Genomic DNA, 144,179 nt, shown 5'->3' with positions numbered 1-144,179 from the left:
CATGTATCAGTATTTCCTTTCTTACTGCTGAGTAGTATTCCACAGTATGATTGTTCTGCAGATTGTTTAACCATTCACCTGTTGAAGGACATCTAGATTGTTTCCAGTTTTTGGTTATTATATGTAAAGCTGCTATAAAAGAGTGGGTACAGGTTTTTGCATGAATACAAGTTTCATTTCTCTGCAACAGAAGCCTAGTACAATGGCTAAGTTGGATGGTACCTGCATGTTTAGTTTTTTTAAAAAATGCCAAAATGTTTCCCTGAGTGGCCATTTTACATCCCCAACAGCAATGTGTAAGTGGTCCATTTGGTCTACTTCCTCACCAGCACATTAGCCCTTCTGATCAGTGTGTAGTGATATATCATGTATTTTAGTGTGTTTATTGGTCTTCAGCACATTCTCTTTAGTGAAATACTCTTCGCTTTTTTGCCCATTCTATAATAGAATTATTTGTTTATTTTATTGTTGAATTTTGAGCATTCTTTATGTATTCTAGATATAGTCCTTTGTCAATTATGTGGTATACAAATATTCCTTCCAGTCTTAGCTTCTTTTTTATCCTCTTAAGTTAAGGGTCTTTAACAGAGCAAAAGTTTTTCATTTTGATGATGTCCAATTTATTAATTTTTCCTTTTATGTATTATGCTTTTAGTGTCAAGTCTAAGAACACTTTGCCTAGCTCTAGATCTGAAGATTTTTTTCTCCTATATTTTCTCTTAAAAGCTGTATAGGTTTATTTTACATTTGAGTCCATGATCCATTTTGAGTTTATTTTTGTGCAAAGTATGAGACTTAGAGTGAGACTCTCTTCCCCCTCATCCTCATGGATGTCCAACTGATCCAGTATCATTTGTTGAAAAGGCTGTGTTTCTTCCATTTAATTGCTTTTGCACTTTTGTTCAAAATCAGTCTGGCATACTTGTGTCCAACTATTTCTGGGTTCTCTCTTCTGTTCCTTGATCTGTGTGAATATCCCTTCTCCAATACTACATTGACTTAATTACTGTAGCTATATAGTAAGTCTCCATGCTATATAATTACTTTATATATTGCTGAATTATATGTACTAATATTTTGTTGAGGATTTTTGTGTCTAAGTTTATGAGACATAGTAATCTGTAGGGGTTTTTGTATTGTCTTTGTCTAGTTTTGGTGTTAGAGTAATACTACCTTTATAAAATGTAGTGAAAAGTTCTCTCTTTTCTCTAGAAGAGATTGCATAGAACTAATGTTAATTCCTCTTTAAACATTTAGTAGAATTCTCCAGTGAAACCATTTGGAAGTAGAGATTACTTTTCTGAGAGTTCTAAAATTACGAGTTCAATTTACTTAATAGTGATAAGGCTACTCAAATTGTCTATATCATATTAGGTGAGTTATGGTAATTTGTGTTTCCTTTAGAAATTGGTCCATTTCATCTGAGTGGCCATTTTTATGTAGAGTTGTTTATAGTGTTTATTTTTTATTGTCCTTTACATGCTTACTGCATCTGTAGTGATAACCCCTATTCATTTCTGGTATCAGTAATTCATGTATCCTCTCTTTTCTTTCTTTGTTGATCTAGCTAGTTTATTGATCATCCCAAAGAACTTGATCTTCCTTCATCTATTTTCTCTATTATTTTTCTGTTTTCAACTTCATTGACTTCTGCTCTTTATTGTTTCTTTCCTGCTGCTTGTTTTGAGTTTAGTTTCCTCTTCTTTTTCTATGTTCTTGATATGGGAGCTTAGATCATTGATTTCAGACTTTTCCTCTTTGCTAATGTAGGTGTTTAGTGCCATAAATTCACCCATCAACACTGTTAGCTGTGACCCACATATATTTTTGATGTGTTCTATTTTCACTTTCATTCCATCCAATGTATTTTTTATTTCCCTTAAGACTTCTTCTCTGACCCACTGAACATATAGATGTGTGTTGTTTAGTGTTTAAGTTTTTGGAGATTTTCCTGTTATCTTTCAGTTATTGATTTCTAGTTTGATTCAGTTGTTATTGGAGAACACCCCCTGTATTATTCCAAATTCTTTAAAATTTTGTTCTATGGCCCAAGATATGGTCTATCTTGGTATGTATTCTGTGAACATTTGGAAAGAATGTATATTCTGGTATTGTTTGGTGGAATGGTCTATATACATTGATTAGATCCTGTTTATTGATGTTGTTGTTGTGCTCATAGGGTTGTTTTATGTCCTTGATAACTTTCTATCTGGTTGTTTTAACAACTTTTGAGAGAGGAGTGTTGAAGTCTCCAACTATAATTGTGGGTTTATTTCTTTCAGTTGTATCAGTTTTCGTTTCACATGGTTTTTGGTTCTATTATTTGGTATATACACATTTAGGATTGCTACATCTTTTGGTGGATTGATCCTATTACCATTACATAATGTCTCTCTCTTTCTGTCTCTGGAAATTTTCCTTGCTCTGAAATCTATTTTATCTGATATAATTTAGCCACTTCTGCTTTTTTTGACTGTTTGTATGACCTTATTCCAACCTTTTATTTTCAATCTGCCTATATTGTTATATTCGAAGTGCATTTCTTGTAGAAAGCATATAGTTGGATCAGTTTTTAATCCATTTTGCCAATCCTTGTCATTTAACTAGGGTGTCTAGACCATTTACATTTAATATAATTATTGATCTGTCAAGAGTTAACTTTGCATTTGATTTTTTGATTCTTGTTTCTTCTGTTTTTCACCTCTGTTTCCTTTTTCCTGCCTTCCTGTGGGTGACTTGAATTTTATTAAGAATTCAATTTTGGTTTACCTGTCATTTTTTAGTATATCTCCTTATATAACTTTTTTAGTGGTTAGTCTAGGTATTACACTTTCTATACAAAACATCACAATCTATTAATATCATTATTTCACCAGTTCAAGTGAAGAGTAGAAATGTTTATCTTCCTTTACATATTTTTTCCCTCTCCCATCTTTGATATAATTATCTTAAATATTTCCTCCACATACATTTAGAATCATATCAGACAATGGTATAATTCTTGCTTTAATTATCAAACATAATATAGAAAACTTCAGAGGAAAAGGAAAATCTATTGTATATATCCACAGTTTTACTTACCATATTGCTTTTTCTTTCTTGATGTTTCAAGTTTCCTTCTTTTATTATTTCCTTTTTGTTTAGAAGAACTTCCTTTGGCCATTCTTTTAGAGTAGGTCTGCTGGTGACAATTTTTCTAATTTCCCTGAGAATGTCTTGACTCTTCCCTTCAATCCCGAAGGCTATTTTTGCTGGATATAGGTTTCTGTGTTGACTGTTCTTTTCTTCAGCATATGAAAATGTGCCACTTCCTTTGCCTCCATGGTTCCTGATGAGAAATCTGCTGTCATTCAAATTCTGTTTTCTGTCAGTGAAGTGTCATATCTCTGTTGTGCTTTCAAGATTTATTTTTCTGTCTTTATTTTTCCAAAAGTTTGACTATACTGTAATCTCAATATGAATTTATTTGGGTTTTTCATATCTGGAGTTCTCTCAACTTCTTGAACATTTGGGTTATGTCCTTTGACAAATTTGGGGAGTTTTCAGCCACTATTTCTTTGAATACTTTCCCAGCCTCACCTCTTTATATTTTCCTTTCAGAACTCTGATGACACAAATATTCTTCACTGTATCTTTTGTTTCTTTGCTGAGACTTTCTTTTTGATCTTCGTTCATTTCAAGAATGTTTATAATTGCTTACAAAGCACTTTTATGATGGCTGCTTTAAATTCTTTGTCAGATAATTCTAATATTTCTGGAATCTTGTTGTTGACATCTATTAACTGTCTTTTTCCATTCAGTTTGAAATCTCTTTGGTTTTGATATGATGAGTGATTTTCAATTGAAATCTGGAGATCTTGTGTGTTACGCTTGACTCTTGATCTTATTCAAACATTCTCTTTTAACTAACTTCCTCTGATATTACTCTAGAGTTGGGGGTGGAGGCATCTCATTATTGCCAGATACAGGTAGAAGTCCAGGTTCCCGGCTCAGCCTCCATAGGCACCTGAAAGAATGGTGGGTGGAGCTCCTTGTTATTGTTAGGTGGAGGTAAGAGTTCTAATTCACCACTAGGCCTCCCTGATACCTCCCTAGCTGGGATGGATAGGAATGTCTTTTGTTATGCCCCACATGGCCTTCAGTAACCTCATGGAGGTAGAAGTGAGGGTCATCTCCTTATTGCTAACTCTCCACCAGGCCTCCTCTGATTCCACCCCAGTGAGATGGACTGTCATCTCATTACTGACAGATAGAAGTGGGAGTACAGGGTCCCCACATGGTCTCAGTTGACATTTTGGAGAGGTGGAACTCCTTATTATGCAGTGGACATGAAGTTTCCAGTTCTTACTGGCCTTCCTTGTCACCAGTGCAACAACAGGGTCGGAACAGTTCATCGCAGCTCAGTGAGAGTGGAAGTCCAGGCTCACTATTCAGTCTTTTCTAGTATGAGTGGGGTGGGGGATCAGTTTTTTTTTTATTACATTTGGCTAGAGTAGAGTGGCTGCCATCCTAAGTTTTCTATCCTTCTAGGCTGCCCCTTTCCTGGTCCATTCATCAGTGAGAACAGGCTTTTAACTGGTCCTTTTTTATTTGTGTCCATTGGTGTTTCCAAGTTGGTGGCTTCTTCACCTTTAAGTCTAGGATATATACTATAAAAAGATAACCCAGGGAACTCACCGTTGTGTCCTTCTTTATGTCCTTAAGTTCCTAGTCTGTTGTATTTAGAAAGAGGAATAGGGAAAAGTACATCTACTTGGTTTTCCTGGAAGTGGAAGTCAGGTACTGATATTTACAAATTTAAAAACTCCTTGAATTGTTCAATTATCTAGTCTATGCCCAGAATATTTTCTTTCCTCTACCCCCATCTACTCAGTAATTAGAGGATCCTAATTCCTTTTACATGTTTTTACCAGCCCATCTCAACCCTGGGGTGGTAATCACAGAATAGTTGACCATGAGTAAGGGAACTGGGGATGCGGGGGTTGTAGCACAAAGGGTAAAAGGTGCAAAATATTGGGCTAATATTTTTTCAATGAATCGTTATTTCAAATATATTATCTTTATAATTCTTGCAGTGATCCATGAGTTGGGTATTATTATCATTTTACGTTGAAAAGACTGAGTTTCTAAAGGTAGTGAACCTTCCCAAGCAAAGAAATGAAGACATGAAGACCGAGTCAACTTTGTCTCCTTTAATAGGAAAGCAAAGATTTTCCCAGATCCCTCACCAGCAGACTTCTACTTGCATATCATTCTCCAATAACTATATCACATGGCCATTCCTCACTGAAAAGAAATCTGGAAAAGTAATAATTTTTTAATGTGGTTGGCAGTAAGGAGAAGAAGGCTGAGAATGGCCATTGGATCTACTCTGCTGAAGGTTTGCCACAATCCTTGGCTGTTAACCAAGCCCTTCCTCCCTATTTAGGCTGACCCAAATCTCTAGAAAGTCTACTTCATTTTGAAGGCATATTCAATTTGCTTCCACATTTGGAAACTTTAAAACTAATAATAAGTTTAAAGAAAATTAAACCACATCTACTTGTGAAAAATGTAATGTTCAATATATGGAGTGGGAAATGTTTATATTTAACTAAATGGGGTATGAACTTACACAGGTTTAAAAGCATGATATCAGGAAAGAACACCATGGGCACTATTAAGAGATACTACACACACACACACACACACACACACACACACACACACACACATATATGAAGATTTATTACGGGAGAACTGACTCACTTGATTATGGAGTCTGAGAGGTCCCATGATTTGCCAACTGCAAGCTGGCGACCCAGGAAAGCCAGTAGTATAATTCAATCTGAGTCCAAAGGCCTGGTCAGGGGAACAAATAGCCTAAGTCTCAGTCCAGGGGCAGGATAAGACCAGTGCCCCAGCTACTTCATGCAAAAAGTAAATTCTCCCATCTTCTATCTTTTTATTATATTTAGACCCTTAACAGATTGGATGATGCCCACCCACACTGGGTAGGGAATCTGCTTTACTCAGCCTAATTCAAATGCTAATCTAATCTGGAAATGCCCTCACAACCACCCCCAGAAATACTGTTCAGCCAAATAGCTGGGTACCCCATGATCCCATCAAGTTGACACCTAAAATTAATCATCACACTACCCAATACCCTGAAAGTTACAGGAACTCTACTGGCCATATATAAAGATGAGCTGACTACCCTCTATGTCAGCTTCAATGTATCTATGAAAAGGTTCAATCTGTTCTCTGGACATGTCTAGAGTCAAGTTGCAAGGTGCTGGAAACAGTTTGACAAAAAAGTAGCTGACAAAAAATAGATGACAAAAAAAAAAGCTCCTAAAGTGCAGGGGAGATCCACAGGAGTAGGGAGAGAAGGAGACACATGCTGCCAACCAGGGCCAGAGCTAAGTGCCTTGTTTGAGCATGTTTTCTTTCAGGGACACTTGGCATACAGTGTAGTCAACTTCAGGTAATGTGAGGAAAAGATCTCCATTCACATGATTGCCAATGGCTCAAGGAGCAAAGCACAATAGAAATAGCAGACAGATATGAAACTTCAAATGTTGGTGATAACTGTATTTAACCTTTCCTAAAGGGACATTAAAAAGGCATTAATACTTTGTGGAGGAACACCAATGTGTGAAAAAAGAAACAGCAACTGCTGACAGAGTCACTTTCTACCTGAAGAAACTGTGCCAGAATCAATTTCTAATAGGAGAGAAGGGTAATGAGAGTGCATTGTGGATTACAGTCACATTCTACATCACATTCTACATCTCTAAAAGCTTCTCTGGGCAGATTGTAAATTACACTGACCTTAAAGAAAATGTTCACACTAAGGCTTCGGTTTTTATGCACATCCCACCTGGACAGTCTGACCTGGATCTGGATAAAATAATAAATGGGCCAAGAAACCAACTGAGCCACACAGAGCCAAGGGTCAGACCTAGTGTGATGATTGATTCTGTCTTCTTGCCACCCATATATCTAGAATGGAAAGAGCATTATTTCCATAAATAATAACCCAATGCAAGGCCAGTTTGGAATGGTTACTTGCTATCCCAAATTTGCTCAGGCTATCATCAAAATTAATGTGATTTGGGGGTACATTCCTTCAAGTTTCAAGACCACTGTTGGGAACCACCATACCACCTTTTGTTTGTGGGCAAGTTGTTGGATACTAGGCAGTGCTCTTGGCTGAAAACAACAGGCACCAACTCTAGGCACACATTAGAAGTACACTGGCTGTGAACAAGGCCTAACCATTATCCCACCACAGGATACTGCAATGAACATGGAGATGCATGTATTTTCTCAAGATAGTGTTTTCATTTTCTTCAGATAAATACCCAGAAGTGGAATTGCTGGATCATAAGGAAGTTCTATTTTTAACTTTTTAAGGAAACTCCTTACTGTTTTCCATAGTGATTACACCAATTTATGTTCCCATAACAGTGTAGGAATGTTGCCTTTTCTCCACATCCTCTCCAACACTTGTTATTTCTTGCCTTTTGGATAGTAGTCCTTCTGAGTGGTGTGAGATGATGTCTCATTGTGGTTCTGATTTACATTTCCTTGATGATTAGTGATGTTGAGCATCTTTTCATGTACCTGTTGGTCATCTGTATGTTCTCTTTGGGAAAATGTCTGTTCAGATCTTCTGCCCATTTTTAAATTGGATTCTGTTTGTTCATTTGTTTGTTACTGAGTTGTATGAGTTTTTAATATATTTTTAATATTAATCCCTTACCAGATATAATTTTCAAAAATGTCTTCCCATTTAGTAGCTTCTCTTTTCATTTTGTTGGTGATTTCCTTTGCTGTGCAGAAGCTTTTTAGTTTGATGTTGTCCCACTTGTTTATTCATGGTTTTGTTTCCTTTGGCTTTTGGTGTCAGATCAAAAAATTATCACTAAAACTGATATCAAGGAGACTACTACCTATTTTTTCTTCTAGGATACCTATGGTTTCAAGTCTTATATTCAAGTCTTTAATCCATTTTGGGTTAGTTTTGTATATGGTGTAAGATATCGGTTCAGTGTCAATCTTTTGCATGTAGCTGTCCAGTTTTCCCAACACAATTTATTGAAGAGTCTGTCCTTTCCTGATTGTATATTCTTGGTTGCTTTGTTGTCAATTAATTGACTATATATGCATGAGTTTATTTATGGGCTCTCTATTCTGTTCCATTGATCTGTATGTCTGTTTTTATGCCAATGCCATACTATTTTGATTACTATAGCTTTGTAATATAGTTTAAAATCAGGAACTGTGATGTCTCCAGCTTTTTTCTTCTTTCTCAAGATTACTTTGTCTAATTAGAGTTCTTCTGTAGTTCTATACAAACTTCAGGATTTTTTGTTCTATTTCTGTGAAAAAAATGCCACTGGAATTTTGAAAGGGATTGCATTGAACCTACAGATTGCTTTAGGCAGTATGGACATTTTAACAATATTTCTTCCAATCCATGAACTTGGAATATCTTTCCATTTATTTGTGTCACCTTCAATTTCTTTCATCAGTGTCTTGTAGTTTTCAATGTATAAATCTTTTATCTCCTTCATTAAATTTATTCCTAAATTATTTTATTCTTTTCTATGCAATTGCAAATGGGATTTCTGATAGTTCATTATTAGTGTATAGAAATGTAACACATTTCCATATATTGATTTTGTATCCTTAGAAATTTTTACATGGTATTTGCACTGGGTTCTATTCTAGACTGCCAGACCCCAGTGATTTGTGCCAATTTCCTGCCCTATATACATCAGCCCACTTTTTTCTGGGCCTTTTATTAAATATTTACTTCTGAGATAGATGCTATTGAGGGATACAGTATAGAAAGAAGGGAAGAAAATTGATATTTACTGAGTGCTCATTTATTATTGAGTGTATTGTAACAGGAAGAGCTGTTACCTTACAACAACCACCTGGTTTGAGGCCCGCCTCTACCAAATGCTGTCCTTGAGCAAGTTATTTAACCTCTATGACCACCAGATTTCTCATATAAAAATGAACATATTTTCAGGATTGTTGGATGGAAAGCAGCAAACTCTGCAACAACTGGCCAGCTGTTGTTACATGACCAGAAATCTAGCCCATTCTTAAATGACTCCTCCTGTAAGAAGCCTTCTTCAATCTCCTAAGGCTAATGGTATCCCACCCTCCTCTCTTTGTCTTGGTTCTCCTTTTGTCTCTGGTTTTCAGCTTCTTCATGGAGCTTATCACAGGCAGTGAAGGCTACTGGATAGTAGGAATCTTTACCATATCCCAAATAGCACCTAATAATCTAATATAGTCATTTTTCCCTTTGATCATTGATTTCTGGGTTAGTACTAGATGATGCAGATGGATTGCATTTAGAGGCATGTGATGGGAAAATCCACCTGTTTTTAAGCCCTAGAATCTCATTTAATGAGGGAACAAGTTTTCATAATAGGAGATAGAAAGGAACTGAAGTGTTACAAAGGAACAGCAGATTCACTTCTAGTTTATGTTCAATCCCTGAGAAAGAGAGAGGTAGAGAGGTACTGCTGATATTATTTAAACTATCCTCACCTCTAAGCTCAAATAGCTGAATTTAAATACATGATGCAATTCCACTATGTAGTCACAGGCTAAGGAACTGACCCATCTTAGCTCATGCTAGCTTTTTAGCAAATTGCAAATGAGAATGTTAGGGAATGAGGCAAGGGGAACATATTTGATCTGTGGAAAATGTTTCAGTGCTTCATTAATCTTGTAATACTGACTGTTGAAAGATTTGGCTAAATTTCTGGTCTTTCTGCCTTCTCCCCTAATGAAGAAAGCAAGATTGAAGCTGTGGGGAAAATTGAGGATCCTATGTCACATGAAACTAAACTACTTGATGATGTAACTGGCCTACTGCTAGGCTACTGCTTCCACATCCTAGGCAATAAGCTATTACTGACTGAGTCACTGTGTAAAGAGCTCTGCCCTGTGCTCTGGGTGGAGACAAAGACAAAGGAGAATTACAGACCTGCAGACTGTTGGATGCAGACATAATTCTAGTGCTCGACCTATTGCCAAGAGAACAAGCCAGGTAATAAACCCTTTTACTCCAAAAACGTTCCATTGTCATTCATCAGTCTCACTGAATCCATAGTGAACTTGGCTGGGGCTGAAACCCATTGGCAAGACAATTGGTGACATTGGCAGGACTCATTGCTGACCGAGGAACAGAACAGTCTGCCCTTATGGGAGGGGTGCTTCAGTGGGCTTCCCCTATGAATGGGGAGACAGTTGAGTGTCCCCCAAAGGATATGTGGTCTTAGGTGGCTTGCCTGCTAGGGGCCTGGGCCCCATCCCAGGACTGGAGACAGGTGGAGGCTGAGGTGGTAGAGATGGTCTTTGGTATAATAGGGAGGTCCTTTGAGAAACAAACTGCCCGTGAGGCAGTGGGAACTGTGGATTGGCTATTTCTCACAGTATTAAAAAAGTCTACAGATGAGAACATGCTCCTGAAAGAGACACAGGAAATCGCAGCACAAGAACATGAGCTGCGAGCTGCTGTGGATTCACTGAAGAACAAAATAACACTGATATGAGAGGAGGCAGCACAAGAACACTGGCTGTGAAGTATTGTGAAGGAAATAAAATACTTGCTAAAAAATGAAGTGGTGTTGCTGCGAGGTACTGTGAAAGAGGTAAAGGCCCATGAAGGAAAAGGATAGACCCCTGCAAAAGCACAAGAGGAGGCAGTATGAGAACATGAGCTGCAAGGTCCAGTGGAGGAGGTAAAAGATTCTTTACAGAATGAGACAGCAGCTCTGCCAAGTACTCTGAAGGAGGCAGAGGCCATGGAGGAAAAGGACATAATACTGAGGGAAGCACAGGAAGAGGCAGCATGGGAATGCCAGCTGTGAGGTATTTAAGTGAAAGTAAGAGAGCTATTGAAGACTGAGCTAGCATTGCTGCAAGGTGCTGCAGAAAAGGTAAAGGACGTAGCAGAGGAGGCACTTGGGGGAGTAAAGAAATGTGCCATCAGCCCTGAAAATGGAGGAGCTGGGGTAGGACAAAGGGGTGGTGTTGGAGGCACCGACCCCTCATCTATTGAAAGCATGTTCAGTGATTGTAAAGAAAATAAAGACACAGAAACTGAGGGCTCTTCTAGGAGAGATGCAGCTCCCTCCTGGGTCATGGAGAACTCTATGCTCCACCCCTATACTCAAGCTGAGCTTGTGAATTTGGGGTCCCAGTTTTGGCAGAAGCCCTCGGAGTTAATATCAGCTTGGCTCCTGCATCTTTGGGACTTAGGGGTGAATGGAATTGTTCTGTCTGGATCACAGATGGGAAATCTGGCTTCCCTGACAGTTCATATTGCCTTGAGGCAGCATTTACAAAATGCATATCAGATCCCAGGAAATCACTCCCTACTCAATTGGCTTATGGCTGCACTTCATTCTGTGTGGCCCAATCAGGGTGACTTACCATCTTCCCCTGCTAGATAGCAGATGTATACTGAGCTCCAACAGGTGTTATGGGAGCTATACATAAAAAATGGCATCTATAGTCCAGAAAATTATGGCCCAGATGAGGAGCCTTTTACTGCAGGGATGAGAAATGTGCTTCAAATGGCTCCCACCTCCCTCTTTGGGACTCTAGAGGCCATTATTGCCCCTAACTTAGGGAAGCCTATAAGTGAGGTTGCTCATACAGTAGCAGACTTAGGAGAGGCTGAAGTAATGAGAACACAGAAAGAAATAAGGTCTACTACTCAGAGGAAGAATTTAAAGGGCCCTGTGAAGGTTACAAGGACCCAGATGTGGGTTGATTTAATATGGGCAGAAGCAGACAGAAGGAAATAAGATGGGAAGTCAAATAGAATTTTATTGGAGCTGTGGCAACAACTGAAACTGAGGAAGCAGTTCCAGTCACTGAAAACTAAGAGGCAGAGGCCAGAGACAGAGCCACAAATCCAGCCTGTGTGTTTGCATGACTTCCTTCTGGAGAGTGAGCCAACCTCACCTGAACCCACACAGGAAGATGACTGGGGGCATGGTTTGATTGAGGAGAAGGTCAAGATACCTCTCCTGAGGGAACTGTGGCAGACTGGAAGCCACATGTTGAAATATCTATCCATTGGTCCCCAGTGAAAATAGAACATGTCCTGGCTCTGGTAGAGGGTGTCTACCCCCAAAGAAGTAAACCCTGGAGACTCCATTAAGTGGACATTGCCTTGGACATGTCAACACATGGACCAACGATGGCTGCCCCCCTGGCACCTTGGGGGCCAAGGCCTGGAAGCTAGCCTCCTGTGTATTCCTTAAGTAACTGCAGAGTGTCCCCTAAAGATCACAGTATTATATCTTAAATGGCCAAAAGGTAGGAGCATCTTACCGGGGAGTTTTGTTTTATCATTATAGCCAGTGCATACACCATATAGCACTATATATAACCTCAGTAAGCCCTGCAGGGAGAGGGGTAAAGGTATGGCATACTATACCTGGATGAGACCCCCTTCCTGCCACTTTCCTATCATAAGACCATTATCTTGCATACATTCTATTTGACGGACAAGATTTGCCTTTGTTGGTGTCATTAAAACATGTGTCTTATCACCCTTAAGGTCTTTGTGGATTGGGAACACACCCTAGCAAAAAACTGCTACTTGCTGGGGTGCATGGAGCTCCCTATCAGTACCACTACTAAGTGTGAGTCATGAACTCACCTGAGTAGAACTGGTTTTGAATATAGCTGAAATAACCTCCTCAGGCTTAAGGATTATTATAGTTTTTGTTACCTGTATCAAAATTTTGTTGTATCATAATTTTGTTATTATCTCTATGTTGTTGTTATCCTCTGTTGCTATAATGGAATCTGGTTACAATGTTCCAGCTTTATCACACAGAGATCATTGCAGAAGATTGAGAGCATGTAAATTATGAGGCAAAAATCCTAGAGGGGTAGAGTGTGGGGAAAATTGAAGTTCTTATGGCCAGGATCCTCACCTGAACCTAAAGTATTCGGTGATGTAACTGGTCTACTGCTAAGCTACTGATTCCACACCTGTAGGTAATGAGCTATTACTGACTGAGTCACTATATAAAGAGCTCTGCCCAGTGCTCTTGGCTGCTGAAAGGCTGCTGGAGAGCAGAGACTGGAGCGGCAGTAGTGCTGAGGACAGAGACTGAAATGTCTGTGGGGTCAGAGAGGCCCAGAGGCAAAGACCAGCTTGCTGCATGCAGACTCGCTCTGAGTGGATGGGATTCTAGTGATTGACCTGCCACTGTGGAAATAAAGTTAGGTATAAACCCTTTCATCCCAAGAATGTTCCGCTGTCATTTTTTTGGTCTCACTGAATCCATAGTGAACTTGCCTGGGGCTGAATCCCATTGGCAAGACAGACAGTGTCTTTTCTCTTTTTCTATCCCTAGAACTCTACATGGTTCCTAGTACATAATAAGTCATCCAGGAAATGTTTATCAAATGCAGTTGTATTGTCTACATCATAGGCTTGGTACTTGGCTTTACAGCATGCATTCCATGAGGTCTTGAAATTGTATGAAAAAGTATATGTGTATGTACTTTTTTGCACTTAGGAGAAGATCCTGCTCTAATCTGGGAATACTGGTGACTGCTGTGAACCCTTCCCTCCAGCAATGGTAGAGAGAATAAAAGGATTACTTGAAACAGATGATTGAACAGAAGCTATTGAAGAGTCAAGGCTGAGAGATGATGGGAAAAAAATAGGCGCATAAAGAAACACAGTGGAAATTCTTGCCAGATATGTCAGAATGTTACCCAGCCACATCACCCTTTGATGGGGTCAATTTTCAGGAGTACTGAGAAGGGCTCTGCCTCAGCTTTTTTAAAAATGTAGCTTTGGTGTTACTGTTATGTACCTCCTGGCCAATTCATCTTAGATCTCTTTCCTCCACTCTAAATCAGAATAACTTATCATCATTATTGTCTTTCATGCTCAACATGCCTTTATTCAGACCCAATTATAAGCTCTGTAAGAGGCTTCTGGTTTTTGGCAATAAGCAGATAGGGTATTTAGTTCAACCCTCTTGCTGAAAACAACAAAAAAATATACTGTTAAAACAGATTTAAACAGACATCACTACCTAAAATAACCAAAGATCTGAAAACACAATAAAGAACTTCCAGGTCAATACCTGGATGAAAGCTCCCAAAATGATAAAACTGTTGGCTGTTCAAAACCCCTAATCTGTCAGTATTGCCATGACCACTAGGGGCTAGATGAGTACGTGTCAAGGCTTAGGGCCAACAGAAACCAAAATATCTTACAGAAAATTTCCCCAAATTAATATGTACACAGATTAAGGATAGACCAGTTCTAAATCTATGTTCCCTACCCTTTAACCTCAGGGGGTTCAGGAAAGCCTGCAGTGGTAATAAGCAAGGCAAGAGAACTAAAAAAGGAGCAAAAAGACTTCAAGAAATTGTGGCCATGGAAGATGGTGGATTAGAGAGAACATGAATCCACCTTCTCCCACCTACACACTACACACAGAGCATTTTACCCTGAAGAAGAACAGAGACTGAAGTGAATACCTTCTATACAATGAGGGACAGAAAGCTCAAATTTTTAAAAAATGGCAGGAGAGACAGAGACATAACCATGGGAACACCTCTCACCCCACCCCACACACAGCAATCTGCAGAGGAGAAGGGAAGGGATGTTGCTGAGAGAACCAGGCATTGTCTCCCTGCCATAAGGTGCAGGAAAAAAGCTTTGTGGTTTAAAGAACAACTAGATCATAAGTGAAAGAACTTATTTCAAAACTGAACATCCACCATTTGGCAAGGAAACCACTGGAGGCAATCCAGGATTGAGGAACCAGTCAGTGACATTGTTTGCACTCTTTCTGCACATCTTAGTACATCCCAGAGCATGACCTGGGCATGATCCATCAGCCCTGACCTTATTTCTTGCTGTTATCCATTGGCATAGCCCCATCAGCAGGACCAGAGAGTACTCTGGCTAGCAGGGAGCACTAATATACAGGCTGGAGCTGCTAAGGCAACTCCCCAGAGCACCACAGGGAGATAAATGTGCAAGGACAGACCCCTGTTCATGAGTGGGACCCAGTGGGCACTGACTCAGGAATCCCCCAGAGCATTCCAGAGGAAGTAGGAGCCATGGGGGAACATGCAAGTGCACAGTGCCTGATGTGGCCACCAGTGGGATTGGCAGGTGCTGACTTGGTAATTCCCCAGAGCATCTCAGAACACACAGGAGCCAAGGGAGGATGTGCATGGACCCTGATTCCATACTTCCAGCAGGACCTGGGGATTGCCCAGCGTGGGAATTCCATGGAGCAGTCCCATGTGGCCGAGAGTATGCACAGGCATATGGGTGAGTAGACACAGGGAACTCATCTGGTGCCAACCCAGGACATAACTTGAGTGTGCTCCTAACCCACCACTGGTCTACTCCCCTCTGCCTTCCAGCACAGAAGCCACGGGTGTTCACCCAAGAGCCTCTCCAAAGGACCTCCCAGGCTGCATCCCTAGGACACGCCCTGGGAGTCCCAGCATTAGGATCTGCATCTCACATTTATTTGGCCTCCAGCTTGGCGAAACCAGGAGGCATGTGCAATCTACACAGGAGGCTCTACTGTACAAGGGCTATCCTTCAAGACAGGGAGAGTAAGCCCTTTCAACTAATTCACAGAACCAAGCATAGAAAGTCATACAAAATGAGGAGACAGAGAAATATGCTACAAATGACAGAACAAGAAAAAATAAAACCTAAATGAAGCAGTTAACCAATCTACCTGGTAAAGAGTTTAAAGTAGTGGTTAAAAAATGCTCACTGAGCTTGAGAAAATAATAGTAGAACTCAAAGCAGACCTCAACAAAGAGAAACAAAGTCTAAAAAAGAACCAATAAAAAAATGAATTCAATAGATGAAATAAAAAAGATACATGAGGGAATAAATAGCAGACTAGGGGACCCACAAGAATGGATCAGTGGCTTGGAAGATAGAGTAATAGAAAGCACTCAAGCTAAACAGCAGAGGGAAGAAAGAATTAAAACAAGTGAAAACAGGGTAAGAGAGTTCTGGGACAACACCAAACATCCTAACATCTGCATTATAGGATTCCCAGAAGGAGAAGAGAGAGACAAAGCAGTAGAAAATTTATTGAAAAGAGAATAGCTGAAAACTTCCTTAACCTGGGAAAGGAAACAGTCTACTGGGTCCAGGAAGCACACAGAGAGCTCCAAACAAGATGAGCCCAAGAAGGTACACACCAATACATGGCATAATCAGAAGGTCATAGATCAAAGACAGAGAGAATCTTAAAATCAGCAAAAGAAAAGCAACATATTACATATAAGGGAAACCCCATAAGGTTATAAGCTGATTTTTCTTCAGAAACACTACAGAAGAAGGGAGTGGCATGATATATTCAAAGTGCTGAATGAAAAAAAAAAAAAACTCCAACCAAGCACACTCTACCCAGCAAGATTATCATTCAGTATTGAAAAAGAGATATAGAACTTCACAAATAAACATAAGTCAAAAGAATTCACCACTAATAAACCAGCCTTATAAGAAATGTTAAAGGATTTTTTTTAAGAGGAAAAGAAAAGATGCTAAATAGAAGAAATTTAAGAAAGGGAAAAATTTCCACTGGCAAAGCAAAAATATAGCAGGTTAGTAAATCAGTTACTTAAAAGCTAGTATGAAAGTCAAAAAGACAAAAGTGGGAAAAGCAATTACATCTCAAAATTAGTTAAGGGAATCACTCAATAAAAAGGTGTCAGATATTATATACACAAAATGGGGAGGAGGAGTAGTAAGAAAAATAGTGTTTTCAGAATTCATTTGAACTTGTGACCGTCAGATTATAGATCATTATATTCATAAGATGTCATATATAAGAATGGCATGGTAACCATAAACCAAATACTTATGACACAGAACAAAGAAAGAGAAGGGATCCCAACTATAATGCTAAAGAGAGTCATAAAACACAAGAGAAGAGAGCCAAAGAGGAAGGATCAGAGAAGAATAACAAAAAAAACCAGGAAACATTTAACAAAATGGCAATAAGTGCATAGATATCAATACTTACTTTAAATGTAAATGGCCTAAATGCTTCCATCATAAGACATAGGGTGACTGAATGGATAAAAAACAAGACCTATTTATTTCTCCCTATAAGAGATCACTTCAGATCTAAAGACACAGGCAGACTGAAACTGACAGGATGGAAGAAGATACATCATGCAAATAGAGACCAAAAAAAAAAAAAGGTGGAATTACAATACTTATATTAGATGAAATACCTCAAAACCGATTCTACAGTGTATTTTGGAGGAAGTGCTATAGATGAAAGTGTTCCTAAGACTAAATAGCTGTCACCAGAGGAAAAAAAACACAGTAAAGAAAGTAGATGAATTAATTGCTAAGCAAATGCAGAATTGAATCAACTACCCCTAAAGTCAGTCAAGGGATACACAATGAGTACAGAATATGATACCTAATATATAAAGAATGGAAGAGGAAGAAAAAGGAAGGGAAAAAAGAACCTTTAGATTGTGTTTGAAATAGCCTAATAAGAGAGTTAAGTTAGAGTGTTAGATAGTAAAGAAGTTGCCCTTTAACCTTTGGTAACAACAAATCTAAAGCCTGCAATGGCAATAAGTATCTATCAACCTATAATCACCCTAAATGTAAATGGTCTGAATGCACCAATCAAAAGACATAGAGTTACTGAATAGACAAAAAACAAGACCCATCTATTTGCTGCCTATAATAGATCCACTTCAAACTCAAAGACATATACAAACTAAAGTGAAGGGATGGAAAAATATATTTCATGCAACTAATAGGGAGAAAAAAGCAGGAGTTGCAGTACTTGTATCAGACAAAATAGACTTCAAAATAAAGAAAGCAGCAAGAGACAAAGAAGGACATTACACAATGATAAAGGGGTCAGTCCAACAAGAGGCTATAACCATTATAAATATTTATGCACCCAACACAGGAGTACCTACATATGTGAAACAAATACTAACAGAATTAAAGGGGGAAATAGAATGCAATGCATTCATTTTAGGAGACTTCAGCACACCACTCACTCCAAAGGACAGATCAACCAGACAGAAAATAAGTAAGGAGTCAGAGGCACTGAACAACACATTAGAATAGTTGGACCTGACGGACATCTACAGAACACTCCACACAAAAGCAGCAGGGTACACATTCTTCTGAAGTGCACACCCAACATTTTCAAGAGTAGATCATATACTAGAGCCTCAGTAAATTCAGGAGGATTGAAATTGTACCAACTTGTATCTCAGACCACAAAGGTATGAAACTAGAAATTAATTATGCAAAGAAAACAAAAAGCCCACAAACACATGGAGGCTTAACAACATGCTCCTAAATAACCAATGGATTGATGACCAAATACAGAGATCAAGCAATCTATGGAGACAAATGAAAACAGTAACTCAACACCACAAAAATCTGTGAGATACAGAGAAGGTCATGCTAAGAGGGAAGTATATTGCAATACAGGCTTACCTCAGGAAAAAAGAACAATCCCATATGAACAGTCTAATGTCACAATTAATGAAACTATAAAAAGAACAAAAATGAGGCCCAAAGTCAGCAGAAGGAAGGATATAATAAAGATCAGAGCAGAAATAATTAAAATCAAGAAGAATAAAGCAATTGAAAGAGTCAATGAAAGCAGGAGCTTGTTCTTTGAGAAAATTAACAAAATAGATAAAACCCTAGCCATATTTATCAAGATAAAAAGAGAGTCTACAAGAGTCTACACACATAAACAGAATTGGAAATGAGAAAGGAAAAATCACAACAGACACCACAGAAATACAAAGAATCATTAGAGAATACTTTGAAAAATTGTACGCTAACAAAATGGATAACCTACAAGAAATGGACAACTTTCTAGAAAATCCAACTTTCCAAGGCTGACCAAGAAGAAATAGAAAATCTGAACAGACCAGTTACCAGTAATGAAATTAAATTGGTAATCAAAGAACTACCTGTACCAAATGGCTTAACTGCTGAATTTTACTAAACATTTAGTGAAGACCTAATACCTATCCTCCTTAAAATTTTCCAAAAAGCAGAACAGGATGGAATACTTTCCAACTCATTCTATGAGGCCAGCATCACTCTAACAACAAAACCAGGCAAAGATAACCCAAAAAAGAAAATTACAGATGAATATCCCTGATGAACATAGATGCAAAAATACTCAACAAAGTACTAACAAACTGAATTCAAAAACACATCAAAAAGATCATCCATCATGATCAATTAGGATTTATTCCAGAGATGCAAGGATGGTACGATATTAAAAAATACAAAAAGAAGGGAAAAGTCACACAATCATCTCCATAGATGCTGAAAAAGCATTCATCAAAATTCAACATCCTTCATGATAGAAACTCTCAACAAAATGGGTATAGAGGGCAAGTACCTCAACATAATAAAGGCCATTATGACACACCCACAGCAAACATCATACTTAACAGCAAAAAGCTGAAAGCTTTTCCTTTAAGATCAGGAACAAAACAAGGATTCCCACTCTCACCACTTTTATTCAACAAAGTACTGGAGGTCCTAGCCACAGCAATCAGACAACACAAAGAAATAAAAGGCATCCAGGTTGATAAGGAAGAAGGTAAACTGTCACTGTTTGCAGATGACATGACATTGTACATAAAAAATCCTAAAGAATCCACTCCAAAACTACTTGAACTAATAACTGAATTCAGCAAAATTGCAGGATACACAATTAATACACAGAAATCTGTTGCATTTCTATACACTAATGATGAACTAGCAGAAAGAAAAATCAGAAAGACAATTCCATTCACAATTGCATCAAAAAGAATAAAATACCTAGAAATAAACCTAACCAAGGAAGTGAAAGACCTATATCCATGGCTCCTTTATTATATATTAATTGACCATAATGCTTGGGTTTATATCTGGGCTTTCTATTCTGTTCCATTGATCTATGGCTCTGTTCTTGTGCCAGTACCAAATGTCTTGATTACTTTGGCTTTACAGTAGAGCTTGAAGTCAGGGAGTGTAATTTCCCAGCTTTATTATTCCTCCTCAGGATTGCTTTGGCTTTTGGGGCTCTTTTCTGGTTTCATATGAATTTTAGAACTATCTGATCTAATTCATTGAACAATGCTTTTGGTATTTTGATAGGGATTGCATTGAATCTGTAGGTTGCTTTAGGAAGGATGGCAATTTTGACAATATTAATTCTTCCTCTTCAACAGCCTCTTCAACAACTGGCATTGATAAAACTGGACAGAGACATGTAAGAGAATGAAACTAGATTATTATATAACTCCACACACAAAGGTAAGTTCAAAATAGATCAAAGACCTGAATATAAGTCATGAAACCATAAGACTCTTAGAAGAAAACATAGGCAAAAATCTCTTAAATATAAACATGAGCAACTTTTTCCTAAACACATCTCCTCAGCCAAGGGAAACAAAAGCAAAAATGAACAAATGGGACTACATAATGCTCAAAAGCTTCTGTACAGCAAAGGACACCATCAGCAGAAAAAAAGGCATCCTGCAGTATGGGAGAATATATTTGTAAATGACATATCTGACAAGAGGTTAACATCCAAAATTTATAAAGAACTAACATGCCTCAACACCCAAAAAGAAAATAACCCTATTAAAAAATGGGCAGAGACTTCTCCAAAGAAGAAATTCAGATGTCTAACAGGCACATGAAAAGATGCTCCACATCACTAATTATCAGGGAAATGCAAATTAAAATCACAATAAGATATAACCTCACACCAGTTAGAATGGCCAACACCAAAAAGACAAGGAACAGTAAATGCTGGCAAGGATGTGGAGAAAGGGTAACCTTCCTATACTGCTAGTGGGAATGTAAATTAGTTCAGCCACTGTGGAAAGCAATATAGTGGTTTCTCAAAAATCTAAGAATAGAAATACCATTTGACCCAGAAATTCCACACCTAGGAATTTACCCCCAAAAACAAGATCTCGGATTCAAAAAGACATTGCATCCCTATGTTTACTGCAGCACTATTTATAATAGCCAAGATATGGAAGCAACTTAAGTGTCCATCAGCAGATGAATGAATAAAGTAGCTGTTGTACATATACACAATGGAATATTATTCAGCCATAAGAAGAAAACAAAAAAATCCTACCATTTGCAACAACATGGATGGAGCTAGAGGGTATTGTACTCAATGAAATTATCCAGGTGGAGAAATGCAAGTATCAAATGATTTCCTTCACTTGTGGAGTACAACAACAAAGCAAAACTGAAGGAACAAAACAGCAGAATACTCACGACTCCAAGAAGGGAGTAGCAGTTACCAAAGGGGAGGGATGGGGGAGAGTGGGTGGGAAGAGAGGGAGAAGGGGTGTAAGGGGTATTATGATTAGCACATATAATATAGAGGGGTCATAGAGAAGGCAGTATAGCACAGAGAAGACAAGTAGTGACTGTAGCATCTTACTATGCTGATGGACAGTGACTGCAGTGGGGTATCTGGGGGAACTTGATAATAGAGGTGAATGTTGTAACCACAATGTTTTCATGTGAATCCTTCATAAAAGCATATATCAATGATACCTTAATAAAAAAATAAAAATTTTTTAAAGGATAACAACAACAACAACAACAAAAAAAAAACAATCTAACCCTGCAACTAAAGGAACTAGAAAAAGAACGAAGACCAAAATTAATAGAAGATGGGACACAATAAAGATCAGAGTGGAAATAAACAAAACAGAGACTAAGAAAACAATAGAAAAAATTAATGAAACCAAGACTGGTACTTGGGAAGATAAACAAAATAGACAAACCCTTAACCAGACTTATCAAGAAAAAAAAAAGGAGAACATAAAATCAGAAATTAAAAACAAGTTACTACTGATACCACAGAAATTCAAAGAATTGTAAGAGAATTCTATAAAAAATCAATGCCAATAAATTGGGAAACCTAGAAGAAATGTATAAATTCCTAGGAACATAATCTTCCATGATTGATCCAGGAATAAACAGAAAATCTCAACATAGCAATTACTAGTAACAAAATTGAATGGTAATGAAAAAACTCCCAACAGGTAAAAGTCCAGGACCATATATGGCTTCACGGGTAAATTCTAGCAAACTTTTAAAGACAAGCTAATACCTATCCTTATTAAAGGATTTCAAAAAATAGAAGAGGAGGGAATACTTCCAAACTCATTTATGGGTCAGCATTACTTTAATACCAAAGCCAGACAAAAATACTACAAAAAAAAGAAAACTACAGACCAGTAGCCCTGATAACATAGATGTGAAAATCCTCAACTAAATACTAGCAAAGCAACATCAAAAGGTATATCCAATAAAGAGCTAATATTCAAAATATATAAAGAACTTGTACAACTCAACACCAAAAGAAAACAATCCAATTAAAAAATGAGCAGAGGACCGGAATAGACATTTTTCCAAAGAAGACATACAGATGGCCAGCAGGCACATGAAAAGATGCTCTAAATCACCAATCATCAGGGAAATGCAAATCAAAACCACAATGAGATATTACCTCATACCACTCAGAATGGTCACTATCAAAAAGGTAAGAAATAACAAGTGCTGGTGAGGATGTGGACAGGAGGGAATCCTCTTACGTTGTTGGTTGGAATGTAAATTGGTCCAGCCTCTGTGGGAAGCTGTATGGAGTTTCCTCAAGAAACACCATACAATCCAGCCAATTACCACTTCTGGTAATTTACCCAAAGAAAAGAAAATCCCTAATTTGAGAGAATTAATGCACATGTATGTTTGTTGCAGCATTATTTACAATAGCCAGGATATGGAAACAACCAAAATGTCTGTCAATGGATGAATAAAGAAGATGTGGTACATATATACAATAGAATATTATTCAGCCATAAATAATAAAGAAATCCTGCCATTTTAGATGACATGGATGGACTTAGATGGTATTAAGCTAAGTGAAAAAAGCCAGGTAGAGAAACACAAATACCACATGATTTCATTTATATCAGAATAAAAAACAAAGAAACAAAATAGAAATTGACCTACAAATATAAACAACAGACTTTTGGTTAACATAGGGAGGTGGGGTGGCCGGATGGGTGAAATACATGAAGGGGATAAAGAGGCACAAACTGAAAACTGTAAAATAAGTAGTCAAAGGAATGGAATTACAACATAGAGACTATAACCAATAATATTTCAGTATCAGTACAGTATGGGATAACAACACTTAGTAGCATGAGCATTTAGTAATATATATAATTATCAAGTCACTGTGCTGTACATCTGAAACCAATATGATATTGTGTATCAACTTTATTCCAATATTAATTAATTAATTTAAGAAAGAAGTTGTGGTCACAGACCACTCTCTTGTGGGCTTGTACTATGCGTATATTTAGTCTGGGTGGGCTGGAGACTTTTAAGCCATGAATTTGGTGTGATGAGATATCAATTGTTATTGCCCCCAGGTGCCTGGCAAAACCAAAATAAAGCAAATTTGGGTGAAGGGGTTATATTCAAACTAGGCTTCAGTGCCTCCCCGTAAATAATTTAAGGACAGAGACCAGTTCTCCTATCAAAAATAACTGAGTATTGAGGGAACAAGAACCAGCATAACAATAGAAAGAAGAAACAGACCTATAGAGACTTCAGGAATTAGACCCAGGTTTAAAAACAATTATGCTTATGTTTATAGAAATAAATGACAACCTTGAAAAATAACTATAAGGATAAGGTGACTATAAAAAGTTACATACCATATCTGAAAAAGAACCAAACTAAAAATAAAAAGATAGTAATTAAAATTAAAAACTCAGTGATCATATTTGTAATATATTGACAAAATCAGAGAAATGATAAACGGTAAGGTGGGGGTGGGAAACCTTACATAGAATCAAGTACTGAGAGAAGAAAATGAGAAAAAAAAAACACCAAAGCATGTAGGAAATGTGGAGAATATGGGACAAAGTTCTAACATTGGCATGCTGGGAAGAGCCATAAAAGAGAATAGGAACGAGATTGAGAATTTTTCAAAACTAATGAAAGACACCTATTCACAGATTTAAGAGACTCAGTGGATTCTAAGCAAAATAGAATGAAACCCGTATCTAGACAACTCAAAATGAAACTGTAGAAAATCAAAACATAGAGAAAATGTTAAGGCAGAGAAAAAAGAATGTCTTCTAAGAGCAACTGATGATGGACATTTTAACAGCAAATCAGAAGAGGGTAGACCAATACAGCTTTTATGTTCTCAAAGAAAATTAGCGCTAACCTAGAATTCTCTAAACAATTACACACAAAAAAAACATTAAAAAATGCATTTAGTCCCTATTGTTAGTCCATCATCCCCTATAACATTGTGAACGCTCTGGGAGAGGCATGAAAAACCGGTGTTGATTAATTGCACTTTGAAGTGGTGGGCTAAGTGATGAGTCCATCAGACCAATGTTTGAGAAAGGTGTAGAATGGGGAGGATCTGTAATGGCGCACAGTGTGTGGAAAGGGAGGAGGGGGTACTTGACAGGCTGGAAGTGGCTGCCAAAGACCGGATCAACTTTACAATTTTCCCAGCCTTGAATATAGCTCGCTGGTGGAAAATGTTTGCTTTCTATTTTTACTGATTCCTTATTTATTGGTGCATCAAGGACCAGCTCCTTATCATTACCTTACAGGCAGGGTTACTCTTAAAAAATGGTAAGGCTCTGGCATTCATCTATCAAAAAAGAGTTCCAATTTGAGATCAGTTGCTGGCTGTTGTTTAGGGTCCTGGAGATCTCCTGCAGGGTAAGTTTAGTGGCTAGAATATGGAGAAAGCCAGAGGAGGGATCTGAACAGCAAGGGTGGTGGAGACAGTCAAGGTAGTAGCTATTCAGCAACTGGTTTTTTAATACAAGTGTTGCAGTACTAGTACATACCAGCTGAATATGAGCTCTGCTTAAAGACCTTCCATCAGGCTCCTTTGCAGCTCTCATCCTTCCTCTGCATCCTCATCACTGCCTCATCTTACCCCTTGCAACTTTAAGTCTGCCATCAAAGCTGCTTCCTTGTCTAGTTCCACCAGGAATATACCTTAACAAAGAGTCCACTGGACAACTCCCTATCTCAAAACCTGGTTCTTAGTTCCCTTGGAATACTCAGCGATTGCATATTCTCTTTCAGCAAACTGTTCATTCCTGGATATAACTACATTTTGCTGCACCTTAAATGGGCTTTATAAAATTAAAATTCAGATTTATGCAGAGAATAAGAGGTATTTCTTTGCTTTATAGTCAGATTCAAAATACACTTCCTTCAAATGACAAGCTCCTTTGCTATATTTTATATTCACATAAAAATTTATTGTATAGTATATCATAGAAAAATTAGAAAATACAAATAAATGACAGCACCTGTAATATCTTCCCACCTTCCTCAGATATTGGCTTCACCTATACATGTTTGTGTGTATGTGTGTACATATGATCCAGTTAACTAACATTCATTTTATACATAAGCCTTTCAGGAAAAAACTATATCTGTATTCATTACCAATGTCAGATGAGCCAAGGTACAGTCATATTTGGCAAAATAAACTATTTCTTCTTAGAGATGACGATCATCATTTGGATTTAGAGATGGATCAAGCACTATTAATGTGAAGTTGCTTTGACATCAAATGAAAAGTTGTATAGTAGTGCAGCTCAATATGATTTGGGCAATCATCTTCAGAAACAAAAGCATACCATGAGTTCAGAGCCCAAGGACTTCATTTTTAAACCTTGGGGCTTGAACTACATTTGAATTCAAATTCAGTAATGCCTTTAGATCAACTTGAGCTGACAAATTCTTTAGAAGAAAGTGGAATAAGGCAATTTGATGGAAATTATAGTGTGCAGTGCCTTGTCACTCCACATATTTCACTTTTATATTGAATTTTTTTCAATTAATTTAAAGGCAACTGCTATATGCCAGATATCTAGGCTATTTGTCACCATTATTCATTTATTTATATGTAGCACTGTCATTTACAAGGACATAATTCTTAAGGAAACCTAACTGCTCTAAACCTAACAACTTATTTATGTAAAACTTTATAAAATCTTTTCTCTGGAAAGAAAATGAGGCATTGGTTGTCAAAGGATGTTCACCAGGGATCTCTGCATGCCATGCATACTTGGGCCTCTGCTCCTGGTCCCCTCATATCCACCATGCTTCTTGCCCTGACCCAGGACCCTCGGGTTCATGCAGTATTGTTCCAAGCATAAGGAAGCTGCAACAAAAGCTTGCTGAGTCAAGGTGGCTTCCAAAGAAAAAGAGCAATGCATGCCGTGAAATAGGCAGGAGGAACTGCTGTGTGGAGACGTGAAGTAAAAATAAATGTCTGTTAATACATCCTGCAGCCACTTCCCTCTCCCACTTCATTTGACAAGAACATAGAATCACAGAGTCAAATGTCTAAAGAAGCGTGGAGTAGAAAGGGACTTTCGGTTTCTTTTGCCCAACATTATTTTGTAGGTAATGGAACTGAGACCCAGAGAGTTCACTCCACAAGAAAGCCCTAAGAGATGTCTTCAGAGCCTACTGGTCCTCCCTCAACATCCCATGTGTGAAGAGCTGGGTATAGAATGTCTGGCTGTGTGGAACACTGTAGAGGTTGCTAAATGACAATCTCCAAAAATTCTATTGCCATATTTACAATGTCTAGCAATTCCCATCTATGTAAACACCTCTTTCATGTCATTCAAAGCTCACTTTAAGCTCTGCTTCCTCTAAACATTTTTATTAAGGAAATATACAGGTGATCAGGTGATGCATTTTTTAAAAAGGTAAAATTATATACACACCAAAAACATAACTAAAATTTGGATTTTTATGCTTTCAGGTAAACAAAAGTGAACATTTCCTTATCCTGAATCCCTCATCAAACTCATATGAATAAATCTGCTTTAAAAAAATTAAATTCTTAGAAGGCAATCAAATGAATTGCATAGCACATTGTAGTCAATCAACGCTTTGGCAATCAGTGAAAGCTTTTGCCTCTAAGTGTCAGACAGCCACAACTTTCATTCTTCTTTGAAGACAGCTCAGTGGTTCTCCAAATCAATTTAGCCTTCTGATGGTCGGTATATGATTATGTGGAAAAAACTCTCACTTTCATTCACTTCATGCAGAAATCCAGCTGATAGCCTTAACATTTCCTTTAATAGGGAGAGTAACTGACGTGCAGTGATGAATCAGTAATGGAGCATGAAGATTACCCACTTAACATTCTTCAATGGTTCCCTAGAGCCTTAAGGATAAAGTCCAGACTCCTTAAACTGGCAATCATGCACCGTCTGGATCTGAGCTTCATCCTAATCTCATTTTTCAATCCTTCCCCTTCTTACTGCCTGGCCCAGACATGTTAAACTACTTGAAGTTGTCTGGAAAAATAGAATTCTCACTTCCCTCCTCTTAAAATGTCCTGCATTTGTCTGCCTAGTTTTTGCTTACACTGCAAAGGTCCATTTAGTTGCATACACCCATTTGTAGTATAATCATGGAATAATTAATGTTAACAACTTCCTAAATATGGAAACAATCAAGCCACTTTCAGTAAGACATCAATATTTGCCTTTTCATCACTAATCTTTTGGTAAAATAGTGTATACTCCCCACCTGGCTTCTTTATCATCCAATCATTTCCAGTCCCTTGCAAACCTGATTCCCTTAGCATTACTCAACTGAACATGCTTTTTTGAAGGCTACTAGTGTGTTCGTATCATTTAGTTCATTGGCAATATTTTTTTCCAAATACAAACCTTTTTCAAGTTCTCTAAGCCATCTAAAGAGCTAATCACCCTATTATGTTCTCCCTCCCTTTTCCTTTTGTGGCATACAGTTTTCCTAAGCTGTCTTACTCTAAATGTTTCTTCTCTGTGTCACTTACTGACTGCACTTCTTCCCCTAAATAAAGATATTCCTCTGGGTTCATTAGACTCAAAACATTAGGAGTAGGATGCCTCCCAATCCTGTTGATTCTAATTTCTAAGTGAAAAAGGAAGAAATCACAGTCCAGTAAAAAGGACATTAGTTCTGGATATAGATTTGGGTTTAAATATCAAATCTATCGCTCATTTTTGAGCAGTGTGGCATGGAGCATATTACTTAAAAACATTTGGGCCTCAGTTTCTCATTTATAAATTGGAGAAAATAATGCCTATCTTTTAGGAGTAGTATATGAATTGTAGTAGGCAATGTAGATATTCCAATGTTGAGCACACAGTGAATACTCAATAAAATTTATTCATTATTAAATGTTATTTCCACACCTACTTCCCTCAAATTTTTTTAGTGTTTTACTGTCTCAATTCATGACTTCATACACAATAAAAAAAGGTGAATCTTATAGAGTGTAGAAATGTCAGCTTTCCACCTAGTGGTTCCCAATTGCTTCCTCATTCAAAGCCCAATTTCTCCTATTTAGGAATCTTTCAGTTCTAGCCCCATCTTGCTTCTCCAGCCATCTCCCTCACTGCCTTTCTAAATGAATACCATTCTCCAAGCAAACGGGGCTATTTCTGACCTTCAGACATACTGCATTGTCTTCACCTCAAGGTCCAGCTCAAAATCAGCCCCCATTATGAAACTTGTTATCTCCCCACCTGGGTGTTTTATCCTCAGAGTATTTTATTGGAGCTTCTCTCTCACAGTACTCATATTCAGTCTCGTATTCAATTATTTGTGCATAACTGACACTTCCTGCGTATAGATTGTAACCCCTTTGAAGAGGGAAACTAGGTTCTTATTCATGCTCCTACTCAGCACTTTGCTAAGTGATGAGGCATGTACATTTTCTTAAAACTCAACTAGACTTTTCCTCAAGGAATTATTCTCACTTTCCCAACTTTTTGCTAAGGGGTAGAAATAGAATGGAGAGGACAAAGTGTATATAGAGTACTGATAGAGACACTGCTGGCTGAACTTACTGCTTGGAATTCTCCCAAGCAGTACCCAGCAGAAAAAAGGCAGGGTCTAAACAGTCATCCTAGAAATTGACTAGGTAAGACTTTAAGATCTGTCGATCAATTGCAGTCAACCTCTTGGGAAACCCTTTACCAATTTGCTAAGCTTGTCTATATTTCTTTTCTTCCCCAGAGCCATTTTCCTAACCTTCCAGTCTCCTCTAAACCAAAGAGTAAACAACAGATTTTATTTTAAACCCATAGTTGAATGCACAGGAATACACATTTAATGTTATTTTAGTATTTGTTCATATTTGAAAATATTTCCTTAAAATGAAATTTCTTTCAACTAAAATCCAAGACAAAATTTTTCTAGGTATAATCTTCAGGCAGCACTTAGTGTAATGCTTTGGACACAGTACAAATTCAGTATGTAATGGCTGAAAGAAGAATGAATTTATAGCCCACAACTACAGGACTTAATATTGATTAACTGCAGTGGAAAAAAATGAGAAAGGATCTAGTCAAAGAGAGTGTTACACATGGGGGCTTAGCTCTCATCAATACCAGGTAGGTAAATCCTTGGGTGCCTTATTGGTATACAAGGATTTAAGTATCTGCAACTGAGTTCCTTGGGACTAGAAATGATGTATTTTATTTTGCATTACTTGGTATGTGCCAGCATGAAATACTTTCTCAGGTACAAGAGTATGCAGGAATCAGAAATATCAGAAGCTCCACTATTCAAGCTATTTAGGTACAGTTCATACTTGTAAAAATTTCAACTAAGTCTTGTGATCCTCAATCACTCCATAGAGTAAGTAAAGTAGTCAATTGTTTCAATTGTTAGCCTCAATTTATATATCAGAAGGCCCTGCTGGCACTAAAATCCAATTCCAGGCCCACTCTTCTTTCTATTATCACAGAAACAGAATAGTAGATATGGACCTTTAGAACTCGTCCAACACACACACACACACACACACACACACACACACACACACACACACACACACACACACACACACACATATTTTGCCTTTCTGAAAATACAGAGATCTAAAAAAGTCAAGCCTTCTCTCAGGCCAAAGGTACACTTTAATTTGTAACAAGAGGGTAAGTTTTATTTGGCCTATAGTGTTTAAAAAATAATAAAAGCAGGAACGTTAGAGCGTGGTAGTAGGTCAACACTCTCCCGTTATTTTGCAACCCCTATGGCACAGATCCTTACTACAGTACTTAGAAACAGGGCTTTGAGGTCATACCAATCTGGGATTAAATCCTGACTCTAACACTTCCCAGGACACAATTTCTTTGAGCCTTTGTTTCCTCATCACTAAAATGGAGATAATTCAGATTTGATGTAACAATTTGAAAGTATGTCTGGCGCACAGCCGAATATAGATAAAACATCTGTTGAATGAATAACACAGTGGATGCCCAATAAAAAGTGAACGCATGGTGTGAGTGGTTCCATCTCCTGGGCAGCTCCAGAACTGAAGGCTCTTCGCCTCCTTCCGACCTCAGGAGCCTGAAGTTTAGCCGGGAGTCTGGCCCGCGCCTTCGCAGCGTCAGCCAGTACCTAGACCAGGTCCTGCAGAGAACTCTCTGGGACTTGGTCTCCAGTCCATCAGAGTACTGTGGGCGTAGAGCCTTCCTTCGCCTTCTCTTCTCTTCCCTCTCCTCAGAGCCAGTCAGGTGAGGCCCCACAGCTCTTCCAGCCTCTGCGACACAACTCCACTACTGGGGAGCTTCCCCCGCCGTTAGCGTTCCGCGGGGTTTAAGCATTTCCTTTTTCTCAGCTTTTTTATCTCTCGTTTTTCCTGGTTCTGGTCCACGCTCAGCAGCCCCAGACCATTGCCTTTGGCAGCCAAGGCCTCGTCCTGCCTTCTCAAGCAGCCCCCGATCAGCTCCTGACTGGCACGCGACATTGCCTGGGAAACTGAGAGAGGAGGGATAAGAAACGTAAGTCCTGCGCCAGACTTGCGCAGGCGCCTGGGCCTTGGTGTCTGTTATCGCGAGACTCGCCTCCCGGAAGTTCCACGTCAGTCAGTCGGCCGGTCTGCGGGTCAGTGGGTGTCTCACGGACTTCGTCGCGGGCATCTGGTGAGGGCGCCAGACCGCTGACCGACGGAGCCATGGTAGGTACAGAGCCTGCAGGAGGGAGCGGAGCCCCTTTATCTGAGACCGTTTCTTGAGGTTCCTGGACTGGGGGCCGCGGCAGTGGCCTGCACTCTAACTGAGGCCGCCGCCTCAGGCCTTGCTGGGTCCCGGTCCAGTTTGACCTCTGTGAGGGAGGAGGCCGCGGGGCCCGGGAATCAGGGCAGTTTGCGGAAGCAATACCTGGAAATGAGTCCCTGACTCCCCCGGTGCTTCTGGCGTTTGCCAGAGCTCCTGCAGTCTGCAGTGGGGGTCTGCGGTGTAGGGAAATAAAAGAAACCGAAAACGAACTCTGTAGAAGGTTTTAGCAAAACTGCATCATTCTCCCTTAAAACCGTTAACAACTAGTTTTACACTCATGCTGAACTTACTTCTGGACTGAGAAAGGGAAGCCAAGAAACAAAGAAAATAATGTGTATATGGAGTCAGAAGTGGAATTTCAAATGCTTTGTGATCCCATCTTAGATTTCTAGGGAAAAAGAAGGGTTAGGGAGTTTATAAAACTGGAGTGCGTCTCTGCAATTGCAAATAAGGTAGCTGGTAAGCTTTTGATAGAACTTTTTTATTCTCACCCTCAGAAATATTCTAAAATATATTTGTGCCAGAGTGTTATAAGAAAATAAGAAGGAAAAAAATAGTGTGAATATCCTTTCTGAAAAAATGTAAGAAAGTATTGTATACTTAAACATTTTCCTGCCGTTTTTTACTTGTTATGATGCACAGGTACAAAGATTTTGGAGCTTAAACACCATAGGAATTAATAAATCCAAGTTTCTCACGTGACAGTTTAAAAAAATTAAAATTAAGTTTGTACAAAGCTAATTGTGGCAGAGTTGGAATGACAAGAGTTTGGTTACTTGGGGAAACTGGTGGAAATTACAGATACTCCTAGAAAAATGCTTACAGACGCACTAGTGTTGGATAAAATTTCTTTGGGTTCACTCACAAATATCACCCCTCCCCAAGCTTCCTCAATGGATCTTGGATCCCCAGGTTAAGAGCTGGTGAACAAGACCTCAAGTCTCTTATACCACCACCTATTACTAAGGACCTGCTCTGGTGTGGAGTCTGCAGTGATTTCAGTGATGGACATTTTTGAAAAAGGCCCATGATATGACTAATTTAGTTTTCTTTTGCAATCTTTACATTTAAGAGTGTATTTTTATATTTCCTTCCTTTTTTAACACATTTAAAATCTTTCAGCTACAAAATGTGAATTTACGTATTCTCATTTACCATTGAGTATTTACTGTACATGCACTTTGTCCAACATTAACCCCCTAATTCTCACAACAGCTGGGAGAGTTATAGATAATGTTCTTGGAGTGGTTACTGTAGGCACTATTGGCCATCTGTATGTATCCTTTGGAAGAATGTCTATTCAGAAACTCTGCCCATTTTTTAACCAGATTTTTTTTTTTTTTGGCTACTGAGTTGTATGGGTTCTTTATAATATAATTTTGGATGTTAGCCCCTTAACTGATACATAATTTGCAAATATTCTCTCCCATTTGATAGGTTGCCTTTTTGTTCTGTTGATGGTGTCTGTTAGGCTGGAGAAAGGAAAAACAAGGACATGCAAACAGAACAGAGAGATGCCATAGGGGGAGAACAGAACAGACCCCAAAGTCCGTGCCGTATATGGAGAGGGGACAGCTCTCCCTGAATTCCATCCTGATGTGCCAGCTAAGACCCAGATGTCAGCCTCCTCCCTCTTGGAAGGAGAAAAAGTTTCTAGTTGTCTATTATGTCACCTTTAGCCAATCATACCTCTCCACACCCCTTAGGATAGCTTGCCCACTCCTCCCCCTCCTAATCCCTTATAAGCCCCCAACCTCCCCAACCGGGTGTGACTTCTCTGGCCTGTGACAAGAAGGCCACAGAACCTCACCTGGAGGTATTTAAATAAATTACCTGGCCCTTTGTTGTCTCTCTTTGCCTGCTTATTCCTGTTAGAATTTATCTTACAGTGTCCTTTGCTGTGCAGAAGCTTTTCAGTGTGGTGTAGTCCCAGTTACTTAATTTTTGCTTTTGTTGCCTTTGCCTTTGGTGTTAAGTCCAAAAAAATCATTGCCAAGACCAATATCAAGGAGCTTACCACCTGTTTTCTTCTGGGTGTTTTGTGATTTCAAGTCTTGCATACAGATCTTTAATCCATCGTAAGTTAATTTTTTTATGTGTTAAGATAGTGATCCAGTTTCATCCTTTTGCATGTGGCTGTCCAGTTTTCCCAACACCATATATTGAAGAGACTGTCCTTTCCCCATTGTACATTCTTGGCTCCTTTGTCGTAAATTAATTGACTGTCTATGCAGGGATTTATTTCTGGTCTCTCTATTCTGTTCCATTAATCTGTGTGTGTGTGCCAGTGCAATACTGTTTTGATTAGTACTATAGGGTTACTAAGACTTAATGAGTACTAAGAATATTTTCTGATATGACACTAATGACATGGTAAAAAATTGTGATTTAGTAGATATATTTATTTACTGCATAGTCTGTGAATCAGGGGTTCTCAAAGTGTGATCCATGACCTCCTAGGAGTCCCCCATACTTTTTCAGGAGGTCCACAAATTAAAACTGTTTTCTTAATAGTAAGACACTGTTGGCCATTTTCACTATGTTGATATTTTCGCTGATGGTGTAAGAGTAATGGAAGGTATAACTGCTGGCACAGTGTTAACCAAATTGTACTAATAGTACATTCTTCATTGTCACATAATTTTTTTTTTAAGCCAGCTGCACTTAAAAATGTCACCGATGAAACGGAAAAAGTACTCATTTTATGACATCTCGAACCTTGAGTATGCATCTTTAAATATTCTGTGTGATGAAATAGGAAGGCATAAAGCACTTATGTTGTATACCATTAAGTTTTACTTGAAACAATGACTGACAAACTGGTTGTTCAGACTTGATTATTTGGCAGGCATTTTCTAAAAACTTAAAGAATTGAGACCCTTCCCCTCCCCCAGCCTACACCCTCTCCCCTCCCCCACGGGTGTCCGGAGGGCCGGAGCCACTCCAGCTGAGTACAGCTGGGCCCCCAGCTTCCTGGGAGCCTTTTGAGCACCAACACTCTCTTCCGCCCAACCGAGCGGCCGACCGCCCAGAAAAATGGAAAGAGATGAGGCCTTCAGTGTTGTTGGAAAAGCCTTGAGAAGCCTAGCTTGAGCTGGTCCTTGTGTCTTGTGCATGCTGGCTAGCAGGGAGTGATAACAGGAAATGAGTGTCCAAATAGTGGTTCATCTTCACCCAGCCCCTCCTGACAGAGAGCCTGGTCCATTCCAGAGCAGTAAGAACCCTTACATCCGACTCTCCTTCAAAGAACATGGCCAGGTCGAGTTTTACAGGTGTTTATCAGAGGAAATGATACAGAGGAGATGGGAGAATATGCCAATGTCCCAGTCATTACAAACAAATCGAGGAGCCCGGGCCCACCCAAACCTGCTCCACCCGACCCCAGGGAAGGCTCGGCAGCCCGTTTTAAACCAGCCCTCCAGGAGACTCTGCTGCCTGCTGCAGAATCACCAAATGAGGCCAAGAGTGCAGTGGGAAAAAAATACATAGCACTTGGAGAATTGTATTAAAATGAATGCTTTTTAATTGATCAAAACATTATTAAACAGCCTCCACGACAGATTCTCTGATGATTATGATAAACAGGGAGAAATCAGCAACTTCCTCACCTTACAGGGGAACAAAACCCGTAAAATGAGTGAAAGAATAGGTTCCCTCACACCAAAGTCTTCATTGTGTTTTTACGTTCTTTTTTCATTAATATTGCACCTGAGTTGCTTTTGGCAAAGATTCCCTACACCCTTACATATACAAAACTGGAAATTATTACAAATCATTCGTGCTGAGATAAAAAGCAATCACTGCCCAGACTCTCTTTTTCTCCCTTTTTGGTAATGACAGTATCCTAAAATTCACATGAAATGTATCAAGAGCTTGTTACGCTAATGAATAAACTCATTACATCTGCATGGAGCAATTCCGAATTACTTCTCTAGAACTTATTTGCCTATATAAATTACATGTATATGTCTGACATGAGCTAATTGCTTTAGCAGCAACCTTGGGAAGTTTTCCTTCCTTCATGGCAAACATCTGATTACTGCTCTCCAGCTGAACCAAAGGGCTCTGCTTAAAGAACCTTCCCCGATGACTCAGGACGGTGCACCGTCCATGCTGGGGGCCGCACGCAGCTGGGCTCCACTCATACTGTCACCATGGGTTCTGCTAACCTGTACACAAAAACAGAAACATATATGAGAATTAAATTTATTTCCAAACAGCAGATTTAATTCAAAATAGCTCTAATCATCATAAGACAGCAGCAACTTACTCCTTTTTTTCATTCAACAGGTAGGCATTTAGCACCTGCACTGGGTTTTTTAATCCTGAACAAATCTCTCCTGGTCCTTGCCACTGCACATGCCCCAAAGCATACGGGACCACAGAACTCATCCAAGGCAGGGTGGCAAGTCTTACAGAAAGAGTTCTGCCAGTATACAGCAGAAATACCCAGAGGAGTCAGGAAAATGATAATTAAGCTGAACCCTAAAGGTTGAATGGAAGTTGGCTAGGAAAAGAGGAGGGAAAAGAGTGGTCAAGGCGGAGGGAATTGCACATTTAAGAGCAGAAGAGACTGTGTTGAGGTCTAAGAATTAAGAAAGGATGGTAATAGGCCTATAAGGCAGACAAGGCCTTGTCTGAAGGCTATTGTAACCCAAGTTCAGTTTACTGGATTTTATCCTCCAGGTCATTAAAGGGCTGTCTCTGAAATATTTTAACCAGGAGAGCGTATCTGCATATTAGAAAAAATCACACACACAAAAAAACTTATTAGCCAGTGCCTGATGGTGTATGTTGCTTGTAATAAAATTAGAGCTTTCAAGTTAAAATTAGAATTTTAGAAAACTTCTACTAATCACTGAACTTGATAGATTTCTAGTGCTTAAAGATTTATCAGTTGAGATAAATGGTGATATTATTGAATGTGACTTTTTGATGCTTATAATGAAATGTGTGGACAGAAAACCAACATATTCCAAATGACCAGTGAGTGCATGACATTACAAAATGATGCGTAGTTGAAAGATCACTTAAAACACAGGGTTGACCAATGGATTTTTATGTAACAAAGTATAAAGAGTTCATGTGATTTCTAAATTTCACATTCCAGCTAGCCTTTAAGACAGTACCCGCTCGTCAAGTTTCTATGTGGTATCAAAGAATATCCACAGTTATTTGAGAAGAATTATTAACTACATATTTTTGTGAGGCCAGGGTTTTTTCCCCCATGGGCAACAATGAAAATAATGTAGCACAGCATATTGAAGGCCAAATCAGATATGAGAAAACAGCTGTCTTCTATCAAGTCAGAATATGGAGAGTTTTGCAAAAACATTGCCAATCACTAAATTTCTCTTGAAAATACAGTTATTTTTTGTAAAATTATGTTAGTTACTATGTAATGGTCTTTTGTTATTTGAAAATGAGTTAATACATAAATATTTTTAAATTGTCTCAGTTTCAGTTTTTAACATGGTATCAGTAATACAACCTACATGAACAAAAGCTGTTAGGGTCCTCAAAATTTTTTAAGAATGTAAAGGGATCCCAAGACCAAAATGTTTCACAAGTGCTATGATAAGCTTAAAAATTTTTAATGCTCATATTTGTATATGTGAGTGAAGAAAAAGGTGCGTTAGACTTGAAACTGTGTATACTGTTTAGCAAAGTAAAACCTGAAAATTGTCTTATAGGCCTGTTAATGTGCTGTTTTTAGTTAAGCCCTCACACATGTTTTATTTGGCATAGCAATTTAATTTTTTTTAAATGTTTCTCCTTAGCCTCTGCGACTGGATATCAAGAGAAAGCTAACTGCTCGATCTGATCGAGTTAAGAGTGTGGATTTGCATCCTACAGAGCCATGGATGTTGGCAAGTCTTTACAATGGCAGTGTGTGTGTTTGGAATCATGAAACACAGGTAGGAATTTTTAAGGACTTTATTAGAAATATTGTATTAGACTGTGTTTCTAATGAAAGAGAAAAAACCTAACAGTGCAGGCTGCTTTTTCAAAAAAAACTGATTCAATATTTTCAGTAATGGGGAACTAACATTTTTCAAGGGTATAGCTTGTGGAAGAAACTCTTCTTAGCTCAGTATGTACAATATTATTTTTTAAATTTTCTTTATTGAAGTGTAGTTGTCATGAAATACTACATTGATTTCAGATGTACACAGTGAATTTGACAATTCTACATGTTACAAAATGCTTGCCATGATAAGTCTTTGCAGTCTTTCACCATACAAAGTTATTAAAATATTATTGACTATCTCATCCCTGTGACTTACTTATTTTATATTTGGAAGGTTGTACCTCTTTATCCCCTTCCCCTATTTCATCTGCCCCAATATTTAAATGTTAAATTCTGATGTAGGTAGTAATAGCTTTTCTTTGAAATTAAAGAAACCAATATAATGTCACTTGCTCTAGATAAAGTATTTAATAGTACTTGATTTTCCTTTCAGTGAATATTCTAACAGACTTTTAATTTTACTTTTTCTTTGTCATGTGCTCAGTATAATGATATGCAGTAACTTTCAAGCAGCATACAACTTTCAGATTATATCAAAGAAATATTTGATTACACATATGAGACTATGCATTTATAAATTATCTGCCTTAAATACTTTTGTTCTCTTTCATTTTGAGTAACTAATGTATCCTTAAGATTAATTTATCTCATATTTTCCAGTCTTTCTTGACCATCCTTAATCTTTTTCTTTGCAAGATCAGAACATATATTCGGCACTGTACCATACAGTCACAGTATGTGTCTACTTACACAGCAGTTATCTTCACTGTCCAAGGTTAAGTTCATAAAATCCAGATGAATTCACATTTGAGGAATTTAAGAGGGCAAAAACAGGCTTAGGGAACCAAGGTCAGGAGTAAACCTAAAAATACCCTTATAGCCTTACATCACAGTAATGACTGCACAGTAACCTACTACCCACCTGTGACATTTTATACACATTAACACTTAGTTCTCCTCTGTATCCCAGTGCCTATAACATTACCTGACACACAGTAGGTGCTCACTAGTTATTTGTTGAACTTAGGAATAATAAACATTCCATTTATCACTGTATCACTAGTTCAGGATTTCTGGTCTCAGCAGTTTCAAATCTTGTGAATTCCTTTTGCCTTGATGCAGGTAATATGCAGCTAACTGCTTTTTTTAAAAAATCCCCCATCCAAATGTTTAAAACCTTTCTGATTTTATGCTTAACAAATGTGTTGGTGTGTTTCCCTTCCCCCACCACACTTCCTAATTCTTCCAAGAGATCCCCTCTATCAGCTCCAACGAGCTATCTCTCAGCTCTGTCATTTCATTGTAGTGTGTTCTGAAGCCCAGGTGTACTTCCTTTATCTTTCTCTAGGCTTTACTGTAACATAACTCTGCTTTATCAGGGTCATCCACTTTGCCTTGTTTTTTCTCTTTTATACCCTTCTGTGCCCTCTGGCGGGGTGTCGTCTTCTTCCCCTTTCATAATTCATCTCCTTGGTAATTTCTTGTTAAATTTTCTTCTTTCTTTCAAGAATGGAGGTTCTGTGAGAACAAGGGTTATCCTAATCTTATATTCCACTGTTGTTGATCCAGGTGCATACCTGATGGTCTCTTGGTAGGCAGGCAGTCTTTGTTGAGTAGTTGATCTACTTTTTAGTCTGTTTTTTTCCACACTCATTAACAGGGGCTACTTGCCACTTACATATAGGAAGAGCAAAATTCTTAAAATAGACAAGGTTTTTGGAAATAAATTCAAATGTACTTGAATTTCAAATAAGGAAATATTATATCCTTTTGGAGGTAGTGGATACAATGGTTAAAAAATCAGTATGTTAAAAGTAATAGCCATCCTGCTAATTAAATGATGTTGGCAAGCATTTTAACTATGTATAAGTTCAGTTTACTTATCTAAAATGAAGGATTAAAGCAAATTAGGTAAAATTGTGTATGAGACCTATAAGATACCATACAAGTATTGGTCATTATTTTCCTAACTTACATTGAGTGTTTGTATCTTGAGTATATAGTATGTACTCCTTTTTTAGATTGTTTATCTTCTAGAGTGCAGAGACTATTTCTTATGTCATTTGTATGAGCCACAGCACTTAATGTGGACATGAACCATGTCAGTCTGTTCTGTGGCCGCTTTATTTTTACTGCTCCGCAGATCCCTCCATTTGTTGAGTCTTCATGCACTTTCGTGAAGTTGTCATGTTCTGTCTGTTCTCAATGTTTTATATCACAGTCAACTGGTAGTGATTGTACAGGTTGGAGCTGATGTCCCCATTTATTGTTTTTGTCTGAAGAATCTTTGAAGTCTGGCTTGGCAAGCCAGAGTAGGCTCAACAGTTCTTACAAACTAGTGCCCATTCTTTTTATTTATTGCACATGGTTATGTAAGATTGTGCTGTTTTCATTAATCTCTGGTACAAAAAGAAAAGATTGAAAAATGATAGTTTAATTTTCAGAATTTTAAAGAACAAGACATCAAAATGGGAGGACAAAGAGATGCATTTACCCCTGTTCTTCCTAGGATGGTCTTTTAGTTTTCTACCTTTATCCTATGTATTATTCCATTCTGAGCAGCTTGAAGAGACATTTAAATCACTGTTTTCTTATACTTCACTCTAAAGATGTAAATAGCATTTGTATGGAAGCATATTGCTGAAGTGTCCCAAAAAAATTGTATCTTGTTTGAATTTGTTTATGAGTTTAATTTTAAAAAGAAGAAATAAAGAGTTAATTCAACAAATACTTATTACACAATAGTTCCTAGCTACTGTTCTAGGCTCTGGGAATATAGTGGTGAACAAGATACCTCCCTTCAAGGAGGTTAGCAGGGAAGATTGACATTAAGCACAGAATTATGAGGGTGCTACATTATCAGAGTATAAGGTTCTTTGGATGGGTTTTCAGGCAAAAGGAATAAGAGTAAAGGTAAGTCAGTCTGACAGTAGCCAAAGAAGGGAAGGGCTGGCACAAAGAGGTCTGGAATTCCACCCTGTGGACATATCTTTTTTTTTAAAGAATATTTTATAAATATTTTAATTCTCAATCTGTTAAAGGAAAGTTGACTGGTGGTTTTGTTTTTTGTTTGTTTTCTTTCTTTTTCATTTGACTGTTGAGCTTTTGTATTTTAACCTGAGAATATTTTTCAGTTAAAAAGTGATCTAGATAACTGGATATTTTAAATATAACAATAAATTTTTCAGTAATTTTCTCATTCAAAGTGTATATTCTTGTTAAATTTTAAAGACACTGGTGAAAACATTTGAAGTGTGTGATCTTCCTGTTCGAGCTGCAAAGTTTGTTGCAAGAAAGAATTGGGTTGTAACAGGAGCGGTAAGTAATTATATGAATTTCTAATTCCTTCAGTTCAGTTTCTGAATTGGTCAGTGATTATGTAAATGAGTTGTACAGTTTTGATTCTTGATTTATTTTGTTAATTAGTGCAATTTTTGAAGCATGAACTTATACCCTGAGCCTGTAATATTTTTTGTGCAATTTACTTCATAGTAGTAATGATGGTTTTAAATTTTTCCTTTTCAGGATGATATGCAGATTAGAGTGTTCAATTACAATACTCTGGAGAGAGTTCATATGTTTGAAGCACACTCAGACTACATTCGCTGTATTGCTGTTCATCCAACCCAGCCTTTCATTCTAACGAGCAGTGGTAAGAAAGAAATCCTTTTGGTCATGGGTATCTCTTTGAGTAATTCATTTTCATTCAGTGAGATGTGTAATTTTTTACTGCTGTTACAAGTTGAGTTTAATTCCCAGCAGTTTTTGAAGTATTTAAATCCACTAAGAGGCTATCAATGTTGCTTACTTGTGTATTTTAATGAAGTATCAACTCTATGTAGGATTTGTATAGCAATTGCTCCAATTCCTGTCAAGGAAGACCTGAAGGTCTAGATGCTTAAACATCTGCTGAACAGAAAGCTAATTTACATGCTTATGGGAGAGTTTTTGGCAGATTGCCATGTACCCTAGCTTCATCTTTATATTCAGACAGGTTTGTTCCTTTGTATTATGTATAAAACAGTGCATCATTTGGTGGGCAATTAAAACAAGGTGCACTGAATTGGTAATAGCTCTTTGAGACATTTTTAAGGTAAAAATTGAAAAGTAATCCAAAACTTTCTTTTTTAACCAGTCTTGTATTAAATGCTTATTCCCTAAGTAGTCATTGCCATCATTATTTGGTCCTACTTAGTCTCTAATCAAGCGTGTTACTTTGGTCATTCTTGAAAGCCCACTGAGTCTTAAATTTTTCCAAGAAATTTTTGTATTATTTTTAATTTCTCTGTTTTATCTCCACTGTTCTGTAGAACTTATTTTTAGAATAAATAAAGATTTTGAAAAATCCACTCAGTTCTGATAGATTTGCTGCTTTAAAAGGCACAAAGACTCCACATCTTAGTTCTGAATGAAAGAAATAGAAATTGCAACTAACTTGAGACCCTCTTTTGTCTTAGATGATATGCTTATTAAACTCTGGGACTGGGATAAAAAATGGTCTTGCTCACAAGTGTTTGAAGGACACACCCATTATGTTATGCAGATCGTGATCAACCCCAAAGATAACAATCAGTTTGCCAGCGCATCTCTGGACAGGACCATCAAGGTAGCGTGTCCACTGTTTGTGTCATTTATGACTGTTGGTGAAATATAGTTGTTCTAGATATTTTACTACTGACTGCTCAGAAAGTTACTCCCATCTTAGAATTTTCTCTCAAAGCTCATTTTAAAGTCAAAATAGGACTTCTCATTTTGATCCAGAAGGGTATATTCTGTTTAGAAAAATATTCTGGGAACTCAGTGTTCTTAAAGCGTTTTTCCATGCGGAAGCAATATATGTATGAATAGACTCTTAAACCTCTGCAAACCCTTAATAAGAAAAATGCCAGTATCTTCTCTAGGTTACTCTTTCCTCCCCTTTTAGTGTATTGTTGACCTCTGCTGATTATTACTGTTTTATATTTACATTTCATCAGCCTCCATTCTCTTTTTCTTAGTCCATTTCTCCATATGGAGTCAGTTTATATTTCTAAAACATGGATTTCATGTTGTCAGTTCCCAGTCTAAGGATAGTGTTCAAATGCCTTAGTGTGGAATACAAGTGTTTTGAAGACTATCCTCAGCTAATATTCTGAGACATCTGTAACCCTGTAACTATAACCCACCATTCTGTAGAGATGCTGTGAATGTTCCCTCTGCCCACAGTACTCTTTATTCTCCCTTTTTGATTTATTTTCCTTGAGAATTACTCATTTTTCCAGGCTAAGCACAATTATTTACGCTGAGAAGCTCTCTTCAGACATCCATTCACCTCTACATAGAGCCAGTCATGCTCATCCCATTCCTTCCATTGCTTTTTGCCTCTGTTATGGCTTTCACGTTGAATAGTAATTAATGGGTCTTAAGAACTATCCCCTGAAATGTTGGTGTTTGGGGAAGGAACTGTGTGTTACCCCGCCCTGCCCCAAGCAGACACTCACTAGCAAACTTGCTTATATTAGATACTTAATATTGTATAAGTGTACTTGCATTCCTTTTCCATTACAATATGTAAAATATCTGTGCACAGATTTAAAATTATATATTGCATTAACTTCTGCTTACATGTGTATGCTTACATCTGTGTAACATTTTAACCTATGTAAAATGTTATATGCTATTTGTCTGACAGTTTAATTCAATGTTTTACGTCTAGGGCTTTGACCTTTTACACTTTCATTGGATTGTTCTTACATTTGACTCAGGTTGGAAACTTTAAAATTAGTTTTACTACACTAAGAAAACTTTCTTTACTAAATTAGGTATATCTTGAGAACAAGAATGATCTTATCTTTGGCTCTAGTAAAGTTTGTTGTATACAGTAAGTGACAAACATTTGTTTATACATTTTTATATTCCCCATGTTGCGGGAGGCCTCAGGAAATATTTGTAAAGATAAAGCTTAATGCCAGTAGTGTGGTAACGTTTGGCTAATTTTTCCCTTTTAATACATCTCACTAAATCCACTCATGATAGCTTTTTATTCAATCCCTCATACAGTTATTTTCTACCCTTAAGTAGTGTTTCTCAAAACGTAGCCTGTAGATCACCTGGGGTATCTATTTAAAAAAATCTACATTCCTGGGCTTCACTATAGAGCCACTGAATCATGATCCCCAGGGATAAAGCATAAAAACTGGGATTTTCAGAGAATGCTATAGTGATTCTGCCCCCTAGAAATTCAAGTAAAGTGAGAAGGAACAAAAACAAATGAAGAAAACGAATGTTCTTTAGCTTCTCTCTCCTGGGCTTTGGCACTGGATGTGTCAGAAGTGTGGGGGATCCACCTTCTGAAGAGGTGCTGTTGTTCCCTGAAGGTGTGGCAGCTGGGCTCCTCCTCCCCAAACTTCACTCTGGAGGGACATGAGAAAGGTGTGAATTGCATTGACTACTACAGTGGTGGCGACAAACCATACCTCATTTCAGGTGCAGACGACCGTCTTGTTAAAATATGGGACTATCAGGTAAAGTTCTTTCGTAACCTTACTTGCCATATGTTAGACACGCTTCTCACTGTTTCATACAGAACAGTTAAAACTTGGGTTGTTGAACTCTGTTCATGGCATAATAATTTAGGGCTTCAGTATTTCAACCTAAACTGTGGTCCCATAATCCTCCATTAAAATAAAAGCAAATGTCAATCAAGGTTTTAAAAATGAAATGCCACATGTTGTTTTCATTTAATGGTGGACATTAGGAATTTTAACATTTTGATTTAAATGAATTGTTATACCCTCTAGTATCCTCATTGGCAGACTTCTATTTATATTTGAAAACTAGCAGATCATGAAATAGCCATGGTACAACCATTTTGCCACATAGACCCTTGTAAATCACTTATGAACTCTTGTTACTGTGCTTTCTTTCTCTAAGATTTTAAGTTTCGGGTTTTTTTGTTTCTCACATCAAAATTTCCACAAGCAGTTAATAACGAGGCCTAGAAAACCAGTCCTAACTTAGAAATGTATTCAAGTTCATGTTTCAATACAGAATAAAAATATTAAAGACCTTAGCCTAGAAATGGGGGGAAAAATAGATGAAAAACCAGATCTTGGGGCAAGGGGTATATATCTGTGCTTTCTTCTTTAAATATGATACTTAGAATTACATTTGCCTGTATATCAAATAATGAAATATGAACACAACAGAATAATTCTATTTCAAAAATTTCTGTATTGAATGCTATTTAGATCATCATAACCACTGTCATTTATAACATATCTATGCAGTGGGAAAATTAAGGGTGAGCTACTTCTTTTTCACTAATAAAAATGTTTTCTTGATTACAGAACAAAACATGTGTACAGACACTGGAGGGACATGCACAAAATGTGTCTTGTGCCAGTTTTCATCCTGAGTTGCCAATTATCATCACAGGTTCAGAAGATGGTAAGTGAGAAATGCATGTTAATTCCTTTGCTTATAATTACTAAGTGGATGTATAAGCCAAGTAGGGCACTGCATTGTAAAGGAAGGTTTCCAAGGATTTTGATAATTTTACTGGAGTAAAATACTTGAGCTATAAAAGAGTAAAGGGGTATTGTCACCATCATCATCATTCTAATGTGTTTTGACTCTGTTACTTAAAGAAGAAGACACTCAGAAGTCTGAGTAAAATCTAAAAATGCCTGTGCTTTGGAGTCTAAAAGCGTGGGGTCAGATTCAGGCTCTGCCACTTTATGGCTGTGTGATTTGGGCAAAATATGAAATCTGAGCAGACATATTTACCTCAGGATTATAGTGAAAGAATGAGAAGAAATCGTGTGAATAAAGCATCTGGTACATAATAGGCACTGTACCCAGGAAAACCTGTCATTATTTTACATTTAAAATCAAATTTCTTAGTTTTAGTTTCTTACAAGTTTTCTATTTATTTATGTTGTTTTATAAAATCATGTATAGACTGTAGGTCAAAAAATTAAGCTGCCAGGAAGTGTTCTCTGAATAAGGACTTCCATATGGTTGGTTCTCTTGACAGAGTTCATGGATGGATGTTCACATCAAAAGGGCGTATAATTCATATTCTTTTTTTTAGGAACGGTGCGTATTTGGCATTCAAGTACCTATCGCCTTGAGAGTACACTGAATTATGGAATGGAGAGGGTGTGGTGTGTAGCTAGTCTGAGAGGGTCCAACAATGTTGCTTTGGGCTACGATGAAGGGAGCATCATTGTTAAGGTAATCTCTAGTTCTGCTCTCTTTCCAAATAAATGGACATAGGGCAAGCAGTTTTCCTTACATTTTAGTACAGTCATCTTCCAAGTTAACAGATTTATTAAATTGGCCCTTCTTTTATTAAGCACAAGAGATTAAGTGCTGGAAATCTGAAGTGGAAGAAAGAAGCCCTCTGTTAAATGAAAATGTTTATTTTGTTGTGATTTTCTCTGTTCTATTCATTGCTAAGAGCCGTTTGTCATTCTTCAGCTTGGTCGGGAGGAACCTGCCATGTCCATGGATGCCAATGGGAAGATAATTTGGGCCAAGCATTCAGAAGTCCAGCAGGCCAACCTGAAAGCAATGGGAGATGCTGAAATTAAAGATGGAGAAAGATTGCCACTGGCAGTAAAGGATATGGGCAGTTGTGAAATATACCCTCAGACTATTCAGCACAATCCTAATGGGCGGTAAGCCAGCACCAAAATCTCTCTCTGAGCTTCTGTGTATGTAAAGCAGGGTTGGCATAGCCATAGTGTATACGCTTGTCCTGTGGTGGACATTCCTCATGAGCTTTTCACCTGGCCTCACATCCTTCTCAACACAGCTACAGGCAGCCATGCCAGCTGATCATGTTGGCATCCAAAGCAAAAACCTATTTGCCTTCCTGGCCTTTTCCCACCAAATGATTTTGAATGGGTTTTGCTTTTACTCTTATTTCAAATGTGTTGGATTTGTGTCCTTGTGCTCCCTTGAGGGCAAGGATCATATATATCCTGAGACTTAGTAGGTGCCCTCTAAATACTTGATAACACATTGCTCTTAAGAAAAGCTGACTCTGAGGTGTGTCTTCTGAAAAAGTTTTGGGATTGGTAATAATTCTGTATCTTATCTGTAATTTGAACCATCAGTTCTGTTTCTCCCTTAAGATTTACAAAGTACTAAACATCTTGTGAGAGAAGAGTTTCTGGCATGAGTTTAAACCCGTGGAGCTTTAAAAATTGTTTTACAGATCTGGGTATTTTATAATTCTGTCCTCAACATTGAAAAAGGCAGTATATAAACCAAGTATGCTACTTTGTGCAGTAAATGGCATCCATGAGTATTGGTACACTTTTCTTATGAAGATTAAGAACACATTATATCTTTTTCCCCTTAATATCATACACCATTTTTTTGCTGTAAGTTTTGCATTTTACCTTTGGCAATCTAATAGCTGCCAAATACAGTGTTCTAAATTATAACTTTAAAGGGAGTTATTTTACATCTATTGAGAAAATTTTGAGTGTGTAACATTCTGTTCTTACTCATTATTTAAATATTAAGATATCCTATTTATTTTGATAAATTTAACAATTACTAACAACTGAAGTAAGGTGTTTTTATTCATTTGAATGATCAGTTTTAAAGTAAAGATAGTCTTGCACTAAGATAGTGCCTTGTTATGGTGTAAATGTAATGAGCAAAGTGCAAGGCATCTTAGTGCTCAACAAATACCAGTTGAATTATTGGAATCCTTTCTTATGTGTTACCAGCCATTGTCATTTTCCTGTTCCAAGCAATTTGTTTATAAGAGAAAACGTAAGATTTTCAGCAATAACCCCATCTATGTAAGTTGCTCTTGGATTTGTTGGTTAGAATATTTATGTCTAGCTTTCTATTCAAAGAAATACATATCTTTAAAAGATACTAGATTCAGTTGTTACAGTCAACTGAAGTAACATTTGTGACTAGAAATATTTTACCATAAAGATGAATCATTTTTAACTTCTACATGTTATTGGTCCTCTGTACTTTATTCCCTGGTGCCTATAATTCTTAGGTTTGTTGTGGTGTGTGGTGATGGCGAGTATATCATCTACACAGCAATGGCATTGAGAAACAAGAGCTTTGGGTCTGCCCAGGAGTTTGCATGGGCCCACGATTCTTCAGAGTAAGTTTTGGTTGTGTTATAACCAGCTGGCCCTGACCACAGATGCCTGTTCTGTGTGCAGCTCTAGTAAAGAGGTTACCAAGGTTGTGTGTGGGCTATGTTGCTCCGAGTTCAAGAACAGTTCTCACTGAAGCTGCCTGTTTGAAGGTGAAAGTCAGAGGCAGCTGTGCACTCTGAGCTGCCTTTGCTTTTTCTATAGTCAGCATTGAGCTGGCTCACTCAGGCTGGTCTAATAATCCCATTAGACTGGGAACCCAGCAACCAGAATGGAGCCTATGGTAGGGCCTGGGGCTTATAGGCAGGCACAAGACAGAGTAGGCCCTCCTGAGTTCCTGCTGCCCTTCAGAGCTCACTGGGAGAGATGCTGTATAGACTGATGTCATCTTGATGAGAGCTTCATCCGATCTTTTTTAAAACTCATTTTCTATTATGTTAGTCCCCCACCCCCATTCTTAACAAAGCAAATTTTGTCCGAATTCAGAATGCTCATAAAATGTTATCATTAAAAACAGAAAAAATCATTAACTCCAAACTATTATATTAGATAGCTACTAAGTGGTTTCTTTTAGATTCTTTTTTGTGTGTGTGCATTAGGGCTTTGGTTTTTCAGACCACATAACTTAATTACATCTTCCAGTATTTTTTGTTTTGTTTTTCCCGTATATTGTATTGCCTCTGCCCCCAACATTGGGTGACTTGAGTCTCAGCGCTTCATAATATGATGCCTTTTTTTTTTTAAACAATAAGATTTACTGAGATGATAAATTATTTTGATGTTTTGATAAATTTCCTAAACACAGTCATATATGCATAGTTCCATATACTAAAAGGTACTTTGTTATCATTGTAAGCAAAATTATAGTTCATGAGTTGCCTGACCTGTCAGCCTACCTTTCCCTCTGTTTTGATAGATCCCTGTTTTCAGCTTTATCCAGCCAAGGCCCTGTTCATCATCTTTCCTGTCTTGAGCAAAACACTCATCAGATCACTTCCTCAAATACTCTCAAATGTCTGGTAACAGCCACAGCCCACCCTTTTGAAGGTGGAGTCCTGAACATATGTAATTTTCTAAGTTGTTGCCAAACATAGCTGACTATTGAACCACTTACAGAAGTTTATATTTTTTAAGTCACCTGATTGGAGGTATAATTCATACAAAATAAAATGCAGTGTTTTAAATGTACATTTCAATGACTTTGCACAAATATATACAATCTGAAACCACCAGTGCAGTCAAGGTAGAGAACATTTCTGTTATCCCCCCAAAAAATGCATTGTTTCCCCTGAAGTAGTTACCTACCTGCCCTACTCTCCAGACCACGGCAAACCTGATCTTTTTCACCACCTGGATAGAGTTTCATATAAATGGAGCCTTGCGGTATCCATTCTTGTGTCAGGCTTGTTTTGCTCAACATAATGTTTTTGAGATAATCCATGCTGTTGCACAGATCAGTAATTGGTTCCCTTTTTTATAGAGTAGTATTCCATTGCATGAATATGCCACAGTTGATTTAATCACTTGCCTATTGATGAACATTTGTGTCTTTTTCAGTTTCTAAAATAGTTTGTAAAAAACAGTAATTTGTGTAATAGACAATGTGAAACCCACAACTCATTACTCAGATATATTTGAAGAAATTTCTAATGTGTTGAAATCATGGTTTAGGGTATAATGTGCTCTTTTTGCCTTCTCTTTTTCCTCCAGATATGCAATAAGAGAGAGCAACAGTGTTGTAAAGATATTTAAGAACTTTAAGGAAAAAAAGTCATTTAAACCAGACTTTGGAGCTGAAAGTGAGTGCTATTTATGTATGTGCTACATTTTTAGAAGCTTTATAATGATTCAAAAACATCTAAGCAAAATTGTTGTTTGTTTCTGTTAGGTATATATGGAGGCTTCCTCTTGGGAGTGAGATCTGTAAATGGTTTAGCTTTCTATGACTGGGACAATACAGAACTTATACGCAGAATTGAAATTCAGCCCAAACACGTGAGTATTCCCTCCATTGTCACTTTTGGAATGTGAATCTTTGTGAGGAGCTCTGGGTCCCTGAGGCCAAGAAATGTCCTTGTACCCTGCTGCCCGTCTTCCATTATGTTGAGCACAGTGCCAGTTACTTCAGGATTGCTTAGAAATTGAGAACTGTGGCATTTGAATGAGGCATAGATGTTAGGTATTCTGAAAAGTATCAAAAGTACACAAATTCCAAGTGCTATTCATATTTTAAATGGCTTTATACAAAGTAAAAAAAGCATGCTTTGAAGACAAGAAGTCAGGGAGCTCTAGACTGGGAAAGGCCTGAGGAGAGCTCCCACTCAGTTCAGAAAGCTTCTTCATACTTTACCTGACAGATGGCTGTTTAATCTTTAATCATCTCCAGTGACAGAATTTTCTACCTTGAGAACTACCTGCATCTTTGACACCTTTCATTGTTAGGAAACTATCTTTGGAGACAAATCTACCTTTCTAGAGTCCTGGTTCTGTCTTTTAGAACATGCATTCTCAGCAGGGCCATATCACCTCCAAGGGGGCAAAAATTGGTTCCTGAGGTCACCCCTTACTCTCCTTATTTACAAAGCATAGGTATTTTTATGTATATACATGTTTATATATGCATATATATATATATATACATACACATGGTATATGTATGCATGACATGTATATACATATACATAAATATATTATCTGTGCTCTTACAATTTTGTAGAGGAGATGATTAGGGAGAAAATGCCTAAAGAGGTTCCTGGATTTGGGGGAGATGATGAAAGGAAAGGGTGAGAAATGTTGTTCTGGAGCAGTAGGGAATAGCTGCTGCTCTTCTGTTACAGCACAGTGTTTACTGGCAGCTCTTTTCCTGTGTCCCTTTGGTCTTCACATTTCTAGGCTAAACAGAACAGCATTCACTACCTTGTCCACCCACCCAAATACATATATATGTGTATGTATGTGTGTGTGCATATACACACATACCTCTATATACACATATGTTACATAAGATTTTTAAGTGTATACTGTTTTATTGTAAGAAGATAAATCTTGTAAGAAAGTATGTGCAGTCTGTCATATCCACTCAGAACTCCAAAATCATTTGTCTTGTTATATTGCAGATTTTCTGGTCTGACTCTGGAGAGCTAGTCTGTATTGCCACTGAAGAGTCATTTTTTATCCTTAAGTATCTGACAGAAAAAGTCTTGGCTGCACAGGAAACACATGAGGGAGTTACTGAAGACGGCATTGAAGATGCCTTTGAGGTAATTGCATCAACACAACTTAAACTTTATTTTTAAGTGATTTATATTCTTAGAACTTCACTGATTTTAACATTGTAAGTTAGATTTGGGGAAACTGAACATTTAAGGAGTTCTGGTGAAATGTGAAAATTATGATCTTGGCCTAAAGATCAGAGTCTGAAAATAGATATTTCAAAGATGTAAGAAATAAGTGCTTTGATTTTAGGAAATCTTTAGGCTAGCTCTGATAAACTTTCAGTAAAGAAATTAGAAGGTGTTTTGGTCCTAAGACAGTTTTGCCAGAGCAATTTAAGTGATCTCTCAAATGGTAAAGATAAACCATCCCTTGCTGAGCAGTCCTGGAAGACTTTATATGACATGCTTCTTACTCCAGTTCGTGTGTGTTTGGAGTTTACAGCAACACTTCTTTAGATCACAGCTTTGATGCAATAGTGAGATTTTATATTACATATGTTCACCCCAGAATGTTCTTGAATGAAGAAAGTAGAAACTCCAAGGAAACATTTTTTCTTGGAGTAGGATTTTACTTTGTATTCCTTATTCTACCTTATCATTCCCAATTATGTCCAATTGTTTGTTATTGACAGGATTTCTAAAGCTGAATAAATAATAGATTTTTTTTTTCTGCAGGTTCTTGGTGAGATTCAGGAAATTGTGAAAACAGGGCTGTGGGTAGGCGATTGCTTCATTTACACAAGTTCTGTGAACAGATTAAATTACTATGTTGGAGGAGAAATAGTCACCATTGCCCACTTGGACAGGTAGCTGAGTAGTGTTTTGCTTTTGTCTTGTGCCCCTAAATTTATAATTATGCTTCTTAAACAAAAACTGTTGCTGGCTTGTAGTAATGATACAGGCCTGATTTTTTTCAGTGTTACATAGTTTTAGTAGGTTGGCTATTATTAATCAAAATTGCATTGATCAAGTGGAAAGATTTTGAGTAAGAGCTGGGGTGTATTTATATGTTTAGCTACTGATTTGGGCTTACTTCTAGTTTATGTTGCTATTACAGGACAATGTATCTACTGGGCTACATTCCTAAAGACAACAGGCTTTATCTTGGGGATAAAGAACTCAACATCGTTAGCTACTCCCTACTGGTTTCAGTACTGGAATACCAGACAGCTGTCATGCGAAGGGACTTTGGCATGGCTGATAAAGTCCTTCCTACCATTCCAAAAGAGCAGAGGACCAGAGTTGCACACTTTTTGGAAAAGCAGGTAGATTTTTTTCTTTTGTGTTTTTTTAAAACCAGCAAATTAAAAGAATGGCAGTATGGATTTTTAAAAGTTTCTATCTCAGTGGCCAGGGATTTCCTTATTGCAGTGGAATTTCATGTATAAGTTTGTCACTTATCATACTCTTCCTTGTCTTTTCTCAATGCCCTTAGTACCCCCTTAGTTGTTGGACGTGGTAATCAGTCTTCTCTTTCTATAGACTTAATTTCCATTCTATCAGTATTTTCATTTGTACACCGCATTTTTCTCTTTATGCTAGCTGGCTTCACTTTTTTTTTTTCCCCCTAAAGTTTACCATTAATGATATACCTTTTCCTTAATACGAGCTTTTTTTGAAATCAAAGTTATGTGTACACAAGGTATAGTCTGCAAAGCTTAAGAAAAAAAACAGCACTCCCTTCTCTCTTATTTCTGCTTCCTAGATGCAATCACTTTTAATTCTTTTAGTTTACTTTCTTGGTATTTATTTTCACATCTCTAAATAACATGTGTATGTTGCTATTTCATAGCTTTGTGCATTTCTTGCAACTTCCCACTCTATAGAAGATGAGGATTTATCTTTCTTTCACTGCCCTGCTTCTACAACATACATGTCACTTTCCTATCCTTTATTCTCCAAATAGTTATATCATAATTTTGATTAGATCAGTATTCATATTTACATTATTTTTGTCTATGTAAACATTGCTCACAAATGAGCTCTGTGTTACAGCTTTCCCTTCCTGCAGTTTGTTTTCCGTGGAGTTAATAATTGTCTCATTTTTTTCCTTTGCTTACTTTCTGTGTGCTCATGGTTAATTCTCCCTAGGTGCTACTGGTTCTCCAGATTTCCTTGAAATCTCCTTTCAGTATGTTTAGTTTGCTTCAGGCTGAACTGGATTTTTTGCTCTCATCATGGATATCCCCTCACCATCATGTTGGGGTTCCCTTTGCCTTCTCTTTTGAGTTGATCCATTGTTTCTTATATCTTCTATCTTTCCTGTTTTATTCCCTCATTTTGCTGGAGTATGTCCTTTGGTAGTTTTCTAAGGCAAGGGATATCAATGGGAAATAAATCTTCTTTGTAACATTGATTATCTGAAGGTGCCATTGTTCTACTTTAAAACATATTTGGCCATTTAACTGGATATACAATTCCACGTCAGAGATTATTTTCTCTCAGAATTTTGAAGGCATTGTTCCACTGCCTTCTAGATTCTAGTTATGGTTGCAGTCTAAAGCCAGGTATATTACTGATTCTTGGTATATTTTTTCTTTCTGGGAGCTTTTTGGATCTTGTCCCTACTGTAGAATGTTATGATGGTGGGCCTTGGTAGGAGTCAGTTATCATTAATTTCACTGGGTATTAGATGAGCTCTTTCAGTTGGAAACTCATGCCCTTTGTTTCTGAGAGATTTTCTTGAATCATTTCTCTGATGATTTCCTTTGTTTTGTATATTCTGTATTTGTGGAACTGTTAATCAAATGTTGGACTTTGTATACTTGTCTAATTTTGTTATTCTTGGGCTTTTAAAATGTTCTTATTTATGGATGAAAACTTATTTCTCTCAGGTTATGAATGATAGTTTTTAAGTTTTATTTAGTCCCACATGGTGTGCTTCCTTCAGGTTGCTGTTACTAATTCTGATCTCTGTCTTTTGTTTGAGGTTTTATTTAAGTGTCTGATGATCCTTGGTTTCTTGTTTAAGAGTGGAGGTCTCAGAAGCAGATCAAAAGGTCTGAACTTGTGGTTGGGCTTGTTGGGCATGGACTTCACTGTATGTGATGTGGCTGGGCCACTTGAGGAACCTAAGTGTCAGTATAGACATCTGATGAGTTATAATGAGCACTTAACATTGTAGCCCTCAGGGAGTTGACATTTTAGTATTTTTTAAGTCTTATCCCTTCGGTTTGTTAAAGTTTAACAGAGAAGCTCCCTGATAACCATCATTCTGGGGGCTGAGTATAAAACGGTTTGGTGTCTCAGTATTTAGTATTTCATTTCACCTCATAATATACATTTTCATAATCTCATTTTCCTTTTGACACTCAGTACACCTTCCAAATATGCAGGATATCCCTCAAACTGGAGACCCTCTAGTTTACCTTCTCCAAAGAATAAACCTCCTGTCTTTTGTGTTGAGAGGTGGGATTGGGGAGGGGAGAGGAAACCTCTGTGGTATCCTACTGCCTCTTATATAAACTTATAGGCAGCTTTGTTTTAGCACTACCCTTATTGAGACGATGCTACTGGAAATTTCTGATGTGTGAATCACGTTTCTATGTTGTCTTCACTTCTGATTTAGGATTCGTTTTTATTAGTGTTTTTACTCAATGTTTATACTCTGTCTCTACCAGCTTTCTAGATTTTGTTACTGATGTCTCCTCTGCCTTTCTGTGTGTCCTTGGGAGTTTGTGCCCTTAAAAAAGAATCATTTAGCAGCATTTCAGTGGAAATTTGAGGAGGAAAAAGTATATTTAGTCCACTTAATTTCAACTGCTTTGCCCCTGCTTAAATCTGACTAAAATCTATAGATCTTCCATCTTCCAAACCTGGATTGTATATTGTGTTTATCTGTGCTAGGGAAGAAAAGGAGTAACACAGAATATTCAGAATGCCTTGTTTACATCATACTCATGAATGAATTCAGGAAGGGGAAACTTGTATAGTCTGGGAAGTTAAACATTGTAAATGCAGTGATACTGCCATCCTGAAGATACAGCCATACAGAATTCAGAAAGCTGTCTAGCTTCTCCATTCTGACTACACCAAAACTGGCCGTTCTTCTTCAGGCTGATGAAGTCTTCTGAAGTCTGAGCTTTGTGTCACATACCACTGCCCTTGAACTGAAGAGCTTGCCCATAGGGCAAACCCCTTAGTACTTTTGTCTCAAGGGAGAAGCTAATTTAGTAATTATAATAGTTGGTTTATAAGCCTATTTCTGATGACTCAGTGGAGCATGGGAAGGCAATTTTAGACTTCTGCCCTCTGGAATACTTGAGTAAACTGGACATGAGACTAATAATAAAGGCATAGGTAATGATACTCAGAGTCAGGGCTTAAAAGCAAAATGTTTGCTAAGTGACCTACCAATTAGAGAACATTGGGGGTTTTACATTGAACTGCCTTTTCTTTGAGGGACTAGATGAGATCTCTAAGGCCCTGATTGGTGAGTAGATTGTGAACAATTAGGTCTACACCACAGTGCCTTTCTTTTTTTTTTTGAAATTGCATTGTTCAGTCAACTTTTTATAATCCTTTTCTTTTTGACATTTCAGTTTACTTTTACATTTTTTGTTTTACATGAGCTATCTAGCATTAGTCAACTACCAGTGGATAGAAAACAATAGGCACTGTGGGACAGGATTTTGTCTGCTGGGTTTGTTATCAGTTTAATGATTCCTTAGTTTTTCTGTCTTCTCATTAAAGAATATTTTGTAATGTTACTTTTGTTTGATTTTCATGGAGTTTCTGTGTCAGTAGGATATCTTTAGTTTGAGAGGGAAATGGATGATTTGCTATTTGTGTGTGCACTAAATATATGTGTGTATATATGCACACACACAGGCTACCTATGTTTTCATATGCATATATATGTTTTGTATCTGTTTAGGGCTTTAAGCAGCAAGCTCTTACAGTATCCACAGATCCTGAGCATCGCTTTGAACTTGCACTTCAGCTTGGAGAACTAAAAATTGCATACCAATTAGCAGTGGAAGCAGAGGTACATACTAACTCATAATTTATGTCTGATGGAAAGCCGAGTAGGTACTTCTGTGTGTTAAGTATAAGTTGTGTCATTAAAGTTTTCTGAAATGCAAGTTAGTGACACATTTTGGTGAGGCTATTGCCTCTCTGGTCTTCTGCTGTTAATTTTTGCATATATTAAATGGATTATAGTGGGGATACTAGTATTCTAATTTAAGAAAAAAATATCTTCATCTTACAGATGATCTCATGATGTTTTGGAAGAGAAGGAAAGATGTAAGATACTAGATTAAGTAGCTAGATCTATATACTAGATGTAAGATCTAGATCTATCTAGAGTGCAGACATTGCAATACTATGCCAATATCCAAACTCATGAAAAACATATTGGCTTTAAAGAAGGGTTCTGATATTTTGATAAAACTTAATGATATTTTTATGGACCGTTGTAGATTGAGGGCTCCCAGTTGTGGTTTAAGTCTAGTGTTTACTGATAAATTCATTTCAGATGTAACACATACATTTTAGCTTTGTCAAGATCATCTAAATGTGCAGCTTTTGATTTCTGAGAGGCTACAGATTAACACATTTTTGTTGAATATTTAAGAGCATAACAATTTTCTACTTTCAAAAAATGGTTTTAAATAACTCATTAAAATAATTACAATCTAATTACCATAAAACTCCAGTTAAAAACCTTGTAGTTTCACTTTGTAATTATAAAATAAATATAATGGTTGGTGATTATTCATGCATCATTAAAATAGATTTGTGTTTGAATTAATTTTGTATATGTGAGTGATTTCCATTCCTTTTTATATATTTTGTCATTCCATTTTTATTTTGAATGAACCAGCTTAACAAGCATAGCTCAGTACATGTATAAACTCTCACTGTCATCATAGTAATTCTCAAGGTAACAGAACAGTGTTGGTGCTGTTTATTCAGATGTTTATTTTCAAAGGTATTTTAACTCAGAAACTCTTTTTTACAGTCAGAACAGAAATGGAAACAACTTGCCGAACTTGCCATCAGTAAATGTCAGTTCGGCCTCGCGCAGGAGTGCCTGCACCACGCCCAGGACTACGGCGGTCTGTTGCTTCTGGCCACCGCTTCTGGAAATGCTAGTATGGTGAACAAACTAGCAGAGGGAGCAGAGAGAGATGGCAAGAATAACGTGGCCTTCATGAGCTACTTTTTACAGGGCAAGTAAGTATTTATCCAAGACCTAAAAGAGGTAGGCATAGTAATTGAAAGCACTCGTTTCGGCATTGACTTTTAGGGTGGTTTTGGAGAGGAAACAGTGAATCCTGGAGAGAGAACTAAGACCTGGCCAAATGCTGGTACTAGGGGGCCACTCATAGTTCTACCCTGGCAGAACTCACCTTCAGCAAGGGATGCTATTAGCACACTGGGTCAGTGTTTGAGCAGAGTGAGGTGTTTCAAGGAGGTTTGATTGGGAGAATTGTTAAATCCCTTTCTTTATCAAAAGCCCTTCCATTGACTGAGACATTTTATTTTATGATGGCAGGAAGCTTTTGTGCTGTTCCAGTTGGTATCTGAATCGCTGGTGATTTTACCCAAATTAGGTAAAATCTGACCTGTCCATGGAAAGAATAAAGGGGATGAGGATGCCAGTTACTTTTAGACTGAGATTAAATGTAAAGCATAAAAATGTCATATATCTCTTAAAGTCTAGCAATTAATGCAAATCAAATAATTTCAACCTAAATTAATTTACATTATGAAATAAAACATATTCATTAATCTTGCCCTACACACTAACTTTAAAACTCCCATTTTATTATGTAAACTTTGAATGTGTACCTCAACATATATATTTATAAAATATGTAAAATTTGATATACCTGTAAGAAGAGGTCCACTATTCCCCATCCATAATTTTAAAACCCCAAAATACTCTGGAAATAGTGTTTATGACTTATTTGATGGCAAAACCAGACCTTAACTCTGAACTACTATTAATTGCTTTTATGCCACTTGTTTCCATTGCATTTAATATTAATGTGTTAATGCACAATATCAATCTTTGACTTACTTGATGCTAAGGATATTAGATAATGTATATGTACTATATTATCTTTGTAAAATACCAAGTTTTTGAATTCTAAAATACATTATCCACTTTACCCAACTTAGAAAAAACTTAAAATAAGAAATAGACATTTGGGTATTTTCTCACTGGAAAGCACTTTGTCCAGCATAGCCCATGTTGGAATCAGTCCTTTATATTCCCACTTGTGAAACTGAGTTTCTGTGCCCATTTCTCCTGATGCCTTGAAAGTGTGCCTTAACTTGTCTGGAAAAGCCCATTTAGATTCGGAGTTGTTAAAACAAGTTGAAGAGATTGTAAATGGCCACAAAGCTGTCTTACCCTCGCACAACTGGAGTCCACTGATAACGTAACACACTGGTGATGACGTTAATGGCTCAGTGACAGAAATGAGGTGTTTGTGTGGGTATTGGGGAGAGAATGCTGACTTTGCCACACTGAATCCACATTTGTTTAATGTGTTAGGAGACATTATTACAGTGTTTATTCTGGGTAACAGTATGTCTCTCCTTTTTCATCTGTAGGCTTGATGCTTGCCTGGAGCTCTTGATTAGGACTGGGCGACTGCCAGAAGCTGCTTTCCTGGCCCGGACTTACTTACCCAGTCAGGTTTCTAGGTACAGACTTTTCATTTTAAGAACAAGTATTTCAGATAAAAACAGATTCAGTCTCATTCAGTTTCCCTTTGGTTCCATGGTATCTATATAGGGTGGTGAAACTCTGGAGAGAAAATCTCTCAAAAGTCAATCAGAAAGCAGCAGAGTCCCTTGCTGATCCAACAGAGTATGAAAACCTTTTCCCTGGATTAAAAGAAGCCTTTGTTGTGGAAGAATGGGTGAAGGAGACACATGCTGACCTGTGGCCAGCCAAACAATACCCACTTGTCACGGTGAGCAGCCAGGGCGCCAGGTCTTAGGGTGACTGCAGGGTGGAAGTACATCCATGCCGGTTTTGGATTGCGCTATTTATGTTATTGTTGGATTAAGAACTAATACCAAGCTCATAGATGAATTATTACTGGAATATTTCATTTCATCATTGCTTTCTTCTGATAGCCAAATGAAGAAAGAAATGTTATGGAAGAGGCAAAAGGCTTCCAGCCCTCAAGATCTGCAGCTCAGCAGGTCAGTAGAAAACTACATGAGATAATGTGGTTAAGATTTGTTCATTTTAAGTACCATTTCCTACTTCAAATCCTTATCTACCTTCCGTTGGGAGAAAACTTCAGAATTCCTGAATGAAGTTGTCTTTATATGTATCTCTGTGCTTTCAGGAACTTGATGAGAAACCTGATTCTGCTTATCAACTTATCATGGCCTCCCACACAGCCAACAAAGAAGAAAAGGTACAAATGTCATGCCCACACTTCCTGTTGGAACCTCAGCATCACCCCTGCCTTCCCATGAATGTCTGCTGGTTGTGTAGGCCCCTGTACTTTTAAGTGATATATCACTTACAGAGCCAGGGCTCTGAAATGGAAAGATGCCCTTTTTGACTGTTTTGGTTCCCTTTGGATCATGAATCAGCAATAACTTTTCTTTAACACGGTATTATGTAATTCACCCTCTTTCCTTTCCTTTGCAGAGTTTACTTGAACTGGAAGTTGATTTGGATAATTTGGAACTAGAAGATATTGACACAACAGATATCAACCTAGATGAAGATATTTTAGATGACTGAGTGTTTCCCATGTATCCAACTAAGCAAATCATTACTGTGGACAGGTATTGATCATCATCCTGAGCACAGTACATTGGACTCTAAGAAAAGTGCTAGTTATTTTATATGTAAATGCCAGCTCACTAGGAGTTTTAACACCCTCCTCATCTTAGGAGGAGTTTGTGTAGCATTTAAGTCACTGTTTCCTTGTTTACTAAAACAGATGTGGGCTTTTGGTTTTTTTCATACCGTTATTAGACCATATCTCATAAAATCTTTTGAATTAATGAAGACACTTCAGAGTTTTCTTTCTGATAATAAAAATAGGCTCCTAGTTTCAAAAGGCTGAGCCAAAACTACACCTTACCTAGGGATCAGCCTATATTCTCTAAACCCTTTCTCTTGATCCCATTTCCCTCAGTCTGTGTAGGTTGGCTTCTTAGGCCTTGCCCTGATTATGTCTAACAGATACCATTTCTGGAGTCAGATTCTGAAACTTAAGCTAGGCTCTGTGTAAATTACCTATTGGCCTGTTTGGTAACCAGATTTTTTTTTTTTACACTGCACTTGTCTGACCACAGAAATTCATAACCAGGCACTCAGATATACTTCTGTCATCTCCTTGTAGCCTAGGAAAGTGAGGGAGGTGAGTAACAGGTTGTTCTTTGTATTTCTGTTAGAGGCATTATTTAGAATTAAAATTTATAGGGAACTCCAAATTAGTACCTTTTAATTTTGACATCTTTAAACATTCAGCTAAGTATTAACAGAGAAAGCTAGTAAGCTAGTTAAAAACTTAGTAAAATGAAATTTATTTAGAAAGTATTTTCAGGAAGCTGCAGAGTGGCTTATGAGTGCTTCTTGATAAGCTTGCAGTGTTAATTCTATATATGCTCCATTCTGTGCTTCTGTTTTTGCAAAGACCTGTTTGTTTAGAAAAAAAAAAAGTTACTATTTATAAAGGTTTCAGTTTTCAGATTTCATTAACATTTCTGTATTGGCAAAGTTCCAGTTAAGTCTTCCTTTTTTCTGATTATAAAACAATAAGCATACTACACAGACTGAAAAAGAGTATCCAGTACAGTTCAAGCAATATTGTTCTGAACACCAGAAGTATCCTGATACGGCTGCTATTTCTTTTAGCCTGTCGTCTTCAGAAAAAAAGTTCAGAAAGCCTGACATGGCAGCTCCTGGTAGATCAAAATGAATCCGATTAGGTTCAAGACAAATATGGAAGATGAGAGCAAACTAGTTTATTTTCTCCAAAAGCATTTTATTATCTGGATTTTTATTTCTGGCTTATCATAGAAAATCAGAATACTGTAGTTTCTCTCTACTTCTCATAGGCTGTCATCACTGGTCACAGTCATAAAGTTTTGTAACTGCAGTGTGCATAAGATAATACTGGGATGGAAGCCATATCCACAAAACTATGCCTATTCTGAGCATTAGAAGAAATGAAAATTAAAACCTTGGGCTACACAGGTTTCTGTCCTTGTATGAAAGGTATGCCGTTCTGAAATGATACTGTAACTTAGGCTTAGTAATATACAAACACCACTCTGGACCTGGACAGGAACTGACCACACTGAAAGAAGCTGCCCTGGGGATGTGCTACCTAGTGCTTTGCCACTCTCTCGCTGGTGACTAGGTCACCTCAGATGCCACTACTCCAAAGAACAAGAGGGCTGTTGCTCCACTACCTGATGTTCTGATGCTGCACCTCCCCCCATTCCCATCCCATCTGTTTCTGTTGTCTAGGCTGAAGAAATGTATCTGGGGACTCTAATCACTTTCAAGACCACAAATGTTCCATATTCATGAATCTGTGTAGTTACCACTGAATGTGACCCACTTCAGAATTCTTCCCAACTCAATTATCCCAACAGCCAATGTGAAAGATCCCTTTACCTTAATTAAATGTACTCCCTCAGCAGCCTGCTCCTTGGCCTCTTGAGCTGACTGGCCCTCTGGATAGAGGATGTGATACAGCTGGATCAAGCTGGTGGCATCATCAACTCTAGTGTAAAAGGGTTTACTGTTATCAGGGGATTTTTTTTCATTTGCTTCAGTCCTACAAAAGTATGCGCCAGCTGAAAACTACATCTCAAACTTCTTGGGCCAGAGAAAATTCTTTTAAAGCCTTCAGTTGTGTATTTTCAGGAAAGTGGGTTACTGTAATGTTCATACCTACTCTGAGAGAAGGCAGGACTCACTACAGGCGGTGCCCAATTTATACAAGTGAATATATTCTAAATGTGGCTATAGTCTTTTTGAAAAATGGAGCGTCATTTCTCATAGAAACAGAATTTCCAGTCACAGATGATTTCAGGCCAGCCCACTTTACTAGCAGATAATAATGTAATCCAATTCAGAGGGCAGGAATATTCCTTCATCCCACATAAGGCAGAGGCTGGTAGCAGGGCGATGCTCAACACCACTTGCCTTTAGGTGCATTAGTAGTGATATCCACCAGTAAACTTCTATTGATACCGGATTAGTGGATAAATGCCTCTACCAGAGGCCTCCTGAGTGTCCAAGGAGAGACACTCAGGCCACCTGTCTAGCCCCAGGAACCCATTAGTTAAAAATCAGCATACCAGCAAAGCAAATCTGAAATTAAAAAGAAAGTAAGCCAGGTTTTACTTCAGGAATGTGTTTAATTTTTATTGTCACACAACTATGAGTATGAGGAAGCCAAAGAATTTAATTATTCTAGGTTGTACTGAGCTTTTAAAAAACCTATAAACAATTATCAGCATTAAAACTTTCCTAGCTTTTCCCAAACCAAACTTCTGTCTTCGCACATAGTCAACACTTTTCTACCATTTACCACCTCACAGTTGAGGGGTTATATAAAAAGCCCTAAAATGCTTGTGCTTTGGAGGTTCTGCTGGGTACACTTAGCTGCAAGCTTCTAGTTGGGGGTGCAGGGGTGAGGACACTACTTTAGTGCGGCCCCAGCTATTACTCTTCCACCTTCCCTGCTCTGTTACCTAAGCAGGAGGATAAACAGTGGGGTGGTAGTGGGAATAGGTAAAGAATCTCTCAAGCCATGGTGACCTTAGAGAAATGCTCTGGCTGATCCCAAGGCCCATCCACTCCAAAGGCCCTCTTCTGGGAGAACAGAAACCAGAGCCACTAAGGTGTCCCAGGATGAAAAAATGTTTATGTGTTCATTCAATTCTATTGTGCTTGTTATAACAAAAACATCTAATAAACCTGCAACAAAGTATCTCTCTGAATAATGTTTATCCCCTTCAGAGCTTAGGCAGGTGGCCCTGTAAAAGAGCTTAACTGGGTTTCAGTGTATTCGACTTAGTTTAGGGCTCATAACGCTTTATCTCACAGAACAATGTAGCTTCACACCCAACCCATATTTGAAGATAACAGCAAATAAATTTACAGGTTCAAAAGAGTTTAAAAGACTCTCAACCCAAAACCTACAGTGAGACCTGAATCTGAATTAAATGTAGGCAGAATCCCAGTTCTGCTCTAGGCTTCACTCAGTGAGGACATGCACCCCCTACTGTCTAGCCTGGGGTTTGCAGCGAGCTGTCCAGTTAATTCCCACACGAGTGGTTTTACTTTATGCAGAACAGGGAAGATTACAGGACTCTTTCCCAGTGTGCAAATAAACTGCTTTAGATGTAAAACTTACATGTAATATCAGTATTACTATAATATCACATATTAGTGTACCTGGAGAAAGAACTTTAATTTTCAGTTATACATTTCTATGTTATTCTGATTTTTTACAAAAAAAAAAGGTTTTATAATAAAATGATTTCAGAATGATTCCATTTGAGAAACTTTATAAGGAGATTTATTCACAGAACATGTCACTGCTAATGCACCTTTAAAGGTCATGAGCATCCTCATGACCATCAGCCCAGTCCCTGCTTAAGTGAGCTCTGAATTGCATTTTGTTACACGTGCTGGTGAACTGGGCAGGCCTGGAAATCACCTAGCATTAGGAATGCTGTTTCTATGAGAACTGATGCTCTGTTTGTAAATATGGACTGTATTTATTAATGCCTGTGGAATCTTCTAGTTCCAAATGCCTTAATGTTTCTGTGATTGGTTTAGACTACATGGAGGATATGTCATAAGTGAAAACTCCTCATAGATAGTCTGAGGTGGCAATAATCACTAAACCCTCTGTTGTTCAGGCTTTTGAGTCAAGGAAAGGCTTTTTGTGGAAAGCTGTTTTTCCACTTCCATGCTAGTTTCTTGTCCCTGACATTTTGACCTTGTCATTTTACCCCCAACCAATAGAAAGATACTCAAAAACAATTTTCTCTTCAGTTTTATCACAAGTTATAAAAAAGTACACGATTATTTCAGAAATCTAGGAGCACACAAGTTGGCATGCTAAAATGCAATAGACATTCTTTGACATGATTTTGGGGAAAATTGCAGTTTTTTTGATGCCTTAAAAATTTTCAAAAGCAGGGATATTAAAAGCAAGGATAGTTTCATAAGTTAAATGGCTTTTACTGAAAAGCCTAGAAATAGTCCTATCAGAAAACAATGACTTCCCATAGCTTATGTCTATTCTTTATATTTCCCATTTAATGCCCTTTGAATATCTGGAAAATTCACTGATAACCAGGTGCACTGGCAGTGAGGCCAGGGATATGTCAATGTCCTGGGTACAGAATACATATCCAAAGCCACTTAACTCCACACAAAAGACTGAGAAGACTGGGTTATACTGGAAGAACAAACCCATAAATAAACTGAAGTAAGTATAAGTTTTTTATCACTGGACAATAAACGGCTAACATTGGGAAAACAAAGATAGCTTACATAGAGATTTCCTGTGATGGTAATAAGAATATTTTTTACTTAATTAGTAAGATGATACTTACAAATCTCTTTTAATCTGGTCAATCAGTAAACCATCAATCTTTTTCTTATTTACAAAATACCAAGCCATTCCACCAAAGTGTCTGGTTGAACGTAAAAGGTCATACTTTCCATGTTTATCTATATCTTCATAGGTCTGATGATGAACCTATCCACACAAAATAGTTTTTCAGAAACATTAAAATAAAAGGATGTGAACCATTACTGGGTATACATATAGTAGCATGAGTACTGTCCAAGAAATCATGACTAAAACCAGGGCTACTGACACTACCTCTACTATCAATAACCAGTAGGTATGATTTAGACCAACTCTACTATTTCTATGAGAATTGAAAGCAGCCAAGAACAAGTTTACCAAACATTTATAGCCATACCAATTACTTTTCAGCAGCCAAGCCCTACTGAAGCTCCTATTATATATAAACAGGCCACTGGAAATAATGTACCACTGTTCCTTGGTCACTAGGAGGAAAAAAAATCAAGAATAATCTTTCACTCCCTTTTTCTCCTATCCCTTCAACTACCCCATTGCATCTTATCAACTAATGCTCTTTCAGTCCTCTTTCCAGATTGGTCTTCCTAAGTGAGGGAATTGATGAGGGCATTCCTGTGTTCAAAAAGCTTTCAAAGGCCTACTAGTTGAAGTCCAGATTGCCCAGCCTAGCATCTGAGGTCACCTGTGATATGGCCCCATCTACCTTATTCTTGTACCACTCCCCTCCGTACACACTGCACATACAAGCAAACCAGATGACTGGCCATTTCGCAAGCATACTTTGTTGTTTCCTTCCTCTTGTTTACAGTGTTACCTGAAGGACTTGCTCTCACCAAACTCCACTCACCCCAATGTTCCCTGCCCTTCTAGAACCCTCTTCAAGACCCCTATGAAGCCTTTCCTGAGAGTACTTTGTAATCTTCTCTTAACACCTAACATTTTAAACCTAGGGTGATGATTATCTGGATACTCCTCCAAGGTCTTTCCCCACAATCATTTCTGAACTGTAAGCTTTGACACAGTGCACCCTGTCCAAGTTCATGTCATATACTATTCACAGTTATACCTTACACATATAAGGGATGATATGATTACTTATTAAATTAACTGTAAGACACATTGCATTTTGGCAAATTTTAATAAATAACTTTGTTCCTTTGTGATAAATTGAGAATAGGCTTTGCCATCAAGTTTGGGTCCTAACTCTACCACTTACTAACTGTGCATCTTTCAGTAAGTAACTTCACTGTCCAAGCTTAAGTTCTCCCATTCCTAAATCACGGGTTGCTAAAGCAGATAAAATGTCTGTCCTCATAAAATGAGTCCTAAGGGACTCAACAGATATTCAGATATTTCCCTTCTCTTCCCCCTGTATCAAAGCTTATATAACCTAACTCACTGTGGTAAATTAAAAATCTTATTCATAACCATACTTAGGTCCATACTTTAGCAACTATAAAATATACTCACTTTGATATATTCAGCAGAATCTGGCTCAAACTGGGCAACACAGAGATTGAGGACATCAGCATACCGGTCCTGGCTGTACATGATCTAAAACCACACAGCAGAGTTGGAATTAGATGAGAACACAAAATTTCGAACCCTGTCCTGATATGACAGCACATCTGCATGCCCATAAAGAGGTATGCAGAAATAACACAGGCTTTGTAACTGTCACACACGGATTTAAATCCCAGCTAAATCAATTATAGATGACCCTAGTTTAGTTGTTACTAGAAATGTTTATCTCTGTTTATCAAGGCCAAATGCACTGTAACACAAAAACCAACTGGTTCAACAAATAAACCATCACCACTGACTATGAAGCCAAAGTCACTCTACCTTAAGATTTTCTTCCTTGAAAATTATTGGTGTCAAAACTCTACGACCTTCTTTTGGGAAATAAATTTGTATCACTCGGTCCCGTTCTTCCCAGGATGCTTTGCGTAGCGTCCCACTTGGTTCTCTGACAACAATAAAACGCTCCTGTAATAGAAAACAAAATCAAGGATGAGTTTGTGAGGACTTATTTTTAGTTCCAATGTTCCACTAAACACTATCATAGGATGTAATGATTTGTAATCGACAATATAAAATCCAACTGGGAAACATAAACTGCAATTGTGTATGATTTGAATGATAATTTTAAACCTCAAAGACTTGCCAAGATTTGATCTGATACTTCCTTCATTAATCACTGCCGGGCTGCTGACAGAAATCTAAAATGAAAGTATTTACTAAGTGCCAATTATGGTCCTAAACTGGGTTCAATACATAAAATGGCTTAGCTAAAAAAAGCTGATCTGAGATTCATCAAAGTCCATTTCAGAGGAAAGATGCTTTAAGACCTTTCAAATTGTTTACTTTCCCCCATCCGAAGGTTTCACCTAAACAGACATTACTACTTTATGATCTACTTTTATCAGGATTAAAGGAACAAACCCAAGAATTAGTCTTAACTCTGCACCTCTGATTCCTCATACTGGCATGAGACATCAATGTGTCCTGTAGACTCGTTCGCCTGCCTCTTAATCTCACTCTTCCAACTGCCAAATCCCAGACCGTGAGAAAGCTTCCTCCTCCAAATTCCGCCCACTGCTTGTACCACCCAACTGGCAATTTACCATGTGCAAGATTCTCGACATCTCAGATATTGTTACAGAACTGGAAAAGGGAAGAGCTGTGGGTTATAATTCTTTGCAATACCCAGTGACTTACATAGAGCTTGGCACATAACAGATAACTGATACACATCTGATTAATGTTTAAATTAACCAGATGGTACTATCAACTTTTCAGAGGTACACAAGAGTCTCTGAATGTATTTTGAGGATAATACAAATTATCAAGCACTGCAAATAGACAAAAATACTTCACATGCCAAAATAACAAAAGTGTTCCTCCAGTGGATTTTGGGAATTTGAATTCCAAGTTCCTTTCTCCCTCTTGGGTTATAGAAGTTCCCACAACCAGCCTTCACAGCACTGCAAATATAGAGTAAAGCACCCCAAAGCAAAAATTATAATTGAAACTCTCTGATCCCTTTTCCTTATGTCAGGTATACAGGTGATGTACAGACATGGACATGCTCAAATCAGGTCTTCCAACCAGAATCATATATGATAAAAAGATAATAGGGTGTGGACCTTCTCCCAACCCTAGCAGTATGTAGTATTCTTCTGCATCTTGTGAGCTGAACTGTAAATTACTGTCTTTCTACTCTTACTTGAAAAGGCTGAAAAACAAAACTGCTGTGTTTTATGAGTGCCAGAGTGTTCCTCTGGAACTGGCAATCAAGGGAAGAGGAGTTAAGAGAATAAAAACTACAACAGCAGCAGTGGTGCTGCCAGAAAATTATCGGGGGACATCTCCCATTCTTACTGCAAATTCTGGAAAGTGAAAGTCCTTTGGGAAGTCTGGGTTTTTGTAATCATCAAGAATTTATAGAAAACCAGATTAAAGATGGTGGCATAAGAAGTGTGACAGAAACCTCCACCCAAAACCACATATAACAAGAAAATACAGCAAATACACCTAATCCTGAAAGAACAACCAGAAAGACTGCTTATATCTGGGGAAAAGTGAAGACCCCATGAAAAAGGGTAAAGTAGCAAAGTCGTGATCCGGCGGGACCCAAGCCCTTCCCTGATGCCAGCTCACTGGTGGGAGGAAGAGAAATGGAACAGGGAGGGGTCAGAAGCCTAGGACTGCTGGACACCCAGCCCTGGAGATCTGCTCTGGGAGCATGAACCTACATTACACGGTGCTCTGGAGACTAGTGTGGTTGGAAAGCTAAGACAGGTGGAATACTCAGAGAGACTGAGATTCCAGCCTCTTGTGGAGAACAGGTACCCACAACCAACCACTCCAGGATAAAAGAAAGACAGGCACTTTGAAAGACTTCCAACAGTGAGAGGGCAGCTAAAGGTACAAGGATTACACAGAGCTTGCTCCTCAGGAGAAAGGGCAGGAGGACAAAATCGTACTGGCACACTCAACCCAACAGGTTGGGAACTTTCAGGAGCTTTAGACGCTCCATTCTTCTGGCTGGTGATGCAGGCTGAGGCACCCCACTGCAATATGATGCCTGCCACTCCTTCCTTCCGAGCTGGCATCGGTTTGAAAACATCCTACCCCCGCCATTGCTCCAGGCCAGCCAGAGGGCAGCCCAGGTACAGGGGCATAACCCAGAGCCTCCTCCCTGTGTTCTTGGCCCACTGGCCCTGGCAGTGGACGCAGGCACTGCAGCCAGGAAGCAGGAAAGAGCTCTTTCCTCCCAGCGAGCACTGGCACCTGCTCGCCTATGACACCCCGCCATTGCTCCAGGTGCTGGGCAGCTCCTGAGAGTAGAGCTTCTGGAGCACTAGAGGGTGTAACCTACACAAAGTTATTATTCCATAGGAATCATTACAAATATGAAATGGCAAAAGAATCTGGTACAAACCAAATCCCACAAACACGAAAAAGAGGGCTAAGTGAAACTGAAATCACCAATCTCCTGATAAAGATTTCAAAATAAAAATCATAAACATGCCCACAGAGCTACAGAAAAATATTCAAGACCTCAGGGGGACGTCAAGAGATAGAAACTTTGAAAAACATAGCGTCCAAAATGAAACATACTATGGAGGGATTTAAAAGCAGAGTAGATGAGGTAGAGGAGATGGTAAATGGAATAGAAATTAGAGAACAGGAATACAAAGAAGCTGAGGCACAGAGAGAAAAACGGATCTCTAGGAATGAAAGAATATTAGAACTGTGTGACCGATCCATACGTTACAATATTTGCATTATAGGGGAAACAAAAGAACAAGAGAGAAAAAGGAATAGAAAGTGTCTTTGAGGAGGTAAGTGCTGAGAACTTCCCCAATGTGGCGAAGGATTCGTTTTTCAGGCCATGGAAGTGCACAGATCTCCCAACACAAGGGACTCAAGGAACAAAACACCAAGCCATATAAAAATTAAAAGGGCAAAGATCAAAGACAAGGACAGAGTATTAAAAGCAGCAAGAGAGAGAAAAAAGATCACATACAAAGGAAAACCCATCAGGCTACTGTTAGACTTCTCAGCAGAAATCTTACAGCCAGACAGAAGTGGCGTGATATATTTAATGCAGTGAAGCAGAAGGGCCTCAAACCACGAATACCCAGAAAAATCATCATTTAAATTTGAAGCAGGGATTAAACAATTTCCAGATAAGCAAAAGACAAGAAAAGTTACCTCCCATAGACCATCTCTACAGTGTATTTTGGAGGGACTGCTATGGATGGAAGTGCTGCTCCTAAGGCTAAATAGCTGTCACCAGAGAAAATAAAACCCCAGTAAAGGAAATAAACCAATTAATTGCTAAGCAAATGCAAAATTAAATCAACTACCCACAAAGTCAGTTAAGGGGTACGCAAAGAGCACAGAATATGGCATGTAACATATAAAGAGTGAAGGAAGAAGGAAGAAAAAAAAAGAACCTTTAGATTGTGTTTGAAATAGCTTAATAAGGGAGTTAAGTTAGACTGTTACATAGTAAAGAAGCTACCCTTGAACCTTGGTAACCACAAATCTAAGCCTGCAATGGCAATAAGTACGTATGCATTGATAATCACCCTAAATGTAAATGGACTGAATGCACCAATCAAAAGACACAGAGTTACTGAATTCAGGATAAAAAAACAAGACCCATCTATATGCTGCCTACAAGAGACTCATTTCAAACCCAAAGACACACACAGACTGAAAGTGAAGGGATGGAAAAAGGTATTTCATGCAACTAATAGGGAGATAAAAGCAGGAGTTGCAGTACTTGTATCAGACCAAATAGACTTCAAAACAAAGAAAGTCACAAGAGACAAATCATAATGATAAAGGGGTCAGTCCAACAAGAGGCTATAACCATTATAAATATCTATGCACCCAACACAGGAGCACCTACATATGTAAAACAAATACTAACAGAATTAAAGGGGGAAATAGAATGCAATGCATTCATTTAAGGAGACTTCAACACACCACTCATTCCAAAGGACAAATCAACCAGACAGAAAATAAGTAAAGAGACAGAGACGACGAACAACGTATTAGAACAGATGGACCTAACGGACATCTACAGAACACTCCACTCAAGCAGCAGGACACACATTCTTCTCAAGTGCACATGGAACATTTTCAAGAATAGATCATATACTAGGCCACAAAAAGAACCTCAAAAAATTCAGAAGGATTGAAATTGTACCAACCAGCTTCTCAGACCACAAAGGATATGAAACTAGAAATAAATTATGCAAAGCAAACAAAAAGCCCACAAACACATGGAGGCTTAACAACAGGATCCTAAATAATCAATGGATCAATGAGCAAATCAAAACTGATAAAGCAATATATGGAGACAAATGAAAACAAGAATTCAACAATGCAAAAGCTGAGGGACACAGCAAAGGCCATGTTAAGAGGGAACTATATTGCAATACAGGCTTACCTGAGGAAAGAACAATCCCACATGAATGGTCTAAACTCACAATTAATGACACTAGAAAAAGAAGAACAAGTGAGGCCCAAAGTCAGTAGAAAAAGGGACATAAAGATCAGAGCAGAGATAAATAAAATAGAGAAGAATAAAATAAAAGAATTTATGAAACCAGGAGCTGGTTCTTCAAGAAAATAAAATAGGCAAACCCCTAGCCAGACTTACCAAGAAAAAGAGAGAGTGTACACACACAAACAGAATCAGAAATGAGAAAGGAAAAATCAATATGGACACCACAGAAATACAAAGAATTATTAGAGAATACTATGAAAAATTACATGCTAACAAATTGGATAACCTAGAAGAAATGGACAACTTTCTGGAAAAATACAACCTTCTAAGACTGACACAGGAAGAAACAGAAAATCTGAACAGACTGATTACCAGCAATGAAATTGAACTGGTAATCAAAAACTACCTAAGAACAAAAGTCCTTACCAGATGGCTTCACCGCTGAATTTTATCATATATTTAGAGAAGACCTAATACCCATCCTCCTCAAAGTTTTCTAAAAAATAGAAGAGGAGGGAATACTTCCAAATTCATTCAATGAGGACAGCATCACTCTAATACCAAAACTACAAAGACACTACAAAAAAAGAAAATAACAGACCAGTATTCCAGATGAACATAGATGCTAAAATACTGAATAAAATATTAGCAAACCAAATTCAAAAATACATCAAAAAGATCATCCATCATGATCAAGTAGGATTTATTCCAGGGATGGTACAATATTCAAAAATCCACCAACATCATCCACCACATCAACAAAAAGGAAAAAAATCAGATAATCATCTCCATGGATGCTGAAAAAGCATTTGACAAAATTCAACATCCATTCATGATAAAAACTCAACAAAATAGGTTTAAAGGGGAAGTACCTCAACATAATAAAGACCATATACAACAAACCCATAGCCAACATCATACATAACAGCAAGAAGCTGAAAGCTTTTCCTTTAATATCAGGAACAAGACAAGGATGCCCACTCTCACCACTTTTATTCAACATAGTACTGGAGGTCCTCACCATGGCAATCAGACAACACAAAAAAATAGAAAGCCTCTAGATTGGTAAGGAAGAAGTTAAACTGCCACTGTTTGCAGATGACATGATATTGTACATAAAAAACCCTAAAGAATCGACTCCAAAACTTCTTGAACTAATAACTAAATTCAGCAAAGTTGCAGGATACCAAATTGTTACACAGAAATAGAAATCTGCTGCATTTCTACATACTAATAATGTATTAGCAGAAAGAGATATCATGAAAACAACTCCATTTATAATTTTATCAAAAAGAATAAAATACCTAGGAATAAACCTAACCAAGGAGATGAAGGACCTATACCCTGAAAACTACAAGACACACTTTAGAGAAATCAAAGAAGACACCAATAAACCAATAAATGGAAATACATTCTATGCTCATGGATAGGAAGAGTTAATATTGTCAAAATGGCCATCCTGCCTAAAGCAATCTACAGGTTCAATGCAATCCGTATCAAAATACAAACGGCATTCTTTATCAAAGTAGAATAGCTCTAAATTTCATATGGAACCACAAAAGACCCCGAATAGCCAAAGCAATCCTGAGAAGGAAGAATAAAGCTGGGGGTATTACACTCCCTGACTTCAAGCTCTACTACAAAGCCACAGTAATCAAGATAATTTGGTACTGGCACAAGAACACACCCACAGATCAATGGAACAGAATAGAGAGCCCAGATACAAACCCAAGCACATATGGTCAATTAATATATGATAAAGGAGTCATGGATATACAGTGGACAAAAAGCAGCCTCTTTAACAACTGTGTTGGCAAATCTGGACAGTGACATATAAGAGAATGAAACTGGATTATTGTCTAACTCCATACACAAAAGTAAAGAGGAAATGGATCAAAGACCTGAATGTACGTCATGAAACCACAAAACTCTTAGAAGAAAACACAGGCAAAAATCTTTGAATATAAACATGAGCAGATTTTTTCTGGGTAAGGAAAACAAAAATAAAAATGAAAAAATGGGACTACATCAAACAAAAATCTCTACAGCAAAGGACAACATCAGTACAACACCATCAGTAGAACGAAAAGGCATCCTAGTAAGGGAGAATATATTTTTGTAAACAACATCCTAAATATATAAAGAACTCACATGCCTCAACATCCAAAAGGCAAATATCCTGATTAAAAAATGGGCAGAAGATATGAACAGACACTTCTCCAAAGAAGAAATGCAGATGGCCAACAGGAACATGAAAAGATGCTCCACATCGCTATCAGTAAAATGCAAATTAAAATCACAATGAGATATCACCTCACACCAGTTAGGATGGCCAACATCCAAAAGACAAGGAACAACAAATGCTGGTGAGGAAGCGGAGAAAGGGGAACCATCCTACACTGTTGGTGGGAATGTAAATTAGTTCAACCACTGTGGAAAGTAATATCGAGGTTCCTCAAAAAACTAAAAATAGAAATACCATTTGACGTGGGAATTCCACTCCTAGGAATTTACCCAAAGAAAACAAGATCCCAGATTCAAAAAGACATATGCACCCCTATGTTTACTGCAGCCCTATTTACAATAGCCAAGAAACGGAAGCAACCTAAGTGTCCATCAGTAGATGAATGGATAAAGATATAAACAGTGGAATATTATTTAGCCATAAGAAGAAAACAAATCCTACTATTTGCAACAACATGAATGGAACTAGAGGGTATTTTGCTCAGTGAAATAAGCCAGGTGAAAAGACAAGTACCAAATGATTTCACTCATTTGGAGTCTAACAACAAAGCAAAACTGAAGGAACAAAATATCCAGAGACTCACAGACTCCAAGAAGGGACTAGAGGTTACCAAAGGGAAGGGGTTGGGGAGAGTGAGTGGGGAGGGAGGGAGAAGGGGATTAAGGGGCATCATGATTGACACACATGGTATGTGTAGGTGGGGGGTGGGGGGTCACAGGGAAGACAGTGTAGCCCAAAGACGACAAGTAGTGACTGGCATCTTGCTTCACTGATGGGCAGTGACTATGGTCGGGTATGTGTGGGGGACTCGATAATATGGGTGAATGTGGTAACCACAATTTTGCTCATGTGAAATCTTCATAAAATTGTATATCAATGATACCTTAATAAAAATATATAATTGGCACATTAAAAAAAAGAACTTACAGGAAAGAAATCCTCAGTCTTTTCAAAAAGCTTTAGCTAAGGAAGTGAAATGGGCAGAAAGAATCCCTTTTCCCTTTGCCTTTAGGATTTTTGTCTGTTTGTGGTTTGGGCTGGGTTTCTGTCTGAAAAACCCTTATTCTGTCTTAGCACACCTGTCTCTTTCTTTGCAATGTGTAATACACAGCGTCCATAATCTACAGGGAAATGACAACATGATGATGTGGGACTGGTCTGCATTTCTCTTCTTCCTTATGCTGTATCTTCCAGAAGAATTTCACCGAGTCACAGGAACTCTGGCTTGGAAGATCCAGAGACAGCTAGTCACATGATGTGACCATCCTTCTTCAGACCCAACTCCACACAGTATTTCAAATAACGATCATTTTGCAATTGGACATATACTCACCCGGTGTGGTATACTATATGATATATCAGTAAACACGTATTTGGCTGTTTCTGTTCCTTCCAATATCTTATCTTCAGCTAATACATCATTTATTGGTGCTCGCTCTTCCAACACTGGTGGCATTTTTAGTCGCACTTTAGCTGCCTCAATTGCCTGTCTTGTAGCCTAATGAAATAAAATATTTCTTAAGGAAAGCCACAAGGTTACAGACCAAAAGGATGCTCTCACAAAACCAATACTAATCAAAAATGCCAAGGACTGCAAACAGAAGAAGCTGTAGCCACAAATCAGTGACTAAAAAGTCAAACTTGGCCCCTGGGCCCTAGCCTTTGCCTCAGTGGTATGGGTGAGAGCACCAGCTACAAGCTCAGTTATTCTCACAGCAGCAAAGGAATGCTGAGACAGAACCAGACCAGAAAAGGAGCTTGAAATAGAACAAAGGATTTCATTTACTGTGTGCTTACTATGTGCCATATAGTGTTCAAATATTCTGAATATGTTGGGCTCATTTAGTGCCTACAGCTATCTAATGAGCTAGGTGAGGCTGTTCTCATTTTATGGGAGATAAAACAGGCAAACAATTGTTAAATAAATTGGTAGAAAGTTGCAACCTGGGATTTAACCCAGGCAACTCCACTGCAGAGCGCATGCTCTTAACCACTGACCACAGCACTCCATGCCATATATATATATATACACACATACAGTGATTACCTCAGAGAGGAGAAACGGGGGCTTTCACTCTTCATGTGACACATTATGGGATATTTACATTTTTTGCTGTAACAATAAGTTACTTTTAAATCAGAAAGAGGAGCAATAATGCTTAATATATTGATATATCAAAGTATTTTGCACACAGCACTCAATGCCCATGACCCAGGACACTGGTGCCTGCAGCAGGACGCTGTTCAGCAAGTTCTCATAACCTCACTAAAGCTTTGGCCTCAAAGCAGCTCACAACAGATGACTCTCCAGGAAGGAAGCTGGGCAAGGAGGACAAAGCAAACATGCTCAAGCTGGTATCAGAGCAGAAGAGGCTCTGCTTGCTCCCTGCTCTTTGCCTGTCTGCTCACATTTCTCAGTTCTACACCTGGAACTCCCCCTCATTAGTGCCTGTGGAAGAGCAGCTATCAGCATCTGGAGGAGCCTCTGGGAATCTGTTTAACCTTTTAAACACAGGCATTCTCCCTGTACTCCTGTGTGCACATACCTCTTCCAACTGTGCCTGGGTCATCAGCTTATAGGTTGGTGGCTTCAGTTCTTGCACAGCTGGCTTAAAAACTTTCTGCAAATTCAAGCCTGTCATCTTGATGAGTATGCTCTGGACTTCTTCATCCATAAATGTAGGTTTCTTGATCTCTGAGCTACCAGATTCTGCTAAAATGAATTTTAGAAAATAAGAGCAAAAATGACAAGGCCAGTAAGACCTCTAAATAGAAAAGATAATAAAAATGATTAACACAATGTCTACTTCAGTATGTATAATGTTAATACTATGAGATTCATTTATTTAAAATTTATTGAGCATTCACTATGATGAGAATACAGTTTCTGCCAAAAAGAAACTCAAAATCTAGAGGACAAACAGGAAAAAAGTAATGTAATAATAATAATAATAATAATGGTTGCTACCATCTACAGAGTTATCTCCTACATCCCAGGCATGACATTTTCAGGTACGCTTACAATTGATATCCCAATTTTATAAACAAGGATAGTGGAATCTGCCTGAAGACAACTAGCTAAGTAAGAGTCAGGATTTAAACCAAGATTTGTCTGTTTCTAGAGGCTAGATCAATTCCAATCTACCAGGGTACTCCTCATTGTAGTGCTATGAGGGGGTTGTATGACTACAGAGGAGGGAATTAAACTTAGCTTGGGAGCAGAGGTCATGGCAGGGTCAAAGAAGGCCTCCCAGGGGCCTAAACAGGGGAAAAGAAAAGGGAAGGAAACTCTAGTCTGAGGGGTTGCAGCTTTAGGAAAAACAGGCCTGGATCACTGGACATGATACTGAAAAGGTCATATGGTGTCATGGAAGAGCCTTGGACAGGAGAGGAGACCCAGATCTCAGCTCTGCCTTGTGTCGTTTGCCTGTCCCTTTGCCTAACTTCTGTTTGCATCTCCATTAGGAAAAGGGGAGGGTGGTCATTCCTTCGCAGTCACCTACCTCTTCCTCTGCCAGTCCCATAACTGCCGGTGCATCTTAAGAATTCTGAACTGCGTCCTCCTCTCCCTCCTCACATTCTTGCTGGATGATCCCTAGCCTCCTGTAACTATAATTACTTTTATATGCTGCAGACTCAAAAATCTGAATCTCTAGCCAAGATAATCAATCCAGCTACCCAACGGTCATGTCACATGCACAGCAATATGGCCAAAGCAGGACCCGTGAACTTTTTCCTGTCTCAAACCTGCTGTATCTATTGTTCCCTATCTTAGCAGCATGCAAAAGGTCATGTGGGCCAGAAACCTTACAGTCATTCCTGACTTCCCCTTTACTCAACACATCTAGCCAACAGCAATACCAACAATAAAAGTAACAATATCAGCTAACATTTGCAAGATATTCACTATGTGCTAATGCTTACTCAGCTAAGTACTTTACATTATTAGCACATTTAATCCCACCAACAACCTCATAAGTACTGTGATTATCTCCAGTTTACAAAAAAGGATACTGACACAGAAAATACTACCTGCTATAACTTCTAAATCTGTTTAATCCATCATGGCCATCCTCATCTCTAGCCTAAGCTTCTAACAGTCTCTCAGCCTCCATTCTGATTCCACTTTAGACCATTCTCCACAGAACAACCAGAGTAATCTCTTAAAAATGACAGGAAAGTGTTAATAAAACTTAAGAATTGGTTCTTTGAAAAGACAAAATTGACATTTAGCCAGACTAATGAAAAGAGAAAAGATCCAAACCAACAAAATTACAAATGAAATAGGAGACATTACAACTGATATCACAAAAATACAAAGGATCACAACAGGCTTCTATGAACAACTATATGTCAACAAACTGGATAGCCTGGCAGAAATGAAAAAATTCTTAGAAGCATAAGACCAACCAAAACTGAACAAGAAGAAATTTAATCATCATTAAGCTGGCCTTACAAGAAATGTTAAAGGGACTTCTTTAAGCAGAAAACACCATAACTAGAAGAAAATTATGAAAGGAAAAAAATTCCACTGGAAAACCAAACACACAGTAAAGGTGAATCAATCACTTATAATGCTAGTATGAAATTCAAAAGACAGAGGTAGTAAAGTCAATTAAGTACACAAAAATGAGTCAAGGGACACGCAAAATTAAAAGTTATAAAATAGGACATCATATACATAAAACATGGAAGGGAAAATAATAAAAAGAGGAGTGCTTTTTGAATGTATTTGAACTTAAACAACCAACAATCTCATACAGACTGTACATACATGTAGGATACTATATAGAAACCTCAGGTTACCACAAACCGAACATAATAAAAACACAAAAATTAAAGAAAGGAATCAAAGCCTAACGCTAAAGAAAGTCATCAGATCACAAGAAAGCAAGAGAAAGAACTAAGAACTACAAAAACAACCAGAAAACAATGAACAAAATAACAATAAACACATCCCTAGTAATAATTACTTTAAATGTAAACAGATTAAATGCTTCAATCAAAAGACACAAGGTGACTAGATCAATTAAAAAACAAGATTAAGCTGTATGCCTACAAGAGACTCACTTCAGACCTAAAGACACACACAGACTAAATGAGAAGGGATAGAAAAAGATACTCCATGCAAACAGAAGAGAAAAAAACAAACTAGTATAGGAATACTTAGACAAAACAGACTTCAAAACAAGGACTATAACAAGAGATAAAGAATGGCATTACAAAACAATAAAGGAATCAATCCCTCAAGAGGATCTAACAATTGTAAATACACCCCCAACATAGCACCTAAATATATAAAACAAATATTGACAGATATAAAAAAAGACATAGACAGTATAAAATAATAATAGGGGATTTTAACACACCACTTAACAGCAATGGACAGATCATCCAGACAGAAAACCAGTAAGGAAACAAGTGGCATTGAATAAAGTATTAGGAAGATGGACTTAACAGATATATGCAGAACATTATATCCTAAAACAGCAGAATACACATTCTTTTCAACTGCACATGGAACATTCTCTAAGATAGATAACTGTTAAGCCACAAAACAAGTCTCAATAAATTCAGTAAAAGACTGAATTCCTATCAACCATCTTTGCCAACTACAGAGATATGAAGCTAGAAGGAAAAAAAATGGAAAACAAACACATGGAGGCCAAACAACATGCTACTAGAAAGCCACAGGGTCGATGCAGAAATCAAAGAGGAAATCAAAACATACCTGGAGACACATGAAAACAGAAACAGTTCAAATCCTTTGGGACACAGCAAAAGCAATTCTAAGCAGTAAGTTTATAGCAATGTATGTCTACCTCAAGAAACAAGAAAAGGCCCAAATAAGCAGTCTACCCTTACACCTACAGAAACTAGAAAGTGAAGAACAAATCCCAAAGTTAGCAGAAGGAAGAGTAGAAATGAATGAAATAAAGACCAAAAAAGAAAAAGAAAAATAGAAAAGATCAATGAAACTAAGAGCTGTTTCCTTGAAAACATAAAATCAATAAACCTTTAGCCACACTCATCAAGAAAAAAACAGCACTCAAACAAAATCAGAAATGAAACAAAAATTACAACAGATACCACAGAAATACAAAAGATTGTAAGACATTATTACAAAAAATTGCATGCCAACAAAATGGATAAATTTCTAGAAAAATACAATCTTCCAATACTGAATAAGGAATAAAAAAATCTTAACAGGGCCATTACCAATAACAAAACTGAGTCAGTAATCAAGATAATCCCAACAAATAAAAGAGAAGAACTAAATGGCTTTCACAGGTGAATTCTACCAAATATTTAAAGATGAGTTAACTCCTATCCCTGTCAAGCTATTCCAAAAGGAAGAAATGCTTCCAAATGATTCTCAAAAGTTGCAAACCAGCATTACCCTGATACCAAAACCAAAGACACTACAAAAAAAGAAAATTACAGAACAATATCCTCAGTGAACATGGATGCAAAAATCCTCAACAAAATATTAGCACACCAATCTAAAAAAATCATTAAAAGGATCATTCACCACAATTAAGTGAGAATTATTCCAGGGACACAAGAATGGTTCAACATGATACACCACATTAACAAAAGGATAAAACTCATATGAACATCTCAATAGATGCAAATCTGACAAAACTGGACATCCATACTCTCAACAAGTATAGAAGGAACATACCTCAACACAATAAAGGTCATATATGATAAACCCACAGCTAGCATCATACTCAATATTGTCATTATTTGCAGATGACAAAATACTATACAGAATATACACTAAAGACTACACTAAAAAACTACCAGAACTAAAAAGTGGATTCAGTAAAGTTGCAGGATACAAAATCATATACAGAAATATGCTGCATTTCTATCACACTAATAACAAACTAGCAGCAAGAAAAATTAAGAAAACTATCCCACTTATAATTGCATCAAAAATAAAAAAATATCCAAGAATAAGTTTAATCAAGGAAGCGAAAGAAAAGTTGTTTTCTGAAAACTGTAAGACATTGATGAAACAAACTGAAAGATAAAGATACATCATGCTTATGTACTGGAAGAATTAATACTATTAAGATGTCCATACTTTCCAAACCAATCTACAGATTCAGTGCAATCCCTATCAAAATACCAATGCCATTTTTTACAGAAAAAATAATCCTAAAACTTGTATAGAACTTTGCACAAAAGATCCTGGATAAACAAAGCAATCTACCGAACAAAGTTAGAGATACCACACTTCTGATTTCAAACTATACTAACAAAACTATAACCAAAACAGTATGGTAGTGGCACAAAAGCAGATTCATACATCAAGGGAAAAGAAGAGTCTAGAAATAAACCCACACTTACATGGTCATTAACATATGACAAAGGAGGCAAGACTATACAATGAGGAAAAGAGTCTCTCTTCAATAAATGGTGTTGGGAAAACTGGACAGCCACATATGAAAGAATGAAACTGGACCACTTTCCTACACCATACACAAAAATAATCTCATGGGACTACATCAAACTAAAAAGCACCTGCACAGTAAAAGAAACTATCAACAAAACAAAAAGGCACCCTACTGAATGGGAGAATATATTGGCAAATGACATATTTGGTAAGGGGTTAAAATCCATAATATATAAAAAACTCATACAACCCAACACCAAAAATATATATATATAATTTAAAAATGGGCAAAGACCTGAACAATTTTCCAAAGACAATCAGATGCCCAACATACATGAAAAGATGCTTAACATCTCTAAACAAAGAAATGCAAATCAAAATCACAATGAAATACCAGTTCATACCAGTCAGAATGGCTAGTATCAAAAAAATAAGAAATAACAAGTGTTGACAAGAATGTGGAGAAAAGGGAACTCTCATGCATTGTTGGTGAGAATGTAAACTGGTGCAACCACTATGGAAAACAGTATGGAGTTCCTCAAAAAATTAAAAATGAAATGCCATATGATTTAGTAATTCTACCTTTGGGTACTTACCTGAAGAAAACAAAAGCACTAATTTGAAAAGATATATGCATCACTATATTCATAGCAGCACTACTTATAATAGCCAAGTTACAGACACAACCTAAGTGTCCACCAATAGATGAACACATAAAGATTAGGTATATATAAACAATGGAATATTATTCAGCCATCAGAGATAATGAAATCTTGCCATTTGTGACAACATGGATACCTAGAGAGTATTATGCTAAGTAAAATAAGTCAGAGATAGACAAACATCATATGATTTCACTTATATGTGGAATAGAAAACAAAACAAACAAACAAAAACCCAGAAACAGACTCACAAATAAAGGGAACTGATGGTTGCCAGAGGAGAGAGGGGTAAGGTTTAGGCAAAATAGATGGAAGGGATTAAATGGTACAAACTTCCAGTTATAAAATAAATAATTCACAGGGATGAAAACTACAGCATAGCAATATTCAGTAATACTGTAATAACTTTGTATGGTGACAGATGGTAACTACACTTATTGTGGTGAGCATTCTGTTATGTATATAAATATCAAATCACTATGTTGTACACCTAAAACTGATATATATGTCACTATGTTTCAATAAATTTTGTTTTAAAAAAGACTGAATCAGGAAGATACAGAAAATCTTAACAGACCAATTACTAGTAAAGGGACTGAACCAGTAATAATAAATATCCCAATGAAGAAATACCCAGGACCACACAACTTTACAGGTGAATTTACCAAACACTTAAAAAATAATTAATGCCAATATTTCCCAAACTCTTCCAATAAACTGAACAGGAAGGACTATTCCCAAACTCATTTTATGAGATAAGCACAACATGCACTGAACATTGATGTGATACATCACATTAACAGAATGAAGGAAAAAAATTACATTATTTCAACAGATGCAGAAAAAGCACTTGACAAAATTCAATATCTGTTGATGACAAAAAACAAATGAGATATAGAAGGAACATACCTCAACATAATAAAGGCCACATATAACAAATCTACAGCTAACATCATACTCAATGGTCAAAAGTCCTTCCTCTAAGTTTAGGAACAAAACAAGGATACCCACTCTCACCACTCCTATTCAACATAATTCTGGAAGTACTAGTCAGAGCAATCAGGCAAGAAAAAAATGAAAGGTATCAGACCTGAAAAAGAAGAAGTAAAATTGCCTCTATTTGAATATTTATACCTAAAAATCCTAAAAACTCCATCCAAAAAAAACCATTAGATCTAATCCACAAATTCAGATGCTGTAAAATTAACATGCAAAAATCACTAACATTTCTATACACTAACAAGAAATTATCTTACAACAGCATCAAAAACAATAAAATATACTTAGGAATAAATTTAACTTAGGAGATGAAAGATCTCTATACAAAAACTACAAGACACTGATGAAAGGAATCTGAAGAAGACACAAATAAATGGAAAGGTAACCATTATTGGATCTTTTCTTATCCTTCTTTATCAGAAAGGACTGAAAGAACTAATATTGTCCAAATGTTCATAATATCCAAAGCCATCTATAGGTTCAATGCAATTCCTATCAAGATTTCAATAGCATTTTTTTCAGAAACAGAAAAAAAATCTTACAATTTATATAGAATTATTACACACCCTGAATAGACAAGGCAATCCTGACAAAGAACAAACTGGGAGTCCTCACAGTTCTTGATTTCAAGCTATAATTTATGAAACTACAGTCATAAAAATGGTATGGTACAGGCATAAAAAGAGACACATAGACCGATGGGACAGAATTGAGAGCCCAGAAATAAATCCATGCAAACACAGCTAATATTTGACAAGGGAGCCAAGAATACTCAATAGAGAAAAGATAGTATCTTCATTAAACAGTGCCAGGAAAATTGGATATTCACATGTAAAAGAATAAAAGTAGACCCCTCACAAAAATACAGCACTCTCAAAAATAAACTTGAAATGGAGTTAAGACTTAAATTTAAAACCAGAAGCAATAAAACTAGAAGAAAACATAGGAAAAAATCTCCTTTAAATGGGTCTTGGCAATGATATTTTGGATATGGCACTTAAAGCACTAGCAACAAAAGCAAAAATAAACAAGCGGGACTACATCAAACTAAAAAGCTGCTGTAAAGCAAAAGAAACAAGCACCACCACCCGCACCCCCCCCCCCAAAAGGACAACCTATATACTATGAGAAAAAACATTTGCAAACTATATAACTGTTAAGGGACAAATATCCAAAATAAATAAAGAACTCATACAACTAACAGCAAAAAAAAAAAAAACTCAATTTAAAAATGGGCAGAGTACTTAAATACACATTTTTCCAGACTATATATGTATGGCCAATAGGTACATGAAAAGGTAATTAACATCATTAATCATTAGAGAAATGCAAATCAAAACCACAATGAGATATCACCTCATATTTGTTAGAATGGCTATCATCAAAAAGACAAGGGATAATAAATGCTGATAAGGAAGTGAAGAAAGGTATCACTTGTGCACTGTTGTTGGGATTGTGAACTGGTACAGCCACTACAGAAAACAGTATGGAGCTTCCTCAAAAATTAAAAATATAACTACCATACAATCCAGTAATTCTACTTCTGTGACTGTATCTGAAGGAAATGAAACCACTATGTCAATTCGATAACTGCACCCCCATGTTCATGTTAGCATTATTTACAATAGCCAAGACATGAAAACAACTAAGTGTCCATTGACAGATGAATGGATAAAGAAGATGTGTTATATGTGTACAATGGAATATTAGCCATAAAAAGGAGGACATCCTGCATTTATGACAAAATGGCTGGGCCTTAAGGGCATTATGCTAGAAAGGCAAATATTGAATGATCTCACTTACAGGTAGGAAAAAAAAATTCACTGAAAAAGAGAGATTTTCATTATCAGAAGAAGTGGGTAGAGGGACAGGAGAAACTGAATAAAGGTGGTCAAAAGGTACAAACTTCCAGTTATAAGAAAAATAAGTACTAGGGATGTAATGTACAACATGATGACCGTAGTTAACATTACTGTATATGAGATTATATATTAACATTACAGTTATACATTATGGAATATATGCGATTAATAGAGTAAAACATAAGAGTTCTCACAAGGAAAAAAAATTATTTTTTGTATCTATATGAGAGGATGTAAACCAAACTTATTGTGGCAATAATTTCATGATGTATGTCAAATCATTATGTTGTACACTTTAAACTTATACACTGCTGTATGTCAATTATATCTCAATAAAACTGTAAAAATTTGTTCCTAATTTTTGAAAATTGTAATCAGTTTCGTGCCATGCTTAAAACTCACGAATGACTTCCAACATCATTTAGAGAAAAAATGAAGGTGGTTTGCTTACTTCTCTGTGTTTCCCCACTAGACTGTTACTACAATTCTTCTCTGTCTTGGTAAAAATGGGAATACAATCCACTCAATTGCTCAAATCATAAACCTGAGAAGCAACACTATTTCTCCTTTTACTCCTATATACAAAGCCATAACCAAGTCTTATCACTCCTACCTCCAAAATGGGTTTCTAAACTACCTGTGGTCGGTCCATTTTTGGACTTTCACTTATGCTGTTTCCTCTACTTGAAATGCTTTGTTTCCTCCCTAGCGTGGTTAATCAGGTACCAGCTTTGGTCGTAGTTTCCAAGAACCCTCCCCGCCCTTCCAACCCAGCGTAAATGCCACTCTTAGGTATGTTTCCCACTCAAATCCCAAGTCACACTGCAATGCCGCTTGCGCCCTGGGCCATGAGTTCCCTCAGGGATAAAAACATGTCAGTCTTAGTATGCCTTGTACCCTAAACCTGAAACGGTGCTTTGCAAGGAGCGGAGCTCAAGCACGGTTGGTTGAGTGAACTAATGAACAACGCAAGTGATGACAGACTCCACAGGTGCTGAAAGGAGCCAGTTGGGTCTAAGGGCGCGCTGTGGGAAGAGCCACAGGCTTGAGAGGTACGTGGTCCGCCTGGTTCTCGCCTATCAGAACAGGCTCCAGGTCTCCCAGGAGGCCGCCCCGGAGGAATGCCCGGGCAGGTAGGTCACTCACCGGCCTCGGAGCCGAGCCGACGGCATGGCAGCCCCACCCCGCAGGGCCTGGGCAACGGCTGGAGCAGGGCGCCGGGCTGGGGCTGAGTTCGGGCCTGGAAACATGCCCGCTCCGTGCCCCGACAGCCTGGCAGGAGGCTCCACAGCGACACAGATACTCTGAGGGTCGCCATGATTACCCAGGGGGTGGGGCTTGTGGGGGGGTCACGCGCCGGAAGCGATTCTGGGTCTACCGCGGTTCACGCAGCATTCTGGGAAATGTAGTCTGAGGCAGGGAGCCGGAAGCGCCGCAACCTCCGAGTCATTGATTATTTCCTTGCAAACTGTTCACCAGTGCTTAAAACTAACGGTGAAACTTACGCTATGGTCCCTATATGCTCGTTTTCCTGGAACTTTCCTTCATTTCCATGTTTCTAAATAACAAATTTCTATTTCCTGCCAGAACCCCTTCACCCAGCTCAGGGTTTAAATCCAACTTCCCGTCAACTTCCCCATTGAAAGCTTTCAGACTCACCTCCTTCATCCTCCCACCCCCGCCCCAAGTGTACCTCCTGGTTCCAGGCCTGATCGCCACCACCACTGTCATCCCCCATCAACTTACACGCCTTTTCTTCATGGCCCTTCTCTCAATTTGTGATTATTTTGTTCATTATCTACTTAAAACTTTTTCTCACCCCATAAAGACAATGACTTTATATATAACAATATTTAGCCTGGCACATCTTCCTGCACAGCAAATATTTATTAAATAAATGATTGAGTGATCCTGTTATTTTTTTCCCCAGCTGTCCAGGATGTGCAGGTTTCATTCTTCCCTAGACTATAAGTTGGTGCTTGTGCTACTAACTTATCCCAAGGCCTGACTAAAGAAGGGTGTGAAGTAAATACTTGTTTTAATTAGCTGGACTCATCTAACCTCCTTCTTTTCCCCCACTGCCCATTAGGAGCTCTGTTTACAGACTCATTCTCTATTTGGGTGGGGAAGGAGAGAGCCCCACCAAGGCTTGGTGCTGCACTCAGGCATTACTGCTGCCCTGTGCTTCCTAGTACTTCCTCTCACACCTACATGATAACAGGTGACAGGGAGTGGGTGTGGTTTGCATGCAAGTGTCTCCCAGCCTGTGCCCTTTCTCTGAGAATCCATGGCCTACTTCTTTCCCATAGCCACTGTTGAGGGACTAGGCCTCAATGGCTGTGTTTTTCTTATTAACACCCCTCCTGGACAAAAGTGATGGAACAGTAAGTGGATGTGCCTAATGCAGAAAGAAAGAATCCATTGTCTGCTGTTATTAGTTCCCAAATTACAGCAAATTTGGTGGCTTAAAACAATGGCAATTTATTCTCTCACAGTTCTCGATGCTAGTAATTTGAAATCAGTGTCACTGGGCTGAAATCAAAGTTATCAGCAGAGCTGTACTCCCCTGTCAGAAGCTCTAGAGAATAATCTGCTCCTTGTTTCTTCCAGCTCCTGGTGACTGCAAGCATTCCCTGGCTTATGGTTGCATCCTTCCAATTTCTGCCTCCCATCTTCACATAACCTTGTCTTCTATCTGTGCCCAATCTGCCTTTGCCTCACTATAATAAGGATATATATGATTGCATTTAGCACCTGCCCTGATAATTCAGGGTAATCTCCCCATCTTAAACTCCTTAACTTAATCACTTCTGCAAAGATCCTGTTTCCATATAAGGATCCACTCACAGGTTCCAGGGATTAGGGGGTAGATATCTTTGGAGGAGCATGGACATTTTTCAGCCAACCCCAGCTGAAAAGCTTGGTCCAGCCACCAGATTTTCTCAATATTCCAAATTCAGACATGTGGAAAATATAATTGATAGTTGAAGTTTGAAATAAATAACTATTTATAAGTTTGAAGCAGACTTTTCCAACAATATGCTCATTGATGAGTGAGCAGAGAAAGCCAGTCCACAGAGAAAGACAGGAAAATGGAGCAGACTATGTGGTTTCAGAAAGAGAGAAATGGAGACAGGTGCTATCTTGCCTAGAGACCTTCCCACTTTCCTTTCATTAAACTCCTTTACTTGGGCTACTCTAAGTATTACTACATCATAACCAACTAACCAAGATTCCTAGTTTCAACTGTAACCTTAGGCAAATACCCACATATTTCAGAGCCTCAGTTCTTCACCTGAAAAATGGGTATAGCAATAATACTCATCTTCAAGATTTTGAGGTTAAAGTTTGTCTTGCCAATTGGTTTCATCTTCAAGACTTTGAGGTTAAAGCATGTCTTGCCAATGGATTTCAGCCCCAGGAAAGTTGACTATGGATTCAATGAGACTGAAAAATGACAGTGGAACGTTCTTGGGGTGGAAGTGTTCATATCCAACTTTATTCCCATGGTGGCAGGTCAAGCACTAGAACCCCCTCCATTCAGAGCAAGTCTGCATGTAGCAAACTGATCTCTGCCTCGGGGCCTCTCTGCCCCCACAGCATCTCAGTCTCTGTCCTCAGGGCTGCCATCACTCCAGTCTCTGCTCTCCTGCAGCCTTTCAAACCTGTAGCTGTGCAGAAGCCCAGAACACTGGGCAGAGCTCTTTATATAGGGTCAAGAACAACATATTGCCCACACGTGTGTAAGTGAGCAAGCCAACCAGGGCCAGGTGAGAAACCTGGCCATAGGAACCTTCATTTTCTCCACACTCCACCCCTCTAGGATTCCTGCCTCTCAGTCTATGTGCCCTCATCTTCTGCAATGGTCCCTGTACAAGGAACGTGAAACATTGTAACCAAATTCCATAATAACAACAGAAGCTATGGCAATATATAAATAACAAAAATTACAATAAATTATATCAACTCCCAAGCCTGAGAAGGTCATGGAGTGGTCATCTGGCTGTATTCAAACCAGTTCTTCTTAAATGAGTTAGCCAAAAGGACCATGGGTGGGCCTTACAATACCCACCTTCTCCAGCCTCTCCAGCAGAAAGTCCTGCAGACACACAGGCCGATCTTGCTGCTTTGTCTCTGGCTTCTGCTTTGTCCTCAGCGGCTGGACCCGCTGCTCCAGTTTCAATTGTTGCCACAGCTCCAGTAAGAGTCTATTTGACTTTCCATCCAATTTCTGTCTGTCTGCTCCTGCCTTTAGCAAATCAACCCACACCTGGGTCCTTGTGACCTTCACAGGGCCCTTTAAATTCTTCCTTTGAGAAGCAGACTATATTTCCTTTTGTGCTTTCATTGCCTGAGCCTGAGGATAGGAGCAGAGCATAGAGTGCTCCAGAACCTGGGGAGGGGGCTGCACCCCTACTAGAGGAACCTGTGGTTGCTGGGTCTTTATTTCCTTTTGGGCTTTCCACCAACATTCAGCCAGGTGGGGTTTCAACCAAGGAGGAGAAGCTGCCTCCCGCACTGGCAGAGCCTTCACCCCCACCTGTTTGTCAAACCTCCGCTCCTCCATTTCTGGGGCTGAAGGCTCCACTGCACCCTTCACCTGCCCCAGGGCACCTGGCAGTCTGCACTCTTGGGCTGCTGCTTCTTCGGCTACTTCTTCTCCAGCGGCCATTTCTGAGGTTACCATGACATCCTTTACCATTTCCACCGCACCTCATAGTGATGCCATTTCAGTCAACAACAAATTTTTTACCTCCTCAACGGCACCTCACAGCTTGTGTTCTCATGCTGCCTCTTCTTGTGCTTCCTGCAGGAGGATGTCTTTCTCCTTTATGGCCTTTCTCAGTATTGTGAGAATAAAATTCCCCACCATTCCCGTGGCCTCATGGGCACTCTGTTTCTCTAAGGAATTCCCTATTTTGCTGAGGGCCGACTTTACTGCCTCAGGTGTTGCCTCCATCCCTTCCCAGTCCTGGGGTGGGGCGCAGTCCTCTAGGAGGCAAGCCGTGGTAGATCATACGTCCACTGGGGGACACTCGAATGTCTCACCATCCACAGGTGCAGCCTGCTGAAGTACCCCTCCCATGAGGGCAACTGTTCTGGTCCTTGGTCAACAATGTATCCTGCCAACATTGCCAACTGTCTTGCCAATGGGTTTCAGCCCCGGGCAAGTTCACTATGGATTCAGTGAGACCAAAAAATGACAATGCAACATTCGTGGAGTGAAACTGTTTATACCCAACTTTATTCCCACAGTGGCAGGTCAATCACTGATATCCCATCCACTCAGAACAAGCCTGCATGTAGCAAGCTAATTTCTGCCTCATGCCTCTCTGCCCCCGCAGCCATCTCAGTCTCTGTCCTCAGCACTGGTGCCACTCATCTCTGCTCTCCTGCAGCCTTTATGTAGAGTCAATAACAACATATTGCCCACACATGTGTAATGAGCAAGCCGACCAGGGCCAGGTGAGAATCCTAGCCATAGGAACCTTCACTTTCCCCACAAAGTTCTTTTAGGAATTGACACCTGGTGTTTTGTAAAGGGGGTGCAAGAAGGTCATGTGGTAGCAAGTCAGTGGCTTTCTTAAGATCTTCAGAAGGACTTAGAAACATATGTTTATCAGTTAAGATTCTCTTGATTGCATGCTGCAGAAATATTTCCTGACTAAAAACAGATGGAAGTAATGGCAAGGATGTTGAGTATCTCAGAGTTAAAGGGAAAGCTGAATAGACAAGCCTCAGAAAGGGCTTGAAAGACTGAAACTCTGGAATCCCCAATGGCAGGGACTCAAGAAAAATCTCTCCAGGGAGATGCTATCAGAATGGCTTGGTTCAACTATATGATTTCCATCAAATTCAAGTTCCTGGTGAGAGAAGCTGATAAGCCTGGATGGGGTCCTATTCAGCCCTGGGTAATGGGGAGAACTGGCCTTCTGTCTGACAGTCCCAAGACACCCTTTCTACCTGTAGTGGTAGGATTCATAGGGTCAAATCTGGGAGAGAAATCACCAGCTCTAAGGAGAAAGAATGAGTCTTATTATTTGTACAACAAAAGTATAGTGACATTTCAGTATAGCTGAAATGTCAGTGATTTTACAGGGTCTTAACTTTTCATTGTTTTCCTAAAGGGACTGGGATTTTGCCCTGGGCTTTTAGAATTCTTCAAGATGAGGATGTGGGAGTAGAAGTCAAGGAGAGGGATGGAGAGGGAAGGAAGGAGCTAAGGAAGAAGAGTGACAATCTGAGCAATCCAAAACTCCTTGCAAACTCTAGCAACACCCTTGCAAATTCTATGTAGTCTTCAAAACTCTATCTTTGAAGCCTTCCCCAGAGACCACATCTACCTCTGTTAGGCAGGAAAATAGATATGAGCAGGGTGGAAAGAGAAAAAGGCCAGAAAGTCCACTAAAAAGACCCACAATTAATCAATTAAAGCTCAAAAAGCCAGGAGCAACTTGGCCTGGAATGTTTGAATATGCCCCAGATAAAGGAGGGTACCTCAGCACAGCCCATGTCCTTATTGTGTTAATCATGCAGGGCCAGCTTATTTTTTTACCTTTACCTATATGCTGTTTTTTTACTCCTCCCGCCCCTAATCAAGTAGTTTGTAACCTACGCAACTAATCTAGCATGCAGGCCCAGGCATAAAAAACATAGTGAAAGGTAAGAAGGATTCCATCTTAAAGATTGTACTTTAATACCCAGGAAGTTAAAAACGTAAGATTCCATATATCAAGCTGAAAAGCTTCTGTACAGCAAAGGACACCATCAATAGAACAAAAAGGTACCCTACAGTATGGGAGAATATTTTCATAAATGACAGATCCGATAAAGGCTTGACATCCAAAATATATAAAGAGCTCACGCTCCTCAACAAACAAAAAGCAAATAATCCAATTAAAAAATGGGCAGAGGAGCTGAACAGAAAGTTCTCCAAAGAAGAAATTCAGATGGCCAACAGACACATGAAAAGATGCTCCACATCGCTAATTATCAGAGAAATGCAAATTAAAACCACAATGAGATATCACCTCACACCAGTAAGGATGGCCACCATCCAAAAGACAAACAACAACAAATGTTGGCGAGGTTGCGGAGAAAGGGGAACCCTCCTACACTGTTGGTGGGAATGTAAATTAGTTCAACCATTGTGGAAAGCAGTATGGAGGTTCCTCAAAATGCACAAAATAGACTTACCATTTGACCCAGGGATTCCACTTCTAGGAATTTACCCTAAGGATGCAGCACTCCAGTTTGAAAAAGACAGATGCACGCCTATGTTTATCACAGAACTATTTACAATAGCCAAGAAATGGAAGCAACCTAAGTGTCCATCAGTAGATGAGTGGATAAAGAAGATGTGGTACATATACACAGTGGAATATTATTCAGCCATAAGAAGAAAACAAATCCTACCATTTGCAACAACATGGATGGAGCTAGAGGGTATTATGCTTAGTGAAATAAGCCAAGCGGAGAAAAACAAATACCGAATGATTTCACTCATCTGTGGAGTATAAGAACAAAAGAAAAATTGAAGGAACAAAACAGCAGCAGAATCACAGAACCCAAGAATGGACTAACAGTTACCAAAGGGAAAGAGACTGGGGAGAATGGGAGGGTAGGGAGGGATAGGGGCAGGGAAGAAGAAAGAAGGTATTATTATTGGCATGTATAATGTGGGGGGTGGGGGAAAGGGAAGGGCTTTGCAACACAGAAGACAAGTACTGATTCTACAACATCTTACTATGCTGATGGACAGTGACTGTAATGGGGTTTGTGGGGGGGACGTGGGGTAGGGGAGAGCCTAGTAAACATAATGTTCTTCAAAAAATAATAATAAAGTAATTAATTATTTTTAGAAAATGTAAGATTCTTAACTTACTCTCTAGCAAACAGACAGTAACTCAGCCCACCTTGGGGGCTGGGCAGGCAGCCTGTTTGATATGCTCCCAGACCAGGACGCCGGCATCCCTGGGAGAAATCAGAGCAGGAAGTTCCTTGTGTTAAGTTAATTCTAAGTATTCAAAGACCATTTAACAAGTCTGCACCCCTAGCCCTTAGTCACATTCCTAAAGAATCCTTAAAAGGGGGAACCTCCAGCTTTTCGGGGCACTCCTCTCTCTGAGGTCGCCTGCACTTTCTAAATATGTAACCTTTTAACTTTGAACTCTTTTCAACCTTTCAGGGGGCGCCCCTTTCTTTGAGGTCACCCGCACTTTCTAAGGATGTAACCTTTTAACTTTAAACTCTTACTTTTCACCCTTTCAGGGGGCGCTCCTCTCTCTGAGGTTGCCCACATTTTCTAAGTGTGTAACCTTTTAATCTTAAACTTTCTCTCTCCAACCTTTCAGGGCGCCTCTCCTTGCTGAGGTTGCCTGCTGCACTTCTCTCTTTAAGTAACTTTAAATAAAACTTTTACTCTGCTTCACTACTGTGTCTGCCCTTCAATTCTTTGTTGCGGCGGGGACAAGGACCGAGGAAATACACAACGCTCCCCCAACACCTCCACTTTTGTCCTCACTCAGAGTGCCCAGTTCAGAATCCAAATGCCCAATGTGGTCCTACGGACAAATTCCATGGCCAAAGCCCCTTTGTGTGCTGGAAGGGACTGGTAGCAAGGAAAAGAGTAAAATGAGAAGGGGTAAGTGATGATAGAATGTTCCTAAGAAGGTTTCAGGGGATGGCGCCCTAAGTGAGAACACTGGCTATTAATGGGAAGAGGTCATTGTAGAGTGTGGACAGGTTTTGAGGAAGGAAAAAGAGGGCCTTCCTGCCTCTCTGCCTCTTTTCCCTAAGTAATGGAAAGCATAGTCATTGGCTGAGAAAAGGCATGGCTGTTTTGGGAGCTGCCAGAGCAAGAAGTCTGAAGTAGCTGCTGCGGGCTGTGCACTTGGCTGTGATGCTAGAACTTGAAGCAACACCAGCCCACTGAGCAGTGGGACAGCCTGCAGAAATGCAGAGGAGGAAGCAGGAGCTGCAAGCTGGGAAACTATTTCTGATAGTTTTGGAGGAAGACAGAAAACATTTGAAGATGTGCCTGGAAGCCTGTGCAGGCTCTATCTTGAGCAATGGTGAAGATGTTGAAAGACGTGACAAAGCAGAGCCACCTTCCCTTTCACGTGGAGCGTACTGTCTTCTCATCAGTTCTGTTGGTCTTCATGGCAAATCAGTGAGGTAGACGGGCAGGCACCAACATTCTCATCTTCTGTTACATGTGAGCTGACCCTCTGAAGTTACGGATCTTGCCCAAGGCCATCCAGTTTCTTCAATGCAAAGTCAAAGCATAATTCTGGGGTCCCTAACCCCCAATATGGTGGAAAAGCTGTTTCACATGCACTTCGTGGGGTAAGGGAAAACATTGAGACTCCCAGAAATGTCTTCTGAGCCCAGAATGTGGCCCCAAAGAGAGCAAGCAGGGAGAGTGTCCTTCACCACAAGACAGTGGGGGTGAATGAGTCAGTTCCTCCAACACTGGAGTTATCAGTTTACCTCCAATTTTCGACATGTCACCCTTTTGTCTTCTGACAGCATCCACTGAACTTTAATTCTAACCCAACTGAACACTCGAAACAGAAAATGCCTGCTGGAGGCCAAGGCTACATATGCCTGTGATGACAGGCAGACTCCTTCTCCTATAGCACAGGGACACAAATGTCAAAGGCACTTAGGCTGGCTCCTTCCTGACAGTCCAGATGCCCCTATAATGATGGAGGCTCAGAGCAATCACCCCATGTCACAGCCACTGCAGATATGATCTATAATAGCTGACACTTGGCTCCCCTGCTCCCGAGAGCTGGCTGCTGTCAGGTTTGGTATGTGGAACATTTTGTCTGAGGGACGTGCTGGCTTGGGTTGAAAGTTAATTCCCATCAGCTCAGAACTGGGTGGTCTGTCCCAAGATTACTTTTCAATTTAATCTGGACTCAGGAAGTCCTTTGGACGGAGAGCTGGTATTTTCAAAGTTTAATAAGCCTGTCAGAAATTTCTTTCATGAGAAAATATGATGCATCTGATTGCCCTGAGTTGCATGCAATCCCAGATCGGGGCCTAAGCATTTCACTTTAGATTCAGGACTGCAGTGTTTGAAGATTCCTGGGACCTGGACTGGGAGAGGCTGGCAGGGTGATGCACTGGTTGCCGCTGATAGGAAGCCAGAACTGAAAAGGCAGAATGTATGTTCTTAGGGTGCCCTAAGTTTGTGTGCCTGTGTTATGCACATGAAAATGTGTGTGTGCATATGTGTGTGTCTTTGCAGGTGGGTATGTGTGTGTGAATAGCCACTTTTATGCATGTGAATGTGCATGTATGTTCACATGTGTATTGGTGTGTGTCCACGTGTGCATGCATGCATGTTTGTGTGGTGAGCAGAGGTGTGCATGCATGTGTGTTTTATGTAGTCTTGTTTGTGTACTGGTAGACATGCACGTGTTCACATGTGGATAACTGGCCAGAAATGGAGGCAGTTTAATGGTAAAAGTTTTGGGATCAGACTGATGTGGTTTCAAATTCTAGCTCCACAATTTATTAGCTCTGTGAAGAACCCCTGCTGCTCACCATCTTTACTTCCTCCTTTCTAAGACAGGATGATAACAGCTTCCACACAGGACCGTGAGGGTTAACAGACATGAGCAGAAAGCATTCTGGTGCACAGTCAGTACCCATAAGTGGTAGACAGTAGTATTACCACTACTATCATCATCATCGTCATCATCATCATCCTCGTCTCATCTCATGTTGTTCCCTGGCTGTGCAGCAATCCTTCTGCCTCCTTTAAAACCCATCCAGGGCTGCAAACATTTCAGATGGAAGTGAATTGAGTTGAACTGGTAGTCCAGAAAAATGAGTGACCAGAAAGATTCCTCTCACCACCTGTGATTTTAGCTACATCAGTAAATAAAAATTTCCCCATCAGCAAAATGGCACCAGGAAACACCCTTGCTCAGGAGTTTTCTTTTTGTGTTGGTATGTCTTGTACAGATGAAAGTAATCAAATGATTGTTGGCCACCTTCTGCATCCCCAGAACTGGGATAGGCTGTATGGAAAATGAGAAGAGAATAATATCCATGACCTCAACGATTTCCCAATGGGAAATCGTTTTTCTTTTAGATAAATAAGTAAACAAATAGGCTAATTCAGGTCTAATTGGCACACAATAAATGGCACATATTTAAAGCATATAGCTTAAAAAGTTCTAACCTATGTACACACCATATAACCATCACCACAATCAAGGTAACAAACATGTCCATCACCCCAAAAGTATCTGTGTGCCCCTTGGTAATCCCTTTCTCCCACTCTTCCCACACAACATCCTTCCCCCAGGCAACCACTGCTTCCTTTCCCTACAAATTAGTTTGTATTTTCTAGAGTTTATAAAAATGGCATTTTAAGTATACATTCTTTTTTTTGTCTGGTTTCTTTTGCCAGCACAAGTATTTTAATATTGACCCATGTTGTCATGTGTAGTGATAGTTTCTTTTTGTTGCTGATTCCATTATATGGAATTCGTTATCCATTCACCTGTTGAGGGACTTAGGGCTGTTTCCAGTCTTTGGTAATCACAAATAAAACTCCTATGAACATCTGTGTACAAGTTTTTGGACATACTTTTTCACGTCTCTTGATAAAGTATCTAGGAATGGGACGGTTGAATCATAAGATAGTTGTATATTCAATTTTTTTTTAGAAACTTCCAAACTGTTTTCTAAAGTAATTGTATTTTACATCTCCACCAGCTGTGTATGAGAATTTTGTTTCCTCAACATCCTCACGAACATTATATATGGTCAGTCTTTTTAATTTTAACCATTCTAATATTTGTGTTGTGTCTCATTGTGGTTTTTAAATTGCAACGACTGATGATGTTGAACATCTTTTCATGCAGTTATTTGGCATTCATGTATGTTCTTCAGTGAGTTGTCTGCTCAAATCTTTTGCCTATTCTTCAAGTTGGGTTGTTTAATTTATAACTGAATTTAAGGAATTCTTATATATTCTGGATACAAGTCCTATATTGAAAATATGTTTGCAAATATTTGTTCCCAGTCTGTAGCTTGTCTTTGCATTCTCTTAATATCTCTTAGAGAGTTTTAAATTTTGATGAGGTTCAATTTATAAATGTGTCTTTTTCCTGTTTTCTTTTGGAAGGTTCATAGTTAACACATTTCACATTTAGGTCTATGGTCCATTTTTTTTTTTTTTTTTTTTGAGAGGGCATCTCTCATATTTATTGATCAAATGGTTGTTAACAACAATAAAATTCAGTATAGGGGGGTCAATGCTCAATGTACAATCATTAATCCATCTCAAGCCTAATTCTCGTCAGTCTCCAATCTTCTGAAGCATAACGAACAAGTTCTTACATGGTGAACGAATTCTTACAGAGTGAATAAATTCTTACATGGTGAACAGTACAAGGGCAGTCATCACAGAAACTTTCGGTTTTGATCATGCAATATGACCTATAAACCATCAGGTCAAATATGAATATTCATTTGATTTTTGTACTTGATTTATATGTTGATCCCACATTTCTCCTATTATTATTATTATTTTTATTTTTAATAAAATGCTGAAGTGGTAGGTAGATGCAAGATAAAGGTAGAAAACATAGTTTAGTGCTGTAAGAAGGCAAATGTAGATGATCAGATGATCAGGTGTGTGCCTATGGACTAAGTATTAATCCAGGCTAGACAAGGGCAGCAAGACATCCACGGATGCAGAAGATTTCTCTCAAAGCAGGGGGGGTGAGGTTCTGAGCCTCACCTCTGTTGATCCCCAAATTCTCACCTGATGGCCCCCCTGCGACTGTGCCTGTCTTAGGTTGTTCCTCCCTTGAGGAATCTTACCCGTCTCTGGCTAACCAGTCATCTTCCGGGGCCATACAGGGAAATGTAAAGTTGGTAAGTGAGAGAGAAGCCATATTGTTTGCAAAGGTTAGCTTTTTACTTCTTTGCAGATTTATGCCCTGTGGCTTCTATGCCCAGCACTTGTCTCGAGGTATCTTTACCACCTGGAGGAATTATGATACTCGGTAAATTCGATATGAGGCACGAATTCTATTTAAAGTTTGTAATTAGGAAGGAAGAAGAAAAGCTATAGATGTAGCATATGAAGGAAACTTGGGAGGATTGATTATTTCTTTGACATATCTTCTTGTATAGTACCTTAAGTATGTATAGGTTTTAAACTACTAACTAATTTGCACACACATATTGACATAATAGGAATACGGTGACATAAACAAAGCAAATCTATAATCACCAGCCATCTCCAGTGAAGCCAAGAAAACCATTTAGGCACCCTAGGCATTTGTGAAAATTTATCTATGATATGATGGATATTTTCGAACTGTACTTGAACCATCAGACAAATTAAAGCAGCCCATTTCTGGGATCTGTTCACATCCCATATGTTCTTTTAACCATAGATAGTCTATAGTCATGAGATTTTGGGGTGCTACAACTTGCACCCCTCCCAACTCCTGGTTGAGTTCCAACAGTACAGATCCAGTCAAATTCGTTGTCTCACTGTATGCACATGCCAGCCTAGACATCTCCCTCCTCCTTCTCATGGCAAGTCCAGGAGATGGTGGGCTGGATGCAGCCACAACCGCAGCATCGTCCGGATCCCTGTGGAGGCTTTTTGATGATCATCCCCCGGCACGAGTCCTCCAGAGAGTGCTGATGCCGGAAGCTCCTCCTCATATCGTATCTTAGTTCATTTTCTGGGTATCCAAGCTAGGCCTTGATCTTCTGCGTAGAAACAAACAGACCCTTTGCCCACACTTTGACATGCCCTCTATACCACTGTGCAGAACTCATTGGAGGTCAGCACACAGTAACTGCTTTTTTTTTTTTTTTTTTTTAATTAAGAGAAAGGAATATTATCAGAAAAGAGTACCTCCATAGCTGATCATCTGACACCCTTTAAGTGATCAACATTAAGGATATTTAAAGCATGCGTTGATCTTTGATTTACCAATAGTTTTATCCTGTTAAGGAGTAATCCCCCTTTTCTTTCTTTCTTTCTTTTTTTTTTTTTTTAAATTTTTAATCTACACTTACCTGAAGAATACTATGTTTACTATGCTCTCCCCTATATCAGGTCCCCCCTAACAACCACATTACGGTTACTGTCCATCAGCTTAGCAAAATGTTGTAGAGTCACTACTTGTCCTCTCTGTGTTGTGCAGCCCACCCTCCCCTTTCTCCCTCCCCCCCATGCATGCTAATCTTAATACCCCCCTTCTTCTTCCCCCCCCTTATCCCTCCCTGCCCACCCATCCTCCCCAGTTCCTTTCCCTTTGGTACCTGTTAGTCCATTTTTGGGTTCTGTAATTCTGCTGCTGTTTTGTTCCTTCAGTTTTTCCTTTGTTCCTATACTCCTCAGATGAGTGAAATCATTTGGTATTTCTCTTTCTCCGCTTGGCTTATTTCACTGAGCATAATACTCTCCAGCTCCATCCATGTTGCTGCAAATGGTTGGATTTTTCCACTTCTTATGGCTGAGTAGTATTCCATTGTGTATATGTACCACATCTTCTTTATCCATTCATCTACAGATGGACATTTAGGTTGCTTCCAATTCTTGGCTATTGTAAATAGTGCTGCGATAAACATAGGAGTGCATCTGTCTTTCTCAAACTTGATTGCTGCGTTCTTAGGGTAAATTCCTAGGAGTGGAATTCCTGGGTCAAATGGTAGGTCTGTTTTGAGCATTTTGATGCACCTCCATACTGCTTTCCACAATGGTTGAACTAATTTACATTCCCACCAGCAGTGTAGGAGGGTTCCCCTTTCTCCACAGCCTCGCCAACATTTGTTGTTGTTTGTCTTTTGGATGGCAGCTATCCTTACTGGTGTGAGGTGATACCTCATTGTAGTTTTAATTTGCATTTCTCTGATAATTAGCGATGTGGAGCATCTTTTCATGTGTCTCTTGGCCATCTGTATTTATTTTTTGGAGAACTGTCTGTTCAGTTCCTCTGCCCATTTTTTAATTGGGTTATTTGTTTTTTGTTTGTTGAGGCGTGTGAGCTCTTTATATATTCTGGACGTCAAGCCTTTATCAGATCTGTCATTTTCAAATATATTCTCCCATACTGTAGGGTTCCTTTTTGTTCTATTGATGGTGTCTTTCGCTGTACAGAAGCTTTTCAGCTTAATGTAGTCCCACTTGCTCATTTTTGCTGTTGTTTTCCTTGCCCGGGGAGATATGTTCAAGAAGAGATCACTCATGTTTATATCTAAGAGGTTTTTGCCTATGTTTTTTTCCAAGAGTTTAATGGTTTCGTGACTTACATTCAGGTCTTTGATCCATTTTGAGTTTACCTTTGTATATGGGGTTAGACAATGGTCCAGTTTCATTCTCCTACATGTAGCTGTCCAGTTTTGCCAGCACCATCTGTTGAAGAGACTGTCATTTTGCCATTGTATGTCCATGGCTCCTTTATCAAATATTAATTGACCATATATGTTTGGGTTAATTTCTGGGGTCTCTAATCTGTTCCACTGGTCTGTGGCTCTGTTCTTGTGCCAGTACCAAATTGTCTTGATTACTATGGCTTTGTAGTAGAGCTTGAAGTTGGGGAGTGAGATCCCCCCTACTTTATTCTTCTTTTTCAGGATTGCTTTGGCTATTCGGGGTCTTTGGTGTTTCCATATGAATTTTTGAATTATTTGTTCCAATTCATTGAAGAATGTTGCTGGTAATTTGAGAGGGATTGCATCAAATTTGTATATTGCTTTCGGCAGGATGGCCATTTTGACGATATTAATTCTTCCTAGCCATGAGCATGGGATGAGTTTCCATTTATTAGTGTCCCCTTTAATTTCTCTTAAGAGTGACTTGTAGTTTTCAGAGTATAAGTCTTTCACTTCCTTGGTTAGGTTTATTCCTAGGTATTTTATTCTTTTTGATGCAATGGTGAATGGAATTGTTTTCCTGATTTCTCTTTCTATTGATTCGTTGTTAGTGTATAGGAAAGCTACAGATTTCTGTGTGTTGATTTTGTATCCTGCAACTTTGCTGTATTCCGATATCAGTTCTAGTAGTTTTGGAGTGGAGTCTTTAGGGTTTTTTATGTACAGTATCATATCATCTGCAAATAGTGACAGTTTAACTTCTTCTTTACCAATCTGGATTCCTTGTATTTCTTTGTTTTGTCTGATTGCCGTGGCTAGGACCTCCAGTACTATGTTAAATAACAGTGGGGAGAGTGGGCATCCCTGTCTGGTTCCCGATCTCAGTGGAAATGCTTTCAGCTTCTCGCTGTTCAGTATAATGCTGGCTGTGGGTTTATCATATATGGCCTTTATTATGTTGAGGTACTTGCCCTCTATTCCCATTTTGCTGAGAGTTTTTATCATGAATGGATGTTGAATTTTGTCAAATGCTTTTTCAGCATCTATGGAGATGATCATGTGGTTTTTGTCTTTCTTTTTGTTGATGTGGTGGATGATGTTGATGGATTTTCGAATGTTGTACCATCCTTGCATCCCTGGGATGAACCCCACTTGGTTATGGTGTATGATCCTTTTGATATACTGTTGAATTCTGTTTGCTAATATTTTATTGAGTATTTTTGCATCTACGTTCATCAGGGATATTGGTCTGTAATTTTCTTTTTTGGTGGGGTCTTTTCCTGGTTTTGGTATTAGGGTGATGTTGGCTTCATAGAATGAGTTTGGGAGTATTCCCTCTTCTTCTATTTTGTGGAACACTTTAAGGAGAATGGGTATTATGTCTTCTCTGTGTGTCTGATAAAATTCCGAGGTAAATCCGTCCGGCCCCGGGGTTTTGTTCTTGGGTAGTTTTTTGATTACTGTTTCAATTTCTTTGCTTGTAATTGGTTTGTTTAACTTTTGTGTTTCTTCCTTGGTCAGTCTTGGGAGGTTGTATTTTTCTAGGAAGTTGTCCATTTCTTCTAGGTTTTCCAGCTTGTTGGCATATAGGTTTTCATAGTAGTCTTTAATAATTCTTTGTATTTCTGTGGAGTCTGTCGTGATTTTTCCATTCTCATTTCTGATTATGTTGATTTGTGTTGACTCTCTTTTTCTCTTAATAAGTTGGGCTAGAGGCTTATCTATTTTGTTTATTTTCTCAAAGAACCAGCTCTTGGTTTCGTTGATTTTTGCTATTGTTTTATTCTTCTCAATTTTGTTTATTTCTTCTCTGATCTTTATTATGTCCCTCCTTCTGCTGACTTTAGGCCTCATTTGTTCTTCTTTTTCCAGTTTTAATAATTGTGATGTTAGACTATTCATTTGGGATTGTTCTTCCTTCTTCAAGTGTGCCTGGATTGCTATATACTTTCCTCTTAAGACTGCTTTCGCTGCATCCCACAGAAGTTGGGGCTTAGTGTTGTTGTTGTCATTTGTTTCTATATATTCCTTGATCTCTATTTTGATTTGTTCATTGATCCATTGATTATTTAGTAGCATGTTGTTAAGCCTCCATGTGTTTGTGAGCCTTTTTGTTTTCTTTGTAGAATTTATTTCTACTTTCATACCTTTGTGGTCTGAAAAATTGGTTGGTAGAATTTCAATATTGTGGAATTTACTGAGGCTCTTTTTGTGAGCTAGTATGTGGTCTATTCTGGAGAATGTTCCATGTGCACTTGAGAAGAATGTATATCCTGTTGCTTTTGGATGTAAAGTTCTATAGATGTCTATTAGGTCCATCTGTTCTAGTGTGTTGTTCAGTGCCTGTGTGTCTTTACTTATTTTCTGCCCGGTGGATCTATCCTTTGGGGTGAGTGGTGTGTTGAAGTCTCCTACAATGAATGCATTGCAGTCTATTTCCCTCTTTAGTTCTGTTAGTATTTGCTTCACATATGCTGGTGCTCCTGTATTGGGTGCATATATATTTAGAATGGTTATATCCTCTTGTTGGACTAAGCCCTTTATCATTATGTAGTGGCCTTCTTTATCTCTTGTTACTTTCTTTGTTTTGAAGTCTATTTTGTCTGATATTAGTACTGCAACCCCTGCTTTCTTCTCACTGTTGTTTGCCTGAGATATGTTTTTCCATCCCTTGACTTTTAGTCTATGCTTATCTTTGGGTTTAAGGTGAGTTTCTTGTAAGCAGCATATAGATGGGTCTTGCTTTTTTATCCATTCTATTACTCTATGTCTTTTGATTGGTGCATTAAGTCCATTTACATTTAGGGTGACTATTGAAAGATATGTACTTATTGCCATTGCAGGCTTTAGATTCGTGGTTACCAAAGGTTCAAGGTTAGCTTCTTTAGTATCTTACTGCCTAACTTAGCTCGCTTATTGAGCTGTTATATACACTGTCTGGAGAGTCTTTTCTTCTCTCCCTTCTTATTCCTCCTCCTCCATTCTTCATATGTTGTGTGTTTTGTTCTGTGCTCTTTTTAGGGGTGCTCCCATCTAGAGCAGTCCCTGTAGGATGCCCTGTAGAGGTGGTTTGTGGGAAGCAAATTCCCTCAGCTTTTGCTTGTCTGGGAATTGTTTGATCCCACCATCATATTTAAATGATAGTCGTGCTGGATACAGTATCCTTGGTTCAAGGCCCTTCTGTTTCATTGCATTAAGTATATCATGCCATTCTCTTCTGGCCTGTAGGGTTTCTGTTGAGAAGTCTGATGTTAGCCTGATTGGTTTTCCTTTATAGGTGACCTTTTTCTCTCTAGCTGCCTTTAAAACTCTTTCCTTGTCCTTGATCCTTGCCATTTTAATTATTATGTGTCTTGGTGTTGTCCTCCTTGGATCCTTTCTGTTGGGGGTTCTATATAATTCCATGGTCTGTTCGATTATTTCCTCCCCCAGTTTGGGGAAGTTTTCAGCAATTATTTCTTCAAAGACACTTTCTATCCCTTTTCCTCTTTCTTCCTCTTCTGGTATCCCTATAATACGAATGTTTTTCCTTTTGTATTGGTCACATATTTCTCTCAGTGTTGTTTCATTCCTGGAGATCCTTTTATCTCTCTCTATGTCAGCTTCTATACGTTCCTGTTCTCTGGCTTCTATTCCTTCAATGGCCTCTTGCATCTTATCCATTCTGCTTATAAATCCTTCCAGGGATTGTTTCAATTCTGTGATCTCTTTCCTGACATCTGTGATCTCCTTCCGGACTTCATCCCACTGCTCTTGCATTTTTCTCTGCATCTCATCCCATTGCTCTTGCATTTTTTTCTGCATCTCTGTCAGCATGTTCATGATTTTTATTTTGAATTCTTTTTCAGGAAGACTAGTTAGGTCTGTCTCCTTCTCAGGTGTTGTCTCTGTGATCTTTGTCTGCCTGTAGTTTTGCCTTTTCATGGTGATAGAGATAGTTTGCAGAGCTGGTACAAGTGACCGCTGGAAGAGCTTCCCTTCTTGTTGGTTTGTAGCCTTTTCCTGGGAGAATAGCGACCTCTAGTGGCTTGTGCTGGGCAGCTGTGCGCAGACAGGGCTTCTGCTTCCTGCCCAGTTGCTTTGGGGTTTATCTCCGCTGTTGCTGTGGGCTTGGCCTGGCTGGGGCTGTTCCTCCAAAATGGTGGAGCCCCCCTTCACAAGGCGCTGGGTTCTTGCAGGTGTGGATGTGGTCTGGATGTTGTCCTGTGTCCTGTGGTCTCTATTTTAGGAAGATTTTTCTTTGTTATATTTTCATAGCTCTATGTGTTTTTGGGAGGAGATTTCCACTGCTCTACTCACGCCGCCATCTTCGCTCCGCCTCTATGGTCCATTTTGAGTGAATTTTTTATTATATAGTGTGAAGTATGGATAGAAATTTATTCACTTGTAATTCTTCACTTTGCTTCTTTATTGGTAAGGTGATTTCCCTCTGACTTCTTTCAATATTTTTTATCTTTTGTCTTCTGCAGTTTGAATATGACATGCCTACGTGTGGGTTTCTGAACATTGATCCTGCCTAGTGTTCTATGAGCTTCCTGGATCTGTGATTTGGTGTCTGGCATTAATTTGGGGAAATTCTCAGTAATTACTGAATCAAATATTTCCTGTGTTCCTCTTTCCTTCCCCTTCTAGTATTCCCATTACATGCATGTTACACAATCTTGTGTAGGCATCCACAGTTCTTGGATGTTCTGTTTTGTTTTCAGTCTTTCTTTTCTCTTCGACTTTCAGTTCTGGAAGTTTCTATTGATATAGCCTCATGCTCAGATATTCTTTCCTCAGCCATCTCCAGTATGATAATGATCCCATCAAAAGAATTCTTATTTCTGCTGATGTCAAAATTTTTCATCCTGTCTCAAAAATGATTTCACATTCATTTTTTAAAACCTGTTTTTGCTAGATATAAAATCCAAGATTGTCAGTTTTTTCTTTCAGTATTTTGAATATGTGGGCCCAATGAATTCTTCTTTTTATTGGAATAAAGTTGATATACAGTATATTGGTTTCAGAAATACAATGTAATGACTCAATAATTATATACATTCCTAGATGCTTGCCACAGTAAGTGTATTTACCCCATTATTACACCAAGATATTACAATATTATTGGTTATATACTCTATGTTGTACATCTATTTTTATGTCTAATTTGTTTTATAATTTTCAGTTTGTACCTCTTTATCCCTTTCACCTGTTTCACTCATCCCCAAACTGTCTTCCCTATGGTAACCAACAGTCTGTTGTCTATATTTGGGGACTATTCATTTTTTGTTTTATTTTTGGACTCCACATGTAAGTGAGAGCTTATGGTATTTGTCTTTCTCTGCCTGGCTTATTCACTTAGCATGATACCCTCGAGGTCCATCCATGTTGTCACAAATGGTGGGATTTCCTTCTTTCTTATGGCTGGGTAGTATTTCAGTGTGCATATGTACCATATCTTCTTCATTCGTCTATCAATGGGCACTTGGGTGGCTTCCATATATTGGCTATTATAAATATTGCTGCAGTGAACATAATGTGCACATATATATTTTCATATTAGTGATTTTGTTTTCTTCCAGTAAATCCCCAGAAATGGAATTGCTGAGTTGTATAGTATTTCTATTTTTAGTTTTTTGAGGAACATCCATATTGTTTTCCACAGTGGCTGGACCAATTTACATTACCACCAACAGTATAGGAAGGTCCCCTTTGCTCTACATCCTCACTAAACTTGTTATTTCTTGTCTTTTGGATAGTGGACATTCTGACTGGTGTGAGGTGATGCCTCATTGTGGTTTTGATTTGCGTTTCCCTAATGATTAGTGATGTTGAATATCTTTTCATGTATCTGTTGGCCATCTGGATGTCTTCTTTGGAAAAATATCTGTTTAGGTCCTCTGCCCATTTTTTAACTGGATTGTTTGGTTTTTTGGTGTTAGGTTGTATGAGTTCTTTATATATTTTGAATGTTAGCCTCTCATTGGATCTCTCATTTGTAAAATATATTCTCTCATATGGTAGGTTGCCTTTTGTTTTGTTGAAGGCCTACTTTGCTGTGCAGAAGGTTTTAGTTTGATATAGTCCCACTTGCTCACTTTCATTTTTGTTTCCCTCGCCTGGGGAGACATATCCAAAAAGAAACTTCTCATGAGATTCTTGCCTATGTTTTCTTATAAGAATTTTATGTCTTATGTCTTACATTTAGGTCTTTAATCCATTTATAGTTTACTTTTGTGTATGGTGCAAGACAGTAATCTAGTTTCATTCTCTTACATGTAGCTGTCCAGTTTTCCCAACAGCATTTATTGAAGAGACTGTCTTTTCCCCATTGTATATTCCTGGTTCCTTTGTCACATATTAACTGACCATATATGCAGGGGTTTATTCTAGTCTCTATACTGTTCCATTGATCTATGGGTCTGTACTTGTGCCAGGACTACATTGTTTTAATCACTGTAGCTTGTTGTATAGCTTGCAATCAGACAGCATGATACCCCCGGGTTTGTTTTTCTTTCCCAAGATTGCTTTAGCTATTCAGAGTCTTTCATAGTTTATAAATTTTAGGATTTTTTGCTCTACTTCATTGAAAAATGCCATTGGTATTTTGATTGGGATTTCACTGAATATGTAAATTTCTTTGAGCAAGATGGCCATTTTGACAATATCAATTCTTCCTACATGAACATGGAATAGATTTCCACTGGTTTATGTCTTCTTCAATTCTTTCATCAGTGTCTTACAGTTTTTAGAGTATGGATTTTAGAGTCTTCTACCTCTTTGGGTAGGTTTATTCCTAGGCATTTTATTCTTTTTGATGCAATTGTAAATGGAATTGTCTGGATTTCTCTTTCTTCTAGTTTATTGTTAGTATATAGGAATGCAACAGATTTTGTATATTAATTTTTGTACCCTGCAATGTTGTTGAATCCATTTATTAGCTCTAATAGTTTTTGGGTGGAGTTTTTGGGTTTTCTATATATAGCATTACATCATCTGCAAATCATAACAGTTTTACTTCTTCCTTACCAATTTAGATGCCTTTTATTGCTTTTCCTAGTCTGAATGCCATGGCTAGGACTTCCAGGATGATATTGAATAAAAGTGTTGAGAGGTGGCATCCTTGTCTTGTTCCTGATCATAGAGGAAAAGCTTTAAGCTCTTCACCATTGAGTATGATGATGACTGTGGGTTTGTGACATACAGCCTTTATTATGTGGAGGTATGTTCTCTCTATACTCACTTTGGTGAGAGTTCTTATCATGAATGGATTTTGTATTCTGTCAAATGCTTTTTCAGCATCTATTAAGATGATTATATGGTTCCTTTTTTTTAATGTGGTATATCACATTGATTGATTTACAAATATTGTACCATCTTTGCATCCCTGGAATAAATCCCACTTGGTCATGATAAGTGATTCTCTCAATATATATTTGAATTCAGTTTGTTAATATTTTTTGAGGAATTTTGCATCTATATTCATCAGGGCTATTGGTCTGTAATTTTCACTGTTGGTAGTGTCTTTGTCTGGTTTTGGTATTAGAGTACTACTGGACTATTAGAATGAGTTTGGAAGTATTTCCTCCTCTTCTATTTTTTGGGATATTTTAAGAATAGGTATTAGCTCATCTTTAAATGTTTGGTAGAATTCATCCATGAAGCCATCTGGTCCCGGATTTTTGTTTGTTGGAGCTTTTAGGCTACCAGATCAATTTCATTATTAGTAACTGTCTGTCGAGACTTTCTCTTTCTTCCTTGGGTCAATCCCGGAAAACTGCATGTTTCTAGGAATTTACACATTTCTTCTTCAATTTATTGGCATATAATTTTTTATACAGTTCATTTTTAATTCTTTGAATTTCTTTGGTGTCAGTTATAACTTTTCCTGTTTCATTTCATGTTTTTGTTTGTGTCCTTTTTTTTCTTGGTAGGTCTGGTTAAGAGTTTGTCTATTTTGCTTATTTTTTCAAAGAACCAGCTCTTGGTTTCATTGATTTTTTCTATTGTTTTCCTAGTCCCTATTTTATTTATCTCCACTCTGATCTTTATTATGTTCCTCCTTCTACTAAGTTTGATCTTGGTTCTTTTTCTAGTTCCTTTAGGTGTAGGTGTAGACTGTTTGAAATTGTTCTTGTTTCTTGAGGTAAACCTATATTGCTATACATTTCCCTTAGAACTGCTTTTGCTGCATCACACATTTTGAATCATTGTTTGTTTACGTTTGTCGCCATGTATTGATTTCCTCTTTGATCTGTTCCTTGATCCATTATTTAGAAGCATTTTGTTTAGCCTCCAAGTGTTTGTTTTTTCCACTTTTTTTCCTGTAATTGATTTCTAGTTTTATACCATTGTGGTCTGAGAAGATGCTTGATACAATTCAATCTTAAATTTGTTGAGACTTGCTCTGTGTCCTAATATATGATCTATTTTGGAGAATGTTCCATGTGTACTTGAGAAAAATGTTTATTATGTTGCTTTTGGGTAGAATGTTCAGTAAATATCTGTTTAGTCCACCTGGTCTAATGTGTCATTCGATGTCTGTCTCTTTATTTTCTGTCTGGATGATCTATCCATTGATGTAAGTGGGGTATTAAAGTCCCCTACTATTATTCTGTTGCTGTCAAGTCTCCCTTTAGGTCTGTTTGTATTTGGTTTATATATTAGGTATTCCTATATGGGTGTATAGATGTTTATGATTGTTATATTCTCTTTTTGAACTGATCCCTTTATCATCATGTAATGTCCTTCTTTGTCTCTTGTTACTTTGTTTTGAAGTCTATTTTGTCTGATCTAAGTATGACAACTCTAGCTTTTTTCACCTCTATTTGCATTGTATCTTTTCCATCACTTCAGTTTCAGTCTTTATATGTCTTTATGTCTGAAGTGAGTCCCCATTAGGCAGCCAATAGATGAGCTTGTGTTTTTATCCATTCAGTCACCCTGTCTTTTGATGGGAGCATTTAGGTCATTTACATATAAAGTAATTTTCAATATATAGTACTTATTGCCATTTTGTTAAATGTTTCCTGTTTTTGTTATTCTTCTCTGATCCTTTCTTCCTCTTCTGCTCTCTTCTCTCGTTGTTTATGACTTTCTTTAACGTTATGGTTGGGTTCCCCTCTCTTTCTTTTTTCTGTATCTATAATACATTTTTGGTTTGTGGTTACCATAGGGTCTTATATGGCATCCTATGAATATAACAATCTATAATAAGCTGATGGTCACTTAAGTTCAAACACATTCTAATAGCATTACATTTCTTACTCCCCCTCCTTCCCCTTTAACATTTCTTATAAGGCTGGTTTAGTAGTGGTGAACTGTGAAGTTTGTCTGTGAAGCTCTTTCTCTCTCCTTCAATTCTGAATTATAATCTTGCCAAGTAGAATATTCCTGGTTGGAGGTTTTTTTCCATACAGCACTTTGAATATATCATGCCATTCCCTTCTGGCTTATAGAGTTTCTGCAGAAAATTCAGCAGATAACTCACAGGGTTTCCCTTATACATAATTCATTGCTTTTCTCTTGATGCTTTCAAGATTCTCTCTTTGTCTTTGATTTTTGACATTTTGATTATGCTGTGTATTGGTGTGGACCTCCTTGGGCTCATCTTGTTTGGAGCTGCTGTGTGCTTCCTGGACCTGGTAGACTGTTTCCTTCCCCAGGTTAGATAAGTTTTCAGCTATTCTCTCTTCAAGTAAATTTTCTATTCCTTTCTCTCTCTCTCTTTTCTTCTGGGACTCCTATAATGTGGATGTTAGGATGTTTGACATGATCCCAGAGCTCTCTTACCCTGTTCTCATTTGTTTTAATCCTTTCTTCCTTCTGCTATTCAGCTAGAGTGCTTTCCATTACTCTCCTTTCCAAGTCAATGATACAATTTCTGCATCCTCTAGTCTGCTGTTCATTCCCTCTATAGTATTTTTTATTTCATCTCTTGAATTCTTTGTTTCTGATTGGTTCTTTTTTACACTTTCTCTTTGTTGAGGTCTGCCTTGAGTTGTGCTATTGTTTTCTCAAATCCAATGTGTATCTTTATAACCATTGCTTTAAACTCTTTATCAGATACATTGGCTAACTCTTGTTTCATTTACTTTTCTTTCTGGTTTTTTTTTTCTTGTTCTGTCATTTGGAGTGTATTCTTCTGTCTCCTCATTTTGTATGACTTTCTGTGCTCGGTTCTATGAATTAGTTGAAAGGGCTCACTCTCCAAGTCTTGAAGGATTGGCCTTGTGTAGGAGAGTCCCCTATGTGGATTGCATGCACCTCATGTTTTTGGCAAGCTGGCCATCTAAGTGTGAGATGCAGTTTTCCTGGTGCTGGGGTTCTCAGTGTGTGGTCCTGGGTTGCAGCCTTGGGGACTCTTTGGAGGGGCTCCTGGTTGGACCCCCATGGCTTCTCTGCTGGCAGGTGGAGAGTGGTGGGCCAACAGTAGTTCAGGGGCACACTCCAGGTAACTCCCAGATCGGCACCATCTGAGCCCACTTTGCCTCCTCACCTGTATGCCTGTGCATACTCTGGCTGCTGAGGACTGCTCGGGGGGATCCACTCATGACCTGGGGTCAGGCCTGGCTCAGGCATTCCCCGCTGTGCTCTGGGGAGTTGCCTTGGTGGTACCAGCCCGCAGAATTGTGCACCCTCCTTTTGAGCCAGAGAACATTCCAGTCCTGCTGATGGGGGTTGGGTCATGGATAACAGCAGGCAACAAGGCAGGACTGCTAGATGGAGCCTGGATACTGCTCTCAGTTGCACTAAGATGTGTGGAAGAAGTTCAAACAATGGTACTGGCTGGCTCCTCCAATCCTGAATTGCCTCCAATGGTTTCCTTGCCATGTGGCAGGCGTTTACTTCTGAAACTTAAGTTCTTTCACATATGGTCTAGTTGCACTGTAAATCACAAGTCTTTCTCCTGCACCTCAGGGAAGAGAGCCCACACCTGGCTCTCTCAGAGATACCCTGCTCTCTTCCATCTGGAGGTCACTGTGCTGGGGATGGCATTCCTGCTTTACTGTGTCTCTGTCTCTCCCATCATTTGGGGACTTTTTTGTAGGATCATTCTGTCTCTCATTGTATAAAGGTGTTTGCTTCAGTCTCCATTCTTCAAGATGAAATATTTTGTGTGTAGGTTTAGGTTCATCATGTGAGAGAAGGTAGATTCAAATGTGCTCTACTCTGAATCCTCCAGTGTATTTTTGCTTACATTTTTCTGATGGGAAACCTGCTGTACTTATTTTTGTTCCTCTTCGTGTTTCTTTTTTCTCTGGCAGCTAACTGTCTCTCAATATCTTAGGTTTTGAGTAATTTCATTATGATATGCCTTGGCGTCATTTTCTTCATGTTTCTTTTGCTTTGGATTTGTTGAGCTTCTTGGATCAGTAGTTGTATAGTTTTCAAGGAATGTGGAAAATCTTTTTCTATTACTTTTACAAATATTTTTCTGTCCACTCCTCCTTCCCTGCTCTCTTACACGGACTCCAATTATATATATATAAGGCTACTTGAAGTGGTCCCTCAGTTTACTGATCCTTTTTTCTTAAAAACTTCTATTCCCTATGTATGCTTCATTCTGAATGGTTCTATTGCTGTGGCTTCACATTCACTAATCTTTTTTTCTGCTGTGTCTAATCTGATGTTAATCCCAGTGTTTTTTCAGTCTTAGACACTGCAGTCTCCATCTCATCTCTATGTTTGACTTAAGCTTTTCCTATCTTTTGTCTCTATTTAACTTTAGAGTAGATGGAATATGAGTATCATCACTATTAATGTCCTTTTATGCTAATTCTAACATTTGTATCAGTTCTCAGTGACTTTAGATTGATTATTTGTATCAGTTATGTTTTCCTGCTTCTTTGTGTATCTGTTAATTTTTGTTTGGTTGCAACACTTTATGCATTTTCTTTGTTGGGTGCTAGATATTTTGGCATTCCTATACATAGTCTTGTGCCTTGGTCTGAGATGCAGGTGGATTGGAAACATCTTTTGGGGTATTCTTTTATGATTTGTTGGCTGAGTCTGGAGCACATGCTCTATCTAGAGCTAATATATCATGTTACTCAACAAGACCTTTCCAAATACTCTCCCCATTGCCCAATAATTATGAGTTTTTTTGTTCTTAATGTGGGAACAGTCACTATTTCCAGGCCTTTGTGTGTGCTGTCCACTGTTCTCTGATCCTTTCAGATGTTCCTCCCACCCTCGGCTCAGGTACATTCTTCATACACATACTCTGATCAGTGTTCTGCTGATTACTTGAAGGGGACCCTCTGTGGATCTTCAGAGTTCTATCTGCAGCTCTCTGCTTCTTCAGAATAATTTGGTGAACTCTAGCCACCTTGGTTTCTGTGAACTCTCAGCTCCATCTCCTGAACCCGGGGAATTTTCTGGGATCTGCCTGGGTTCCCATCTGCACTGTAGCTTGAAAAAACTCTTGAAGCAGTGAGCTGTGAAAATTGTAGGACTCACCTCATTTGTTTCCTATCTCTCGGGGATCACTGTCCTTCATTGCCTGGTGTCCACTGTTTTAAAGAACATCGTTTCATATATTTTGTCTATTTTTTGTTTATTTCTTTCAGGTAAATCTAGTCCCTGTTCCTATCTTGGGTGGAACTAGAAGTCCTCCTCAATGGAGTTTGAAGGACATAACACCTATGTGATACCATTAGGGCATAAATCAAGATTGTAGAAAATGAACTTTCTAAATCCAGACTGTTAAAGGATATTTTTCTTTTTATTTAAAATTATAATTCGTGAAGATTCACAAAGTAATGCAAACTATGAGGCAACTGTAAGAAAGGAATGAAATTCCAGTAATTGGGATTGTCACTGAGTATCTAGGCTGGTAGGCCCTGTGGCTGAAGGATCTCCGAGAATGTGCGCCAAAGGCTGTGATGTAGGCTGTGGAGGGGGGAGCTCCCACCCCGAGGCAGGTTACATGCTGTCCTAGTACCCCAGCCCTGTCTTCACAGCATTTATGAAGACTGTAGTTAAAAAACTGTTAGTTTACTTGTCTATTACCTATTTTGCTTTCCAGACTGTAGGCTTTATGAGGGTAGAGCCCTTCGGTGCTGTCTTCAATACTAACACAGTGGCACATACATAATAAGGCCTCAATAAATATCCATTAAATATATGAATGAACAAACACATGAATAAGGATAAGCAGAATTAGAAGAGAAGGATACAGGCCTCCAGGCAAGGATGAGAAGAGCCCGTCCTTCTAGGAAGCCAAAGTGGCAGTGACGGCGACCTTCAGGGCAGACAGGCGGTACAAGTGACCCTCACCTCCTATGGTGACAGGAGGGGCTTCATTACATGTCTGTGGGATACATGATGTTGATGATGATGGTGACAATAATGACGTCCATTTTTACTTAAGCCATGAAGAGAGAAGGGATCTGAATGTGGTCAGAAAGCTTAACGCCACTGTTTTCTTATATTTCCCCTTGTTATAAAAAAAAAAGTGTTAGCTTAGCTTCTGGCATATATGGTCTGCCTTAACAAATATTTGTTGAAGGATTGGATTTTTAATGAGTTTTTTGTCAAAAATATCTCTATTAGTAAGAACTGCTTATACGAGTTAACAAAGTACCTACCTAAGTAGGTTCATAACAGAGATAACACATGGTTGGTTATCATAGTGGAGGGGGTAAAGGGTTAGATGAAATAGATTAAGGGGATAAGGAGGTACAAACTTCAAATTATAAAATAAATTAGTCACAGGGATGGAAGAACAACATAGGGAATATAGCCAATAATATTGTAATATCCTTGTATGTTAACATATGGTAACTATATTTATTGTGAACATTTAGTAATATATATAATTGTTGAATCACTATGTTGCACATCTGAAATCAATATAATATTGTATATCAACTGTATTTCAGTTAAAAAACAAAGTACCTACTTAAGATCTGTCAGAGATCTGCCTGAGTCTTTCATGTCCTCAGGAAGGTAGTGGAGGGGAGTTAGTGGCAAGACAAAGGGTTGGGATATTACACAAATGTGGGGTCAAATCTCAGCCATGTATCTACTGGCAAATTTAATTCAGCTTCCTAGGAAATGGAGGTGATATTGCCTGCTGTGTGGGGGTATGAGGACTGAGATGATGATTCATAACAGACATCCAATAAATGGTAGGTGTTATTTTCATTACTTGATGGGAAATGACCACTTTGAGAGAGACTGATCTGGGGGTCTGCAAATGGGTGAGCTGGGAGCTGTCAATCTAAGGATCCTGCAGGAGCAGATGACTTGCAACCAGGTACCTGGACCAGCAAATGCTGCTCACTTAGCAAAGCAGTATTCTCTGTTGAGAATGGATAAAATGATGGTATCACTCACACATACCCCACCCCCCCGACACACACACACCTGAAGAGATGAAGGGAAGTCAGTGAACACAGTCCTGAAATGTCAGGTCCAAGTCCAGAATGTCAGTGATACATGAGATCAATACAACTCTCCAGTGGCATTTAAAAAATTTCCGTCCCTTCATGTCTGTCTGTCTTTGGTTGCATGGCCTCACTGGTAAAACAGTCTGATGTCTCTATAGCCCTTTTACCCTTTGGAGTACTCAATATTGGGTGTTCAACATTTTTCATGCAAGTTGATAGAATGCTCTTGTTATCTACTGCAACGTCACCAACTCCCAAATCTCAGTTACACCGTTTATTTTGCTCACGCATCTGCAATTTGGGCAGGGTTTTGGCGGGAACAGCTCCTCTCTGCTGTACCTTGCACCAGCTGGGGTGGCTCAAAGGCTGTAGGCTGGGATCAACTGAAGGCTCATTCTTCACATGTCTGCCTGTTGATGCCACCTGCTGACTGGGACTGCAGCAGATGTCAACCGAAACACCTCCACATAAGCTCTCCAGGTGGCCTCACTTTCAAGGGTGAGCATCCTGGGAGAGAGTCAGGTCAAAGCTGTATTACCTTTTACAACCTAGACTTGGCAATCACACAGGCATCACTTGCATCTATTTTATAATTAGAAGCAAATTGCTAAGCCCAGCCCATACTCAAGAAGTCAATTAGCCTACCTTTTGAAGGGAGAGTGTCAAAGAATGTGTGGACACGTTTACCATCCACCACGCACAGTCCTTGTGTGGTGCTGTGTGCTGGCAGAGCCTCTAGCCTGGCTGAGTGGAGATGCCGACACAGCAGTGGGGTAGGGTGGGGACAGCATGGTTTGAGGCCCCACGCCTGGCTGGAGGGCATCAGGGGAGGCCCTTGCTAGAGGGACTTGAGCTGAGGCAGGAGGGGATGGCACACTGGGGAGGGCTGTGAGGGATGGACGTGGTGTCCAGACCCAAACAGCTGCTGGAAAGCAGGGCTGGCGTTGAGCTCATGCCCACCTGATGGGAGGGCCTGCATTCTCACACCACAGCAGAGGCTGCTCCGAGACAGTGGTGATGACAGCAAGAATTCCTCCCAGGGAGCCAGGGATGCAAGGGCTCTGGGGTCAGGGTGCATCTCAACCCTGTCTTAGGCCAGCAAGGTGAATCTGTATGTTACTCTCCCAGACTCGCTCTCTTTTCTGAGAAACAGAGCTGATAACACCTGCCTTTCAGTGGCACTGTGGGGCTTAGTGATAATACTCAGGAAATCATGAGCAGCCTCAGGCCAAGAGCAGATGCTCCGGGAGTGGCAATTTACATTATGGCCTTTTCACTTGTCTTCCGAAATGACTGATGGAGAGGAATGGGAGAGGAAAGGCAGAGATGATCATCCAGGGTGCTAGTGAGGAGCAGGGGCAGGGCACGCAGGCGGGTGCGGGCCAAGGGCACTGGGGGATCAGCAGTCGGACTTGGCCCAGCAAGGAACCAAGCCCTTGCACAGCGGCTTACTCTCTGAGCCCTGACCCTCTGTGCCGCTAGGCACAGTTGGTGGGAGGATTAACAAGGTGATTCAGCCACTTAATGTGCAAAAGCCCTGGCCCAGGTCCTGGCCTTTAGGAGGTACTCGGGGTTCCTGCCCAGAGCCCTGCTCTGCACGTTCTCCTGAGGCGGCGCTAGGTGACGCTGTGGGACCACTGTTGAGACCCAGACGCACACACTTGGTCCTCCCAGAAGGCTCGGGCCTAGGTAAGCCCTTCCCACCTCCCTCCTCTGTTTGGCAACTCTCCAAAAAACAGTGTGTCCTCCCCCTTCAGTCAGCCTTTTGCTTCCTTCCCTACTGGCCTTGTGGACAGAGAGAAGTTCCCCACCCTCACCTCCCCGCCACAGAGGCATGGGCTCTCGCAGCCTGCAGGGGGCGGTGTGGAGCAGACAGCAGTACCCATTCTTGGAGTGAGAGCGACCTTGCTGCAAAGACCTCATCCACCTCCTAAAAGCCAAAAGCCCAATCCAGGCAGGCAAACCCCTCTTTTCAGCTCTCCCTCTGCTATCTGGCACATAGGAACCCCACTTGTGCCTGCAGGTCTTTGCTGTGGATTATTTAATGTGGGGTAGAGTCCAAAAACTTCAGACAGGAAAGAAAGGCAAGCTCAGCCTCCTCAAACTTAGTGATTTAGTCTCTGAGTGGGCACAGCAACGTCTCCGAGGCTCACCTGCAAAGTGGAGAGAGTCATCCCTGCTTTGGAGGGTTGCAGTAAGGCATAAACGAGCATGTTGTGTGGAGGTGCTTCGTCTGTTGGAAAACTCTAGGCACCTGTGAGATGTAACTATCACAGAAGATAACAAACTTGGACAGTCTTGGGACATGTACAAAATGACTGGTGCAGGCAGCGAGGGCCAGGGAGGCCAGAGTTCGGTGGGAGATGGACCTTGAGCCAGGCCATTGGGTTTAAGGGTGGAGGGGGCACAGATTCACAGGAGCACAGGGATTGTGGAGGGAGCAGTCCACAGGCTGGAAGGAAAGGACAGAGCCAGACGGGGGACCTGAGTGCCTGGCTGCTGAATCTGAGCCAGTACCCCAGCCTTCAGGGAAGGTCCACCAAAGAGGGGCTGCCCTTAGAAAGATCCCTCTGGCAGCAGCAAGAAGGGAAAGGTAGGAAGCCAGTCTAGAGGCTATCGTATTCAGTGTGCATTTCACCCTGCCTTTCTTTTTAGAAGTTAAAACAGCAACTACTTTATTATTTCTCACAATTTTGTGGGTTAGGGATTCAAGTAGGGCCCAGATGGGTGACCCTTCTATTCTACATGGCATCCACCGAGCTCCCTTGTGGTATTTAGCTGGTGCCGCACTGGGTGTGGTGGACCCAACATGACAGCTCTCACATACTGGCCGCTGGAGGGCTGGCTGGGCAGCTGGGCTGGACAGTTCATTGCTTCACCTACACACAGCCTTGCCATTGTGGTCGTCCACCCTGTTCTTAATCGTGATTTTGAAAGAGCTGCTCCTCCTCTAACTTTTCCTGACCATAGAAATGGGCTTGCGAGTGGAGGCTGACTCGTCCTTTCCATCTCAGGACGGGACTGGCCAGGCTGCAGCAGCCAGCCCTTAATTGATGATGCAGTGCGGTTTATACATGTCCCCATCTGCAGTGACACCACAAAGAGTGTCACCTCCCACTACCCAGCTGAGGCCTGTCCCAGCTCTCAGGGAGAGAATCTGGTTATGTACCATGGCACCACCCGACCCACGCCCAGACACACCTGGGGAATGAAATGCATGGAAGGCGGGGCCATCTCTGCTCTGAAGAAAGCCATGCAAACTGCAAGGGGCACATGGAGCTCTGACACAATGGGCTTTATCTCCTCAGCCACACACCAGGAGAGAAGGTGCCGCAGCCCGGCCCAGCCCTCCTGCAGTGTGGCGGGACCTGCTTCCTTAGCGTCTTGCTCCACAACCATGCCACCAAACCTCGGATCTGTCAGCCGGGAGACCTTGGCTGGCCAGTGGGCTGGGCAGTGGGTTCTTCTGCAGGGAAGCGAAGAAAGTACCAGAAGTCATTTCCCTTTGCTGCCTGTGGTTGATCATCTTTCTGAAATACCAGAGTTCACAGTTCCCATCACTGTTGGTGGCTTTGGACAAAAGTTCCTGGAATGTTAACCCTGACCCTCAGCAACAGGCCACAGAAGGAGAAGGGCGAGGCATTGGGGGTGTTGGGCTGGTCTAAACGTGTGTGGGGACTACTACCTCTTTGGAGGAAAGTTAAACTCTCAGTTCACCTCTATGCCCCCAGAGCCTGCCCCAGTGCCAGGGGAGGCAGAGGAGGATGGCAGGCTCTGGGATGATGGGACCTTGGGTTGATGGGTTTAAGCTTAATGAGATGTATGTTCGGAGGGCAGGAGCAGCTCACCGTGCCATGGACGGTCCCCTCCCCATGGCAGCCTGGAAGACTTTTAAGCCAGAAAACAGGCTGAGAAGCCAATCCCCTTCTGTGTGCCCTGGTCAGCCTTTAAAGTGTGTGGTGTCCAACTTGTCCATCTATAATATGGGGACAACAGTACAGGAAGGCACCTCACAGGGCTGCCATGAGGATAAATGGATGGACGTAAAGGAATTTGGAAAAGGGCCTGCACTATTTAGTGAAGGTGGGATTTTCCCCCCAGCGATACCATCTCACTACATACATGGAAAACCTCAGTCCTCAGAGCCAAGCAAGTCCAAGAAATTAAGCCAAATGCAAACCTGGAAGGCTGTGGCTGGAATTCTCAGCGATGAGGCCTTTGAAGTGAGGGCTCTCCCTCCCTCCAAGGGCTCCAGCAGCTCCCCCAGGCCGAGTCTGATGAAAGGAAAGACAGGCTCTGTTGTGGTTTGACACATGCCCCAGATGTCAGGTTGCAACTCCATTCGGCAATTAACTCTCAGAGGTGGCAGTTGTGCCAAGGGGAAAGGGCTTGGGCTTGGAATCAGGATGAGTGGTGCCAGTGCCAGCCACGCCATACAACTTATCTGTGCCTCCATTCCTTTGTGGCTAAGTGGGGGTGAGGCCAGGACAGACCTTCCCAGGGTTGCCAAATTTAGCAAACTGAAAATATGAGATACCCAGATCAATTTTCATTTCAGATAATCAACAAATAATCTTTTCCTAAAGTGTATCCTAGGCAATACTCAGAACATACTTAAACACTAAAAATTATTTTATCTGAAATTCAAATTTAACTAGGAGTCTTATATTCTATCTGGCAACCCTACTCCCCCAGGAGGCTTTATGAGGGGTCATCTGGGTGAAAGGGCTTCAAAGCTGTAAATGCTTTGAAAGTGGGACAGTTTCTGGAGGGATGGTGGACAGTCATCATAGCAGCCAAAACGGTCTTTCATTTTGAATCTCCAAATCCCCCCTCCACTCCAGTGGAATCTTTTCATCTCTAAAGGGCTTCCCTGCTCTTCCAACCCCAGCTCCCCTCTGGTTCTCACACCGCACCCCCCCTTCCCCAGGGCCCTGGAGAGGCACAGTTAGGCTTCTGGAGGCTGCTTAAGTGACTCAGCTCTGGGCCTTGCCCACCATGCTGGATTGCGGCTTTTGCCTTCACAGAGCATGTGATGCTGTGGGAGGCTCCCAGGTCCATTCAACAGCCCTGGCTAGACTGTGTGCTCTGCCACGGAAGCAGAGGCTTAAGACAAGCTCCTTCTCATCTCTGAGCCTCAGAGTCCTCAGCTGGACAATGGGAACGATGCTAACCCCAGCTCATCTTTAAGACAGCCAAGTAAGATGATGCCCGTAAAACACCTAATATGGTGCCAGGCACAGTGGGCACTGAGTCAGTGTGCCTGTTAGCTCCCACGGCCATCTGGTCACCCCTGTCCACTGTGCCTGGCTGGCCTGCTGGCAGTCACCAATGTGCTCTGAGGGGAAAGTTTTCCTTCACCATTGACTCACCCCATATATTTCTGTGCTTTCAGGATTCCAGGCTACTGGCCTTGCCTGCTTCTGCTTCCCCAATGCCCATCTCCGTCTGCCGCTCCCCAAACCAAGATATTCTCTATGATGGGAAATGATGATCACTATCATTGCTCCCCAAACGCAGCACAGAAACACACTCAGCTTGCACCACCTCAGTCCCACCACCAGCCCTCCCCAGCCAAGGCCTTCCAGAAATCTAGCCACCTCAGGGAAGGAGGGCTGGTGCTGAGGTGGGGCTCTCTGCTGCCTCTCTCCTGGCACCCCAAGTGGCTTTCAGGGTAAAGTATACCTGGGAATGGGGGAGGATAGAGAACAATGAGAAGGAGGAGAACTTGGGGGTGTCTTTTGCTTTTATTCTTTAAGCCCGAGGAGCAGCTGGGGCTGAGTATCCCACCAGGAAGGACGGGGCTGAATCAGGAGCCTCTGCCTGCCTCCCCACAAAGCCCTGGGCTCGTGCTGTCCCCACTGGGCTGCAATTTCTCCTCTTGACAGAAGGAGAGCCTGACACATGCCAGGGACTATCCCCCAGAATTATTCATTCATTCATCCAACACAGTCTTCTGGTGGGATTACAGAACACAGGCACACCTGTGCTATTGTGGGGACCCAAGGCCCAAAGAGAGGGACAGAAATGAGGCAGAAACAATGCAGGTAGATAGAGCAAAGGCAACAGGGTCACTTAGGACAGCATGGCGGGCAGGCTTCCAAGGGTGTACAGACAAACGGGGTGTGAGAATAGAATAAAATACACATATGCATCGGTTGACAAAAGTTTAGGTATCACCCACCTCAAATGTGGGCAAAGATGTGGAACAACAGGAATGTTCACACCATGCTAGTGGGAGGCTCATTTAGTACAACTCAAAAAGCAATACCTGTTCCCTGTGGCCCTTTAGAGAAGCTCCACTCCCAGGTCCATGCCCTGGACAGAACCCATGCACGGCGCACAGGAGAGCCGCCTGAGAACTCTGCCAGCAGCAGGCTCATGGACTGCAACAGCCCCAGGCTGTCAGGGTGGCTGAGAGCCAGTGAAGAGAGGCAGGCAGGGCTCCACCGACAGAACGCCAGACAGCCAAGTAAACGCCCAGGAGGCCACTGCGTGCAGAAGGTGGGATGGGCCTCACACAGACACAAAGGAGGACACACTGTGTGATTCCATTTTTACCAAGTTTTAGAACAGGGAAAACAAAACTATGTTGCTTTAAGGGCACACACATGGGTGTTACAACTCTAAAAATCAAAGCCAGGACCGTCACCAAGTCAGAATGTGTTTCCTCCCCAGTACAGTTTCTCCCCTGGAGTGACTTTCTTCCCCACTCCCCAGGGGATATTTGATCCTCACAACCGTGGGGGTACGAGTGTACTACTGGCCAGGTGTGCTCAACAACCTACAGTGTACAGGACAGCCCTGACACAGGCCCAAGGGATTATCCTGCCCCCAGTGCCACGTTGTTGCTCTCTGGACGGCCCGTCCAGGGCACAAGGGCCAGCCCACATGGGGCCTCTCAGATCCTGGCCATGTGTAAGGGTGGTCATTTTATAGACATCCTGTAAACTCTGCATAAATACTTTATACACCTCAAGTATAACTAGAGGGTGCAGCTGGGCGTTTGGGGGATCAGCTGCGAGGTCAGCCTTGGCCTCCCACTGCAAGGGGAGCAATAGCTGGGACACCTCACAAGGCGTTTGAGACCTGGGCAGGCTGGCATCTGCCCTCAACACCCCTCCATGACTCTGGAATGTGGAGGGGTTCCCCACGCCAAGGACAAGTGCCCTACCCAGGGAGGTGGGTTCTCTGGGCTCTATTCTGCTGTAGGCATGGTGGGGTCCCAAGGGGCCAGGCGGAGAGCGAGCCTGGCAGCTGCCTTCCCTCCTCTCTGCCCAGGAGGGCCTGGGAGTCCAGGAGTTCATGGCAGCATTTTGGAGTGTGCCAGGAAATAGGTCCTTTTGGCCCTTGGGCTCCAATGGGGGTGCCCCCCAGACAGGCTCTGAGCTTTACGTCCCCCAAGGAGTAAGGAAGGGCAGCAGCGAGGTGCACTGGGACCCAGCTGCAGGCCTGGGCTCAAACTTGAACTTTGCAGTTAGAAGAAAGTTACCTGACCTTGCTGAGCCTCAGCTTCACTGTATGTAAGGAATGGAAATAGTGGTGTCTCACGGTGCCAGAGACCATGTTGGTAAGAGGGCCGGCAGCACAGACAGCGGCTATTCAGTGGCAGCCTCATTCAAGCAGTGCAGAAATGAGGGCTCCCATGGGCACACCAACCTGCCCTGTGTCATCGGTGGTGGGTCAGACCTCAAGTCCTATTTCCCTGCTAATGTCCCTTGGCACTGACTCATTTAAAAACCTATTAGCCCGTTTAGGGAACCAAGGAAAGGCATTTGGGTGCAGGCCTGGGCCGAGGCATTGGAACAGGACTCACGGCACTGGCCCAGCTCCATGGAGTGAAAGCTCAAGACCCACAGGAAATGGAGGGACCTTCAGCCCCTCCACCACCTCACCTGCACCCCGATTCTCTTGCCAGGGCCGGAGCCTCTGTTTCACGAAAGTGATTGTGTGTTTCATCAGTCGGGACGCCAGCGGACAAGAGAGGGCACACCGAGGAGGCTTAGCCAGTGGACTAGTCGGTGTGGATGGGTGTGAGGCCCCCCAGGGGCAGCGCAGACTGGAAGGGTGAATGACAGAAGGGTTACCAGAACCTGGGAGAGTGCTCCACATGGGGCTGCCCTGAGGGGGCTGTGACCTTCAGTTCAGGGTCATGGCGGCCTACAGCAGCTATGCAGAGCCTGCAAGGAAGGCATCCTCCCGTGGATCTCCTGGGCCTGGCCTTGGCTGCATCCAGCAAGACAGTGGGCAAGGGGCTGTCCATGCAGTCCCTCTGGTCATCCTCCTGGACACAGGGCAGCTTTGAGAAGGGAGGGGTGCAGGGATGCCCAGCACAGGGGTACGTGATGGGGGCTAACCTGAAGGGGCTCCATCTGGGCGCTCTCTCTGGGGATGGCTCTCTGTCTCACCTGTCAGTCTTTATGTCTGAGTGTTACCTTTAAAATCAACTTTACTGAGGTGTAACTGTCACTCGGTAGAATGCTTCCATGTTAAGTGTACATTTTAGTATACACACCTGTGTAACCATCGCTACAATCAACACACAGAACATGCTCATCTGGAAAGGACTTGCTGCCACCTCCCAGCCAGGATCCCTTCCGGCTTTGGCTCTCGGCCACCACTGTCTGCTCTCTATCATTATAAATTCCATTTGTCTTTTCTAGAGCTTCATGTAGGTGGAATAATATAGTATATACTCTTTTGTGTCTGATTTCTTTCCCTCTGCGTGATTTTGAGATTTATCCCTGCTACTGTGTATGCCGGTTGTTCAGTGAGTTCGTTGCTAAGCTAGTGTTCCACTGCACGAATATGTCACAATTTATTTATTCCTTTACTTGTTGATGTACATTTGGGTCACTTTTAGGTTTTGCTATTATGAACAAAGCTTCTATGAACATATGTATATAAGACTTCGTACAGACATGTTTCCATTTCACTCAAGTAAATACCTGTGGGTAAGATAGGCTTGATGGGTCATTTTGTAAGTGTTACTTACAAGAAACTGCCAAACTGTTTTCTAAAGTGGCTGTATCTTTGTGCAACCCACCAGCAAAGTAGGAGAATTCCAGTTGCTCCACATCTTCATCAACACTTGGTACCATCAGTCTTTTTAACTTGATACCCTCAGCCATTCTGTGGGGTGTAGTGACACCTCGGTGTGGTTTAATTTGAATTTCTGTATGCCTAACAACATGCAGCATCTCTTCATGTGCTACTGGCCAATCAGATACCTTCTTTTGTGAGGTATCTATTCAAATCTTTTGCCCATTTTTTTTTAGTTGCATGTATGCTTATTGAATTAGTGTCTGCCAGTCTATAGTTTGCCTTCTTGTTTCTTAACTGTGCATTTTGAAAGGTTCGAGGTTTTTGACTTCTCGTGAAGGTCCTTCCTAAACTCAACCAGGAGGCTGTGTAAAGGCAAATAACGCCCACCACTTCCCACTCCAAGGCAGAGAGATGTGCAGGCCCAGAGCCTGCTGTCGTCCCATGCATTCTCACAGGACAGCCTGGCTGGAAAAACTGCCCAGGTCAGATGAGAGGAGCCCAGGAGGGCACTTTGCTTCTTCCCTTAGCTTAAAACAGACACAAGGGGTGGCACAGGGGCTCACAGCCAGGGCCCTGTTGAAGCTGCTGAATCTTCAGCCACCCTGTCCGAGTCCTCCCTGGACACCAGGCCTCGGGCCACAGTGCCCCTCACAGCATCTCCTCACTGAGTCCTATGACCACCTGCACAACATCACTGTCCCCATGGGACGGATGAGAGTCAGGTGGGAACGTGTGTCCACCAGGAGATGGAAGGCGTCTGTTTGGCAGAGCTCACTTCAGGCAGGAACGTGTGTCCACCAGGAGATGGAAGGCGTCTGTTTGGCAGAGCTCACTTCAGGCAAGCACTGTTGACCGGGAACTGCAGAACTGAGAAGGCAGAAGGAAGCACGTTGAGGCACCACGAAGGCGGTAATGGCAGGAGTGCAGAAAGAACAACTCGATAAGAAGGCCAACCAATTTTGTAAAAGGGCACGTGACTTCAACAGCTACTCCGAAGGCAACACAGGAACAGCAGACAGCACATGAAAACTGCATCAGTAACAACCCTTGGGGCTCAGAGAACAAAGCTGAGGCACTGGGAGGCGGCCTGCAGGGCTGGGACCCAGACCTCCAAGGGGGCATCCCTGAGGGGACAAAGACAACTGGAACCAGCCCACGCGCAGGGCCAGCACTGGAGCATCACGGGTGGGGACAGGGCACGCGGAGCTGCAAAGAAGTGGGTCCCTTCTCCCTCCTGCCAGGCAGGCTCCCTCTGGAGTCCCCTCTTGGCCAGCCTGCCACGGAACCCATGGCAAGGCATACACCTGATAGGTAGAGTCTCAGAGCACCACAGAACAGTACAGGAGAGCCGGTTGGGAGCCGAGAGGCAACAGCTTAATGAGCAGAAAACCAGAGTCAAGTCACTCACCCAGTGATACAGCTGGTAAGTGATGGAGTTCCAATGCAGGGGCATCTGGCTCTGAGGCCAGTGCCCAGCTGGGGGGTTGAGAGGAAACACCTGGTGAGTCCCGGCCCCGGGAGCCTGAAAAGTGTGATGTGCTGGGCACTGGGGCAGGGGCAGAACTCTGGGCAGGCAGCACCACAGAGCTCCCAGGAGGTACCAGGCACCTGCCAAGGGTTCTGAGACCCAGAGCCAGGGCTACTGGTGAAGCCAAGCTGGAGCTCAGCTGTGGGGCTGGGGCATCTGGGAGACATGGTACATGATCCCGAGCTGGGCCCCCATTCCAGTCCAAGTAAGATGCAATGGCAGCCAGAGAGACCTAATGTCCTGGCTCTGGGCTCTGTACCTGTGAGCCCTAAACAGCTGTGCCTGAGATGTCCCAGCTGACTCTCCCCACGTTCCCTCCAGCATCCATGAGCAGTGAGATGGCTGCCTCCACTTTGATCAGGACAGGGGGGTGCTCAGCGGGCCATTTGGGACCATTTCTATGAGGCATTTTGACAGCCTTGCTTTAAATCATTGTGAAAAACGGTCTTTTTAAGTGGAGTGGAAGCCCACAGCAGCCTTCAAAGGCCTCTCTGGACAAATATGGGTGCGTTAAGAAGACCCCTGGCTCTGTATCACCTGCTTCGCTGTGTACCAAGTTCAATGCAGCTCGAGAGAGAAGACTCCTGGCCTGTCCTCCAGTCCAGGTGGTGACAGCAGAGCTCAGTCTCCCCTCCACAAGGTCCGACCTCCTGAACCCTGTTTCCAGGTCGCCCGTGCCCCGCCTCCCAATAGGCCCTCTGACCTGGTCCTTCTGGGCTCCCCACATAAACTGCCTTAAGCAGAACCCACATTCCTTCTAATGGCTTCAACAAGAGTTAAATAATCTATCACTGACGCACCTGGAAAAACTTAATGAGATTTCAACTCAGTACTTCTGAAAAATCAGTGATATCCAGCCACAAAGGCTTAGCAGTCGACGGAACACTCCAAACAGATTTTACCCTTTTATTCCTTCTTAGTTATTAGACCCCCATTGCAGTCGATCTGAACATCTTGTCCAGATGCAATTGCCACCCTGGGGTCACAGCTCTCTGGCTGATGGCAGGGTCAGCCCTTCTCCCTGAAGGTGCTCCGAGCCAGACTGGGCCTCCAGGAAGGCAGAGGAGGAGCCTTCCCTCAAGTTGGCCTGTCCTTCTGTGTTTAATTTTCCCATAAGTCAGCTCTGATTAAGGGGGACGGCCTCATGTTTTGTGTATTCAGAGCTGAGTTCTAAGAGCAACTTCAGGGGTTGGGGGAAGCTCCCTGGCTGGCGGGTGGGGTCAGAGGGGTAGCTGCTCACCAGGTCACCCCCAGCACACATGTCTGCTGCCTATCAGATCTCATTGGGGGAATGATCCGCCGGATGCTGAGATCATCTGACAGCCTCCTCCTAATGAGACCCAGGACCGCGCCCAAGCTTGTGTGAGAGGCTGGACGGAAAGGAACCCCCACCACCCTAGAGAAACATCTCCAAGGAAAGAAAGATGTGCTCTTCCAAGCCTGCTTTGCTGTGTGAAATGTGGACCCCAGCTCTTCAGAGAAGCAGATGCCTTCACGCTCCACTTGCCACCTGGGACAGCTGCTTCTCAGGTGCCTCCAGGTAAAGACAGGAACTTTCAACATCTATGCAGGACATTTGGCTTCTGTGTCACTGGTTCACTGCTGATGGCTGCAGAGAGGTGCAAGAGGAGGTGTGCTCAGGTCTCCCCTCCAAGAATTTACAGCCCTCCTGGGGGGGTCATGATGGATACCCACGAACAAGGAGTGTCAGTGTGCCCGGTGCAAAAGGGGGAGCTCTGTGCACGCAAGTCCATGTGTAAAAGCGTGAATCAGATTATGCATCCCCCTGCTAAAGATAATCTCCCCTGTCCCATATCCTTTGAAAAAAAGTCCACTCTTCTCATCAAGACACTCTAGTCTCTGCCCAGCCAGGCTCCAACCAGGGTGGCTTTCTTGTTTTCTTCAAATGCTTCCAAAGCTCCCCAAGCCTGAGTCCTTGCTGCTCTTTTGCCTGGAATTCCCCTCCCCGACACCGCATGGTCACACGGGCTGCACTGTCTCAACCACTGAAGTTTTAGCCCAAATGCCACCTGCTCAGACAGGCCTTATTTGGCACAATGTCCTGCTTAGCCCTGACCATGGTCTCATTCCTGCTGACTGACTGACAATCTGCCTTGCTTCCCACGAGAATGTAGCTCCGTGAGAGCAGGGACCTGGTCAGCCATGCTCTCTGCTGCAACCTAGAATATGAGGATGCTTGATGCCTCTAACAGAGGAGACTCATTATGGGTTTTTGAATACATGGTGGAATTGGGAAGAAGGAATCTACACAGCAGCTGCTTTGAAATGCTCCCAGAAGCCCACACCAGCAGCCAGGGTGGAACGACAATGACCTCAGTTCCACCACCTGCTGGCACATGAGAATAAGCTTTAGTTCCTTTGTAAGTAAAATAATAGGATTTCTGTGCAGAATAAGTGGAGACTGCATGGGGAGGGCCAAGTACAACACAGGGTAAACGCTCCATTACTTGCAGCTTCATCCCTCCCATTACCACTACCATTATCATCATTATCTACACTGCAGTTGGGCAATGAACCACTTTTAAATCCTCTTTTTTGTCTCCTTTTAGCTTCCTTCCCTGGGTCCCTCTCCTTGCCTGGCCTCACTTGAAGCAAACGCTGTTGGCTTCCTGGCCCAAAGTCATCCCAACCTCTCTTCCTGCTAATAGAATCCTGCTTGTTTGAGAATAGATGTCTTTATCTTAGGGAAGATGGGTGCAGAACTTGGTCTGGGGAGTAGGCACATGAGCCCTCTCTGGTCAAGCTTCTGGGCGTTTTCCTACCAGAAAAAAGAGGCACACAAGCCAAACTTGAATACAGTTGTACGAGAATGTGATGTCTGGAGTTGTGGCAACCATACTGTGACTGTGAGGCAACATGCATGGAAACAAAAATGCTAACATGCTAAGGATAGGAACATAACTGGAAAAAAGCCTTGGTACATTTTTACATCCTTAAGCCACTGAACTACCTTTGGCACCACCTTTCTTCAGTCTTCCTATATTTTCTAAGTCACCCTTATTAAGTTGTTACTTGCAGCCAAAAGCTAAGATAGCAAATGTGGTTTCAGGCTGTCCACAAACTGTGATCTAGCACTCCTTGCAGCAGTCTGTTTTCCAGGTGTCCTCCCTATAGGACACCTGGGGCCGCTGGAGAGCCCATCCCCCTCCCTCCCGCAGAAGGAAGCACACTAGAGAAAACACAGGAATTAGAATGCAAGAGTAATGGAGCACAATGAGAATTTCCCTTGAACTTGAAAGGAGGCAGGAGTGGAATATAATTGTTTTCAAAAGCCTCTGTTTCTAGGTACTTAAAATAATGAATGGTAAAATTATTTAAAATGATAAATGGCAAATTATCTGAGAGATCTTACATGCGAGATACTGTACCCTCAGCATAAATTAATGGCCAGACCTGAGATTAATCTTGTTACATGGTCAGTAATTCAGTACGTTACACACTGGACTAGGCCCCAAGGTGAGGCTTTAGTTTCTGTACTGTATCTCCTCTATCAGCATAGTAGAGGGAAGCAGGGGGCCATTGAGTTTAACAAGGAAAGGAATCCCAGTGTCTTTCAGGTCAATACTTGATCTTATTCCCTCTTTCCTCTTGTACTTCCCAAAACAGCTTTGAAGAGTAGGAAGAAGCACCATGTCCTTCTGTGCTGGAGGGAGAGGCTTCAGGAAATTGAGATATAAAGCCCTAGAGCTGTTCTCTTGCCCCACTCCTGGGCACCGCTGCTGGAGCTCGGGACTGACAACACATGGTCTTGCCTTCAGCATGTCAGTGCCTGCTGGGCCCCACCTCAGCCCTGGTCCCGTGCTGCAGTGACCCTGCAGTGACGCTGGGACGCAGCCATGTGCACCACCACAGCCCCCTGGCTCTTGCGCTCCCTGCTTCCCACATCTCTTATTGGGAGCCTAGACAACTCAAGAGTCCACTAGAGGAGCCACAGTAGACCATCCACCATCTGTGTCACTCCCATCCTGCCCCTGATGACCGTCTTCCGGGCAGTGGCACCATGCTGGATGCAGCTCTTCACAAAGAGAGGTCAAAATTTCCCCAGTCTACCTCCATAGAAACTATAAATAAGCCCTGAAATCAGAAATACCCTCAAACTTATTTGTGTCTTCTTACACATTCCTCTTGGGTTTCAAGGGGAAGGGCTTGTGGGGAAGCTGGATGACACCTTCCCTGCCTTCCTCCTCCCTGTAGTGGAAAAGGTCTTCCTCACCAGTCACCCCCTATCTGCCCCCGAAACACACACACACACTGCCCGATGCCTCCTCCCCTGCCCTAGGGATCGCCATCTTCTAGGCTACCCTTGCCCTCCTCCCTGGAGCACAAACCCCACGCTGCATGCCCTGGGGCACAGCCTCGTGCACCACCAGCCCCCTCCTGGTCTCCTCTGCCTGGTCTCTACTCCAAGGTCACTATGCCTCAGTGGGTAGGCAGGATTTCAGAGAAAAAAGTCAACTTACCCATTTTAGAATATATGTTAAGAGTCGTTTTAAAAATAGTATCCTGTTCATACTCACTCACATCTGCACACTTTTCAAGGACCTGCTTAGTTGCAGCTCTTTGACTAGAATGTATTTCCAAATAAAAAGCCGTCCATAGCTCCCTCCTGCTTGAGTTTGTTCAGCAGATGACAATAGCTCTTTCCCTCCCTTCCATCCCTTCTCTCTCTGTTTCAGCCAGTCCCCAGGCTGTGGTGTTTCCACCACATGGAGCACCTAGGTTTGGGTCACAGTCATGCTTCACACTGTCTGGGGCTGGCCACGCTCAGGGTATGGTCAACAAGGCTGGACTAAACAAGAAAGGCTTCCTGGAGGAGGTGGGCCTAGAACTCAGCCTGCATGGGTGGATAAGAATTAGACTGAGGAGATTACGGGGATGGCTGGTCAATGACTTGGGCAGGATGAGCTTGGTGAGAACATGTCTTATCCTGAAGTCTCCCTGGTGAAGCCCTACTTGACCTTCAGGACTCAGATCCAAAGTTCTTCAAAGTTTCATAAAGACTGCTGACGAGCACTCTGCTCCAACAGCGGGAAAACATGGACTCTCCTTGCTCAGAGGCACCAGGTCTAAGCTCTATCAGCTTAGACCTGGCAGCCCCCAGGTCCACTCGACAGTTGCCGTAATGCCCTAGAGTGTCCCTTAGTCCTAAGGGAGGAAGACCTCTCTGTGGCCCTCTCACCCTGTCTCTTGGGCCTCAGACTGGTTGGCCTTGCACCCCCCAGAAGGGCTCTCAGTGCCAGTCACCAAAGGCAGACCCATCCTTGTCCTGATTCATGTTTTCACATTCATTAGTCTGCTATGTGGCCTTGAAAAGCCTCCTAACCTCTCTGAGCCAGTCTCTTCATTCATAATGTGTCCTCACAAGGGCCTGAAGAGTATATATGTCCATGCATGTAACATAATTAGCATGCAGTAAGACAACTGGACCCACTTCTGAGTCTCCCCTGGGAGCATTAATCCCAACAACATACATAAAATGCTGAGCACAGAGCAAGCATGTGGCAAGCACAGAATAAACAAAACAGCTTATTATTATTATTATTATTATTATTATTATTATTATTATCAGGCACTTAGAGGCTAGGAAATAAATAAGTGCCTCATGGAATGGGGTGGACACTGAACAGGCCTTGTCAAGGGGTCAGGAATTTGGAGGAAACAATGTGGGCATAAGAAATGGAGTTTATATATGCAGAGTCCTGGTTGGCAAAGAGTTTGCAGGGCATTCAGAGGACACTCCAAGCTGGAGTGAATCCTATTTAAAATCCTGTTACCCAAACTTCTTTGAAACTAGTCTAAGGCCCTCGTTATCAGTGAGCAACCTTGGATATGTTACGAGCAGCAATCTGCATGGTGAGGCAGCTCAGGCCCAGGTCCAAGGTCACAGCCCTATTAAAAGACCCAATACTGCCCAAAACAGTGGAATCCAGAAGAACAGGCTCTCTGGAACCAACAAACCCAGCTTTGACCCCAGCGCCACATGACTGGTCACATGACCTCAGATAAGGCAATCCACCTCCTTTACATGATGGCAAACAGCAGGTGCTCAGCAATAGTTGTCAGCAACCACAACTCTGGTACCAGTCCGCCTTCCAGCTCTTCTTCCTGCCCGAGCCTTTAATCCCTCTCAGAGGATCCGGGTCCACGTGGTCACTGTCCCTGAGGTTCCTCCCCAACTTGTGAATATGAATGCTCCTCCTCTCCGGAAGGATTCAAAGAGCCCTGGAAACTTGTTTATTAGGAAAATCTGTGGGAGTCTGTCCTGCTTGGGGGATGTGCTGACCTCTCCCATCCTTCTCTGCATATTTCCCCCCAGCGACATCTTTTCATGTTCCCTGGCTCACTTGGGTGAGTCAAAGATCTGTAAATCCCAACCACAGAAAGCTTGGCAAAGTATGTTAGGTGTTTATTGGAAGAGGAAGGAGGCAAATGATCAAAACATTGGCTGTGGCTCTAGTCTCTGAAATTTGCAAGAGCAAGTTTTAAAATCTATGTTTGAAGCATCCAAAGAGATTCACGGAACACATTTTTTTTCTTTTTAAACCACAAGGAGAATAAGATTGTATATACTCCTCAGTTATAGTCAGTTCTTTGGGCAGTCTTTGTATGGTGCCAGATATTTACATGAAAACTGAGAAATGCAATTCAGTTTTCAGTTTACCTATTGATACAGAGACTTGTTTAGACACATCCCCACTGAAACAAACACAGACTGTAGTCCTCTGTAACCCCCGTACTGATTCATGCCTGCCTCTATGCCTTCGCACATGCCGCTCCCACTGCAACTCCATTCCACTCACTTCAGAGAGCGTTTTTTGTGACTCTGTACCAGCCCCTGGGCTGGACACTGGGACACAGAGATGAATTAGACAGTTTCTCACCTCAAGAATTAGTGAGGAAAAGGAGCAAATAGAGGAGGAAGCCCAAGCTGGGTCTTGAAGAATTGGTAGAGGTTCTCCAAACTGCCAAAGAAAGGAAGGCCCTTCTTATGTGAGCATGTCCACTCTTCCTTGAAGAAGCTTAGGTTTCCTGTTCTGGGAAGAATCCCCTGTTGTTGAGTTGGTGACTCCTCTCTGTGTCCACACTGCACTTAGTACATTCCCTCCCTTGCCCACACTGATGGCAAAAGTTATTTCCCAGGTTATTTATCCACCCAGTGGTCTAGGCTGGGTGTCCTGGAGAGTAGACATCATTTCCTCTCTGCCTCTCTGCCAACAAACCCAGCTTTGACCCCAGCGCCACATGACTGGTCACATGACCTCAGACAAGGCAATCCACCTCCTTTACATGATGGCAAACAGCAGGTGCTCAACAATAGTTGTCAGCAACCACAACTCTGGTACCAGTCCGCCTTCCAGCTCTCTGGTGCCAGCTCTGGACCTGCTGCATATCAGGTTCTGAAGGCGTTTGCTGTTGTGTTTAAGCTGAGCTTCACCATTATCAGCACTTGGGAACTGAAGCGCCACAGGGCACAGCGTCTGCACCTGAACCCCACCTGTTGAGGCCCTGCTGCTTCAAGCATCTAAGCCCTGGAGGGGTCTGGGTGGGATTAACTCCGGGATCCTAGCCCCATTCTGGCATCCGTGGTTTGGTGGTGATCGTTGGGGGGGGCCCTATTCAATCAAGGAAGAAATATGCTTTGAAATGAAAACGCTTCTCTGTCTGATCTGCCTGGCTCTCAGCTCTTCTGCCTTCTTAGTATGCATGAATTCAGCCCCCATTTCAAGACCTACCCTCAGCATCTTCTCCACGCTGATGGGGCTGCAGTGCACTCCCTCCCCTGGCCCCCCTCCAGTCCTCTCCAAAGACAAATTGCTTACATCTGCCAAGGCTTTTCTGATTAATAAAGGAATATGCCGTGGGATGTCCCCGGGGCTTCGGGGGCTTTTGAGCAAAGGGGGAGGGGAGCCAGGCCGCACATCCCTATTGGTTCATTTATCAGGCCAGTGGGCCACCTCTACTCCTGAGTGCCCCTGGCAAGGGCATACCCACCCACCCACCCTCAGCCCCTGTCCCCCAAGGAGGAGCCAGTGCAGAGCCAGAGGCAGACGGAGAGGAAAGGGGTCAGGTTAGGGAGTCCGCCCTAGGCACTGGTCCTTTGGGCAACTGGCCCTGAGGCTTTTCATTTCTGGGCAGCCACTGGGATGAGCAGCCACCTGGCAATTCCCCAAAGCATGGGATAGAAGGAAGGGAGGGAGGGAGGGACTAGGAAGGGGCCATGAGTGGAGTAAGTCAGACAGCAGGAGAGCGTCAAGGGCCTGAGAACAGAATGAACAAAGGAGGAGAGGCATGGTTGGATTAAAAAGTCACCAAGCGTCTGAATGGTGAAGGAATGAATGATTCATGGCTGTCTTGACAAAACTCTATAGTACACACTCACCTCTTATTTTTTCTTCCATTCACCCATTACTTGGTATCAAAACACTAAGGTAACTTTGGAGGAATTGAGGCCTCACCACCACCCAGCTTCTCCCAGTCAATGTTTCTAAAAGACCCTGTGAGCTGGGTGAGGGCAGATGAGGCCTGGGGCGGCTAGGCGATTTAGGCAGAGACAGAGGCCCTAGGAGAACTGGGCCTGCCTCTCAGCTCAGGCTTCGTCCTGCACAGCCAAGTCCCTGGGGAGCGGCCGGTGTCTGTCACAGGCCGCTGTGTCCCCCAAAGCTCACCTCTGCTGGGAACTTTTCAGTGGAAGCTCCAGGGAGCCGTGTACGGTAAGGCTTCAGTTGGCCTTGGAGGCTGCTAAATTAGGCTCTGAGGATTTAGATTAGCTTAATTTAATGATACGGATGGCTGGCTGGATTGAAGTTCCTTGCTACAATTTTTTTCTTTCAACTCACTCAACAATTATTTCCCTCAAGTTGGTTGCAGATGCAGCCTGCCCAGGAATTATAATCCATTCCTTACTGAGCAGAGAGATGCTGGCCATGTCTACTCGCACACCACCCAGGGAGGGAGGGGGCCGGGCGGGGGGGGGCGGGGCTGCGCCTGTGCCACAAATCAGAACTTGGAAGCGAGGACAGAGTGTCATGCTGGGCTGGGCTGGCTGTCCTGGGAGGCTGGCAGGCAAGAAACTCCATGAAGACATAGCGGGCTGGCTCCTGGATGGGTGATGACTGCCTCTCCCCTCCCCCGCTCTCGCTGGGCCCAGAAGGAGCCTGCCCACACAGACATGCAACACATGCAGGCACGCAGTCACAGACTTCACAGACACACACAAGCACACATCCTACCAAGATACGACACATACACACAAACCACATAGTATATGCAGATGTACACCGGCACAGACACACAAAGCCACCTATCCTAATACCCCCCATCCTAAGCCTAGTCAGAGAGGCACACAGATAAACAGGCCAGAGCATTACCACACCTCCGGGAGGTCTGCCTGGAGGAGGGATGCCAGAGGGGAAGGATTAGGTGAAAATGGCAGAAAGGACATTCCTGGCGTAAGGAAGAACCCAGGCCCAGACCAGGACCTGGGAGTGGCTATGCCTGGAGAAGGGCGGTCCAGGCAGTGTGGCTGGAAGTCGGGGCCTGGCCACAGCAAGTCCGCCTCAGTTCACACATAAGCTGCTGGGATTCGCACTATGTACAGACCCTTTCCCTTCTCAGTGGGCACCACTTGAGGAACCCCCTAACGCCGGCCAGTGGCCCTGGCCAGGGCTGTTGAACCCCCCCACCCCCGCTGCTCCCAGTCGCTTCAGAGGCCGCCCCAAATAGCAAGGGTGCGTTCTGGGAGGGGTGCTCACAGCCTGGCTGGGCACTGGGCCATGGAGCTGCAGTCTTGATTTCGTTTGCCCTGGGCAGATGCAAGCAGCTGAGCCAGCTGTGAGCCCTGGACAATGGTCAGTCCTCAGAGAGACCTCTCACATGACAGGCAGGGAAAGCCAGATGACTCTCTGACAGCCATTTCGCGGGAATTTGGCCCCTAGTCCTGACCTTCCCTGGAGTGCCCTTGCCCTAAGCTCATCCCCACTTTCCATCCCCCCTAACTCTTACTTGCCCTTCCAGACCAAAGGGAAGTGTCTCCTCTTCCAGAGAACCCTTTCTGACTCCTCACCCCGCACCACCCCAGAGGAGTTAGACATACTTCCTCAGTGCTTCCCTGTATACTGGCCTAATCAACGGAAGAATGGTTGCCTGTTTACTTAGTGATCTCCCCAGAGACCCTGAGAGCTCTTCCCCTCTGTGGGCTCAGCTTCCCCATAGGGCCTATGTATCAGCTAGCTATTGCTACATAACAAACTATCCCAAATCTTAGTGACTTAAAACAGTAATTTATTACCTCCATTTCCAGAGGACAGGAATTTAGCAAAGCAGGGAAATCTTGCCTACAGCTTCTGGGGCCTCAGCTCAGAAGCAGAACCTCTGAAAGATGATTCACAGTGGCCGGTGGTTGATTCTGCCTATTGCCTGGGAACTAGCTGGGACTCTCCATATGGCCCGGGCTCTCTCTCAGCATGGTGGCTGGGTGCCAAGGGCAAGCATTCCAGGAGAGAGAGACAGAGACAGATGAAAGCAATCTGTATCATTTTTATGACCTAAAACCAGAAGTCATACAACATCACTTCTGTCATACTCCACTGATCAATGTAGCCACACACACCTGTCTAAATTGAAGGGGAATAAATGTAGGTCCCCACTTCTCAGTGGAAGGACTGACAGTCATACTGTAAGAAAAACATGTTGGAGGGGGGACAGATAAAGTGTAGTTTTGGAAAATACAATCTTCCATAATCAGTTACCAGCAGGCACTTAATGAAGGGCTGGTGAGTGAGTGAGTAAGTGAATGAATTGAATGAATGCTCTTGCTCTGTACTGTCCATGTCTCCTCTGTCCTCACACAATTCTTCTCAGTTAAGCCCCATCCAAGTCCAACAACCCAAGTGGCAGGTCGCAACCCCTCCTCTATTCTGGAGATGAAGGGGCCATGAGCCCCCTTCCAGCTTCAGAGCTCTCAGAACTGACCCTGGGTTTCCGTGGTGCTCCCTATGGTTTTGGGGAGCAAGGGAGCGGTGAAGGGAATGAGAGACTGCCAGAGCAGACCAGGGGAGGCAACTGCCTCTGCTAATTCACAGACACTGTTTCAGGAGCAGCTCTGTGGAACTAAAACATTAAAAGAAAGCCTAAATTTTCTAGAGAAGGTTTTCTAGTAAGAGAAGGTTTTCAAGATTTAAATAACTGTTTTCATTTACTTAATATCTTTAGGAGAGAAAGTGCCATTTGTACTAGCTGATCACATTTTTGAGCTCCATTTTTGAATAATTACTATGTGCTTTCACAGTGTTTCTTATTAATAACAGTGTGCCTTGAGATCTTAAAGGGCCAGGCTCTGTGCTGAGTGCTTTATAAGCACTATTTCTTTAACAGGGAAAAAATGATTAATAGATGAGAATTCAGAGACCTCCTCCACTTGCCACATTATGATGCAATTAAGCTACTGAATGGGGAGGGAACAGAAAAACCCCTTGGTGAGTGAGGATGTCCGGAGCAGGGGCAGATTACAGGGGAACTGAGGGGGAAGGGAGAGTGCCCTTGAGATCACTCTGGTAAGTTACAGATCTCCTGCAATCTTCAAGAGATGCAGTGGAGACTGAAATACTTTTTAAGCTACTATTGGCTCTTGGACTTAGCTTCCTTAAATGTGACTGCACAGAACCTCAGCCACAGGGACACAGGAACTTATAAGGGTCTCACTTGATCCTCACAACAATTAGACGAAATAGATATTCTCATCCTTTAAATAGCTGATAAAAATAAGATGCAGAGAGTCTAAGCAGCATCCTAAGGTCACAGTGCTGAGAAATGGCTGAGACAAGACTAGAACCCAAGTCTCTCTGATCTGGAGGCAGATCTCTTAGCTACTATGTCATACTACCTCTTAATCTTTGTAGCTAATTGGAAGAAAACAGGCATCTCAGCAGAAAGGGATGGCAGGTATGATTTCCCAGGTGGGAGTGAGTGGGCAAGAAATCCGAGACAGGCAGTTTCCAGTCTCCAGATGGGGCCTGGGACTCTGCCTTTCCTAATCAGCAGGAGCCTCTTAGATTAGTTAAAACTTTCAAAGAATATGCACCCCAAATAACCTAATTTAAAAATGAGCAAAGGACTTGAATAGACATTTTTCCAAAGACTATACAGGAATGGCCAGTGGGCACATGAAAAGGTACATCACTAGTAGTTAGGGAAACATCACTAACCATTAGGGAAATGCAAATCAAAACCACAGTGAGCTATCACCTCACACCTGTTAGAATGGCCATCCTCAAAAAGACAAGAGATAAATGCTGGCCTGGAGGTAGAGAAAAGGGAATGTGCACTGTTGGTGGAATGTAAACTGATGCCAGTCACTATGGAAATCAGTATGCAAGTTCTTTAAAAAATTATAAATAGAACCACCATACAATCCAGCAATTCCACTTCTGGGAATTTATCCAAATGTAATGAGATCACTATGTCAAAGAGATATTTGCATCTCCATGTTCATGGCAGACTTATTTACAATAGCCAAGACATGGAAACAACCCATGTGTCCATCAGCAGATGAATGGATAATGAAACTGTGGTGTACATGTGTATACACACATACATATACTTACATACATCCAATGGAATACTATTTCACTATAAAAAAGAAGGAAATTCTGCTATTTGTGACAACATGGATGGACCTTGAGAACATTATGCTGAGTGAAATAAGTCAGAGGAAGACAAATACTGTGTGATCTCACTTTTATGTCGAATCTAAAAAAGAAGAAGAAGAAAAAACAAACTCATAAAAAAAGAAATGAGATTTGTAGTTACCAGAGGCAGATGGTGAGGGGAGGAGGAACTGGATGAAGGTGGTCAAAAGGTACAGATGTCCAGTTGTAAGAAAGAAGTACTAGGGAAATAAGGTACCGGATGACTGTAGTTAACACTGCTGTATGGTATACATGAAGGTTAAAAGTAGATCTTAAAAGGGTTCTCATTACAAGGAAAAAAACATCTTCCTTTTACTTTTTTTTGCATCAGTATGAGAGCATGAATGTTAACTACATTTATCATGATAATCATTTCACAATATATGTAATTCAAGTCATTATGCTGGGGGCCTTAAACTTATACCATGCTGTATGTCAATTATATCTAATAGAATTAGAACCAAGGAAAAGAACAGCGGGCTCCTCCACTCCACTCATCCAGGCCCTGGCCAGTAACGACCAAGCTCATCACTGTCTTCTCCATTGGTCACGCCATGCCTCTGCCCAGATGTCCCTTCCTCTGTCTCATCACCATCCCAGTTCCTACCTACTTTTAAGGCCCAACCCAGGTGCAACCACCCTGAAGCCATCTGTGAGCTCTCCATCCCAAAGCCCATGGAAACATGTGGTTGGCCTTGTCGCCTCTTCCTGGGCTGTGACCCTGCATGCAGACACCTTAGCTGGTCGCTCGCTCTCTCTTTCTCTCCTACTTCCTCTAGCAGCTGGTCCAGGCCCAAGCACGTGGTAAGTGTCCACAGAGAACTTTGGACTGAAATATGGAGATGGGAGGGGTATAATCTGAGTCTTACTGGGAGTTTTTAGAAAGTCCAATCTAATTAAACAAATGTCATGATTCCAAATTCTGTCTCAGTTGCTCCTATGTTCTCAGCTCTTCTTTTCATTCCATTGAGAATCAAAGTCTGGGGAATCTGTGAAATGAACTGGGATCATCTCTGGCAGATCCTGAGCTCATCACTCAGTGGTCCTGCCTTCTTCCAGCCCCAGATCCCCTGTCAACAAACCATCTCACATACACACACATACCACTTGTTCTAAGTCATGTTCCTCAGGGTCCCATTCTCAATAGTAATCCCCAGACTCACTTGCCTGACACACACAGCCTCCCTAGGTCTGGATCCACAGCCACCAGCCCTCTCTCTCCTCGCCTCATTCCCTGCTTTGAGTCCTTAGGCAAGTCACTTAACCTTTCTGAGTCTAGGTCACCACAACTAAGAACAGGGGTGATAAGAATGCCTCATGAACAAGTAACCACTTGTTCAAGAGTTGTAGAATGAATGAATGATTAAAAATATCTACTTCATAGGGCTGTTTTGAAATACAGTGAGGAAGGGGCGGAGTACACAGTGAGCACTCAGTGAATAGCAGCTACTATTATAAAATAGGTGCAAGGACCAAAACATTGCACCGAGAGTGTCTTGCCACTCATAGCCAAATTCCTTAGTTTTTTTGCTTAATGACATCTCTGTCTGATGTAAGCATTATTAAGAAACAGTAACAAAACACAAAACCAAAATAACCAGCACCAAGTACCTCCATAACCATCCCCTGTGACCACACACATGCCGAACATAATTTAGCAGGCCAGTCCAGCCACCACGGAGGGAGAGAAGTCCTGATGAGATGCAGCAAAGGAAACCTGAAACCGCTCCTGGGGGTAAGTTAGACTCCAGCGTGGAGACCAAGGCAGCAGGGTGAGCGCGCGGCCAGAGCGGGGCCCAGTGTACATCTGTCCAGCTCTGGTGCTGAGGACACCATGCTGGCCCATGAGTCTGTGGTGGGGTGGCGAGGCAGCTCAGGTGTGAGCACAACAGGGGATCACAGCACCAGAGGGGGGCCGCAGGGCACTCAGGTTTCCCCCCGTGGAACCTCACTGTCAATCAGCCCTACCACGTGGAGGCAGTCACTCTGCTGGCTCCCGGGGGCCTTCCTCTCATCCCGGGGCTTTCCCTGGGGCCAGCTCCTCCTCCCCGCTGCCCCACTCTTCATGCTGACAATCCCAGGCAGCAGGGCAAGGGCTGGGCTGGGCAGGGTCCCAGGCTGCTCCAGCTGTTCATGCTATTGGTCTCTGTGTACACATCTGGCAGCAGACGCTCAGTAGGTAGAAGATACTGTTATTGTTTATGCAGCCAAGCCTCCTGGGGCCACAGTCTCCCTTGTGTAGGCTCTGTCCACTCATTCCCCAAGCCAGTGGTCTGCCTGGGGTACAAGCCATCAGGAGCCTCAATTCTATACAAGATGGACATGCAGAGGGAGTTGTGGTCTGGATCTGGTGGGCCCACCAAAGTCCAGCACGCTGGACCTTCCAGGCATCCTGGACCATACAAGAGGTTTCTTCCAACCCTCCAGCCATCCCTCTAGACCTCAAACCAGAGCTGAATTCACACCATTTCCAGCCTGGAGGATCTGTTTCTTCCTACCACTCACAGGAGAGCACCTTCCACAGCAACACAGATTGGCTTGGCTTTGCAGAGGGGATGAAAGGAAGCCTGACTACGCATTGACTCTTGGCCAGCTGGGTCACCCTCTCAGTGAGCCTGCTCTTTCCTCCGGTCTCAGCTATGAGGCTTGGAGGGGCTGGGCCCTCCCCAGGCAATGGGCGGAGTCAGCCTAGCAGGCTATGTGAGGAAGTAGCGTGTGTGTTCCCAGCCCATGCACCCGGCCTCCCTCCAGTGAGGTGAGCTGGAGCACTGCCTCACACCAGGACAGTGGGTTTTCCAGGTCAGTTCAGCACTGGGATGCCCCTGACAGTCCCTGAGCCCTCCCTTCCCCTGGGCCCTGAGGGAGCAGAGGAGGCCGGGCCTGCCCCTGCTTCTCGAATGTCCACTTCTATTTACTGTTATGGCTACCCCGTTGTTTGTATTTTCTCAACTACGAAAGTAGAGGTGAATCTATAGAAAATTGGACAGAGAGAAAATTGCAGAGAGGGGCAATCAACATTACAGAATTTTCCCTTCCAGTCTTTTCCCCCCCATTCATCATTTTTTAAAAATAACTGACACACAGAAGTACTTATCCGTCTTCTATGTCCAATTCCTCCACCACCTTTGGCTTAACCTTTTATCAGCAGGATCTCCCTTATTTCATCAAATTCTTTTGGTGCACACCATTTTTAAGGCTGCCGAGTCTTCCTTCACTGGGCTGAGCCAAAGCTTATAAGAGCATTCCACTCGTGAAAGCCTTGCTTGCTTTGTGGTATTGCAAAAGCAATGACATGAAAAGCTTTGCCTGCATTTCAAAATATTTCTTTGGGAGAGATTCCTGGAAGTGGCACTGTTAGGTAAAGTGTAGAAACACTTTTTGGGTTCTTGGTCTCTGTTACCCAATGGTCCCTGGGAGGCCTGAACCAGTTTATACGTGGTAAACAGAGAATTCCATTCATTGTGCTCAGTGATAGTGACAGAGGATCCCTCAGCCACAGACCTTGCTGTTCTGAATCCAGTTATCTTGTTACCACTATCAGTTCTGAAGTTTCCAGGCATGAAAGAGTCCCCTTTCTCATCTACCCCCAAAGGCCAGCTTGCCCACAAAATTGAAAAGTTTTAACACTTTGAGAAAGAGTTCTGAGCCCAGGAAATTAGAAGAACAGGTTCCAGAATCTGTCACCAGAGAGCTAGATGGACTCAGGCCTGAGGGTCTTCACTGACTAAGCAGTGCTTGAACTGGGTGGTCCCCAAGGACCCCCAGCCTGTGGCACAGGCTGGCATTGTAGAGGATAGAGGTCTGGACTTAGCTCAGACCCAGCTTTGCCACTCCAGCAGCATGATCTTGAGCAATTAACTTAACTGGCCTAATTAGTGGGAATTTAGGAAATTAAATTAACTATCATGTTATCATGAGGATGGAATATAATTATATATTGAAAAATTTTTTAATGGTGCCTGGCACAAAGTAAATGCTACATAAGAGGGCTGATGCAATCATGTGTGCTTGCTGTGGACTGCAAACATCAGTACAACGGAAGGGGGTCCTCCAAGGTTGATACAGTCAGGAGACAGAAAACACTCGGGCCCGCAGTGGCACGAGTTACCTGGCAGCTGCCTTCCCCCATCACCGTCTGGCCCAGGCGGCGGCCAGCACTTCTCGTGTGACCAGAGGTCTGGCCGTGCAGTGGCGTGCTGGCAGGGCACTCTGAAACGGGATGCTTCCCGGGAGCGGAGTTGAAGGCCACTACACCAGGTGGTTATCAAAGCCCCAGGCTGCCACGGAGGCTTGGGAACATAATCTCCAGAAAGAGATTGTGTGAACTCACTTGCTGGGGAACAAGGACACCGCGCCGTGATAAGCTTGTGCAGCAGCCAACAGAAACGGTACCTGAGGGCTCTGGGAGGGCCTCGCTGACTCAGCCTCCAGACACCTCCTTGGACTTCTGTGAGCCAGACGCCAGATCCAAGCTCTAGGCGGAGGAGGTGACAGGGAGGCCAGGGTAGAACCCTCTCTCTGGGCCGAGGATGAGAGAAAAGCCATGACCAGAAACGCGCCTTGCGGTCGGGGACCAGTCCCGAACCCAGCACCCAGCCACCAGGTGAAGCCAGGCCCTCCCAGGAGGAGCGGGGACCTGGCTCAGGAGCTGCGAGGCTCTCGTGAGGAAGGGGTCACAGCTCCACTCAATGCATGTCCTTAGCATCCCAGTGAGTGTGCCCAGCAGTGGCAGGAACCTCTGATTCCAGAACAGAATGACCCCATGGGGAAGTCTGGGTGGGAGTCTACTGGCACTTTACAGATCACAACCAGGAGCCAGAGTTGAGAGCAGTGAGAAAATGTGCCTAAGATGGCAAAGTGAGTGAGCAGCCCAGCAGCATGGGAACAGAAGCCTCCTATGTCTCATTTTTCTGGAAGGGCTCAGAGGATTCACCAGCCCATTATAAGCACTGGTTATAACCCCTAACCAGTGACTGAGGTGTTGAAGAGAGTCAACTACAGAAACCTAGTGAATGATCCTTTGTGATAGGAATTCAGTGTCTGCAGCAGACTCTGTGCTTCCTAGTGGGGAGCATCAGAAAGTAGCTGCTAGAAGGTATTTCTCCTTTCTTGAAGGCTTGAAACCCAACATTCAGGCCAACAGTCATGAAGGTGCACTTCAGTGGATCCTGTCGCCTCGCCGACATCCACTCCACCCTTCCCTTTCCAAACAGAACCTAATTTTGTGCAGTTGTTTCTCTCCCTTGTGCCCAGTTCCACAGAGGCACAATGATTATCCTAAGGCCACGGTTCCCACACCACACACCACGGCACCCTAAGAAGCTGCAGTGAATTCACGGCAGCACCAAGTGACGTTTTAATTTTCTGAGAGAAACACAGTGATGTATGTCAGAATCATGAGAACTACAAACTCAAAGTCCTTCACAGTGTTAACACTAACAGCCTCATATGTTTGTAAAGCCAGGTTTTTGGTGGCTGCTATCATAAAACTCAAGTGCTGCACCAAAACCAAATGTTAGCAGAAAAAAAGATGGTGGCATCCAGTCTAACTCCAAGGTTTGAGAAGCTGTTCTGTCCCCAGCAGACCCACACATCCCATTAGTAAATAACCGCAGTTAAGCATGACATAAAAAGGGTACTTTTTCAATTTATGTGTGTCATTTTTCTCAAATGGCTACTAAGTTATTAGGCCATAAATACTTATTAAATTGTTTGTATCTAACTAATTAATAAGGAGAACTGTTAGTTATTTATTTTGGTCTAGGATACCTTGAAAAATTACTGAGGCACCAAGCTTGCCATGGCCAAGAAAGTCTGGAAACCCCTGCCCTAAGCTAATAGGAATGAGGCATCTCCCTGGCACCCACCCCTGGGTCAGAGTGGGCCACTGTCCCTATCAGATTGAGGATAGGGACACACGTGCCATGGTTGGGTGAGAGTGGTACATAGACCCAGGTGCCACTGGTGGCTGTCTTGAGACCTCAAGGGACCGCCTTTACATGGCACACATGCTGGGGACAGCAGAGCGGAGGGGCAGGGAGGCCCAGGTCCCCAGCACCATCGCTGAGCTGCTAGATCTGTCCAGCCTGCCTCCAGCCTTCCTTGCAGTGTGAAACAAGACATTTCCTTATTGACTAATGTAGTTTGATACAAGGATTCTGCTAGTGGCAGCCCAAAGCCTTCTAGGTTATAAACGAACTTGCTGTGATTCTGGGTTAGGAATTTTTGGGGAGCTGGAGAGGAGCCAACAGGGGAGGAATCATGGGGCAGGGGAGCACGTGGACACTCTGTGGCCGAGCTCTGTACAAAGCTCTCTCGGACCACAGACAGGAAAACTGGCTCTCCCGCAGGTGAGTATGAGGTGGTTGGGGCAGGAGTCTTCGGAGGGGGCACTCTCCCCACCACAAGCCACCCAGGCCATCATCATGCACTTGGCACAACGCACAGAGATACTGTTCCCATGTGTCTCCTCCACTCTTGGGCGCATCTCCAGGGCAAGAACCAAGCTCCTGAGAACCCACCGGGTCCAGCTCGATATACTGAGGCAACCCAGCCACAGGACAGTAAGGACAGGGGAGAATGGGGTGAGGGGCCAGAGGGTCTCCCAGAGGAGGGCTACTGCCAATAGAAGTGGGGATGCAGACCAACCAGTGCTGTGGGCCTGGCCACTGCTGCCCCTGGACGTTGGCCCATTCGCTGGGGAGCTCAGGCTTAAAGAAGGCTATGCGCACACTTCCAAATCACAGGGAAAAGAAGAGGATGGTCTGAGGCAGGACAACAGGGAGCCTGCTTTAAAACTGATGATCAGGAAAGGCCTCCCTTAGGAGGTGACATCTAAGTCAAGACATGAAGGAGAAGGAGGAGGAGGAGGAGGAAGAGGAGGAGGCGGCCAGGAAGAGTGGGGAGACCACTGCAGGAAGAGGGAAAGGCACAGCTAAGGCCCCAAGGGCACAGGCACTCCGCAGCTGGAGGAACAAGAGAGGCCAAGTTAGAGCTCCAGATTTAGTGGCCCGGGCACGCGTGCACGTGCGCGTGCGCGCGCGCACACACACACACACACACACACACACACACACACACAATCTGAATTTCAGAGAACAGATACTCTAGTATAAGTATGTCCTCAACATCGCATGGGATATACTTATACCAAGAAAGTACTCGTGGCTTCTCTGAAGTCCAGATTTAACTGGGCAGTCCGTGTTTTATCCAGCACCCTAGTCCCAACTGACTAGAGCAGAGTACGCAAGAGGGAAGAGGCCTGAGAGAGCGCAGAGGTGGGCCCCCGGGC

General features: G+C 41.1%; 2 protein-coding genes and 1 long non-coding RNA gene across 7 annotated transcripts; 1 reads left to right on the top strand and 2 right to left on the bottom strand.

Annotated features, from left to right (window-relative positions):
* The first annotated feature begins 30,961 nt into the window (after window positions 1-30,961).
* COPB2 (COPI coat complex subunit beta 2) lies at window positions 30,962-59,573 on the top strand. Its single transcript, XM_017648476.3, has 22 exons — window positions 30,962-31,115; window positions 36,996-37,133; window positions 40,478-40,564; window positions 40,772-40,898; window positions 41,704-41,852; window positions 43,603-43,749; window positions 44,575-44,674; window positions 45,321-45,463; window positions 45,710-45,909; window positions 47,262-47,372; window positions 49,078-49,166; window positions 49,256-49,362; window positions 50,484-50,627; window positions 51,258-51,388; window positions 51,640-51,847; window positions 55,459-55,569; window positions 56,548-56,762; window positions 58,152-58,244; window positions 58,336-58,516; window positions 58,683-58,751; window positions 58,901-58,972; window positions 59,212-59,573. Exons 1-22 carry the CDS (start codon window positions 31,113-31,115, stop codon window positions 59,305-59,307), a joined length of 2,721 nt encoding a protein of 906 aa, XP_017503965.1. The 5' UTR covers window positions 30,962-31,112; the 3' UTR covers window positions 59,308-59,573.
* Window positions 59,574-60,070: 497 nt separating this feature from the next.
* On the bottom strand, window positions 60,071-85,201 carry MRPS22 (mitochondrial ribosomal protein S22). 4 transcript variants are annotated; one of them, XM_017648477.3, is made up of 8 exons: window positions 85,008-85,201; window positions 75,480-75,646; window positions 74,267-74,431; window positions 66,002-66,145; window positions 65,627-65,710; window positions 64,161-64,306; window positions 61,198-61,306; window positions 60,071-60,210 (listed from the first exon to the last, which is right to left on the bottom strand). In XM_017648477.3, the coding sequence occupies exons 1-8, from the start codon at window positions 85,177-85,179 to the stop codon at window positions 60,115-60,117; spliced, it is 1,083 nt and encodes a 360-aa protein (XP_017503966.2). In that variant the 5' UTR covers window positions 85,180-85,201; the 3' UTR covers window positions 60,071-60,114. The 4 variants fall into 4 exon arrangements, with proteins under 4 accessions (XP_017503966.2, XP_017503967.2, XP_036847471.1 ...); XM_017648478.3 differs by having other exon boundaries at window positions 75,480-75,643; XM_036991576.2 differs by lacking the exon at window positions 74,267-74,431.
* A 27,771-nt stretch (window positions 85,202-112,972) lies between these two features.
* On the bottom strand, window positions 112,973-120,047 carry LOC118967160 (uncharacterized). 2 transcript variants are annotated; one of them, XR_005054049.2, is made up of 4 exons: window positions 119,880-120,047; window positions 117,789-117,882; window positions 116,810-117,138; window positions 112,973-114,115 (listed from the first exon to the last, which is right to left on the bottom strand). It is a non-coding gene; the product is annotated as an uncharacterized lncRNA (long non-coding RNA). The 2 variants fall into 2 exon arrangements; XR_005054047.2 differs by having other exon boundaries at window positions 116,810-117,074.
* Window positions 120,048-144,179: the final 24,132 nt, after the last annotated feature.

This window comes from Manis javanica, chromosome 3 (genome assembly GCF_040802235.1).
Source record: "Manis javanica isolate MJ-LG chromosome 3, MJ_LKY, whole genome shotgun sequence".
Taxonomy (NCBI): Eukaryota; Metazoa; Chordata; class Mammalia; order Pholidota; family Manidae; genus Manis; species Manis javanica.
This window is presented reverse-complemented; position numbering and strand designations above follow the sequence as displayed.

What these genes read in the sequence shown, in the direction of transcription:
- COPB2 (XM_017648476.3), top strand. An exon ending in AATTAGCAGTGGAAGCAGAG is followed by an intron (nt 55,570 to 56,547) that starts GTACATACTAAC and finishes TCTTTTTTACAG; the next exon opens with TCAGAACAGAAATGGAAACA. An exon ending in CAAGATCTGCAGCTCAGCAG is followed by an intron (nt 58,752 to 58,900) that starts GTCAGTAGAAAA and finishes CTGTGCTTTCAG; the next exon opens with GAACTTGATGAGAAACCTGA.
- MRPS22 (XM_017648477.3), bottom strand. Translation starts at nt 85,179, where the DNA reads ATGGCGACCCTCAGAGTATCTGTGTCGCTGTGGAGCCTCCTGCCAGGC. An exon ending in ATTCTGCTGAATATATCAAA is followed by an intron (nt 64,307 to 65,626) that starts GTGAGTATATTT and finishes TTGTGTGGATAG; the next exon opens with GTTCATCATCAGACCTATGA. An exon ending in GACCAGATTAAAAGAGATTT is followed by an intron (nt 61,307 to 64,160) that starts GTAAGTATCATC and finishes CTTTTACACTAG; the next exon opens with AGTTGATGATGCCACCAGCT.